Below are 133,451 nucleotides of genomic sequence, written 5' to 3'. Positions count from 1 at the left end.
GGGTGTCTGAACATCGTCAAGCATTGGCTCATCTCACAGACCATTCAGCACTAAGAGTGCTCCTCAGTTAGCAATTTCTTGTTTCTCTGGAGAGGCAGCTTTATCTGTATGCTGATCTTTGTAATGCCTCATCGGTAATACTTATTTCCCAGAGCACAACAGGAAGAAAACCACCTTGAAAACAAGGTATGGTGATGATGCTAAAACTGTAAATCATAGAAAACAAAATACTCCGAACTTAAAAAACATTGCCTAAACATACCTGCTAAGTTCTTTTTTAAAATTGTCATGCAGAACTCTGGGGAAAAAATTAAAATATGATAGGTGGCAAGATTGTAATTGTTAACAGTACAGAAACTCTTCAGAGGGCAGTTCTTCAGCACATGGGAGAGTTTTTTGCGTGTGTTGCTAAAGGGAATTTCACTTTGGCCCGTTGGAGAATTCCTGAAAAGTAGAAAGCCATCCCCTTCTTTTCTAGTTTGTGTCTAGGGTGGACCACAGCATGACACAACTTTGGCACGACTTGGATAGCTCCCTGGGGCTGCTGGAACTTCCAGAGGGGCCTGCCCAGTCTCGTTTCAAAGCAGCTTTTGAATTGCAGGAGACGTACGCATCAGGCTCAAATCTGTTCCTTTATCTTCAGCTAAGTTTAAACTGGAATTAGAAGATACACAATAAACTCAGGAAGGAACAACTTCAAAAATACTGTGACTGAAAAGTATTATCTACTTCGCTGTACAAAATACCAAGACACACGTTTTCATGAGAAAAATACGTACAAAAGACTTCCCACTAAAAATGAAAAAGAAAATGTCTGGCATTGTGAGAGTAGAAAGACTACAGAAACAGTTCTTGTGTTTGGGAGTTTGCCAGTGAATCAGAAAAGGCTGGTAAAAATGCATTCATTGTGCAGAGCCCCCTCACTCTGGAAAAAACTCCTTTATTCACAGAGACAAGATTCTGCTCTCATATATAGCATGATAACTCCTGTGAAGTCAATGGGAGCTGACTTGCATTACGCAGAGATTTTTGCCCAGATATTCAGTCTTTGTTTACAGTAGGAACAAGAGACTCTAACTATTGTTAAAAGCTATTTCACTGCTTATTTTTAATACAAAGTGTTCCAAGTGATGAAAGCTCAATTTGTAGGAATTTCATAACTATCAGGGGTTTTATCCATTTTATATCATGTTGCCAGAGTTCAGTTTCAGATTCTTTCTCATGGACAAGTAAAAGAGCTTCTTAACGAAAGCTGGTTTGAGAAGAGTTTATAAAAAAGAGGTATCTGTCTTAATTGCTGAAGCATTTTCTATCCTCTTGAGCTAATACTTTGTAAACAGCAACTGAGTGAGGGACCACAGGTGTTTACTGGCAAAGCCTGTCTACATCAGTGAAGAACAGATCTGAGACAGAAGAAAAGGGAGCTGGGCAAGACAGATGGTATTAATTCATGGCTACGTCTGGGATGGGAGCAGAAAGGGCAGGGACAAATGTGAAGCCATTAGGAAGAAGGGCTTAAGGGGGAAAATAAAGCACGTGACAGGCAGAGAGAGGAGTTTCGGGCTGGAAATTCAGTTTATGATGACATTCACATTAATTATCAAGTGCTGCTGAAGGACATGGTCCCTTCTCTCCCTATTCCACTGTCCCTTCCAACCCTGGCTGTGATTTTTAGCATCGGTGTTCATTTTACCCCATGATGACCTGATTCAGAGAGCTGAACTGAAAGAAAAGGAACTATACAAGTTTAGTTCCCTGACTCAGCTCACAAGGGAGACCAGGACAGACAGTAGGAGGAACAGGACGGACCACCCCTTTCAGTAGGAGCCCACAATTAGATTGGCAGAACCACATCCTGAGTTCAGCAGGGGACTCCGGCAGCAAGCCAAGGAGAAAGGCAGCACTGGCTAAGTCAGGAGACTGAGGCTGAACTGAAGAGTCTATGAAGACAAAACACTGTTGAAAAATTGATGTTAGAGGGAATGAAAGGCCTGGAGAAGTGAGGTCAGGTTTGGAAGGAGGAAGAGGATAGAAAGAAATTGCAGGAGCATTATGTTCTGCCCTTGAAAATACATTAGAAAATACTAAATTTCACTATCCTTTACCACCAAATTTTCTGATGCAAATTGTGAGCCAATGTGCATATGTCATTGCCTCCTGTTGTCATAGATGATGACAATTCCCTACCCTTATCAGTAACCAATGCATGCAGCAGGGAAGTCATTATCACTGCTAATAAAAGCAGTGGTATCATACCAATATGATAATACTGACATGTCTCTAGGTCATTAAAAAGCAGGGAAAAAAAAGATTGAATAACAACAAAACAAAAGAAGACAAAGGAAATTTGAACACCTGTGAGGCTACAAAATACCTTAAAGGTTGACTCACACATTGCTAAAGACAAGCAAGAAAGACTCATTATAAACTTTTCCTCTAAAAGGGATACCTACAAACCCAAAAATCTTTGGCAGACAAAATTTGATTTAATTTTTTCTGATTTTTATCTGGTTTGTCTGTTAAAATATCTATCACATGAAAGTGTTAATCTTTCTCATTCAGTTTTCCTTCTGTATCTGCATTTCCCTACTGATGAAAATTTATACAATGCAGCAGTTTGTGCAGATGACTCTGAAATACAATAGGTTGCCCCTATAATTTACTTAAATGGTACTGAGAAATTGTCCCACGATGGGAACTAGTATTTTCAGTTTTCCCAGCCCAGCTTTCTCCCCCCAGTCAAGTTGCTGAATCCCTTAGTGATCTTGAACAAATCGTTTAATTGCACCCGAATCAAGCCAGCGGGAGAAGTAAAGTAAAAAGCAGCTTTTCCCTGCAAACCAAACCCTGTGCCTGAACTGTGCTTTCCCCAGTAACCAGACACGAGTGAAAGTAACACATTTCCCCTTGGGACCATGGTGAGGGAGTCAAGCATTCCAAATGTGTTTCAAAACCTAGAAAATGGGCTCAAATTTGGTCTTGAAAGATATTCTTGCTAATCCAGTAATTAACGTTATGGTTTTGCATAGAATAAAGAATCTTAAATATTTAGAAGCATATAATTATAGTGTTTTTAAAAGAGTCACTATTACTTAAAACATATTAATTTACTTGTTCACTTCAAACAGACTAGATCTCAACTGTTATGTTTTTTAAACTCTGGTGGCTTACTTAATGAATGCTTGTGACTCATAAGACCTATTATTAGTCCTTCTGAGCATACATTAGCAAAAAAAAAATATAGCAAGCCAGCTTTTAGGTACTGTTTAGCAGAAAGTTCACAGTATTATATAAACCATTGCAATGTAGTTCCCCTTTAACTCCTAAGATGTATTGTAATCTGCTTGCTTTGGGTATGTTCCATTTTACTTCCTAATCCAAATAGTGTGTGTTACAGATATACACCTTAGTGATGGTGGCATCAAACTGAAGTTATAAAAATATTGAACCAGCTGCTACACAGGAACAGCTCCTGACTGGTATTTTTATCTGGGGTTATTTACTAAGTTCTTGTGAGTATCTCTGCCCCTCAGTGAGAGCTAGATTTGTTAAAAAGCCAACCACCTTCCTCTCTCATTAACCACAAATGATACTGCAGATGCTTAGCATTTTTTCCATGAAGTCCTACATCCATCTGTTCCTGATAAATTCACTCGTAGGGAGTATCCCTATAGTAAGTACAATTGTGGAACGCCCACACAAAGTCACAAGGCTTACAAATTGAGATAATATCCACTTTTCATGCTAGGCAGTTAATGTGTTTATTTATATGATTTTTGAAAAGGAAGCTGAAAAAAGAGAACTTTTGAAAATGAAAAATGAAAAATGAAAGTCAGCGTTTTCTTTCTAGTCTGAATGTGTGGGAATTCCACTATTAGTCTATTTTTGGTCTGACTATTTTGCAGCATTTTTGGCAAGATTGTACTACCCTTACAGCAAATTATCAAATCATCTTAAACAACATGATAAACTCTTAGCAATTGATTTGGTAGATTTTTAACTATCTGTGGTTGTGAAAAGGCAGTAGATACACTGTAGTCTATAATATAATGTTATTTAAAAAGTATTATAAGAATATAAAAGAATCGTAGCTTCATAGGATCTGTGTGCCCATTTCTTTTTGATTCTGCAGGCTCCTACGTATTTCATTCCCAGTAAATGCTAGTGGATTTTCCCAACAGGGCCACCAATAAAGGCTTTTAATTATTTTTGTATGTATTTTCCAATTTCTCTCACATTTGAACAAGCACGTACAACCAGCCTCCCTTTACATTGCTTCCTAATCAAATACGATCTAAAAATGTTTATTCTGCCTCCAATTGCCAGATGCAATCCTTTGAAAGGAAGGAAACTGTACTTAAACAGAACATTTAACTTATCTCTCTCTACTTTAAGGGCAACAGTGGTTACTCCAAGAGGATGGGAAAATATAAATTTTTAAAACATGGAAGCTTGGGAAAGTTTTTCTTCAGATTCATACTGCAGACAAAACCAACAAAAATCCACACTTGAGTGCTCACATAATAAGCAAAGCTGCTGTATCTTCTCCCATGCTGGGAGAGATACTTGCCATACATGAATGAAAGTGTTTGAGCAGGAGGAGCAGGATCTAGTTCACTGAAAAATCAAAAGAAAACTCTGTCAAAATGTGGTCTGTTGTAATCACAGAGCCTATGAGAAAATAAAATCTTGAACTACAAATAAACCCTGACTATTAAAAAATAGACCAAAATGCTCTACATCCCTGTTATTGCAGTTCTCTGCTGCTGCAATTGTAATGGGCACTTTGTTCTAATACCATCAATATTCATTTTTTATTTATTCGCTAAATTGTTTGCTAGCATGAGAAAGAGAAGATCATTTATAATAAAAGCCCATCTGCATAGATTTGTGCAAATATAATTGCACATTCTAATGCTCAGACAAGGATGTATTGATTACACCTGAGGTCTATTTGTTAACAAATCTGGGGCCATAGAAATGGATTTTTTAAAAGTAATTCCACTACAGATAAAATAAAGTACTTACAGCCATCTGAAGGAACAAACCTGGTTGTGATTTCAGGCAGAAATCATAGTGCAGCTTCCAGGTGTGCAAGGTAATTTATGAAACAGATGAAGGAACTGTATTTCATAAGAGCTATGAAGAGCAGTGCTGTGTGCTCAGCATTTAAACACAGATGAAGCACCGCTGGCCACTGCACTGTAGTGCACAGTAGAACACGCCTGGAGTGCTACGGCTGCTGCACAGCTCCTGTCCTTCATGTCAAGATGGACTACTCTAATTTGGCAGGTAGAAAAGGTCATTAGCAAGCTTATTAAATGTTATTAATACTTGAGAGGCATGACTTCCCTGTGTAACTATAACAGAAAAATACAGAGTTAATCACATTGAAAACATTGAAGTGACTGCAGAGAAAACAGTTATTCATACTCAAATCCATTATGTATTGCCCCAAATAGTGTTCAAATAATTACTACACTAGGAAATACTAAACATCTACCTTAAACTTGACCATGAAATACAATTTTAGCTGTGCCCTTCTCCTTGGTAATTGTCAAGTCGTTGAGATGATCTCAGTAAGAACAGGGGGGTTTTTTGTTAGGTCCTAAATCATTGTCAGTACCCATAATGGAGTCCAGGTAGGGAAGCTATAATATGTGTCTTGTAGGTATGTGTTCTGTATTTTAAAATAGTCTTAGAAGGAGACCCAATTTCAAAACTTGGTTTTAAATTAGGTCTCTATTTAATCATTAAGGATTCACACTACCAAGATACAAACCAATTCATCTTTTCTACATGTACATAACATACCCTTAAGTAAACTGGTAGATGAGCAAGTCACTGATTGGAAACTCTGTATTTAGGTGGGAGAAGGAATTGTTTATGCAGCATAAGGAACTGTCAGCAATTCTTGCTAAACAATGTCCTTGAACACAGACCTAAGAAATCTCTGACTCGGGGAAAGCTAGTGGGGATTCAGGTTTTGCCATTAGTGCCATTTCCATAGCAGAAAGACACAAACCTTTATTTGCAATCCTCAGCCATTAACTTTGAAAAAGCCTGTAACTCTGTGCAAAATTCATAATTTAATTTTAATTTCCTGCATTGCATTAAAGAGGTGTAAGTATTATACTTTTAGCATTGTCTTTCTATTTTAATTACATTTGGGATAGACTTCTTAACCTGTGATTGTTGTGCAGGTGGAAAATAAGAAGTTAATGACAAGATAAAGCTTGTATTTCTTTTAATAGTTTTTGCTTTGCTTCTGGCTTATGAAGAGATACTGTGTGCATTTACACAGATTTCCAGGGCTGGTTCTGAGCCTTTACCCTGTCAGATACAGATACTCTGCTGTTTCCTAGACATAAGATTTTTACTTCTTTTGGGTCAAATAATACCTAATAAATCAGTTTGTAGAGACAATTATCTGACTAAGATTCCTATTAAATAAAAATTCCCTTACTTTCATTACATACTTTTCTAAGTTTGTGTTCAGCTTGAGGCAAGTAGTGCTGGGTTCAGTACACTACTTGTTTTGATTTTCAGCTACTAATTTCAGAATAAATCCTTTTGGCACCTTGAAATATTAAGTATTCTTTTATTAGATCTCATGCCTGTTGCTCAAATCAGAAAAGGACAATGTTCTTTCATAAGGGCGTGTCCTACCATATAGCTAATTTTTTTTTCTTTCTCTAAGACTTTTCCCTATTCTAAAAAGGGTTAATATAAAGCATAAAGTAAATTAAAATGTTGCTGTCTGAACTTGAAGCAGCAGAGTAGCCCAAAAAAATCCTTAGGGTGTCATTTAGTATTACACAGGTAAGCAGCTGTGACCACAGAGACTCTTATAAAAAACAAGTATTTTTAAATTGAGTTCTTCTGAGCACATATACTGTGCTCTCAAGCTGTTCTCCTTGGCTCTCCTTGTGTCTCCCTCCCCATTGCTTTGCTTCTCCAGTGAAATAAAAGCCTTCTACATTGACAAATGTGTTGTCACTAGAAACAGAAAACTATACAAATGACTGTGCAGTAATCTATAAATATCAAGTTGAGCAACTGAGAAATTGGTAGGTAAACCATCCTTCTAGAGATAGATACACAAAAGTTCATTGCATTTGATACAATTACTTTAGATGCCCTGGTCTTTGCCTGTTGGTTGTAGGTTTCAGGAGAGTTTTCACTTACTGTTAAAAAATAAATAAATTTCTTCTAAACTGTCCAAATATTTTCATATCATCTAGGTGACCCAGAGATGTGTTGAAGTCTGAAACATTTCTTCATTCTCTTATTTATCAGTTCTGCTGGTAGAAGCATTAATTCAGTCTGCTAGCTATATGAAGGAAAAAAAACCAAATTAATAGAGGGCTGTTCACTTGATTTAGTATAAATTAGAAAGTATTTCCATGGGGAAGCGAAAGATTCAGCATTTTCTCTCTTGCTATTGTAAAAAAAAAAAGGCATTGTTCGTTTAAAAGAATAGCTTTTACAGAATGAGTCTATTTTTCTCCTTACCGGAAGATTGCAGGAACAGAACACAATTAATGCATTTACTGCCACTCCTGATTAAAGTGAAGATTTAAGGTCCTGCACATCCTGTCTTAAACTGATTTCAAAATGTCTATTTTTCAGATAATGCCAATATGATGGTCATTTCAGAACAATAAAGTCTGGAACACTGACCATTCCATGGATCTCAGAATAACAAATTATCCTTGTGTCCATCCAGACAAAGACTGGAATGTGTTTGTTAATACAGCTCACAAATTACAACTTTCTCCCCTCAAAACTAGTAAATTTCATTATTGCTTTAATTTACAGTTCTCCAATTAAAAACTTTCCCTCTGTTTTACTCTCAACCAAAGACTAAACAGATACCTGTAGATGATTAAGTCCTCAATTAATCAGCCCTGCATAAATATGACTGAGACAACACGCTGAAGGGGTGTGCAAGATTTATACTCTAGTACTACCCAGAAGATAATTTCATCACATATATCTGGTCTTGGTTCTATTAGCATAATAAAACTAAAAACCTTGTCATATGGCCAGCCTTTGACTTCAGACTATACCAAACATCTTCATCATCTTGTTCTTCTCACTGAAAAAAGAATAGTGAAATATCTATGAACGTGTGCTGCATATCTGCTCAGAGAGTGCACTGAAGTCCCGAGTACAACCACTGAGGGCACAGTGTAACTGCAATAACTAACTCACCAGTTTTCAAGGAGTCTGAGTTTCAGAACTGATGCATTCACTCAAAGGAGCTCAGTTTCTTAAATTCAGTAAATCTCAACATTTTTTAGAAAGACAGAAAATATGGAATCCTGAAAATCAGGGTCATATTTTATTCAGCAGAAAAAGCAGTTAAGTAATTCCTGTTCAATAAGAGATCAACATTCACAAAGCCAGTAACTTTGATGCACTTAGAGAAAAAAGTAAAATTTCGTTAGGAATCACCTGAGGTGACTCCCTGCTTAGAATTGTCTTTTCAGGTACATATCAAAATTTGAAAGTGAATCTGTCCCTACATAAACTAGAGCAGATTCTTAGTGTTACCATTCTGCAGAGCCTGTTTCCTTCATTGCCATCAGCTCTACAGATGAAAAGGAGCTGTTTAAGGTGAGGAAACTGTTGGCAGCAAAATAAACTTAGCTTGGCAAAAGATCAGGAGGTTTCAATCTCTTGGCAAGGAATCAAAGTTTCCTTCCTTTCTTTGTTTAAAACACTTGATCCGTCATTCTCTGAACAAAGCATATGGAAAATTCTGAAGAGATTATCCACTTCTTTATTCCTTTCTCTGCCTGGAACTGAAATAGCCTAAGAGCCTTTAGAAAGACCAAATATAAGAGTATATACTCAGTTTTGGCTCTCATGGGTAGTAGTTCCTGGTTTAGGGTTAGGAATTCATGAATTATAGGGCTTTTCATCCAGGATCTGGCACCCATTGACATCAAAAAGAATGTAACATCTTGGTTTAGTATTGACACAGAAAGATGGGGAGAGGAGCAAAAATGTGAACTGCAGAAATGAGAAAAATCACCTGGGGGTGTGGAATTTAGGAAACCCGGTATTCGAACATTTATCCATTTCTTGATTTAACAGAGTAGAACTCTCATATTGGGATGTCTAATACTAAAATGAGAGCATGAAAATTCTTAGGTCGTATCAGACAATATATCATCAGATTATTTTAAGCAGCATACAAAGTATCCTTACAACTTAAGGAGGAGCACATTTTCTGATTTCTTCCTCTGTACTTGATGAAAAGATGCAGTTGAGCAATACAACTACAGAACACAGCTTCCCACATTTCTTCAAAAAGCACTGAGAATCTTGCTGCTTTTACTATTTATTCAATAAAACCAGATCTGAGTATCAATAGATGCATAACTGTAGAACCATTACACCTTTCCACAGCCTCTCACAGAGTTCATCCTTTTTAATGCAACACCTTAAACTTGTAAATCTTTACGCAAGTGTGCTCTGGCAGCTCATTAGTTTGATGATAGGTTCCAGATTTTGGCAGTACAATTTCTCACTTTCACTAAGTTAGCATGGGAAACCAGAAGTTTACATACTTGTACATACTACTGGCAGCACTGCTTAACTGTCTTAATTAAATATCCAGAAGTAAGTATTTGCCTATAACTCTATGCAGCAAGATATTTAAGTTGGTCTCTTCAAACCTTACTTAATTTTAGGATGAATTTTATTTCTGTGTGGATGCTGATTGAAATAGCCTGCAAGAGTGATACAGTTTTTTTACAGACATGGACAACAGTTGTACTAAGGAACTGATGTGAACTAAAATATGTCCTTTTGGAAAGGCTTAAGAAAATATTCCTTAAACTACAGCCTAATTTTCAAGATATGCTAATTTCCTATTTCTCATCCTTTTGGACACCAGGTAATTACTGATGTATCATTATCTTCTCAGGGTTGCTCTGTTTTTACCAACTTTGTCACTGTTTTGGAGTCAAAAATAGCCTCTCATCTGTTTGCAAAATCGCAGGAATATATAATGTCCTAGTAGGAAACAGGATAGAAGTTAGCCTGGAGGAAGGGACGAAACCTTATAAAGAACAGAAAGGAAAAATTCCTCTATACTTTAGAAAATACTTTGCCTAATGGTTGTTGTCAAATCAAAATTCATAGTTCTTGCATAATTAGGATAGAATGAAACAGATTTACAAGCCAGATGCAATATTTGAGATTACTCTTCTGTCAACTCGTCCTGTCCAAGTTCACCAGAGAGTTTCCTCCTCTTGTCCATGACATCCTGTTGTCATGAACAAGACATTGTTCATGGTATTCGTTGTTTAAGATATGTTTTGGAAACAGAAGCAGAATTCTTTTGCCTTGTTTGTAAATCAGGCCTTTCAAGTTGCTGCAGAGTAACATGCTAAACTGGTAATTGGTGCTAGCAATTCTTCTTTATGATCCTGGTATTATTATTACTGATAATGATAAGAATTATCCATGATTCTTACTATGAATTTAATTCCTTCCTACAAGGAAGGGAACAAACAGGAACACTTTACAGCCTTCCTGTTTGGTCCTGTTGCAGGCATTCTCTTGTTGGTTCCACTCCAATCATCCATTTCTATCAAGAAACAGCTCTACTGTCACTCAGTCTAGAGAAGCCATTCCTAACAGTGGGACTGAACTGACTCCATGCATTATGAAACCTGACTTCCTTCTGCCACTTTCATTCTCCCAAAGCCACTTCTGCCTTCCATGCTGGTGATGCCAGCAGCAGGCTCAAGCCCTCGTATCACTACAGTGCTGTGCTCTGCTCTGTGTCCTCTGAGAAGTCCTAGAGATGGGAACGATTTCCCTCTTTGTGGTTCCATCGATGTATTTGCACAGACTGAGCACTAAGCTCTGCAGAGCAGCAGTGGAGTTAAAAAGAAAGCTTCCACTGCTGTCCAAAAGGTGTGCAGTGGGAACAGAATGTATTGCTGTAGGAATGTTTGCAGAGAGGAGTGATTAACAAATCTGCTCTTACTTGCAGTAGCCCTTTTACCCCAGCAATCCAAAAGTCACGAGACATATCTAGGACATCCCATGTCATGCTTGCTCGTAGTCTTGCAAAGCAAACATAACTGAACATTCCTGGACAATAGCTGTTTTTTTAAATAGTTACTTCACTATTGTTAACTGAACTACAAGTTATGACAAGTGATATATCCATAGTCATCCCTTTGGCATTCTTTATAAAAACACAAATCACGGAAACATTCATCATGAGGAACTCCCATCATAAGGACATGTACACAGTGTGTCGTTCAGCCTGGCTGTATCTTTCCACTCTGTAAAATGTAACTGTCAGAACAACTTCAATGAATTGTACAGGCCAACATGTAAGTTTGGTAAAGCACAACTGATAAAACACATGTCAGAATTCATTAGTTATATTTAACTTCAAGTAATGCTTGTGTACAGAAGAAAAATGAAAATTTTCTTTCTTTGTAAGTCATTCTACCAAACACTGTAATAGCACCATATCAGTGTACATTAACCAGAAAACAAAACATTTGGAAGAACTGGCCAACTAACAAAGCTCAGATATTGAAAAGCGTGGATAAAGAGCATAAATAGGATAAAAGAACTACTAAACAGGATTGTGCTTGAGCTTGGTCAACAGGAAAGGGAGGAATTAACCACTGCAGCTGCCCCAAAATTGTCAAAAGGAAAGGAATAAACTTAACATATCCAGAAGCCCTTTCAAAGAGATTCATGGGGGTTTTTTCCCATGTTTTTCCCCACAAAAACCTTTCACCACTTATGGTCAATGCTAAATGGTGTTGACAGCTATTGTTTATGGCAACTTTAGCCTGTCCAAGATACAGAAGCAAGTTTCCCTGAAAACTGAAATGGCTTCATTCAGAATTGTGCCAGTTTTCTGGAAGTGACAGAAGAGGGTACACAATGGGGTAAATATAAGCACCATCCGCTATGCCATACAAAAGGAAAGGAACTTGGGAGAAGGGTGCTACCTATAGACATCACCAGGCATGTTTTCCCATGGATAAAGGTACTTGCATTCCAAGAGACACACAGACACCCTCTGTGTTCTTACTCCTCCACTTTTCCCGGTAAGAGATGCCAAAAGGTTTCCACTCCGTAAGGAAGAGTGCAAACTGCTAAGAATTTTATACTCAGGTTCAGACAGTTATATAAATGAAACTCAAAAGAAATACCAAGCAATGATTTCCTAAGAAGCATTAATATTTGGTCTGTTTTTTAAAAGGAGTGTTCCTTGCTGTAATGAGGCAGTGCCGAATCATAAATGTCATGTGCTGAACTGAGCTGGTTTTCAGTTTCTGTCCATGCACTCCTCACTGTGGCCGTGCAGCTCCCCAAGGATGTTGTGACACAAAGTTCCAAATGCGCTCCCTGAGCTGCACTGACCACAGGGGACCTTTACCCAAACATTACACGTGTCAGGTCTCATACTGTAAACCACCAGTACCTTCTTCCACCTGCAGATTTCAAAATGGATGTGTTTGTCACTCAGGAAAAATGTACGCTTTGATTTTAGCAGAAGTCCCAGAACTGGCACGATTTTCAGTGCTCCTCTGATGCTATGAGCCACAGTTGCTAAGATCTTAATTAAAATCCTATTATGGAGAAAAAAATATCGTAAATATAAAAATACTTCTTTTACGATTCATTACAGCATAAAGAGATTATATGTTTTGGTATTAAAAATCTAATGATAAAAAGAAAAAATTATTGTCATAACATCAAATAAGCAAATTGTACTTTTTAAGGTAAATAACAAGAGCATACTTACTTATCCTTATCATAGTTGTGGATATTCAGATCAGAAATAGGTTACAGATCATTATAATTTGTAAAAGTGACAATATTTTAAATAGAGTATTATAAGCATTTTATTTCTAAAAAAATGCTTATGTAAAAATAGATATAAAATCATGCATGACTTTATAACTACAACTGTACAATTTCAGGCATCTGCTCTAAGCACAGATCTCATCTTCTGTATTGACATTTGTTTATGAAGAAATAACTGTCTCAAGTTTTATATTTGTCATGATGCTCTTAGCTTAATGTAAAGTTACCTTCCTTTATAAAAATGCCACTAACAGCCACAAATTTGCACACAGGTTTCTATTATTAAATCTATTTCATATTGGAATATAAAAGTGAACTACTTGCTGCAACACCAGGTATTTATTGACTAAATGAGCCTTTGCCATGAAACAACTGAAGGTACCCAGTACTGCTGAGAAATGGTCTCTGTGAACAATGATTTCAGGAGGTTAATATTAATACCAAACATCATCTTGTCTCTGTGCTCAGTGAAATGAGGGAGTAATGGTAAGGGGAACATAAGTAGTACCAAAGTAAATCTGGACTTGAGATACAAGGGAAAGGTCTTTCTATTACACCTTCTCAGAGCCAGCAGGAGTGATGTCAAATTTTAAATGATGTTCTTAAAAGAACACATCAAGCTGCTAAGACTCTCACATTTTAACCTGCTAGGGTTAGAATTACCAAACAGTTCCAACAGCTGGTCTGAGTAAAACAGGGCAGGAAAGACAGCACTGTTAGTACAATGCCTGCAGAGTGGCCAGGGCACCCTGTAACCTGTCACAGATCGCATTTAATGCGATAGAGTTCACTATTTAGTTTTTAAGATTATATTAGCACTGAAATGCATCTTTATCTGCTGGAAAACGAGGCAGCCCAGTGAGACACCACAACATTGGCAAAGCAGTAAAAAGGGAGACAGCTAGAAGAAAAAAATTGCAGTTTCAAATTACATAATTTCCTTTTGCCACAAGTCAAGTAATCCACAACCACATGGTTATTTTCCTCCCCCAAAGTCATCCCTCATTTTCTATCATAAACATCCAGTAACCTGGTCAATACTTTCGACTTGGGCGCTGCTCTTGCAACACTTGCATATACATTTAAGTTTACTCACATGAGAAGTATCTTTGGTTGCAGTTAAGACAGTTCATTGAACATTTAAATCTTTTGGGATTGCTGGCTTTTTGTTAAGGTGAAGCAGGTTGTTAAAATAACTTTGCTCCTGAAAGTTCAACGAGGAACTTCACAGTGGCAGGAAGAAGAAAAGAACCAAGTATTTCACAGATTCCTTTAAAAAATTGGAAAATAATTTTTAAAAGACTCACTGAAAGTGCTAATAGGAACACAGAAATAATCTTTGTCCTGCTTCCTCTCCATGGTGGAAATAGAAGTTGTCCATGTTGTGAAAAGAGACTTTTAGAAAATTAAAATGAATATTTCAAAATAACACATTCTTCTCTGTCATACACCGTGCCAAATTGTGCATTATCAGACTTTTGATGTGTTGCTCTGAATGATGCATGAAACACTTAACATTATGGATCTCACTGATGCACATCCTGCTGGGATTAGTGACACCACAACATTGCTAAAAACAAAATAACCCAATGTTATGCATACATGGTGTCCCAAATTCAGAGACCTCAGTATTTCAACTTATTTTGAAAAATGCAGCCTTGCAGTACTCAGTATCACAGGGGATATGTGATTCTAACAAGACACTAAATTCTGGTTCTGTCTGTACATAATCTCTTTCCAAATGGCAACTTAAAACTCAGTTATGCACTGGAAAACCTACAGCCACTTCAGAGTGCTGCTTTATGGTTCTGAAGGGTTTTTGAAACAGCATCTCCATGCACCTGAGCTATATCAATTCAGGACAGAAGTTTATGCCACTAGCACTACCAGGTCTCTCCTAGCTGTAATCAGGTGGTGGTCGTGGTTTTTGTGTCGCTTTTGTGGGTTTTCTAAAATGCATATAATAATAAAGTTTTCTGTCTTGGTTTCTGAAATATACTAGCCTAACGTATTTACTACCACTGTGAGGGCTTTGTGCGGGTGGGAGCAATGAGAAATAAAATCAATGGATGTCAATAGTGGAAGCACTCTTGAAAATCTATGCCAGGACGACATCACTCTTCTCCCCACTTCCTCTGCTTTTCACCATCTTTCAGGATCATCCTTCTCAATTAAAAGACCAAGTCAGAATTCAGCTTATATTGTTTTAAATTATTTGACAGAAAGTCTCCATTCAAAAGGCAGACAATTTTATGCTCATAATTCATGAACAGAATTACCCACTAATCCTAAGTAACACTGTTCTTGACTTTTCAGTTGAATAATGAGTATATAAAACACCAGAAAAGCAAATTTAAAAGGAAAAAAGAACAATTGCTTTTCTACTCAGAACAACACAAAGTATTACCAATGTATTACTTAGCTGTGACTAAAACACTTACAGTATTTAAAACTTACGAGTTCGGGATGTGCTATTAGGTTATAAATAAAAACCAATGCTCTGTGCTGCACATGATAGACCTGAGTACAGAAGACGTATCTACAGTTCTCCTCCTCTAAAACAGACGTGTGAGGTAATCCCAGTGTCTAGTTAAAAGAAGTCTTTGAGTTCAGTCAGAGGTCTGGTGTACGAAAAACAGAAAATGGGGCATTTGCAGCCTCCAGGACTCCAAGGAATGAAGTAGCTTCCACTTCCACTTTAGTCAATGGAAATTACAGCTGGATAGATGACAGTGACCAGCATGTGCAGGATCAGCTTTAAGAGCTGTGCAAAGAACAACTGCCTATTTTCTTACCACAGAAAATCAGCAGGAGGCATCTCACCAGTAACACTCTTCACCAGTAGCAAGTATTCATAGCAATATTCCCAAGTTATCCAATAAAGGTTGCCATAAAATTGAAAAATAAAATCACTTCAAAATTTGCATGAGAATCAATAAACATTTGAAAATTGTTTCGACTTGCATAGATAACATTTTCACCATTACATCACTTAATAGTATAATGTATTTTGCAACTTGAATTAAAATCTATAGTACACTGAAATAAATGTCTTGTAAGAAGTCAATTACAATTTGCTTTGGTCTATCTGTAGCTTAATTTATCACCAAAATACAGAAAAAATATCAGGAAATCTGATATAAGTTTAAAATTGCCAAAAAGAATGTGTATTTACTTATAAATAAATTTTCTTTGTATATAGTATTATCACTTATAAGATTACACTTAATGATAATAAATAAATGCTTTATTCCACTAAATTGGTGAAATCTTATCTTCAGTCCATTAAAGTCACTTTTGCAAAGGGTTTGATCCTGTTGGTTTTATTTCCAAATGATATGTAGCTTCCTTTATATCTTATGACAATTTGAACATATTACAATAAACCACCCAAAACCTAACAGAATTTTACAGACAGACTGGCTAATCAGTAAGATTCCAAGTTCGACAAGGTATATGAGCTCCACTGTCTGAGATTACTTGAAAATTAAAAAATCCTTCCCGAAAACTGTAGAACAAGAGGAAATGTTAGCAGAAATAACAAGAAAAAAGAAAGAAAACCAATGAATCATTGCATTCAAAACGGTAATCAGTCATTTTCAAAAGCTGTCGCCTCTTCACTCTGTCATTGCTCTTTGTATTTCAGAATTTCTATTCTAAGCTTCTTGGAGAAATATGGTTCTTCATTTGATACTTCTTCAGTAACACAAAAATATCTCCTTTCTTAGAGCCAAGGAAAACAATACAGTCTATGCAGCTGGTGGTCCTACCCAGCCTGTCAATGTCACATGACACTGGCTGGCTCTTCTCAAACAGGTGTACTAAGTTTCTGAAACAGAGTCAGAATATGGAAAGTTCTGAGGTGGTTTCTACTCTTTTTGGTAATGATATAATTACAATAACAAACAAACTCCTGACTTAGCTTCACCTCCGTTTGCATAACTTCCAGAAACCACTCTGTTAGGATCATTCAGTTCGTCAAACAGTCCCGTTTCAATGATTTCTTCCTGCCAGGGTATAGGGACGGCACCTGTCGCAAACTTTTTGAAGAACTTCTTGTCTTTGTCATCAAACTCAATTCCTCGTACTTCAGAGAAGTCAGCAATGTCTCCAACATCTTTGGCATAGACAACTGATGGATCTGGCACAAATGGAGGGTCAACAAGGTTTGCCTCTAACCGGTGGAAATTTATCGTTTTGAAGAAGCTGTGTTTTCTCGGGTCATCGTCTTCATTCCTGCAATAAAGCAAAAGTTTGTTCATCAGTGTGTTTTGCTCCCAGAGAGATACAGGGGTGTCTGTGTTTTGTACAGGACAGTTCTTATATATATATAATGCAACACAATTCCTTTTTTCCTAACCAAGGAACGCTGCATTGTACAACATAAGCCGAGAAGCTGAAAACATTCTGATCCCATTACTGGTTCCTGCACCTCTCAGGGTGGATCAGCCCAGGCAAGGGGCCACACAGGAGCTGCAGTGCTGCATCTGGGATACCCCACCCAAAGCTACACTTCCACCAGAACTGAACCTACAGCAGGCTGGGGAGGGGCAGTATTGGATTTACTGTCCCCCAAGGGAAGTTCAGTGATTGGCTCTGTATCTATAGAAGTATCTGTACTATAGGGTAAGAACATGTATTAAACTCTAGAATGGGGTATATTGGGTTAATACATCTATAGACTGATTCTGAGCAGCAGTAGTCTGAATAGGAAGCTGGTGACAAATGACAATTCTTGTTTTATCTTAATTCAAAGCATCTACACATATCCTAAAACTCAAATAAACAATTTGCCACTCAAATAAACAATCCCACTTACAGTGGCTGTTCATTCAAAGTAACTACTCTTATAAATTAAAAAAAAAATCTTTTTAGGCAAGAGATTCACAGATTATGACATTAACAAAAGTATGTGCGCCATTGTCACAAACATAATCCTTAACTATATAGTTACAACCCAATAATAGAAACCAGAAAGGACTAAATAATTTTAAATGCTTATGTTAAATGAATCTTACAAAAAATAACTGCAGACCTCAGTGAGAACTTCAGCTAGTTCTACTACTTTACTAGTTCAGTAGAAGAACTAGTGAATTGTTTCACTGTAGACTTAGAGAGAGACTTGTAGGATTATTTTCTGGTGATAAAAATCATCTGAGTTTCAAATGTGCGCTTGTTGAAGCATGACCAAAGACCACAGCTTTTGAACCGTGCCTCTAGTGACAAGGCAAGCAAAGTCTGAACTAGGAATTCCAGAGAAAGGAGGAGCAGACGAGCACTGTCTTTTGCACACCTATGCATTCTTTGTTTAACATATTTATGCATGCACTGCTCTTGAAACGGTAATATAGGAAAACCAAATTTGTCTCTGTTTTGGCCTCAGAAAATGGTAGTTCCTAACACATTGCTTTTTTCTTTTCCAACCTCCTGACAAAATCAAACTTAGCAAAGTGTAAGCCCTCATGTATTTCTAGACAATGATCTATGAATAAAATGTAATGCAAACCTTAGGCACGTCTTTTTATCTTTGCAACTGTGCAGAAGCACCATACAGAAGCAGTAGATTTGTGTGATTATGGAAAAATCTTTATTTTTTTAAATCTTAATTTCCATGCATGCATAACAGCTCATCCAGCTCGGCACTACTGCCTGTTCCTCATGCTGCCCTGCTGTACCTCTGGCCAGCCTTGGTGCTCCCTGGGCACAGCGGAGATGAAACCACCAGCTGCTCTTTTCAGCCCCTTGCTAGAAGATTGTCACTTTGCACCTCTGCTGCCCAGTTCTTCTGAGCAAGCCACCACCAGCCACTACCCATGAATGGCCAGGATGCCACAACCTGAAGAATGATGGATGCTGCCATCCAGGCATGCTGGGCACCAAAAAATATTCCATTTTCAACCCCAAAGTACCATATGAACAAAATTATGAATGTACGATTAAGGATCTTGACTTCTGCAAATCCATAGGCTAGCAAAATCATCTCCTATCTTAGCTAGCCAGTTATAACCAAGTACTTGAGCAGCCTGACATGACTTATTCACTTTAACTGTTAGCCTGAAAACCATTTCAGCCGCTGTTCAAATTAACCGGTGTCCTGGGATACTGGTGAGCCACTAGTGCTGACTGGGGAGATGCACTAGCAAAAATCTCCCTTTATTTTGCTTTTCCTTTCTGTAACATAAACCAAAAAACACTAGAAGCTGGTGGAGGCTTCAAAATGGATTGCTGCAGTGTTCCTCCTCTTGAAACCATAAAAAGTTAAAAAATGTAAAGCTACATGAATGCCATCTGCTGGAACTGAGACATCTTCCAACTAGCTGGAGACGAACTTGAGCTCAGACTCTGTGAACTGCATTTTTATGTAACTTAAATAGGAAGAGCAAATTAACTCACATGAAGTTGGTCAATTTTGTATTCTTCACCAGAAGATTAAAAAAAATTAAAAATCACTTTGCAGGTTCAGGATTTGAGATATCAATCTCAAAAAGCTTGAGTGGAGAAAAGGGACTACATCTTTCCTGAGTTAGCTAGTGAAATCACATCTTCAATAGAAGAGTGGGGTGTTTTAAAAGGTCAGGTGTACAAAATAAAGCTGTCTTTGAGCAGCTTTAACTTATGCAACAGGCACTGCTGTGGATAACCCAAGCTCTTGTTGTCCTTAGGAGAATTACAGTGCTAATCTTTACATAACACACCGCTGTCCTGAATAGTATCACCCTGTTTAAGAGGTACGTGCAAGCTTTTATTCTGTATCATGCTCAGAATATACATCCTATTGTTTGCCTTCTCTAAGTAGGACACATCAGAGGAAGGCTAACCCAAACAGCAAAAAATTAAAAATACTATATGTAATAACCTTTCTGTGTGTATTTCTCTTTTTGCTGAGAATTTACGGAACAATAAGCAGACAGAAAGATTGTAAATTATTCCCCTGGAAAAAGTGATGTGGTTACAGTAAGTGAATCGTCTGTAGCTGGTTTTGTTTCAGACTTGCTGAATGAACTCAATCAAGTCACTGACAATTTCTAAATTTCATTTTCCCCTATTTTGATATTTGTTTACTTCACAGAGTGCTGTAAGCCCAAATATCTGCAAAGTATGCTGACTTTAAGTTAGAGTGCTCTGAATGTTCTTGTGTTAATTTACTTTTAAAGTAGGCTTTTAAAACATAGTAAAATAATATAGATTTTGTATGAAACATACTCCCATATGCTGCTGAAAATAACTTTTTTCTGTTGCCTGGCACAGTTGCTGGGAAAATTCATCAGGCACAAGAGTAGCTATTTTCATTTAGCAACAGAATATTGAGAATATGTGTATTAATGATCTATTATCTTTCATCAGAGTTCATTCTTTCAGACAAATGTTTGCCTAACATTTTGGAAAACTGTTCCATACCGTTAAGAAATATAAATTTAGAAGACTACGCATTTTCAATGAGATCCTTTGTCTATTCCATCTTTAGACTGGAAAAGCACCTGATATGTATATTTGTATTCACAGGTGATTCAAATCACAGTGTATTCTAAAGACAGGTATTACTGGTTTCCTATTATTTTTTTACATTTTTATTATATTTCTTTAATTTGTCTATATTGCAAATGTAGATCTGCAGTCTGTCTAATTAGAAATGCACTAAATTATTTATACACACACACACACATTAGAGGGATCAGATCTATTACAAGTTAAACATTACAAGGTTTAGCTTTGCAATTCTCTTCTTACTGAACAGTTCCTTGAAACTGCTAAGTCACAGACCCATCTACCAGTCTTCATCAACCCAAAGCCACCTCTGAAGTGCCCAGAAATGTTTTGCTTTATAGGAATTTGTGCCAAATATTCTTTTTCTCGCTGGGATGAGTCAGGATGACCAGAACTTCTACAGCATTTTTTTAAAGCACTTGAGCAAAGCAGAGGGGTTAAGGTCTCTTCAGTAAGAAGCCAATGACGCAGCCTTGCAAATTAGATATCTGCAGAAAAAAGAATCCACATTGCAGATTTGGATTTGTGCCCACATCGTTCCAGTAAGCGATACAGCCTCATGTTCTGCATTCAGTCTGCACTAGCAGGGATGCAGGTATCCACTTGAATATCCTTTATCTTTAGGAAAGAATGTGTAAGAAAAACCCCTTTGAGCCTTTCTCCCAAAACTATATAGAGTCTAATACAGAAAGTAACAAGAAGGGAACTCCTATGAGTTGTCTGGAGTGAGGATAGATGATCACACTACTGCAACAACATTCTTTATTTCCATATTTACTTCAAAACTTTACACCTCTTTCTTCCTAGAAGTGAAAGGGAAAATGCATTACTCCGTAGAAAGTGAAGATGTAACCCATTTTGTGCAATAAGCAAAACAACTATATTGTCTGGAGCTTTAATCTCTATTGTACTGAGATTGAGAAGGCATACCTGCTTCCTAAACGGTCCTCTTTTTTCTTAGCCAAAAACAGTCTGCAAATATCTTTTGCTTCCTCTGTAAAGCTGGCATGTTCAAATTTCACCTCATCTTCCAGAGTTCTTCTTCTAACCTCATCCTTATTGACTTTTTCTTTGAAATCCTTGAATGGTGTTCGCCCAGCAACCATCTCATAAATAGAACACCCCATAGCAAACCAGTCCACGGGATAGCTGTAGTCCTCTTCCTTCAGGATTTCAGGAGCCATGTAACCATTTGTCCCAGCCTATTGCAAACACACAGACACATTTACTATGCAATGTCAGTAGTGAAATGCATACAATTAAACAGACTAGTCTATAATTCTTCCAAAATATTAGTAATTCTTCCAAAATATTAGCAATTCTACTGATATATAGTGTATCTAGAAACTCTCACCTTTTTTTTTAATCTAGAAACTGTGAGGTATAACTTTTTTAGCATATGGACCATATCTCTCTTTAAACATCTTGGCACATAGGAAAACTGTCCTAAATATGCTTTTCAAAGGTGAAATGTCAGTGCAATTTCTACCTAGAAGTGGTTTATTTTAAAATTCATGGCTAGCTTGCTTCCTTCCTCCATTTTATTCTTTTTTATTCATTGCAGATATTCTTAGTTTTGTTGTGTAAACACAAATAGCAATCAATGTGAAAAGCTTTTAAAAAATACAAAAATCAGGCAAAACCATCACTGTGCAATGGTTATAACTGGTCTAACACAGGGCTCTGCTGCCAGTGACAAAATTCTCATCAAGCCAGTAGCTGAGCTGCAATGAGGAAGTTCTCAGCCACCTCCCTCTTGGATTCTGGATAAATCTTCTACCACCAAGGACCAAGAAAAACTCTTAAAAACCACTGTAAGAAAGTAAACCTATGAAAATTATAATTCATAAATTCCACACATTTGGGTAAAGGAACAAATTCATACTTCCCAACTAAAAAAAAAAAAGATGCCAGAATAAAGACTATTTACAGAACTAATGGCCCCCTCTCTGAGAGAAGAACTGGCCACTCTTGGAGAAGGGCATGTGCCTGCTTTCTTCCCAGCCCAGGCCTGCCCCTTTCCCTTGGGGGACAGGCTGCAATGTCTGAAATAGCCCTGCTGCCTCTGTCCCCAGGGAGTTGATTCACCTACGCGGGAAGTGAAGGGATCAGCTCTCTACTGCACTGTTACATCACTGAGGATGTGGGATTTCAATTGCAACAGCATTTCCCCAGCTGAACTCACATCTACTACTGTCTCATGTATTTACCAGATGCAGCCAACAGTGATAACTACGTCAAAAGCGGCTTGAACCTCTCACATCTTTTTTACACACTGGGACTGATGTATTACCAGTATAACAATTTAAAATAAAAAAACTGTCTGTACAAAAGCCCACTAAAACTGACTGAAGATGATCATTTTTACTGCTATCAGAATATATCAGTGATAGAGATTCACTCCAAAGCAAAACAGTTAGAAAAAGGTAAAGCTAAGCTCATTTGGACAAATTGTATTTATAAAAACCACAGCTCAACAGATGAATTTTATTTTATGGGGTTGGATAATCCTCTGATTTTTGCAAATTTAGGCACAGTACTTCCAAGTTAGAACTCCCCATCAACTTCAGCTTGTGTCACTACACATTCTGTCATTTAATGTCTCTACTGTAAAGAATGTGTGCAAGAGTGAACATTTTAGCATTGATTAAAACATAAGCCCAACAGACAGAAAATTAAATCCACTTTATTTTCTCTCTTTGTAATTTTTTTTTACTTTTAAGGATATAGAGCAAAATCCTCCATATGGTTGAAAAACAGAAATGAGATGAGAAGAACAAAAGTATCAGTCAGGTTGAAAGCAAAAGTAAAGGTTAAAAGTGAACAGCTGTGTCTCTCACTAAAGCCACAGAAGTACAGAGGAGCAGCACGGGCACTGCAGCTGCTGACAGCATCCCACAGGCAATTTGTACTGCTTACACTGGGTTTCTCTAACTAAAAATATTGAGAGATACCCTGACAGTATTACATTTTTAGGTATGATCACTACTGTGTTCAGGGAAGGGGACAAATGCTCAAACACAGACCACAGACCCCAGATCCATCTGGCCTCAGAAAAACCTGGAAGGGAGAGGAGAGGTTGAAAGCAGTAGAGAAATTTTGATACAAAAGTTTGCACACAGAGCTCACTTTGGATTAGTAAACACAGCTCTAAATAGGTTTCTGGAAATTATTTCTGCCCCCCCCCCCCCCCCCCTTCTGGGAAGCAATGAACATTCTTATTCTTAGTGAGATGAAGCTGGGGCACTAATGCCTTGAAGAGCTATTGAGTCACATTATCATCCAAATATGCCCTGAGAGCACAATATGGTCTTTCTGATAAGAGATTACTTTGCTGCAACTTAGCATCATCATCCAGAACCTGGATACATCTGACATGGAAAAGTCAGAAATCTACTCTCACAGATGTGTCTCAAGGCAGCTCCTTTCAGACTGCCTCTTTCCTTTAGCTTGCCTTTTTTCTTCCACGGTTGTTTTTTCAAGAGAAGTTGCCAAGTAACTTCAGTCTCCTCCATGGGCACGTTGCACATCCTCCAGCAGGACACACCAGCTGGAAGAACACCATGCTTTGACATGCTGCTTGTGTTTCTCGAGAACAGAGAAAGCAAGGCCATCACCACAGACCAAAAAGACAGCATGACCACAACTTCACAGGAAACTGAATGGACCAACAACAGCCTCCCTTCAGACTAAAGTGACAGGCTGTGGATGAGCTTAAATATAAACAAGAACTAAACTTCAACATTCTAAATTAGCTGTTACTAAGTTGATCCAACTCCATCTGAGGAAGACTAGAAACATATCATTCCTCTCATATGCCAAACCATTTCCATTCAAAATTTCATGAGAGCTGGTTTTCTCATAGAATTGCATCCAAACTTGAATCTAAAAACAAATCTCTCCCAACCCTGAAGCTTTCCTTCTATTTGCAATGAACTCCTAAGATCTGAGACTTAAAACCCATGAAAACATGAAAATTTTACAGCAGAAGCAAACACATTTCACAAGCAGGAACAGGGATTTTTAAGGGGGAAGAAAAACAGTAAGGAGGGAGAAATACATAAATGTCTATTTTTATCAAAACAGGAATTTGAAGAAAGGAAGAAAAGAACTTAAATTTTAGTTTTTTCCACCTACTTCTCTATTTGTGTCATCTTGGCAAAATCATTTGGGAAGAAAAGATACTAAAGCCTGTATTAGAGAATACAAGAAAGGAATTACTGAGCACCTGGAAGAACTTAGATCCTTCAAATGAAGACTTAATTCTATCTTTGGAGAGTAGGCAGCATTAGAGGTAAGGTAATACCTGACATCCCTACACTAATCATTCTGGAGAACAAGACGTAAAAATCAGATCATCTTTCCAGGAAAAGAGATCCTACGGCAACAGGAAAGGTAGCCTCAATAACCTCAGGAGAGGTTTATCTAAGGAGGTAAAACAGAAGTTGTTGTGAAAGGAGTTTTTAAACTGTACAACTCTCACTAGCAGTGAAATCTGAGCAGCAAAAAATAATGTTTTAGGTGGAAAACATATCCACTGATTCCCAAAGCAAAAGTGAATTAAAGTAAATTACTCTTGGCAGGCAGTAAATAAGTATACTGTAAACTATATTCTAGTGCAAAAATGAGAGGGAAAAAAGGACAGAAAGCAAAGAAATTAAAAGCTACCACAAAAGATAAATGCATCATTTTTTGAAGGCATCTATTTCCCATGGGCTGGTATTGAATTTTTAATTCAGTTAGAATTATCTGACCATGCCTCAGAACGGGTATCTCCAAGTATGGGATACTCATATGTCCATCATACAAAAAATCACCAGGTTTGGATGATTTTGCAGATGTTTTCATTCAGTACAATTCATAAGTAAATTCAGAAGCCGCATATTAACTGAAACCCATTTTTTCTTACTAGATCTTACTTTACATGGATAAATTCCACTCTTTTAATAGAAACAGAGAAAATAAAAACCGCATACTCAAAGTTAATTCCTTTGTTGTCAACTCTAAACTACTAGGATGTTCACTGGATTTTGACTGAGACCAAGCACATTATTCTCTTCTTTCCTGTATAATTCCTGGTAACACAAGGAACCATTTGAACATATGTGTTAACTAATCAAGTGATCTCACAGAGGCACAAACACATGATATTGCACCTTCACTGACCTGAAAACAATGACAGGACACAATAAATAAAAGTATCACAAAGAAGACAAAGAATGTTCTATTATCCCAGATTTTTACTAGAGACAGAAATCTTATGCCATTGTAGAGGCACAGAACTTTCTGAAGTGTAGTCAGTACAACACTAGCTATTTTCTGCTTGCTCTCCATCTAATATTGTCTTTTGTGATAAGCAAGATGCCTTACTTGCATGTGCTGCTTGAATTATAAAAATAGTCATTAAATTTCAGTCAATTAACTTTTAATTGATCTGCTTTTAAAAAAGGTTCACAGATATACTTTCCCTTTATTTCACTATCTTGAGAACAACCCAAAAGACAAATTTTCAGTAATTCTCTAAAATGTAATGACCAAATGCTGCCCGTAGCTACATTAGCAAAGAAGTTCTGTTGAGTGGAATTATTGCTTTGAGTGTGATTTGACAGGGCTCAGTAGAAATGACTCATCTGAAAGTATACAAATGTTTCTTTTGTGAAATGCGATCCTGCATAAATTTTTCAAAGGTCACGTAATTATAATCTTTTAGTAATTCAAGATGTGATCCTGAGAAGCACTAAGTGCACTCAGATCCCAGCAGTCAAAGGACACTTGGCACAGCAGAGTCGGAGCAGAAGCGGGCCCGCAGTGCTGCAGCTCACACGTCCCTCGGAGTGTCACCTGTCGGGACAGCCCCTCCGACACCGGCCCTGTGCCGGGCTCCGGGACAGCCCCTCCGACACCGACACCGGCCCTGTGCCGGGCTCCGGGACAGCCCCTCCAACACCGACACCAGCCCTGTGCCAGGCTCCGGGACAGCCCCTCCGACACCGGCCCTGTGCCAGGCTCCGGGACAGCCCCTCCGACACCGGCCCTGTGCCAGGCTCCGGGACAGCCCCTCCCGACACCGACACCGGCCCTGTGCCAGGCTCCGGGACAGCCCCTCCGACACCGACACCGGCCCTGTGCCAGGCTCCGGGACAGCCCCTCCGACACCGGCCCTGTGCCAGGCTCCGGGACAGCCCCTCCGACACCGGCCCTGTGCCGGGCTCCGGGACAGCCCCTCCGACACCGACACCGACACCGGCCCTGTGCCAGGCTCCGGGACAGCCCCTCCGACACCGACACCGACACCGGCCCTGTGCCAGGCTCCGGGACAGCCCCTCCGACACCGGCCCTGTGCCGGGCTCCGGGACAGCCCCTCCGACACCGACACCGGCCCTGTGCCAGGCTCCGGGGCAGCCCCTCCGACACCGGCCCTGTGCCAGGCTCCGGGGCAGCCCCTCCGACACCGGCCGCTCCGGCAGGTGCAGGCGAGGAGCAGGGAGAACTCTGGAGCTTTCAGCAGCACCGAAACAGGCAAACGGGGAGAAACGGGATTTAGATCTTGCTACCTTTTCCCACAGATCTCCGCAAAACAAACTCAATTGATATAACAAACCAAACAGTAAAGCAAATCAGAATGTCTATCTTTTGTTTGCCATGGCACAAGAACTGTTGAACAGAGGAAAAAAAACAAGCTGAGTTTAGCTCTATCAGCTGTTTCCTGGGGCTCGGTCCTTCCTTCCTCCAAGGGGTGCCACTGCCTGCTTTGTTCTCTCGTCCAGCTGTTCCTCCGCTCCTTCAGCAATGGCCTTAATAGACCCTGCAGGAATGCAGGAACAGACCGCAGAAACCTCTTCCCTGCACACAAGCTAACAGGCCCTCGATGTGGAAAGCAACACGGATCTGCCTCTGTCACTCACTTCACCATCTCAATTCTTCTCCCAAGAGGCGCTGTGAGCAGGAACAGAGAGTAATTTAAATGAGTTACACAGAATTGCAGTTCCTCCACAGTTTCTCACCACATGCTCATACAGTAACAAGAAACCAGCTGAGCCAATTAATAGGCAACTTTTTTTTTTTTTTTTTTTTTTTTTTTTTTTTTTTTTTTTTTTTTTTTTTTAAGATGACAAAATTTAATCTAAATAGGGCAAAAGGCACTCTGGTAAGTCAAACAGAATAAAGATTCTGGCATATTGTTAATGCTTAGCAGAGGGGAGGGACCTTCCAGTGGGATGGCCCATCATGGATTGTTGGGCTACGGATTCAGAACACAAGGAGGACTCTTCAGAGTAGCGGGAGAAGATCATGAGAAAGACAATAATGGAGCTTAGGAGCTACTGAATCCTACATGCTTATCTCAAATTCAAGACCCAACTTTTTGATTTTCACATAAGAAGATAATTTTCATAGGGAAAGTTGTGTGCTTTAAAAAAAGCCCACACAGGCAAAAGCATAAAAGGGACAAAACAGATTTTTGCTGTATTGGAAAAAAAGAAAAAAATGGCCCTGGGTTCAAAGTCACTAACTGGAATAGTAAAAAAATCCAGCATTGGTTTTTACTCTTTCAAGCTTGGCCATGAGTAATCACTGAAATGAAGGAAGTTGCACAACAGAAGAGAAAGCCACTCTGTGCAGTAGGGATTGCTGCCTGTGTGCTCCTCCTTGGGAAGAGAAATAGACAGTTACAACATGGTTTCAGCTTAAATTCATGCTCTATGGAAGTCAAAGGGATAAAGGGCTTGAGAAAGGACAATCCAGTAACTGGGCACCAATTTTAACTTTGGATTCTGGAGCAGCTCCCTGCTTTCTTCCTGCATGATCACATGTAAGCCTTTGTCTCAGATCCCAACTGAAGAGAGAAGGTGCTAACACGCCCACCTCAGTGAAGTGTCGTCAGAAGACATCAGAAGGCCTTCACAGACAGGGAAGCAATCAGACATTATAGGATGGAGCATTTAGGACAAACAGAACACTTGGTAGAGAGTCATAAGCACACAATTAGAATTCAAGAATTACAAGGGTTCTCTAGTCTTCCTGTAACATGGTTTTCCCTTTAATTTCTTTTTAAATTTCTGATCATTTCCCATCTATAATGTAGAAATTTCAGAGATATTTGTGGTTTCATTATTTAATGACCACAGAAAATTCCATAAACAGTGTTAATAAGGGAGAAAGCTCTCCATCTACTTAACTCTGTCAGTATTTTCTGAAGCTCCTCATAATGAATGCAAATACTGTCTCATGGCACCATGGATAGATTGCTTCCTCACAAAGAGGATGTCAAAGAGAAATCTGTGTTCTGTGACACTGTGACTGAGGGGAAAGGACCGCAGGCTGCCCTGGGAAGAGCTGGGGCCCTCCAGTGTAGGTACAGCCACTGTAGTTTGAGCAGTGCAAATGTCAATGAGGCCTGGAGAGTTACTGCTGATCACTGAAATCCATGGGATTTCATCCACCTTATCCTTCAGGATTATGACTAACATTGGAGGTACCATTCTTTAAAATGTAAATCCAAGGAAATGGGTAGATGCATCAGACCAATGGCCCATAGGGCCAGTTTACTGTCTGTGAATTAAATTCAAACAGATGAATATATAGGGAAGTCTGTAAGAGCCTGGTGTGTGCATTGAGACTTCTCTATTCCTAGACTGCAACTATTTGCAGTTCAAGGGCTTCCAGAGACTGAAATAGCTTCTCTCAACCAAACTTTTTTCCATCAATTGTCCACTCTCCCCCTGGACCTACAAGACCTTTTCCACGAGTGTTCTGCAAGCTTAACTACACTCTGGTTTAATACCTGTTTTAGGAACCATCCACCTGCTACTTTTCACTAGCAGATTTTAAACTTGAATAATGGGCAAAACCAAGCCCCCAGTTTTCACTTGCATGTGTCTGCAATTTCAGGATTTTACTCTGTCTTCCTAAAAAAACTAATTGCCTGTCTGTTATCTGCAACTACTCATGACAGCAAGTGGAACATCACAGGTGGTCCAGTAAGAACAGAAGTATTACATTCCTCACCATCTCACAGCTTACTGTTTCTGCAATACTGCTTCTGGTCAAAGCTGTCAAATCAAAAGTTCAAAGAATTACAGTGTCAGCCAAATGTTGCATTTATTACCCAATGAAATAAAAACATCTTTGACTACGATGAGTCAATGTGTGGCCCACTAGATGCTTTACCCAAGGGATCATTCCAGCATGTATACTTTTTATAGAAAATGCTACAGCATTTATTAACTATCAGATTAAGCTGAATGAGGAACAATGGTAAAAGTCATGCTGAGACCTTGTGCTACATCATAAAGTGCTCCAATGTCATTCTCTGACAGAAAATATGGATGGCACACTGTGTGTAGGGTAAGTATTTCATGGGACATACTTCATTCTCTTAATTTGAGATGACTACAGTATCCTTTCTACCATATCCAAAACTGCCGGAGGCAGAATGGTCCCACAAAATCATTTTTGCTCCTTCACTCTCATGATCATGGCATTAATATAATTAGTTTGGAAAAGATTCTAAGATCATTGAGCCCAACCATTAATCCAGCACTGCCAAGTCCACCACTAAACCACATCCTTAAGCCCCACATGTACACAGCTTTTAAGTACCTCCAGGGATGGTGACTATACCACTTCCCTGGGCAGCCTCTTCCAGTGCTTGACAACCCTTCTGGGGAAGAAACTTTCCCTAATATTCAATCTAAACATCCCCTAGCACAACTTGCTGCCATTTCCTCTTGTCCTACCACTTGTTACCTGGGAGGAGAGTGCAACCCCCACTTTGCTACAACCTCCTGTCAGACAGTTGCAAAAAACGGTGAGGTTCCCCTGAGCCTCCTTTCTCCAGCTCCCTCAGCTGTCCCTCACCAGACTTGTGCTCCAGGACCCTTCCCAGCTCCATTGCCTCTCTCTGGACACACTCCAGCACCTCAATGTCTTTCTGGTAGTGAGAAACCCAATTCTGAATACAGGATTCAAGTTGCAGCCTCACCAGTGCTGAGCACAGGGGATCTGTCACTGCCCGTGTCTTGCTGGCCACAAGCCAGGATGCCATTGGCCTTCTTGCCCACCTGGGCACACACTGGCTCATGTTCAGCCAGCTGTTGACAAACAACCCCCTTTTCCCACTGGGCAGCTTTCCAGGCACTCTTCCCCAAGCCCGTAGTCTGCAGGGGGTTGTTGTGACCCAAGTGCAGGACCTGCTCCTTTGCCTTACAGAACCTCGTAGAGCTGCCATCAGCCCATCAGCCCAGCCTGTCCAGATCCCCCTGCAGAGCCTCCCTGCCCTCCAGCACATCCACATTCCCACCCAAATTGGTGCTGCCTGTGAACTCGCCGAGAGCGCGCTTGATCCCCTTGTCCAGATCACCAATGGAGCCATAAAACAGGGCTGGCCCCAGCACTGAGCTCTGGGGAGCCCCCCCAGTGACCAGGTGCCAGCTGGAGGCGATTCCATCCCCCACCACTCCCTGGGCCCGCCATCCAGCCCGTTTTTACCCAGCAAAGGGAGAACCTGTGCAAGCCACGAGCAGCCGGGTTCTCCAGGAGATGCTGTGGGAAACAGTGACACAGGCTTTGCTACAGTGCAGACAGACACAGCCACAGACACCTCCTCGCCCACAAAGCACGTCACCCTGTCATGGAAGGAGATGAAGCTGGTCAAGGAGGACCTGCCTTTCCTAAACCCACACTGGCTGGGCTGCATGACCACACTCAGGATGATCTACTCTACAGCCTTCTCTGGTACCAAGGTCAGGCTGACAGGGTGTAGTTTCCTGGATCCTCCTTCCAGCCCTTCTTATGGATGAGCATCACATTTGCTAACATCCAGCCAACTGGGACCTCCATGGTTTTCCAGGACTGCTGGGAAAGTCACGATGGGAAGTGCCTCGGTGAGCACTTCTGCCTGCTCCCTCAGTACCCTTGCATTGATCCCGGAGTTTTGTGAGTAAGGCTGCATTCTGTAAAGTACATTTCAGAGATTAAAAAAATCTGAAACACCTGGCATGACGACGCACCTTGTAACAACTGTGATTATCAACATTTTTAAGAACAAAGTTCTGCTAGTAAAAGCATCATCAATTTTACATGTCATGCTTCAAAATGTTTAAGCAGAACAGCAGCAAGTTCCTGTAATTCTGACCAAGTGAAGAGCTGTCACTTTTCAAAGTGCAAAGGAAGATGAAATTTTTACAGAATCTTATCCAATAAGAATGCCATGTAATAATGAACAAAGGTCAGCTGTAGAATAGCTCGCTGAGTTATTTTTTTATTTCAAAAGTCTAAACCCTCCTCCTGCTTTTCAGCTGCCTTAAAACTAAACTGCAAGTTTCAGGAACATCTAAATAGATTTTCTTGTGTTTTCCTAAGAAATAGAATCTTATAATAAACAAACATACAGGAGGGCAAAAGGACATTTTGAGTAAGATTTTAACCAAAACATGTTTTTCCTATAAAAATATTATGATGTCCTTCAAATATATAAAACATAGCACAGGAAAACTGTGAAGAAGCTTGAAACCTCTGAAGATATGAATGCACTTTTATAAATACTACAAAAATATGTTTATGTTATTTTTTCACAGTTATTATGTCAATATTTAAGCTCTCTGGCTCACACGCATCTGCTCAAAAGTCCTTCTTCACAATTTACATGCAACAGTTGCTTTTCACAAAAGCCATACCCAGTAAGGGCAGAAAATTCTTCCCTAAATAAACGGCAAATACACACTAACTTCTGGAAAAATGGAATTAACTTGGGATAGAAGCTCCTCATTTTTGTCATATACGAAAAACCCCTAGCACTAGAATCCATCTAGTGTGTGCACAGACAAAACACTTTGCCTGTGTAAAAGCCATCTTTACAGGCTCTCAGTCTCTCCTTGTTGTCTATTTCAATTATGTGAGACAGAGAAAATAACAACATTTAAAAAGCCATAATTTTAAGATACAAACCAGTTCCTGCAGAGTCTGATCAACACATCAGATCAGATGCAACAGACACATTTACAGGAAGTCATAATGACATTTAAAGTCCTGAACAGTTTTATTACCGCTGTGTAAGAGTTTGTTTCTGTTTCCAGCTATGTCAGTGTGAGGTCTGCCTGAGTAAATGTGCATAGACATAGCTCTTGGCAGATTGCACAGGTGCATGTAGCTATCATGAGAAGATCCCGTATAATCCATGTATGTTTAAGGAAGGAAAATGGCATTGTAAGTAGCTTTCAACTGTTTTCTACTTTTATTTTCAAGACTTTTACTATTCAAACTTGTGTATTTTAATTTTTTTGTGATTTCTCCGTTCTAGGGCCAGCTGGAACTTCACGAAGGCAAATTAGCACACTTAATGAAATTAAAGAAATTTTGTGATTATTATTGTATAGATTACTGACAACTACAGTGTAAGTTTAAAGTATATTCACACAGACAACTGGATGTTCCTCCTTGCTGCTTTAGCAATTGAAAACAGAGGGAGAAAACCAAGGCTGGCTATCCAACTCTTTCAAGATCTTTGTAAGGAGCACTGTTTCTGAAAGCAAGGTATTTTCATTTTTAATAGTTATGAGCAATTGGTTTGGAGCACACAAGTGCTTTCAAAAGGAGTGTATGTAATGGCGGTACTTAAAGGAGACCAAGGCTACATCTTCAATTACATAAGCGTTGAATCATCAGTTGCACAATGCTTTTTCTGAAGCATAAACACACTTTATTTTTTATCAAGACCACTTTGAAGTCATTCATCCATCCAAATTCAAAAAGCTTTCTACCCACAAAGAACATTTCTTTGGCTGATGAACAGTACATAGACATTATGATTTTGTAGAAACCCGCAATGAAAACCTGGAAAATGTCTAAAACAGGAACTCATTAACAAGCTTATTACTTGTGCCATGTGATAACCTAATCGCCTAATAAGATTTACAAAAGGGATTAATGGATCCTCCAGCTGATGTATGGGTGATGTGCATTTATTCATACATGAGAGGACAGGATTTTTTTTCTGGTTTGAAAACAGAACGAATTTAATCTTTAATGGCCTGTACAGCTGTGAGAGGGCCAAAACTTTCAGAATTCATCAAAATAGTGTATTTTTTGCAAACTTTAATGAAATTAATACACAGATAAATCCCTATATTATATACTATAGATCAGTAGCAATATACCTTAATTAGTGACTGAAAATTGTAAGCCTTGAATTGCCAGTTCAAACCATCATCCAAAATCTAGAAACAGCTTTATCATATTAGGATTTAGAGATCAGTACAATGTAGATTTGGCCTGGAAGGAATATATATTCTGCTTTAGATTATAAAAATGTCCTTATAAAACTGTGTCTGCAAAATGTTGCAATTGATTAAATTTCATTTGATAAACTTGAAATTTGGAGCCATACATTCCTATGGGTGAAAAAAATTACATGTATAGGTTTGGTTAAGTGATAACAATTTGGCATTCATACTCAAAACACATGTTATGATGTAAATTTTCAGATAATTTTAAGTCAGAATGTAACTGTGATTAGTAGGCAATAATTAATTTAATTTATTATAAATAAAATTTAACAGCACCATTTTTCTTTTATTGCAGGAGTACAGGGTGAAGATTAATGTAAGTTTTGTAAATCTATTTTTTGGTCTTCCTGTGTACGACATGAGTATAAATAATAATGTTTTTTAGAAGCTTTCAAATATGACTATTTTATGGAAATGCAAAAAAAAAAAAAAAAGGAATTAATAATTTAACTCATTTATAGCTACAATACACAAAAATGAAAAAAAAAAAAAATCTTTTTCTTCCATCTCCCATTTCAATATATGAATAAAACTGCCTTTAATTCCTTACAGCACATTACAATAATGTAGTACAGTATTCACTGCAGTTTTTGCTCTAATAAAAGCACCCATATAATGGTGAATAAGGCTTCCAGAAAAACCCAAAAGAAAAGGCACTAACAATTTGATGGCTTGTCATAGAAGGTGAGGAGGAACAACCACCTTGTCCAACATTGGTTTGAGATTCTATCCTAATACTAAAAGAAGTGGTTATCTATTGCTAAATACATTCTTTGTTTTTGAAGTTTTTTTTCCTTCTGCCAAACCCCACATATTTACAAGTAAGAAAATCTGCCCTTTGACAAAACTATTTGTTCTGATCATAGTAACTACACGCCTAACTTGCCAAGCACTGTAAGGTTTATACCTTTAGGTTCACTGAGGAAAATGCCATCTTTACAAACAAGACAACATTCTCATTTCACATAAGCTCTACTGAAAAGCCTGTCTTAGCTTCCACAGAAACTGTATTTTTTTTATCCAAAACACCATGTGGTTTAATTTTAAAATTATTTACTATCTATACATACAGGAATTTCCACATTTTCTTTCAGCGAAAATGAAAACCACTCATAGTACAAACTTCTTAAATTGCCAGGAAAAGAAAAGATCTTTCAAAATTTAACAGCATCAAAAGATGTGCACTCGAACATGATGTAGAAGGCCATTAGTGGGTCCTCTCTTCCAATGAATTTCAGTGTATTTCAGACACATTCTCTCATTATACGCATCTCTAAGCTCCAGATACCTTGAGAGAAATACGTCTTTTTCACAGGTAAGCTTCATGAATATCTGTATCTTGTGTAAATCTCGTGACATTATTACAAACCCAGGTTAGTTTGGGATGACCACAGGATGAACATCTATGAACAGGATGAACAATCTAAGTCACACAAAATCCAACTGGTCATTCATCTTTTTCTTCCTACACATGTAGACAGGCAGGGACATTTACTAACTGTCAAGTCTGCTAATTTTTTCAGGAATTAATTTGTGAGGGGAAGGAAGGTTGGAAATCAGTTATTATGCAGCACCACGCACACATGCAATACAATCAGTAGCATCACTGAAGAGTAATGTGTAAGAAATTGTATTCTCCTAGGAGCAAAAGTGGAATACAGAGGAGTCATATCTTTGCTGCTCATTAAACAACTGGTTAAATCCCTGACTATGCAGTATTCCATAAGGCACAAAGCATCTGCCTCTGTAGAGTCATGGGTTCGAGAGCTTATCGTAAGAGAAGAAGGTCAAGTAGATTCTACTGTTTCTATGCAAAAGAAGTTAATTTTACCACATACAGCAGCTAAAGAGTTAATATACCAAATCTTCTTACGACCTGTCTCCCAGAATGAAATAACTACATTTGGTCTTAAGCAAAGAATCAGTTCTGGGGAATTAAGTCTTGGACTCATAAAGCAATAGAAATAGAATGGCTTCACTTCCCACTGTCCACATTTAAAGAATTTGTACTCACCCTCTGGGTGATGCTTTTTCCTTCTTTGACTTGCACTGCCAATCCAAGATCAGACAGTCTGCAATTCCCATGGTCATCCAGGAGGACATTCTCTGGTTTCATATCCCGGTACAAAATTTTGATGGAATGGAGATGCAGAATCCCACAGGTGATCTGAGCTGAGTAGAAGATGATCCTTTTCATTTCCAAACCCCTTTCTCCCACATTGTAGATGTGATACTTCAGATCCCCTCCATTCATGAGGCTCATAACAAGACACAGATGGGATTTGGTCTCATAGGCGTAAGCTAGTGTGACTATGAAAGGGCTGTTGACCTTCTCCAGGATCTCTTTCTCCAGCAGTGCCATCTTCTCTCCACTTTTCTTTTTCAACCTTTTCTTATCCAGTTTCTTGCAGGCATACATTTTGCCAGTATTTTTGACCTGGATGGCACAAACCTAGGGAAGAGGCACATGGAAAGGTAACAAAGGAATTTTACAGAGACTGGAACATCAAGGGTAGTAACAGGCAGGAAGTGGGGAATCACTGATGTCTGTTAGTAACTGCTCATGCTAACTTCTATGAAGATTATATTAGCACAGGAAACAAGAAAAAACAAGCACACAATCAGTTCTGTTCTGGACCAGTAATATCTGGTGGCCCTGATGCAAAGTTCTTGAGGATGCCACTAGAAGACATGTATTAGCAAATAAAAGAACAAGGACAAGAACAAAAATCTGTAATCATGAGAATAAGCAGCATATGCAGATTGCATCTGTACAGTTAAACTCTCTTGACTCTCAAAAAACCTCCATACTTTAGTTTGGGAACACCTGATGTGTGCTTTTCCCTCAACCGCAGCTAGGAATTAGCTGGGAGTGTGTGAGATAGCACAGGCTAAGATGATGTCAAGGAGCAAACTAATAGTTAACGACATGAACATTCATGCAAGTTTTTGTAATGAAGCCTGCTTTTTTACTGGCATAGATACAGATTATAATAACGTTAAAGTAGCTTTTTACTCACAAGAGACTCTACCACAGTATAAATAAACCAGCCTGATTTCTGGAAAATGGGCAATGTGAAAGGGCACATTTTACATATCTTCATACAATGGCTTAATCCACTGCTCTTTGCAAACCCACCTGCTAGCCTTGAAAGGGGAGAGATGACTCACATCCTTAAAAGTACAAGCTCTTACCTCTCCAAAGCCACCTTTGCCCAGCACTCGGAACTCAGAGAAGTATTTTTCAGTAACTGGTTGCTTCTCAAACACTTTCCACTGGATGAATTTGTCATAGAAGGGGCTGTTCTGGAAGTCCTGGAAGGGCTTGTCTTTAAAGAAGACTTTGATTTCCTCCTTGGCCAGCTGCATGATGTTCTCATAGTCTTTTGCAGTAGCTGCTTTGCATTTGCTGACCAAGTCAGAGCTCATGAAAGACAGATAGTTTTTGGCGCCTTCCTTAAGAAAATTGTTGACAATATTCTCCATGGTACTGCTCTTGATATTGTCCTCTCCCAGCTCCCAGTTTGACATCTCATCCAGGAAGTCCCTAGCTACCAAATATTCTGGCACTGTTTCTAAGAAGTCTCTGAAGAATTTCTTGCCAATGGGCTGCTGTTCACAGATGCTGTCATAATCACCAGCAACGGACTCTCTATGCTCTTTGCATTCCTCGATCTTGGGCAGTGAGAGGCTCCTACGCCTCTTCTGCATTTCCTTGGTATCTCCTTCTCCACTCTTCCTTGCCTGGAGGTAGGCAGTGTTGGCAATCAGGTTGTCGAGCCCCCCCATGTCACACATCTTGGCAAGCCCTTGGGGTGGCAGAGCCTGGTTCAGACAAAATGAGTAACTGGCCCAGGAGCTGTGCTATGTAGCTGCACTGCACTTCTCCCTGCTAGTGGTATGTGAGGGCTTCTGGAAAACACCAGAGAGACTAACTGCTTTTGCATTAAATACCTCTCAAGGATTTTCACTAAGTACCTTTAGATATAGGCACCATTTGTGGAAAGTGACTGGTAAGAGGTTTCTCTGTAAGAAGCTTTGTGTTTGCTATGTATAGCTGGGGGGGGGTGACATCCTAGGGATGGCAAACCTTCCCACTGGCAGTACCAAATGCACGTGGTTCAGCTGGTGTTTTTCAGAATGGGCCCTGATAACCTTTAAAAGTACCAAGATTCCCTCTACATGCACTGTCACTGGCTGCTGGGAACATGCAGAGGTTCATGCACTCTCCAACTCAGGGGCACTTCGGCCACAGTCAGCAGGAACAGGTCTGGATCTCCCCCAGTCGACATCGAACACCAGCAGACTAACAACTGGTTTTATGAAAAGCTTTTATGAGAAATCTGCCATGCCTAAGAGACCTTGACATAGATGAACATGAGATGTTGAGCTTTCAATTACCACACAATTCAGTGCTTTGAGCATTCACACCTCCAAAACTCAAGTTATACTCAACACCAGTGACGGAGCCCCAGACAGTTCATGCAAACCCTGCTGCCTTCGCATGGCTCTGTCTGAGCAGATTACGTGCAGAGGCTAAGAACTACCACTGGTCTAAAAATAATGGCTCTTATATATGAAACAACACAGCTCTGACTTCTCCTACCCACAGAAAAAAGAGAAACACTTCAAGTGCACAGCCAAATCTTGCCAAGACACTTCCAATATGTTGTTTTGGCCTCAGTTTATTTTTCCTGCTGAGCTTTATAACAGAAAGTGGTCGGATGAGAAGGTGGCAACAGCATATAGCTGAGGTGATACCAACAAAGGGACAAAGCTGATTATAATGAAGTGAAGGCAAATTCCATCTGACTTCACTTGCTGGCTGCCTACCAGGAGGCATTTTTTTCCCTTCAAAAGAATAAAAATTATATGTGGCACTCACTAGGCTAAGCCCCGTTCTGCTGTGGGGTCAGGTGATTTGGCTGTTAAAACTTTCCTTAAATATAAGGAAGGTATTATGAGAACAAGAAAAGAAGTAACACTGAGGTCAAGCTGTACTCTTGAGGTCAAGGTCAAGTTTCTTTTTTCATCATCTTAGAGTGAGCTGAATCAGAAGAATTAAACACCAAGAGTAATAACAGACACCTTTCCGACTCCCTATAGCGTTAAGCCCTTGGCTGCTTTTTGCCACTCTACAACCATGCAGTATTTTGTTTTTACATGCCTAACCTTGTCCACATTGAATCCATTTGACATAAAACTCCTGCTTGTACTCTACAAAATTCCCTTGGAGATGTGTTTTTCTAGGGGTGATGGAGAGGGCCATCCGTTGCAAACTGCTGTGTGTGCACGAGAACTGGGGGAATTGTAAGGCAGAGACTTGAACACCTGGCCAGTTCTGCCAGGTGAGAGCAAGCACAGGGCGGGAGCAGGTTACATAAAGGGCTCAGCAGAGCAGCCAACAGCGCGGGCAACACTGCACAGAGCCAGCAGGAGAAACGGGGAATTCTGCTGGTGGCTGTCCTGAAAACAGGGCCTACAGCAACACACTCCTAAAATACCCTGGGTAGAGAAAGGGATGAAAGGAGGTAATAAAGCTTTAATTCCAGTTTGGGGTGGTTTTTTTTTTTTAAATAAAGCTTCTAATTTCCTAAATTCAGTATGGTCTTTTTTATGTTTGGCCAGAATATCCACTACAGCTCAAAGAGCAGAAGGTCAAAGGGCTGGTAGCTGGGGCCCTAAGGCTGAACTCAAGCTTATACCAAGCTATTGGTACATCCATGCCTAAACAAATCAAGAAAATACCTAATACTTATGCACCTGCATAAGATAGACACATTTACAGCTCCAAAGACCATTTTACTCAATTAATTAGAATCTCTCCCAGCTTATATGGAACATAAATTTTCTCTAAAATAATGTAACTAAATGAAAACCAAAATCAAATATGATAATTCAACATATACCCAGTCACTTTTGAGATTTGCTTGCTGACTTATCCAAATCTGCTCAGTGTTTATTAAACACTGGAGAAAAGTAGATCAGCATTAATCTTTTAGTTGATAATGGCTCTTTAAGGTAGTGTTACCTGCTTGTAAAACAGTGTATTTGAGTGAGAAGCAAAAATTATTTATTTTACAAGAGGTGAACAATCACAGAACTGAGCAGAGGCATGTAGTAACAACCATGCTAATCAGGCATATCAGGGTATGATTTGAAGTTCTCTGGTGTGAAGCTCATAGAAAGACTGGGACTTAGGCTAATCTCTGTATCACAGAGAAAATATGCAGGACTTAAAATCCATTAACTTATCATCTATATGAACCTCAATTACTGGTCAACAAGATACTTACAACATACAAACAGATACACAAAAATATCAGCTGCTTTGATTTCAACATTAACTTTCCTAATACCTCATTTCTGTCAACACCCCTTTGAGCTGACACTTTGGTAAAAACTCTTCCACACCTGTAATTCACAGCTACTCTTGCCATGCATGTGATGCGCTAAAAGCAGGGTTTGGTACTTGCCATATTCACCCATTAAGCAAAGAAAAATGAAGAAAGTTCTCTGATGGGACTAGATGGCGTTACCAGGGGTCATGGGATGGAGCCTGGGACCAAATGTGGACAGAGACAATAGGTGGTAGGTAAGATACAGTTTGACTGTGACAGCTAAAATTTATTTTCACATCCACTCAGATTTTTTTTTTTTTTTTGCAAAAATTTTGGGCATACTGTTACACAAACAGAAACACTCCACAACAATGTAAATGCTATAGGCACTTCATTACTACTGTTAACATATTTTACATTTGTTTTCAGTTTTTAGACAGATATCATCTGGCATAATAACAACTGATGTGATACAGTGTAACTGTGACTCAAGACTTTTTATCTCAGTGTGTAATTAAACAAAAGCTACATTTAAAAAAAATCTTAAAAACAAGACTACAATATTAAACAAAATCATAGTAAACTCTGCAATATGCTTCATGACACAAAGATTGGAACTACTTTATACAGTGAAGATAAACATCTTTAAATGTACTTAGAAATACATCTACTGAGAAACATATTAAAGATAATTTTGAAGTAAACAATGCATATGATATTGTTTCAATTTCACCCATGTTGATTAACCATTTTATTAAGCCTGAATTTGTTACAGATTTAAAGCAATAATTCTACCTCTCCGTTACACATATTTTAAAAATTCCACAGCATATGTTCAGATTCACAGTAATTTGGATATTTAGGGAAAAAACAAAGTTAGAGGCAAGCACTTAAACAGTTGTAAGAAAAAATTCAAAGAAGATGATATATTCAGGATTTATTTCCACAAAAATTTAAAAAATGCTTCCAAAACACTATGACCAATAAAAAGATAACAAAGAAACTTCTATTAACTGAATTTTCATGAAATCACAATTTACCATTTTCCCCTAGATTTTGTTAGTGCCTTGGGGTATTTAAATTATCACTTTTTTCTGCTTTGTGTATTAATCAGCTAACCAGCAAGATTGTCTACACCTCTAGTTAACTGATATCAAATGCATGTCTTTGGATTAAAAATACATGTCTCTATGATCACTAACAGAAATATAAATTTAAAAAATTATTAATGTGGTTAAATTTTAATGTTATGGTGGTAGAAATCATGTATAGAATATAACAGAGCAACAGACTTGGAGCTACAACAAAATGAAAGTCATAAAGAAAACCTAAATTAGAGCTGTTTAATACAGTGTGATAGAAAAAGTACATAGCAATTGTTTTACACACTGTTCATTTTAGATTAAGACCCAGAATAGTTTCTTAAAAACCACATTAACTGTGTTTTTGAATACAATAGTACTTAGGAAACTTTTTCTTTATCCTGACAGTAAACTATGCAGTGTATCAGACCAGGTAAGGTGACTCTTTCAATTGAATTCATTTAGTGTTTAGGGTATAATCTGCGTCACCAAGTTTCTGTGCTCTGGTTCAGACAACACTTTCACCATAGCAGATACAGTTGTTGATGGAGGTCTCCTGTTTCAATTGTGGAAGCCCTGCAGTGAGCCTGACACGGAGTGCACCTTGTGCAGCCAGAGGCCTGCACCAAACCCACTCTGGGCTTGGAGCAGATAAACCAAGTGAGTCATGACGGACACGTTCCGTTCTGTACGGGCATAGGGCATAACACACACACACCATTCCAACAAGTGCAGCACAAAGAAACCCTTCCAGTTTTTATTTGCCTATTCTCTGGACTACCCAGTCCTGCTGGCAGAGGGGACAGCGATTATTCTGTTTCACCCACAAGGACATGCAGCAATTGTGGAAGGAATGATTGCACTCTCCCCAAACCACTGAAAGAGAAGAAAGAACATGTTCCAGTCACACTCAATCAACACCTACAGCAATGTTCAAACTATCACTCTCAAATATTTATAACCACTGGAAACTTTAGAGCCCAAACAGGTCATCACTGATTTATCCACTGAGATTGGATTATTATGATCCTCCTGAAGACAGATAGTTCCATCACCAAGCCTTTTACTTACTTCCAAATATTAAAAAAAGAAATGCATATATTCTCACCTTCTTCTATAAAGTTGACAGGGTTTTGTGACTGTATAAACGCATTTAGCCCTTCTGCCCAGGAAGTAAGTGCAACTACTAAAGTTTTTCCCTTTATCTTCCCAGTACCAAAATAAAGCCAATGCACTACTGACTCACTGTCACACCACAGCATATCAACAATTTCTCACCTGAAATGCACTGTTTGAACTAAAATGTATGATAGCAAGGAGGCACATGTGACACAGTATATAGTCTTAAAATGGCACTTCATCCATTTTAACCAAGAGTTATTCACAGGCTCCAACATTACAGAAATTGTTATCTGTTATCTATTTACTCCTGAATAATATTTTAAAATGTAGTTTTGCTTTGCCTTTTTTTCCTTATTAGCTCACATTTTCTTCACACGAGCACAAGGGTACCAATCAAAGGAGTGCTGTAAATTATACTTTTTTCCTATTTTAAACAGGATACTTAGCAAGCTAGTTAAGATATCTAGAAAAGGAAAACCTCATTCCCATTAAAACAATCAAAAACCCCCAGTGGGTTTTTTTGAGACACAAAGCTCAACAGCATGGAAAAGTTTACCACTGGTTTAAAAGTTGTCATAAAGGTTTAAAGCAAACTCTTTGAGATAGTTTTCACTATTTTCAATCTAAACAGTCAGAATTAAGACTTTCTTCTGTATACAATGGCACCAGAAGTATGATTATGTTTAAACTGAATTGACTCCACTTTTGAAAATGAAAAGTGAACAGCCAAGCCATTGCCTCCATTATTTCTGAAACAGGAGTGGGAAACAGCACTTTCTAACTCAGACACTCATTTATTTCAAAACAGTGGATTTTTATTTGTACAACCATTGTGTTTTCTGGCATGCACCTCTGAAGAATAAAAGTAGCTTTTTCCTACCCACTTCAAAACTGTACATTATGATCTCAAATATGCTCACAGTGAAAGAAACCTAAACCTCTTAGCTGTGTACGTGTTGACAGGAAATTGGAAACTGTTTTGTTTTACAGCACAGCTGACATGAAAACTGATTTTTTTAGTGCTCAAAAATAAAGCATAAAGTATTACTAATGTAAAAAGATGATACAATGTAGAACAAAACACCAGTTTACTTTTGAGCATTAATAAAATCAGTATTCCCTTCAAACTTTAAAATGCACCATACTGAGAGAAGCTTCAATTGAAAAACAAGCGAATGAAGTCACTACATACCAACACAATCTTCTTGTTTGTTTTCAGCTTGACATCTAAGACAGGCATCTAAAAGTAAACAAGAACAAACTCAATTTGATTCTCAGGATTCCATCTTAAGAATAGGTTTGTCAGAGGAAAATATAAACTCTAATACAAATTTACAGAGGTAAAAATCCCAAGTTTTGATGTCTAGTTCAGCCCTTTAACATTAAGTAGACCCCTTAAATTCTATAACTATGCAAATGACAATGAAATATAAATCAGAAAGAGATCAGAAGGACTCTGAACTCTCCAGCATGTTTTGTTTATTTTCCATTGCTTTGGTATTTTCATAACTTTTGCTGAAAAAAAGCCTTCTCCATTTTGTAGATATAAAAGCCCAGAGATTTGTGCCAAGGCACTCAGGCATATTAAGACCACAGCACACACAAAGCCAAACCCTAATTACAGGACTTTGTTTTTCAGATGTCAGCATTTCCTTTTAAGGAAGTCATTCACAATTTTGATTTTTTTAGGCTGTGCATCTCTCACCACAACTCCCACCATCTATCACTTTTTATAGTAGCTTCCCTTAACAAGTACCTAAATCTAATTTTCACAGGAGTCACACACATACAAATACAGCGGTACATTTGATAATATATGTTAATAAATACAGAACAATACCTAATTAAAAATATTTATCATCTTTATGCACTCCAGTCTGTGGCTTTAGGACTGGGTGACAGGCCCAGGAATCAATAACATTCAAGAGTGACAACTTCCAGGCTTCCCACTGTGCCACACAATACAGTGGAAAAACACCTTTGCTTCTCCTTTGCCCCAGCACGGGCTGCCACAGACACACGTGCACGAATCACACGCAACAGAAAGTGTTCAACCATTATGTGAGCAAACACATCTTCATCTCCTCCAAAGAAAAGGGACAAGTTTAAACAAGTGTCCTGCAGGATGGATCTGGCTTACATGTCATTAATCGGACCATATTCTTCAAGAAGACAAAACCATGATGTGCTACAGGAATTTAGATTTGAGTATTTTGCTGTCTCTGCCAGATAAGGCCAGTACTTCGGTTTTAGACCAATCTGCCCAGACATTCCTCCTTGTCTCAGGTAATAGAGAATAAAGAGCAGAGAACTCTAAAACAGCTGCCCCTTCCTCACTGAGACAAAAGCAAAACGATCCTGTTGTCCGTTCCTACAATTTTTATTTCAACAGCAGTTAAGGGCCAAGGTGCTGGGAAGATTCAGCCAAAGTGCTTCAACTTGTATCATATGGTGTGGGAGCCCACCGATCTGGGGTCACAGCAGAAAGTGACAATAAATCAGCTGTCTTACTGAGTTGCAGCTTCAGACAGAAGCAGCAGAGAGCCAAGGACAGAAATCACTGCCACCACGCCAAAGTAACCTGTCCCCATTCCTACATCATAACCGCAGGGGGGTCAGTGAAAGGCTAAGGACAGCAAAGCCGGTCCAGCAGCAATCCTGCACTTTCCAGCTCACACCTGCATTTCTGCCCCTTTCCCTTGTGCATCTAAGACCACACCGGTTCAAGGAGTTAAACCACTAGAAAATGGAGCCAGCTAACACCTCCTTCCCTGCAAAAGTCAAACAAACTTTCAGCAAGTGCCAGTCTCAGTCTGGCACTGCCTCCCACCTAAGGTTAGTGCAGACGCAGTGGCCCTACAGGAGCCAGACCCACTCTGGCAGGGTCAACGCAAAATTGCTAAACTGAAGTCAGAAATGATCAAGTTTCACATTCTAACAATGTGGTTTGTTCCCAAAAAATGGTTACTAGATTTTTTCAGATTTTTTTTTTTCCTAGCTTCAGATTAAAAGTACTCCCTTGGTCTAGCTGTGAACAAATATGACTCTTTTAAAAAACTTTTATAATAGCTCTGGGTAAGATTTCATTAATTTAAGACTTTTTGTTATAGTGCCCTGTAACAGGCTAGCTACAATGGGGATAAATGCATTTTTAAAATTATGGTTTACACGGCAAATGAAGCCAATTTCATATTTCCAGAGTGGTCTCTGTTTACCACAAAAAGCAAATAATCTTCAAAACATGCTTATGTAAGATCTCCCACCACTTTAGTTTGAGCTGCATCTTTTTTTCCTCTAGTACACCCTTTTGCCTCCTTTGTTCCACAGGTTCCCAGCAAAAATATTTATGAGAAATGACAGAATTGCATATTTTGTCTCATTTCTGTTAAACCAAACCCTGACTTCATTTTCAGTATTGTAGTTCCTGGCCCTACAAAAACAAGGTGCCCTGGAGGGAATCTTGGGTCATTTGTCCTGCCAAAGTGCTGCACACCCAAGTGAGAGGACAATTATATCTGAGATGACTCAACCCAATAGTAAAAACTGGATGTGCACACAGAGTAAAGGAAGAATTTAAACCGTTTTCGAAGAACCAAAATAAATATCATGTTAAAGATGTCAGAAAACAGTAATATTTGTCAACAATGAAAGTGCTTTCAAACAGTCTCTGGATTTCAAAACCAAGTAAATTAACCCCTTAATAGATTTCTCTGTACATTTATGTGTGTTAAAGTGCACCAGTAATCACGCTTGTGAAGTAGCGTCAGAAACCCTGGTTTACGAGATTTGAAAAATTAATTTATACGTACGTCTCTAACTACTTCTTAAAAAAAAAAAAAAAAAAAAAAAAAAAAAAAAAAAAAAAAAAAAAACCCCACACGAATAAAAAAACCCTTAACAAAACCCACCCCACTAAGAGCAGCCCCAGGCATGCAGCACTCGGTCCAGCTCGGCTGTAAGTCAGTGCTTGCGGGATCTGCCCGCAGACGAGCAGCAGCCCTCACGACGAAGGCGGCACTGCACGGGTCGGGGACGGACCCGAGCAGGCCGGCGGGGCCCAGGCCCTGCGTGCGGCGGGGGCGGCGCAGGGAGCGCTGCGCAGGGAGCGCGGCCCGCCCGGGCAGGGGGCACTCGCTGCCCGACGGGGCCGCGTGTGGCCCCCGGAGCGCGGCGCGGCCCGGCCCCCGCCGGGCCCTCCTCCTTCTCCTCCTCCTCCGGGAAGGCGCGGAGGAGGAAGCGGAGGCGGGAGGGATCAGCCCCCCGCTTCTGCCGGAAACCGCGTCTCTGCCCTGCGCCCGCCGTGCCCGAGGCGCCGGGAACGGCCCCGGGCCCGGCCCAGGCCCCCCGCCCCGCGGCCATGGCGGCCCGGCCGGCGCTTACCCATGACCTGCACCCGGCAAATGGCGCAGGTGTCGCACTCCACGTCCCAGCTCCACATGGCCACCGCGTTCCACTTCTTCAGCGAGAACATCTTGTCGGGGGCGCCCGCCTTGGAGCCCGCGGAGCCCGGCAGCGAGTGGGGGGCGCCGGGCTCGTCCCCGTCCTCCACATCGGCCATGGCGGAGGGGCGGGGACGCGGCGGCCGCGCGGGCGGCAGCGCCACCCTCCGGCGGCGGCGGGGCAGCCCCGCCCGCGGCGCGGGAAGGGCCCGCCGGGGGAGGAGGCCTTCGTGCGGGCCCCAGCGCCGGTGGGGCTTTAAAGCGCTTTCTGTGCTCCACAGGACGCCCAGCAGGTGCCCAGGTGGCTGTGCTCATGAAGGATGTTCTCCTCATACGCGGAGTGCAGGTGAATCAATCACAACTCCACCAGTGGTGTGGGCTGCCTTGAGTACCGGGGACAATCCGATCTTCCGACTCTCAGCGTATCTCCTAAGAGCGCGAACAGAATAAGCGAAACGCTTCGGCAGTGGCATGTACCTTGGCTACCTCCGTAATAAAGTAAGAAATAAAAATGATACTGAAGATTTTATGTTTCTGTATTACTCAACTATCAATTCAGAAGCACCTTGAACACTCTTAAACGTGAATAAGCTCTTTTAGCTTGTGTGATAAACGCCAGTCACTTGTTTTAAAATTTTAAAAGTTTAATAGTAAATAAGATGGTTATAAAAATGGAATTAGAGTAAAAATTGAACAATTTTAGAGATAGGACAATACGAGACAATAAAAACAAAGTTACAGACGTGTGGGTACCTCTCCCGAGCCACAGGCTCTGGAGAAGGACCCCTGCTAACAAAGGACTATCTCTTAAAAGCAATAGCCTGTTGAATATTCATATATTTTATACATGATGCATAAACTTGATTTAAACAAAGAACTGTCTCTGGTTAGTATCACTTTTTCCTTTAATCTCTGTGGCATTCTCAAGGCTGAGAGAGGCAGGAGGAGTTGGTTTCTTCTGATAAGGAAGTAGGAAATTCTTTGAAAGATTTACGTCTTCTTGTGGTTGGCATACAAAAACTACACTTTAACTACAAAACTTCATTTACTGTACTATCAAAATATTAATACAACGCCAACAATTAACACAACACAACACATATAGTAAATATCTTGCGTAGAGCCATATAATATGCACTTTTCACACTTGGCTTATTCACGCTTTTCTCAATCCACCCTGTTCAATTCCCTTTGCCAGCTCCACTCTTTTACCTCATCATTCTTTTCTGTCCATTTTTAAAACCATCATGGCACTTCTGAATTTGAATTACTGGGAAGGGATGTAATCCAGAAAATTTTAAATTAAAAAATTGTTTTTTGTAAAAGCTCGAAAAGAAAATGTACACATACTTTTCCTTTGATAATATATTGCATTTCTATGCCCTTTGCATGGATTTTTAAAATTTGAATGTATCTGGTTACTAAAGTTAAAAATTATCTGAGATTTAAGTACATTTAATTTCTATGAAAAATGTCAACTACTTCTAAATAGAGATTAAAAAAAAAAATACCCAACAAATCCTGTTGGAGTTTGGGGGTTTTAAAATTTATACAATTTGCCGTGTATCCCTAACTGATGCAATTCTTCAGTTCTAAGAGCAAAGTATGACAGAGACTGTAATTGTGTTTGAGTGCTGTCAAACCATCGCACATGTGCTGTACATGATACAAAGTCAAATATAAACCCCACTTAGATGAGCAGTGAAAGTAGAACAAATATGACACAGGCACCTCCGACTGTCCATACTGCCGTAGAGAAATAAAGAGATAGCCTCCCACCTAAAAATTATTTTCATGCTATTTTATCACCTAAAGAGCTGTATAAGAAAAAATTCAAGCCATTTTTGAGAAGGAGTTCTGGCAGTCTGTAATTCATCTGTCCCCTGCAGCCACACATGACATTACGGAGGTCACACAAGGGAGAGTGGCACAAACCACTACAGCTCTTTCAGAGGGTTTTCCCTACATGGATTTAATTGTTTCTAACTGTAAATAAAAACCACATTATTTCAGACTGGGCATTTGATCATCTCATTCACTGAGAACATTCCAAACTGAGTACCTAAAAGTGAGAACTCAAACAGGTTCCTTTCAGCCCATCAAGTGATTGTTCAGCTAGAATTAAAGCCAATTGTGTGGTACAGAATGGGAAAAGAAGAACTTGTCAGCTGAGAATACGTTTGTAATACTAAGTATCCAAATTTAAGATATTGCTTTATATTACACAATCTATAATCGAATTTCTGTCTTAATTTCAATGTGATTATGCAGTGTAATTCATCAATTCTGATTGTCTCCATGTAAAAAATACCCATTCAAAGCTCCAAGTGTCTGACACCCAACTGATGTAACGGCCCTAAGTGTTCCGTTCATATTCTTATTCTCATTTCAAATGAATACAGATGCATCTTTGCCTTGTAAGAACATTTTTATTTTCTATACACCTTACTAAATTCTGAATATTGCACAGACAGTAGTTTAAGAGAATATACAATGCCTTGCATAAATTTTCACAAACCCTTTGAGAATGGAGATGCCTGGAAATAGCCTGCTTTTGTTCCTTTTTTTTCCTTCTTTCTTTCCTGTTGCAATTTCATGACATTTTTGTTGTTCTTTTTCCAGTTTGTTTACTCCAAAACACAGAATTGAAAATATTTTTACTTACAGCATGGATGAGGGCATTGAGTCTTTCATTAGTAAATTTGCAGATGACTCTAAGCTGGGGGCGTGTGTCCATCTGTTGGAAGGTAGAAGGGCTCTGCAGAGACCTGGAGCAGTTGGATGGATGGGCAGAGTCTAATACAATAAAGTTTAATAGGTCCAAGTGCCAAGTCCTGCATTTTGGCCACAAAAACCCCCTGCAATGCTCTAGGCTAGGGACAATGTGGCTGAACAGTGCCAGGGCAGAAAGGGACCTGGGGGCACTGGTGTCAGCAGCTGAACATGAGCCAGCAGTGTGCCCAGGTGGCCAAGAGGGCCAATGGCACCTGGCCTGGATCAGGAATGGTGTGGCCAAAAGGAGCAGGGAGGTCATTCTTCACCTGTACTTGGCACTGGTCTGGCCACACCATACCCTGAGTGCTGTGTCCAGTTCTGTCCCCTCAGTTTAGGGTGGACACTGAGTGCTGTGTCCAGCTCTGTTCCCTCAGTTTAGGGTGGACATTGAGTGCTGTGTCCAGCTCTGTTCCCTCAGTTTAGGGTGGACATTGAGTGCTGTGTCCAGCTCTGGCCCCTCAGTTTAGGGTGGACACTGAGTGCTGTGTCCAGCTCTGTCCCCTCAGTTTAGGATGGACATTCAGTGCTGTGTCCAGCTCTGTTCCCTCAGTTTAGGGTGGACATTGAGTGCTGTGTCCAGCTCTGTCCCCTCAGTTTAGGAAGGACATTGAGTGCTGTGTCCAGCTCTGTTCCCTCAGTTTAGGAAGGACATTGAGTGCTGTGTCCAGCTCTGTTCCCTCAGTTTAGGGTGGACATTGAGTGCTGTGTCCAGCTCTGTTCCCTCAGTTTAGGGTGGATATTGAGTGCTGTGTCCAGCTCTGGCCCCTCAGTTTAGGAAGGACATTGAGTGCTGTGTCCAGCTCTGGCCCCTCAGTTTAGGAAGGACACTGAGTGCTGTGTCCAGCTCTGGCCCCTCAGTTTAGGATGGACATTGAGTGCTGTGTCCAGCTCTGGCCCCTCAGTTTAGGGTGGACATTGAGTGCTGTGTCCAGCTCTGGCCCCTCAGTTTAGGAAGGACATTGAGTGCTGTGTCCAGCTCTGGCCCCTCAGTTTAGGAAGGACATTGAGTGCTGTGTCCAGCTCTGGCCCCTCAGTTTAGGGTGGACACTGAGTGCTGTGTCCAGCTCTGGCCCCTCAGTTTAGGAAGGACACTGAGTGCTGTGTCCAGCTCTGTCCCCTCAGTTTAGGAAGGACACTGAGTGCTGTGTCCAGCTCTGTCCCCTCAGTTTAGGAAGGACATTGAGTGCTGTGTCCAGCTCTGTTCCCTCAGTTTAGGAAGGACATTGAGTGCTGTGTCCAGCTCTGTCCCCTCAGTTTAGGATGGACATTGAGTGCTGTGTCCAGCTCTGGCCCCTCAGTTTAGGAAGGACATTGAGTGCTGTGTCCAGCTCTGGCCCCTCAGTTTAGGGTGGACGTTGAGACACTTGAGTGCGTCCAGCGGAGGCAACGAGGCTGGTGAGAGGCTTGGAGCACAAACCCTGTGAGGAATGACTGAGGGAGCTGGGGGTGTTCAGCCTGGAGAAAAGGAGACTCAGAGGTGACCTTATCACTCTCTACAACTCCCTGAAAGGTGGCTGTAGCCAGCAGGGGGTTGGTCTCTTTCTCCAGGCAGCAACTGACAGAATGAGAGGACACAGTCTTGAGCTGCACCAAAGGAAATGTAGGAAAACGGTTTTTTTACTGAAAGATTGAAAAAGTACTGGAATGGTCTGCCTGGGGAGGTGGTGGAGTCACCATCCCTGGATGTGGCACTTGGTGCCATGGTTTAGTTGAGGTGTTGGGGCTGGGTTGGACTTGATGATCTTGAAGGTCTCTTCCAACCTAGTGATTCCATGATTCTGTGAAAATTATTTTTATTAAAAACAAAGCTTTTACAAAAATGTCAGTTTTATGATAATGCAAAGAACAGTTATGTAAGTACGTGTTTATCTTGGCCAACTGATGCATGTGCTGGACTGTATTATCCCACTTACTGTTTGTTCTGTCAATAGATTAACATATATCAAAACACTTGAGGACTGTGTCAATTTATCTGCCAAAGAAAATAATTTAAGCATATTTCTCTGCCAAAACTATTTCTTAAACTCTGGTTATCTGTGTTTCTCTGTGCCTCTTTCCCAATAGGAATATGCTACATAATGATCTATTAATGGCCAACAGAGCTGAGATTTGGCTAGTGGGGCTGCAAGAGAGGAAGACAGCACATGGAACAGCAGTGTATGAGCACACCACCACCTGTGATAAACCCACCTGTAGCAGTTCCTAAGGGTTTGCTGAAGCTGCCAGATGCAATTGCCAAAATGGAAACAGGCTCCAATGCTGATAGGTACCATTTCTGTGAAACAGAAGCATGGAGCAGGCATGCAGAAACATAAAGGAAATCTCAACAGGAATAGGGGGGAAAATGTGGAATAAAGTGCATGCTTTCGCACTGGGAGGATCTTGCTGGATGAGAAGAAATCACACAAATACACTGCTGCACAGCGTAGCAAAGGGATCCTGATATTCCTATAAATGTATGTGATTGGGCAGGAACATCAAAGTCCAGGAATGAAATGAGCTCAAAGGCAGAGAAGTAGCAGCAATTCCAATTCTTAAATGCATTGTGCTTTACTCTTCAAGTGAAGTAAATTAATGTTCATGACACATCATACACAGAAGGGAAATCCTTACAGAAGTTATTAAAAAAAATAATGACTTAATGACTTCTGCACAGGAAGCTCTCTGCTCTAATGGAAAACCCTGTGTCACAAGAGACTAAAGAAATCCTGACTTTGCTGAGCTGCTTTAATCAAGTCTAAACCCTTGGAACATCTCCATTCTTCACACAACACCCTGGGTCATCCGTGTCTCCTGCAGCAGAGATTAAAAGCCAAAGACACAAAGATCCCTGACTTTATGGAATTCTATACTGTGGTTTTGTTTGCTAATTGTTTTACTCTGGAGTAAAACTCAGCTATTACTATTACCTCTGAACAGTGCTGGATTTTCAGGTTAGATGTCTATTCATATCCATTCTTTAATTTAGAAAACCTGTGAAGATAAAATTTTGCCTATTTTAACTGCAGTTAGCTGTTTGAGAAAGGAACTGCTTTCTGAACTGAAAACTGGAAACCAAATTATGTTCTGCAATTGTGTGGGGGCACAGGCCCCACCTATTTTGAAATATGGACACTTCCTCTAAATTTGTGAAGTAGCACAGTCTGTCATTATTTTTAGCATTTCTCTGATACTTGGATCCTAGTATCAGGATAGACCCCAAAAGCCACTCTTAGCAAATCCAACCCTCCAATCCACACCAGACCTCCCCTCCTCAAAAAAATCCCTAAATCCCCAAACAAAAAATAAAAACACTAGAAAGAGAAGCCACGTAACTTGCCCATAGAATCTCCCTTTGCTCACATATTTAAATTACTGGAAGGTGTTGCACAGGCAAACATTATCTTCTCATTATTCACACTTGCAGATGTTATATCCGGTGCACCATGTCACAAACCCTTTTTCTTACTTGGACCTACTTTTCTATTTCTAGATTTTAGCCAAAGTAGTGCCAAAAAATGCATTTAAAGTTCAAGTATATATATAAATGATAATAAAATAACAAACCCATGTAAATGTCACACCATGATGGAATGGAAGAACTCAACTGGAAAATAAATGAACTATTCAGGAGGAAGCTAGATGAATTATTTTGGTTGTCACAGAAATCATTGTTTAGTGTTTCAAAAAGTTATATATCTTTTCTCTTGGACTCTTCAAATTCACATTGCTATCCAAAGCATAGTGCCTTAGGTTACCCAGTATGGAAAGAAGAGCAAGGTCATATATTTCCCAAGAATACCTAATTAAAATTCGTAATTGCTGTACCAAATTAAATGCTTACAAAGCACAGGCCTTTCATGAACGCTGTAGCCACTGGATCTTTTTAAATCTTATTTTGATTATAAAGCAACCAATTATGAATGTTTTTGTCCCTGATTTTGCTACACGAAGTGCCTTTTTAAGTAATTTAGCTGAGTTAAAGGCTATATTCCCAATTCTTACAGCTCTACTCTTCAATTCTGATTTTTTTTTTTTTTAAACATTGTTTATTATGATGAACCCTAGGAATACAGAAAGTATTTCCGCAGCAGCCTCATCACAGCTGGACACAGTAACGCTGATATACTCTCCTTACTGCAATTAAAGAATTTCTGATTCATTTAAAGTGCATAAATCACATAAACCTTATTTAAATATGCCTCTGTATTTGTAAGAACTTCAAGTAAATTGCATGCATTTGTCCATTCTACTAGAAGTTGCTTGGCCTGATTTGGATTTCACGTGCATACTCTTTTAAACACAAGACAGGATCTGTCCTTATTACATGTGAGTAAATGTTACAGACGTTGTCATACAGTTGGCCAGGAATTAAAGATAATGTCTTGTAAAGCATTTATCATGCATTTATTAATAGGATCATTTAGATTAGAGAAGACCTTTAAGATCATCAAGCTCAGCTGTTAACCCAACACTGCCAAGTGTGCCACTAAACCATGTCCCTGAGTGGCACATCGACAGATCTGAAATGGGAATGCCCTCTTGGTGTCACAGCTTAGAGAAAACTCACGTCACTGGAATGGTTAGAGAAGGCAGCATATTAGCAGAAAAAAGAAAGGAATCATTACAGAATATGTACAATTCTATTTTTTAATGTTCACAGAAAAATATTTCCTCCAGTACTTCCAACTTCATACTCCTCTGCTTTCTAATCTCTGCAAATGAATACAGTGACCACTCATACTGGGCCTTAATACATCTTACCTCAGATTAATCAAAATTAATTCCAAAATGGCTGGAAGGTTTGCACTGTAACTCCTGACAGAAGCTTCCATGCTGGCAACAACAGGTCCGTTCTCTGCACAAGGAAACAAAACACCTCAGGGCATTAAAAAGTGCTTGTACAAAACTTCCTTATAAAAAATACCCATAAGCACAGGAGGGTGGCAAAAAAGTGCCCAGATTACATTAAAAAAAAAAAAAAAAAAAAAGGCAGATTGAGAAAAGTAAACAGTTTTTCCATATGCAATATATTTTAAATAGTTCTGACAAATTCTACAGCCTGTACTGGTACACAGCACAGGTAGTGGAACACAAATGAATTACAAGAAGAAAAATGAGTCCCCCAACCCTCACAACACAGTACCAGCTATCTTTCAACCCATCAAACTTATCATTACAAACTTTTTAAACACTGTCAAATTCCCAAGGCTTCTCTGCATGCTCTTACACTAAATGATGAACCACCAATTCAGAACCCAACAATGCTGCAGATGCCAATTCCCCCAGGTTAATTCTGGTGGGTTCTGCCCCTGCCATCAATTAGGTTTCCCTATACCAAGTGCAGTATGTAACCCCCATTCATTCAGGTAAATGCTAACATTTCAAATGCCAGGTCTCACAGTAAACACACAGCTTATCTCAGCTTTGTTGTAATTTATTTCTGAGTTATTCTCAAGCAATGTTACAAAACATTTTAATGTCTTGATAAGAAAATAAAATTTAAATAAAAATACATTCAACAATACATCATCATAATAACATTAAGACTTTTACAATCCTAACAGAACTAATTACTGAATAACATCACTCTTCTAGACTAATCAAAATGAAGGCAACTTTTATTATTAATCATCCTACTTGTACCTAATTAAATTCTAGAACATCTACTGCACTTTAAAACATTATAAAATGAGGAATCAAATCTTAATGGTCACAAATATTTGATGGCCTTCTGGGGTTTTTTCTCAATATTCCAGTACCAAAGCAAAACAAAAAAAAAAGTGCATATTATAAAACCCCAACATTGCAAGAGTATGCTGCTCATTTTTTCATAAATTTGACTTGAAAAACAACAGAAAATGGCTCCAAGGAAGAGGGTTTGCCACAGGGTTAATTCAGGTACAACAAAACCTAATCCTGACACTCAGCCACATTCAACTTTATTTAATGGCAGCTTTTGATTAATGGCAATTAAACTTTACCTTGGCAAAACACAGGTTTTGGCATTCTCCCTCAGTTGTAACTGTTGGCAAATAAAAGTCCTGTTGAACACATCAAATGTGTAAAAAAGGAAAAGGCAAAACCAGCTGAGGTGATTAAATGATTGTGATGTTGCAGATCCTAGTACTGAATCCCAGATATTCTAAAATATCTTGGTATTAAACCAAAGTCATTTTAACAAGTTACATTCATTCCAGAGAAAATTCAATCCTGTCTTTCCTCCTGGCTTCTATTACAGAAAGCCTTCTTACAACAGTATAATAAATGTATGGTAATTTCAACATCTTACTCTTTCAAGCAGTGTGGATTTCTATTCTAATTCATTTGGCCAAATTGTGATTGGAAAAATAAAACAAAACACCCAGCAAAACAACAAAAGACCCCACAGAAAATGCTTTAAAAATAAAAGTACCACATACAACTTTTATTAAAAATAATATTCCAACAAGTACCATTGTATTTAATACTGATGAAGCAAAGCTGCCACGGTAATACCTTTGCTTCTTCCTGGTTATATACATAGACTTTTTCTCAGCAGAAAACTAACTTCTCAGACGAAGTGAGCAAAAATTAATCTTACTGAAGTCAGGAATGCCAGTTTAAAATTGTGTTAAGTGGCAAATACAAATCCATGTAACTAAAGATACAAAAATATTCACTGAAGCATTGCTTAAAGACAAAACAATGTTGATCATTCAACTGATCATAACAAGCAGATACTACAAAGTATCTAAAAATAATCTGGGATAGTCCAGATATCTAAAGTGCTTTGAGTGATTATAATAGAGATTATTTATTAGATTTGTAGTCAAAAGTTCAGCTGGACGTAGTTATTACTTTTTATAAAAACAAGAAATTAAATCACACATGGGATGATGTTAATTGATCAGTACTTAGCCACAATCTGTTCACACTTAAATTTTTCTATCTGTAGGCAAACCTACTTAACAAGAATGTTACTACCCTGCATTTCTTTTTAGATTAAGGAAGAATATGTACCTTAAAAAAATGCTAAAGAAAATAGTGGTCTAATGTCACTCCACGTATTATTCACTCCAAATGTAAACAAGAGGTACAACGTAAATTCCCTGATTTCTTCTTTAGTACTTAATGACACAACCAACACTGGTATCTGATGTCCAGATTATTTGCAGCACACTGCATGGTTCTATAGAACTTCAACTGTAGATAAATCAAGTCCTGACAACACCTAATACAAGGAGAAAATAAGTCAAAGGTATCGAGTGTGAAGCTTCAGGTCTTTTCCACATCATAAGATCCTGGGATTTCTGTTTCGAGCTCCGTATCAGCAGGGCAGGCACTCATGGTAAACGCATGCAAGTTTGCAGTGTATGTACTGAGATGTAATCCAACCAACAAATGCAGTGCGGATTTTCTTCCATGAAAAAGCTTATTTGTTTAGAAAGTTCTTTCCAATAAGACAACAATGGCAAAACAACATCTAGACTTATTCACATCTGTTACTTCAAGAACCTGGAACTTCAAGTTCTTCAGCAAAATGAGAATAAACCTTAAAGACCAGATTTCCAAGAAGGTATTTTTCTATTAAATATTAAATAGATTGTCAACACAACTAGCATTTATGTTCATTCTTAAATATTTTGTAAAAATGCATATAATGAATTAAAAAAGAAAACAAACAAAAATCCAAAACGCTCTAGAACATTTCCAGTTTCTTTTTTTTATCCAAGTGGGCCAGTTTGTTTTGGTTAGGAAACTTTTCCAACAATCGGATTTTCTCTGCAAAAAACCAAAATATTATATGTAAATACGTTTTAAGAGTATCATTTGCTTTCTAGTTCTCATCATGCAATTTTAATTTATCAAGCAAAAAAAGCCATTTCTACCACTAATTGTGAAATTTAGTGATTTGCAAAAACCTCATTTACTTTCACATGGGTCTTCAAAATCACAGTCAATTTTTCTGAACAACTTGGGTCAAACACTAACCTAGGCAAACTAAATCAGGGTTTGAGCTTTTCTTTTTTTTTCCTGGTGAATCAATCCTTACAGATGCAAAGAAGAAGTCTAAAAACTTGCTAGGGGTGTTGCAGAGGCATAAGCCAGGACTGAAGAGAATTAAAAGAAGTGCTCCAAAGAGCAGAGTTTTTACCTTCACAAGAAATAGTATTTACTATCGAGTACAGCAAGTGAAATACAAACAGTAAATATACTACCTGAAAGATATGTTTCTGCAGTAAATTTTTGACAGTTTCATGTAACTGGATACTTCAATTACTTAATCAAAATTTTGGGAAAAAAATATAATTAGAAGGTAGGCATACTGTTACAGATAAATTTTGCGTGCACTTCAAACGTTAAGCTGCAAGGGAACAGAAGAGTCACTGCATCCACTTACAGGAATCTGAACAGGAACAGATGAATCGACACCAGAAGAACTCACATCCTCAACAACTGGTAAAAAGCTGCCTTACTACAAATGATGTACCTTATTCTCTCCATGTCTGTGTTGTCTAACTCTACCTTCATTATCTCTACCCCTCTCTTGTCTGGCCTCGTCCCATGATTTATTTTTCTCAAAACACAGTTTATCAATGTCAAAGTTACATAAGATACTTACTCACTGCCATATTTCGCACTAGATGATCTCTTCTTCTGGTATTTTTCATGTGATTCACTCAACTTTTCTAGTATATCTATTATCTGCTGAAGTGTATGAAAAGTGGCTACAGAATCTTCAATGGTGAAGTTGGAATAATCATCTGGTTCTTTCCGAGGACCCTGATAGACTGCTATACTGCCACAAGCCTCTACAGAAACAACCACAGTCATCCCATTTAGAATTGCAACAATTAAAAACCAAATCTAACTCCTATGCAAATGCTAACTCCAAAATTCTGAAATGTAAAGTTACTCTGGTTTATACATAAAATGGATTAAGATAAAAGCAGGAGGCAGAATCAACTAAATTTATAGAATTTATAGAATATTTACAATTCTACAGCTCATTCTCTGCTAGGTGTGTTGAGCATCTTGAGCATCTAACTCCCCACATTAAGAGAAGTTCAGTGCTTTCTTGCAGCAAAACCATGTCTAATAGAATTCATCGCATAGTCAGGAAAGGGACAGCAAAGGCAGAAAAGCAGTCACCTACAAGTTGCAGTCCCTCTGTTTAAACTATTAAAAATATTACATATATGTAAATTCAGTTAGAACAATGCCTAATATTTATTGTAAAGAAATGCCTGAAGAATATCAGACATCAGGGCATTGAGAAGATTCAGTCTCTTTCTCTACTTTCTACTATTTTCAGGTGAATCACTAAATTCAGTTAATTGTTCAAAATTAGATTCTTGGCCTAAAGAATTAGAACCGAGTATCAATGTAATTTTTTTTAATTATCATTTGAGTACCTTCCAACTTTTGTAGTTTAGACCTGTTGATAGTGAAAAGTGAGTAAATTCTTTCTGTCTCTCTGTCTCCATCAATCTCAATTTGAGTATCAGCAGGAACATCCCTAAAAGGTGGAAGAAGAGACAGGTAGTCAGTATCAGCAATTCCTGAAAGCAAGTTAAAACTGATTCTTTTTCAATATACATAGCCTTTTAATTCGCTTATCACTCATAGACAGCTTCACAAAACTTAGTACACAGTTTATATAACCTACCCAGGTAAGGATAAATTTATTTTTAAAAGAAATCACAGCATTTGTTTGTTTTCAGAAATCAGCAGCTTCTAAAAAGACATTAAAGCATTTTAAGATGTTATTAATTATTCTGACATGCCTACAAACCCTAAATGATTTGTCAGAATCTACATCCAAGATTTTTTAGCTGACTTTCTTAGGGCACTCCTTTAAAATATGTGAAGTTCAAATAAAAAAGTGACCGTATAAAACAAGACGAAGTCAGTGAGGAGACTTCCAGGCTGGACTTTGTGCAGCAATTATTTTAACTGTTTCATACGGATGACCTAGGTGTGTCATATTCCTGCGTTCAACCTGGCATCTGAATGAAATCTATTATTCCGCATGAAAAGATCTCAGCCACTGGGTATTTGTGATTGCCACGCGGAGCTGGTTACCTCCACGGGGCGGCACACAAAGAAACAGAGAAATCCGGCACTTTGTGCCTGATCCCTGGCGCTATCGCTTGCTGAATTCGCCAGGAGAAGCCTTGCTGCCCCGCTCCCGCGCTGCAGCGAGCGGCAGCTCCCGGAGCGCGGCGGGGACTTACGCGGTGCAGCGCGCGCAGCCCTGGCTGCTCTCGCCCGTGGCCTTGCAGCACAGCCAGCTCCCGTTCAGGAAAGCAGAGGGGTGGTAAAAGCTCAGCCTCTTCTGGTTGCACCTCGTGACCCGGCAGAGAGCCTCGATCCACTCACTGGCTTCTACACAGTTATTTGCTTGGATGTAGAGAGGCTTTTCTCCGTGAAGCACTTGAAACATCTGTAGAAGAAACGCATTATGCCGCTGAGTAAAAAAATCCAGTTACTGAGCAACTTCAAATAGGTCGAAATAGATTCCAGTGCTCAGGCAATTCCACAAACTCAAGACAGAAAGTGAGACAAGGGGGAACAGCAGACTTTTCACCTCTTTCAACTACACAGAGGAGAAAAGCCCCCCAGAACAGCTCTGTGTTCTGTCTGCACCACTTCCTCATCTAAGAAAGAACCCTTACAAATTAGAACAGGATGCATCTCCCGTCCTCTCCATCCACATATCTTTAGTGTGACCCCAGATTTCACGAAGCATGACCTTCATGCTTCATATCCTGACAGCAACAGAAGATTCCCAGAAGTCTCTCCTTTAGCCGTCACTGGCCTCAGTGACAGCTGCTGTTTGATCACTGCCTCAGATGTTTGGACTGATGTAAGAACACAAATAACAATATTTGTTCCAAGGCCACAATGAGACCGTGAGCACAGACAACTGTCTCAGCTGTTGAAGGGACTGTAGGAAGTTCTCACCAAAAGGAATAAATACAAGTTTGGTAATATTACATTTCTAGTAGTACATAGTAGAATATCAAGTTCCTTGTAATAAGGTCACGTAGTTTTAACTTTCATTCCAGAAATCTGGCAAGGGGAGCAAAGTCACAACCAGTCAGAAAACTTGGTGCAGACAGCCAAATTTCCAGGTTAATGTCCACGTTCAGAATATTTGGAGACACTGCATACAGCTTGTTATTCCTCAGCCATAAAAGACTTTTCACTGAAGTGTTTGGTAACGGGGTTTCATTAACTCTGTAAGCTAATTTACAATCTTCTATTTAAAGATCATATCAAGAATTACATATAAATTATCTTTTGACCCACATTTTTCTTGTTGAAGGAGTTCTCATCGAGTTTCTCCACTGCAAGGATGTTTTTGATTGGAATAGTGAAAATTGGCTCTTTATCTGTAAAAAATTGTAATGAGAGGAGTGAAGTAATCTTTAAGAACTATTTTACAATCTCAGTGCACTGACATCGCAGTTCATGCTCTAAAAATATGCGTATTTATTATAGGCATGAATCAGACAGAAGCCTGATTGAATCAAGGCAAAACTAACTAAAATACATCATAGGTATTTTAGGAAAAGAAAAAAATCACACACTTTTAAAAGCACAAAAAAGCTACAAACACTTAGACAATACTGAAAAACAAAAATAATTGTAAAAAAACACTACTTACCTTGCTGTTTGTGGTACGTGAATTCTCTACTAGTTAGACAGAACCATCGCTTCTTGAAATTCTTTTTACCTATCCGAGTCCTGCCCTGAGCTCTTTTGTACATTTCTCTGTAAAGACAGAACCAAATGAAATGCAACCATTACTCTTCAAAACCATTTATTGAGATAAGACATTGTTGTTCATCATGCAGCCATGTAAAAATCTACTTCATTGTACATTAAAAAACCCTCTACTACTTGTTCACAACAGATCCTCAAGATTACCTCCCAAAATGGTGATTGTGTACAGGGTTCCAAAAACAGGAAAGGAGTTTGAAAAACACAGTCCAGGCCAGTGCTTGTAACAACAAGTTTGGAGGGGATATGTAACTTACTCAGATCAAGAATTCCAAATTTTCACAAAAGGGAATAAAGTGTATCTAACTAGAACATTCTCTCTTTCCTGCCACTTTCTCCATGTGACTGTACTTGGCCTTATGTGGGTCAGAAACTGAGAATCAATGAAATGACACTGGACATGGCTTAACAGCAAGGGCAGACAAAGTGCATTTAGTACACTTTAACTCTTTTGTTTTGAACAACCACCATCATTTATCACTATAACCAAGTGTTGATCCACTACAATGTCCTCCTTTATTTCCATTCAGTATCTTAGAGACATGTTTCCTCCTTGTTTGAAATTTGGATGCCTGTTGCACAGAAAAATCTTTTCTTCTCATAAGCCTGCTTCTCAAATAAATAGAAATACTTTTTTCCCCAAGAATGTTGTTTAAATCATCACCTATTCTCGATCAACATCAAGCAAAAGACAGTTCATTTCTTAGGAAGAGTGACTTTCACCTCAAACTATATAACAGCATTCTATCACTAAATGTTAAATATTTCAATTACAGGGTAGTTTTCTATCTAACTTTAAAGGCAGAATATCTAGCTAGCCAGGCTTATACAGGAGGTAGAATAATTCTAAGTTAATAATATTCTTTAAAAACACATTTTAACGATCCTCAAAAACAGAGCAAACACTGAACTGTGACAGTAATGAAGTCTTCAATAGCTTTTCAGCTGCTTTTAGTTATTTTTTTAAGTATTTAAAATATGAGTTATGAAAGTTTGCAGCTATTGTTTTAAACTTACTCTACACACTAAGAATTGTCCAAATTAAAAATAGAGTAATTTTTACAGTATATCAGACATTTTAATAAGCATTAATTTGAATATGGCATTAATGAAAAAAGACTGAAGTCAATTTTGCTATGGACAATATAAATTCAAGATGTACTCACCCTTCTTTTAGATGTACTGGCTCGCTCACACCACTGGGCTCTTTACTTTCAGTAGAGGAAACATCATCCAGGAACTTAAGAGGAAAAACCAAAGGGAGTATAAATATACAATATTCAGAAACACAAAAACCCCAAAAGCTATTTTGAAAATATAAATGTACAGTTTCTCCTTGAATAGAATAGTTATTTTATGCAACAGATGAAAAGATATGGCAGAGCCTTGGAACAATGGACCAAGGGATGCCCAGAAGTCACACAAGCTTTCTTTAATGAGTTCCTGAACAGCAGAGCCAATAAAATCTCTTTCAAAAATGTACACTTTACTTTTTAAACTAAATTAGCTTAGTTCACTATGTGTAACTAGTGTATTTAAATGCACTGGTTTTGCTATTGGTTGTTATTTGGTTCGTTTTTTTTTTTTAATGTCTGAAACAGACCACAACTTTTCTTTTTCTCTCTAGCAGAAAACTGAACACTAACACAACTTTTTAATAATGAAGATTGATCAGATACACCAACAATAAAAAAAAATATAGTTGAAAGGTACCTTTTTAACAGATTCAGTAAATTTTTCTTCTTGAAATGTTTTGAAAAACTCACACATAAATGTCTCCTTGAAACTTGACTGAAAGGAAAAGTATACTGACATAAATAAACTCTTATATGAAGTTTCAATAAACAGAAATGTTTGAAATAAGAAAGAATTTCAATAGCCTTACAAGTTTGCTTTTGGTCAAACTTCCCCAGCTCCCCAAAGTCTGGATGGCTTTTGATATAAGAGTTAATGTTCTAGAAGTCTGTGCATCCTAAAACAATGAAACAAAATTTAGAAGTCACATTTTTTCTGTTTCAGCTAAAACTGATTAAAAAACTCAAATGTCAAAAAAGTTACTATATTTCACAATGCAGTAAATCTGGTACATCTTCATTCCTTTTCTTTGCCCCAAAAGAAAAAAAAACAAAAAACCAAAACCAACAACAACAACAAAAACAAAAAACCAAAAACAAACAAAAAAACCCCCACAAACAAACAAACAAACAAACCCACCACCAACAAAAAAATTATATAGTTTATTAGCTACTGCATAGAGTTTAGTATTTTAGTCACTACCACTAGAACTTAGTATTAATACTGGGGAAATATTTTTACCTATAAAACACCTAAAACCCTTGAATTCTGTAATCATTACTACACATCTAAGAAACTTCTGAACAATAAACATAATGAACTATTGCCTGGACAAATGGTACAAGTTTTCATAATAAAAAGTGAAACTTAAAACTGTCTTTAACGCTTTTCCTTGATTTGTTTGCTACCTCACGGATTGCATTTTAATACAGAGTTATAAACACAGCCTCTGAAAGTGGCCTTGCTGTTCCCTTTTAGATGTTTAACCCTCAAGTGTTAAAATCCTGTCACTTTTTTACTCAAAAAACTGAATAATGTCAAAGAAATGGATTTGAGTAAGTGTATCTTTTTCTTTTGAAGGCACAACACACCTAAGTAGATAAAATAAGGTAATAATGATAACCTCTGGAGCAGCAGATTTCATACATTTTCTGTATTTAATGTGAAAAATAATACAGGATTTTTTAATCTTGATATTCCTGTCTTTGACTTTTTTTTTGTATCGCGTAGCTACTTGACAAATGAAAATAGAAAATTTGTGAATTCATTGCAACTACCGGAGTCCAGGGTAAACACACCAACCAATTACTGGGTAACGCTACAACCTGTGCTAGAGACCCAAATGGCAATAAATGTCTGGATGTTCTACCTCCTTGGTGGAAAGAACCAAGGCAGTTCAGGCCTCTACCTTAGAGGACCCTCAGTCACGTTGCTATTTTGCCCAAGGACATTCCCAAAAAATGCAGAGCATCTTTTAATATTGAAAGCTCTTCCACATCGTTTGAGAACACTCCGTAAAGACTGAAGTGTCTGATGGTTTAAGAATTGCAAATATCTTACTTCCTTTGGAAACTGAACCTAGAGACATTCAGTCATCTTATTTCCCAGTTACTGAGAGTAACTTAGGGCTTCCCACACCAACAGATCTGAGGGTATGAATAAAACAGAACAAAGCTTCACAAGACTTACTGGATGGTGAGGTCGTAAATGAAAAGTATGAGGTGAGACTACGGCTACAGCAAAGAAACGAAGAAACACAAAGCTGCTCACTGCAGAATACTGTACATGAGGGTCATCTGCAGAGAAAAACCATGAAATGTAACATGCACTGAACTCAACAGGAAATCATGAAGACAGTTAACATAAAAATCCTTAAGAAGTTAACATCAGAGGAGACATTTATACTTAAAAATAGAATAGAAAAATCAATGAAGTGCATGAAATGAGAAAGGTGGTCATGGTAAGAAATGCTCCCCTTATAGTGGAGTGTTTATTGCTTATTTATCTGAAAAGAAGTTCTACTCCCATACAACTGGCTCATCAGCTCCCCTGGGAGGAACCATGAGATGACTGCAAGCATTTCCATACGCAGTTGATTAGGTCTGGCTGGATGCTGCACCCAGAGATCAAACACTGCAGCAGCTGCCTCTAAACTCTGGGGCTATTGGATTTATCCACCCGGAAAGCTACTCACTGATAACTCAAATATATTAATGCTGCATGACAAATACAGTCAACACATAGGAACAAGCATAACTGCAATTCTGAGCTGCATCATAAACCCATGCTGATATATAATTTTGATGATGTAAATGAGAATTTTCTCATGAAATATTTTGGGTGTAATTACTTTTATACTGGGAAGTACAGTGAGGTCACATTCTTACTCTTATGACCACTTCAATCTGATCTGGTAAGTCGGGTTTTCTGAAAGGATTGTCTAGACTACAGCAATTTATGGCTCAGTTTCAGTGATAAACATGAATGAGAGAAATGTTCCACGTTATGAGGAGCATATTCTTCACCTCTAGCTTATTACAGGACATTTCAGATTTTAATTGACTGAAGTATGAGTATTTCAGACCCACGACATTACTCCTATATTAAAACCATCCTGAAAGATTAAAGCTATTCCAATACTGGTCATATTTACAAACCTGTTAAATAATTTCTATTACCCACCCTCCTCAAAACTCCCCATAACTAGTTTAGCTATAGTAGTACTAAAGCTAACTTCACAGAGGTTATGAATGTGCTGGTCATCCTTGACAGAGTGACGCTTTCTGTAAGGATGCAAATGCCAAATTGCTTTTCAAGTTCACATCTTGCTTCTTTAGAAGCAATAAACAGAACAGCTCTTACATATTTTAAGTATCTGTCAAATAAATCACTTCCTGTATTGCTTGTGCTTTTCTTTCATTAACTTGTACTTTTTTTGGATGATTTCTCATTTGCTGCTGTTTTGCAGTTTCTGACTTGCTATATTTTTGTATAAAAAGATATAAAAATAAAAAAATGCCTCTTGGGTGACCACAAAGTTTCACTATAACTTACAGCCCGACAGAAAAACAAATGCCTGACTGCCAAAGTTCAGCGCACAGCTTTGGACAAGACAAGAATTTTAATAATCCCCGTAAGGTAACTGCAGAAGTTTTCAGTCTGAACACCACTTCCAGAAGTTTTTAGAGAACACTTACTTGGAAATCTTTTGGCAGCCAGATGCCTCAAAGAATAAAAAACATCACACATTAGGGTAGGACAACTTATACTCGACCGCACTATTTCACGGAACACTTTGTCCACGTAATAGCGGAGATTTTCCTGCAATTATGAAAAAAGGTATTTTTTTTAAACCATGAACATGCACGTTTCTCTTTTTTTTCCCCCTCCTCAGCACAAACATAACACAGTCTGACTATTCAATACTGAATTTTAGTACAGTGCATATTTTCAAAGCCTCGTAATGTTTATATGGCATTGCTACTGTTAAAAGGTAGTTTAATGATATTTACTTAAAGTATATAAGCACTGTCTAGCAATATCAACTACCTATCAATACCTGGTTTTGTAATTTGACAACAAGAAAGGAGCATTTCCCGTGTATATCAAATGAATGTTAACTTTATTGAAGCAACTATAGCTTTAAACATCAGCATACTCTGGTAAGAGGGGAGCAGCCAGCAAAACTTCAATGAAAAATGCCAGAGCAATTCTGATTAGGTACATCATAATCTAGATGCTAAGTACAGGACATCAGGAATCAAAACACCAAAAAAACTGGTAAGAATGACTGTCATCTTCAGCTTCTCCTCTCTGTCCCATTTTCTACTGGACTTTTCCATTGCTGTGTTCATAGAGGGGTACGAAAATACAGTTTTTTCTTTGTTTACTCTGAAAACAGAGTTATATTGCTACTATGAGTTACTCATTTTCCATTACAAAGAGCTGCTTTAAAAAATTTTAAAAGCTGCTTTTCTTCCAGATTTTGAGACCAGTTGGGAAACTCACCATATTAATTTCCACATTATCCCCTTCTCTTAATTTGATGGGATCTATTTCACAGGGCTTAGGAGACTCACATATCTGAAACAAACAAACCAAACTACAGGAGTTCAATTTTTCAGACAGAAAGTATGGAAATGCACCCATTTAAAATTAGATTCTTAGATTTAGGAATAAAATTCTAAATAGGTCCTAACCACCCATAACAACATGCAATGATCATCCTCACTTCTGTTTGTGCCTTTTCAAATGGATTGATTACATAAAGCATCACATGGGCAAACTCTGCAATGTGCTGGAGCCCGAACAACTTTCATTGACTGTTTATTTTGAAGCATCTGGAACGTAAATAGCAAAACACAGCTCCTCCCACTAAGCCAATTATTGCTCTATTAAGTTTTCCTCTAGGATTCCCCTACCTGAGTGATTCCTACCACAGAGCTGAAACAATAATGCCTATCCAACAAAGCTACCATTGGGGGCTGAGCGGCCCCAAAGAAGTTTCAGTAGGATAACCTACCTCATCAATAACAGGTTTCAAAGTAACCTTTAGGTAGTGCTTCCCCACTATTTTCATCATTTCATCTACACACCGAGTTGCTAACGAGTTGCCTCTGAAGATTGTGTTTGCTTCTCTGTAAGAAAAGAAATTATTTTATTTGAACAGGGGAAAAAACAACAAGTTCAGTTACAAAATTCAATTTACACTCTATCTTGCTATTAAATAACTATTCAAAAAAACTTTCATCATATATTTCAATCAGGAATTCCAGAACATATACACCAAGTTTGCAACAGCACTCAGTAACAAAAGGAGTATGAACAAGAATATTATTACAGCAATTACCAAACCCAGGAACATAAATAAAACCATATGAAAAAGCCTAAGAAATTTTATACTATTAAAGTTATAGTGCAGTATGGAACATGAGAAAGATCAACTGGAGAAAATTCCAGAATAATGAATATTGTACCTCAGCAATATACAATTCCTCCTCCAGTAGTCATGGTGAAAAAAATCTGGAGTTACAGCACACTGCTACACTACACCAATAAACCCAGACACTTAGACCAGAACATATTTAATCCAAGGTTACATTTTTATTCATTATAGCTGTTGAAGAAAACTGACAGCCAGCTGTGCAAAGCACATCTTTCTAATCTGACAGATTTAGTTTAAGCTCCCTTTGTTACACTTCAATTACAACGGAATGTGCGTACTAAAATGCAGTTTAGAGAATTATTTTCTATGAGTCACCTCTTTCTCCACAGTTAAGCTGTCTCGCATTATTTAAATCAAGACTAAGTGATTTGAAATGAACTGTCCTGCGGTGTCAAAGCCCCTCCCACACCTCCACTGGACATCACCTGGCACCGCAGTGGTTGCTGCTCCCATCTGCTTTATCTCTCTCCTAACCACAGAGCTGCAAATTCACACCCCATGTGCTGCTGCATGGAAAAACTCCCGTGCTTCCTACTTCCAAGGCCTGCAGGCCACATTCTTAATTACAGGGCACCTTTGCAGAAAAAGAGCAGCCCTCATTTAAGCCGTGTGTTAAAGGAAACAGGGGAAGATTTTCAGCAACATAAAAATGTTCCATCTGTTAAGTTCCATCTAAGTTTCTAAGTTCCGATCCAATGCGCAGTAAAATCTGAAGAGTGGCCAAATCGAGATGTTTAAAATAAAAGCTATGTACTCTAAGCCAAAGTTTTATCTAACTGCCCAGCACCCTTAACTCTGACTCCCAGCAAGTGATTTTAGTGAATGTTTTTAAAAACACGCACTAGAAGATGAATATATTTAGTCAGTTTTACGTGAGAGAAAGAAACCAAAGGGCTTACTTATCACTGTTGTATCATGAAGCCCTGTGAAAGTCAAAGATTCATTTTAGAAAGTGTAACATCAATAAACATGAAATACATACTGGGTGTCCCTCAGATCCAGTTCTGCCACCGCTGCCACAAAGGGAACCAGCTTATGGTGGTGCAGCAAGAGCCGTACCAGAGGCAGCACTGCATCGTACTTGTCTCGACACACTTCACTCAGGATGTAGGCAGCAGATGCAGAAATAGGCTGGGAGAAAGCAGAAGACAAAATCTGAGCATAGCAGTTAAATGTTCTCTGTGTATTTGAAAAAGTACAGACCACATCTAATGAGACTATAGACATAGTTTATTAACAGAAATTTCAATATTTGCTGTGTAACACAGCAATTAAAAGCTTCTATTCCAGATATACTTAACTGAAAATTATCGATTCTATAAATACATTTAAGAGTGGAATTCAGTAGCTACCCATTCTACTCATTCTACCTAAAGGCTTAAACTATGGCTTTGTCACAAACCCAAGTTAGAGGCATAAAGCAATTGTTTTACTCTACCATCATGTATCTTTATAGGACTTTTAAAACTATAATCAGGGGACATTAAAATGAAGTTCTTACCCTTCTAAAGTGTTTGTTGCCATTGCACAGTTAGGAATTTCAAAACAAAAACTAAATTACTTCAGTAGAAAAGAAAGCTGCTGACTGCTGCTACCTATATACTCAGCTATTCCTGAATTCCAGCAAAGCAGTATTTGAATATGGGCCAGCAAAATCTTTAGTCACATCTGCTTCCTCTATCTTTCTTCTCTGTCAGTACTTTACTAACACTGAATTGATAAAAAGCTGTAAAAGACCCACGAATATAAAGTCTAGTTACTACAATTTGACTCCTGTCCCAATGCTATGCAAACCCTCTGCCACACTTCCCTCTGTCACCACGTCCTGGCAAGAAATTCGGTCGTGCTGATTAACATCCTGGGAAAGGCAGAAGCAATTCGGAAGTACAATTTGAAATCAATTCTGAAGTAGATCCTTTGTATTAATTATCTGCCCTTCAGTGCCAATAATGAATCAGTGTCCCTGGAAAACCTCTAAATGCAAGAGGCCAATAGAGGCCAGTGGAAAAATACAATGTTGAAAACAGAAACCAATGAGAAGAAAGTATTTTATCTCCTCCAGGCACATCACACAGGTTATTTCCCTGTCTCCACTGCTTCTTCCAAAATAAGAAGAAAATCCTGATACTTTGGAGCAGAAGTAAAAGCTCTAGAAGCTGTTCATCTGGGTGTGACAGAAGTAATCGCCACAAAGAAACAAATCCAATTATCTAGATATGAGTAATTCATATTGTCTGACAACTGCATAATCCATTTTTAGTTTTCACTTTAATGAAATTTTCAACAGAAGTACCTGAACATCTGAAGATTTTAGCAGCAAGTTCCTTAGAGAAGTGTAGTACTCAGATGGAAGAACACAATCTTCGGTGTAACAGATATTTAATCTAAGTGATCCCAAATCATCAGTTTTAGAAGACTTGTTTCCATTTTCTCTGGGCTGAAGTAAGTACCTGTAAGCAACAATACAATTATAAAATATTAGATACCTACTTCATTCATTCGACTAAATCCATAATAAAGCTATGTACCACATTTAGCTATTTCAGTATACATCCATTATATCTGGAAACTAGCAAAAAATTCACCAAAAACCCCGAGTTTTTTTTTTTTTACTCTGAGACACAAGAGTAAAAAAATGAGAAGCATTTAATTAATCTTTAACACATAATGGAACTTATATTTATTTTCTCACATCTCTGCAAACAGTAAAATGGGATATACTTTCTGTAGGTTAACAGGGAACAGCACGAATTGTTTGAGATTACTGGGCCATCTCATTTTACATCTAGGTTATACTTAGGGTGTTGGACACCTTAGGTGAAACAAACAGTGGGAACAATTTATATGGTCTTGTCTGAGACCAGAAAAAACACGTAATATTAACAGGTTCCACTCTTGAGAAACAAGATATAGGGAAAAAGCAGATTTTTTATCTGCTTTTAAAACAAAAATACATTGAACAGTTCATTTGCTGCAGTTTCACTGCATTCCAATAGGAGGTGCAGCCCTACAAAAATGTCAACAGCTTTCAAGTGGTGTCACAGCAGTTTCAACTCCAATAATCTTTAACAATCATGTTCATTTGGACTTCTACAACCAGGAGATCAGACTTCTTTTTTTCATAATCAGTGCCCATGAAGGCATGTTAACATAAAATAAAACTGATTTACCAGGGGACCCTTCTCTTAACAAAATGACTCTTAGGCTTATTTTCCAAATATTCAGTAGTAGAGATAATGTTTCCGCTGTACTTCAGCTGCATTCAAAATAGTATTATGCAAATTCACAATAGTATAAAAGATTTGTTATTTTTAATCACAGATCTGTTTTTGATAAGCAGATCATACCTGGATATGAGGATGTTCAATGCAAAAGCATATGAGCAGACTCACTCAAGAGAACTAGACACGAGTTAGGTCAATTCAAAAAGCTGCACAAACACAGCTCACTGGCACTGAGCACATGCTGATACAATCTTTCTCTCATCAGGGTGTTAGCAGAGGCCTGTTTTTATGTTAATATGGTCATACAACTGCTGATCAGACACTGGCAGAACGAGCTGGTGTCTGCAACAGACCCTATGAAAACCAGAAACTCCAACACAAACACCTACAGATCACATTCAAACACCTAGAGTCTGAGTTCAACAGCCAAGAACTGGGAGCCAGAGGAGGGTACATGGAGCAGAGCCACCATGGCTCCTGGCCAAGGCCTGGGTTCCATCTAGTTCCTATTTACACACTTCCCTCTCACTTGTTTTCTGTGTGGACGTGAAAGCACTTTCTCCATGCTTTTTCCTGTCCTGAAAGGTTCACTAAAAGCAGGCTATTTTACACACTTGGAGGCACTCAAATCCCTTGCACTCGTCCCTTCCTCCTGCTAAGCTTTTGGGACAGTAAAGGAGCTGGAGACGGGCTCCTGCTCCCAAAAACATCAGAAGGGAGGGTGCTGAGATGTCCCACGCAGAAGTGTTTCTCCTGAACTCCCTTCATACCTTACCCTTCCATCTCCCATGCCTGCTCCCTGACATGATGTTGGGCTGGTTCTAGAAGATACTTCCAGAGCCTTCCCAAGGAAGAAAAAAAAAAGCCACACTTAATGATCAAATAAACTCCTCATCAGTCATTCTGGAAATCTGACTTAGGAATTTCATTACAAGTGATGCAATTCTGAGAAGCTCCAGGTTTGCTGGGTAGGCTGAAAAGCACAGATACATCACTGAAATCCAGCAACCTGACCAAAGATAGTTACAGCCCATCTTCCCTTCACTCTCTGCACTTCCCCCTCAAACTCCCAACTGTTCTGTGACTGTGTGCAGACAGGGGAAGAGCAGAGCTAAATGTACCTGCTGACAAGGTTCATTTATTGAGCAGGGAAACTCTAGAAATATGTTTTACCTAGATCAGAACAGGAAGACACAGTTTAATGAATAGACAGAATGAAACATAACCACTGCAAGGGAAAATGGGCAAGAAACAAGCAAATTCACTTCTGAACCACCATTTCTCACCATGCTTGAAAGGAATCATTTCTTAACACCTTCACAGGAACTTTAATTTCTCCTAGAAAGATGTCTTGTACCAGATTCCCATTATTCCACAGGTCAACCCTGAAAACAAGAACATTGCTTTATCTTCTTTTCTCCCAGAGAGAAATAAGCAAGTTTACAATAACTGCCTTACAGCACTAATCCACATGCATGCAGGCAGCAAATGTTAGAAACCTCACTCCATTCTACATAAATCAAGAAGACTCAAACAAGTGGCTTATTAACCCATAAAGAACAGGTAAAGAAACAAACAGTGAAAGTTAAGACTTGCAGACCTTGCATCAGTAAATAAAAGTGAAACTGGCACAATGTATGGGTTCTGCGCAGTCTCCACCCCCAAAACTGTGCACATTTCTTCTCAGGTAATTCAAGTGAGCTTTTTAACCACTACATTTAAATATCTACCTAACTGCTAGAATCTGGCACACTGCAATGCCACACCAACACATGCGCTTGCTTTTCCAAGCAGCAGCTCGTACGCTTACAACCTCAAACGGAATCAGGTTCCACACATGCACCCTGGGTTTGTTCTATTACTTCTTACCTCTCTGACATTTCTGACAGACAGCAGTTGTTAAGAACAAAAAAACAAAAACAAAAAACAACTAGATTTGTTGGGGCATGACTATTTTTCTAAATATATTTGCATCTATAATGAAACATACAATTCTAATTAATGAAGCTAATAGTTAAAAATGCACATACCAAGTTAGTTCTATAATGGCTATTTGGATTAACTGCTGGATTTTTCTTCTGATGCCTGTTAGGAAACATATGCTGGCCTTGAAGACTTTCTGCCATTCAGCAGATTTGGTGCACGTATGTGCAGGAGCACAATAAAAAGAAACTGAGTACAGGGCTCTCTGCAGCTCTAACTACATTGCATAAATACAGACAGACCTGCTCTGAGGGTAAAGCAGCAGAAAAGCAGAAAAGAGGAACATACTTTAAGTATTTGCATTGGCAAGGAAAAGATGAAATACAAATGTTCCTCTAAAAAGCAAAGTGAAATTGTAAGAATCACATAAAAGAGGCTTTTCCCTCTTTTTTTATCAAACCAGCCAACTATATTTGAAACTATACACTAGGATCAGGCATGCTGGTATCTTCCAGTACAAGTTCTATTACCAATATTCTGCCCAAATGAATAATTTAATAGAAGATACTCATACCTCTTTACTCACAGGCACAGGCAGTAAATTTAGGCTGCTAGATAAACTCAACCACTATTTACTTCAAAACAAAAAACCTCATCTTCAGTAAGAAATACAAGTTAAAAAAAAAAGAGAAAATTTCTATGTCATCTTTTCTACAAGTTTGATCAGTAATTCTCTGGAGCTACACCAAGATAAAACAGGTATTTACAGTCTTGATGATAAAATATTATAATTTATTAACGATTCTATGAAATCACTTTCTAATTCACATAACTTACCTGACTTCTAGCTTCTCAATATCTTCTTCTTCCACCTGAAACTGGGACTTTTTGGTGTAACTGCTGGACCTGGTTACCTGCAAGTGAATTCCTCCTATTAACACACCTTTTGTATTATGGATATCAAAAATCCAAGAAACACCCCCCTGCCCCTAGCATGGGTAAACAGTTACTGTTCCTTACATAAAGCAAAAAGGTCAGTTGACCAAACAAACTGTCTTTTGTCAGTAAGCAGGAGAAAAATGGGTCAAGAAGGGATCATGGCGGTACCTTAGGAGTTACATGTTACATGAAGGAGTTACAGTATAGATGTATTAGAAAAAACAGCAAGTAGTCTGATATGAAACTGGCAAAATTTTCTTCTTTTTGCCCCATGAAAGCATTGAAGTCAATTCTGGAATATTTAAAGAAACAACAAATTAAGAAGTCCACCCTTCTTGCCCTAGTTACACCATCATTGTAACCCCTCATCTACACTTTCCTCATTTCTTGACTGACTGCATTCTCAATTTAATTCCAATAAATCGTAAGTCAAAAAGTTACCAGAGTGGTTTGGATCACATTTTTATCCTGATATCTGACTTTCAAAGAAATCCACTCAGTATTCTTGAGCAGGTCAACTGAGGCGCACACATGCATTGAAACTGTGCGTAGGTACGAAACTATTTCTCACTCAAGTCCCACAGCAGGACCAGGATTTATAAAAACACAGTAAATTACAATACATTTGAGGCACATGCAATAGTTGTGCTCGTTCCAACTCTCAGTAAGCATGCTTTAAATGCTAATCTGATTTTTATTAGACACAAATCAGATTAAAATTTAAACAAATAATTTGTTTATTGTCAGATAACTCATGTAAAATTGAAACCACCTCCTAAATAACAACAAAGTTAACTTTTAAAAATAAAATAAACTTTTTTGGATATAATCACTATATTACTTTATTAACTAAAGAAGTTGTTTGGGTTTTTTAAGTCAAGCTTGAAAATATTTAAATAGAAGTCCATGGGATAGGCTAAAGTTATCTCAGAACTCCAGATGGCAACAGATGATACATTAAATGATTCAAGCCACGGAATTACCTTCAAGGAATTTTTCACAAAGCAATTGGAGGGACAATGCTATTGTCTGGCAGACAGAAATTTAAGTATGTCATTCACTTACATCTGAGCAGCCAGTTAAAGCTCTTCAATTTGCATGAAGAGAGATTTCTGCATTAGGTACTGCTACACAGCTTGCTTAAAACCATCTGAAGGGTTGCATAAAATAGATAAACAGGAAGAACAGCACGCAAAAAGTTACCTCAAAATAAAATGTTTCATTAAACTGCGGGTTGCTTGTTTTCTTCTTAACTTTGGTCTTCTTTTGGTCATTCCTGTTCCAATGTGGTAAAATTTTTACCATAGACAACTTAAACACACAATTATAAAGACATTCTATAGTCAAGAAGGACCCATGCATTTAAGTTAAAACAGTTTTTGTTATTCTAGAATTCACTTTGGTCAGTAAGGAAAATCTTAAAATAAAATTGGTTCATCTCACAATACAGTTTAAAGAGCTAAAATTTTACATGCTGTATCTAGCCAACCGTGCATCTAACCAACTCAACGGCTGTATTTAATTTCACAAACAGGTAAAACTTACATATATTAATTAAAATACATCAACAATTTCTAATGCATTTAAAATTTAAATTTTCTTCTGATGCCTGTTAGGAAACATGCTGGCCTTGAAGACTTTCTGCCATTCAGCCGATTGTAATGACCACACTTTTCTTTTTTGCAGTCTTGTTCAACTGCAGTTTCTGTTTTTCCCACCCTCTTGCTGGTGAAATACCCACTACTTCTTTACAGACAGAAGCTTACACCCAAGACAATGAAGGTTTTCTTTGAAAGCAACTGCTGCTCATGTTAGAAATGAAGCAGCACAGGGTTAACACAAAACAACTGCCCCCACTTCCTTGTGGGTTGGTTTTGGGATATTTTTTTAATTTTACAGGTTTTATAAAGCATTAAAGTTTTATTTATTTATTTAGCAAAGGGCTATGGTAGTATAGAATGGCTTTCCAAAAGAAAGAAATATAAAATACGTGAGAAAATCAGACAATGGAGAAGAAAAATTGCCCTGAGTATCAACTACCTATTTTCAGGCACTGGACACATAAATATTCCAGTCATGGTACATGAGTCACACATGCATAAGATTGGAAAATCTTAACCAGGAATTCCTGTAAGATTTGCACAAATATTCCTAGACTAACAGGGTAAATACTATGTGAGACCAACAATCTCCCACTTCCATCCACATCACAGCACTCAAACAGAAAATGGATGTCAATTTACCTTCTTTGCCATTTGACCCCATGATTCCCCTAAGTGTAACGAGTCTCCCTAGTCCTCTTAGGAAAAACCCAAGCAAACAACACAAAACCCCCAAGTCAAACCTAAAAAATGTGATCATTTATTACCAAGGAGGAAAAAAATGCTCCATGCAGAGCTTACGTAGGGACAATCGTTCCAAAGTCTTTAAGCCAAGCAAGTGTGGTACAACACATCCTGGCACTATGCTCACAAAGGCAATTCCTCAGCACCAGAGAAAGGAAAGGGTTTGACGTGGCAAAAAAGAAGCAACAGGAACTTATCCTCCTTATTGGGCAGGGGCTTGCACATAGTGAATGTGTGGGATGGGGGATTTTTCTTAAATGAAAACACGCAGCAGTTATTGAGGATTATTGATCCCAAACAAGGAGATATTTGAACTGCGGGGACTCTGCAGCATCCTGAAGGTGATCCAGAACCTCTCCTCTCTTGTCTCCTCCCAATTACTACACTTCTGCTGCAAAGAAACTCACACATTAAGAAAATCAGAGAAGAAGGTGAGTGAGCAACTGACTGCATCATAACATGCAAGAATTTCACATGAATTAACAGGAAGTACAGTGCAGAAATCAAGAGTGCAATACAAGACGTAAGAAAGAGCTGAGTCCCAAGTGGCTCTTGACTAGAGCAGACCGTTCCGACAGACCAAACACCATCCCGGTCCCGAGCAGATGGCAGGGAAGGGGAGAGAGCAGTGTCCATGGAGATGGGATGTACGCACGAGAGCACTGCAAGATTTTTCTGTGTTTTAATTAAAACCTATGACTTTCTTTTCCAAGTCCAGATCACAGCGTTTTTAGATTTATTCATTTTATGCTAAAATGTTACCTGGAAGGCCCCACAAGAGAGACTGTTGCATAAGGATCACAGTTCTGTCCGTTTATAAGAGGCAACCCATGGCACTCCTTTATGCTACAAGGAAAAGACAAACAACAGATCAGTGAAGCAATTATTTGGCTTAAAAAAATAACACCCAAACAATGCTATTTTTTTTTTGAAAACTTTTTATGTCCTGCTGCATTACACATAGATATAGCTATACATTGATCCCACATACTGCATGTACCTGAAGCAGATCTCTAGATGGTAACACAAAATATTACCCAAGTATACAGTCAGACCTGGGGGGCTCTGTGAGAACAAAACTCTTGGAACTGCTTTGATAGAGACAATCCAGTGTCATACATGAATGACAAAATCCTAAGTAAAATGAACTGCTATATGTTAGAGGAGAAATTACAGATTTCATTAACTTTTTAATTTGGTTTCTAAAGGCCCACAAAAAGCTATCTGGCCTCAACCACTGGCAGCAACTGTATCTGGAAGGCATTGAAATGGACTGAAATATTTAATTTTGGATAAAATACACTCTGAGTTACACCAAGAAACGCAAAGTCAAATCCTGAAATGGTATTTAAAATTAAGCATCCAAAACTATTATAGTATATAGTTCTGGCTCTACCTTTGAAATAGTGCTCAAGGTTTATTTTCAAACTTTTTTCACAATAGTCCATGCTCAGGCTTAAATGACCATCAGGGTTAAATGGCCCTTTTAACAATCCTGTATTCTTCTGTAGTTCATACGTAAGTGGAAACTGGTGTTTAACAGGTATGCAGGCACACTGTCCACCAGTCCTGATGCAGAAGGGACAGGATGGTTGGCAACTAATGCTCATGGAGACAGAGAAACGTTTTCTGGACCTTTCCTAAAGTCTTGCAATCTTTGAATTAGCCCAACAGCAACAAAGAGCTGTGTCAGCAAGCTGCTTAACCTTCAGATGCTGCCCACATATGGGCATTAACTGAAACCACTTGGAACAACAAGAGTAAAGCAGAAGAGTTTGCAAATTCATAGCAGAAACCAGACTTTCTAGCACAATGATGCTCTAATGTAACCATACACACTACTTTAAATCCAGAAACATTCAGCAGATTACAAAATTTCATAAACAAAATACAAATGAGATCTGAATGCTGTATTCCTGTTCTCTCTAAAATAATGCATTTTTTGTCTGTATTGCAGGAATTTAATTAAATTAATGCAAAAAAGTTTCAGTTGTCATAATTTTCTAATCTGAATAAAACCCAAAACCTAGGCAATTTAAGGAGAAAACACGCTTCTCTAAATTCATACGAACAAATAAGTAAATGTTCTAGTATCATAATGTGGAATAATAAGTTGTGCAGATCGGGATAAAGTCATGTAGCTGCACACATTTTTAAATAAATGCTTTATGCACAGTAGCAAAATGGTGTTAAAAGAGTAATAGGAGCTGTAAATTCAAACACAAGTGTAGAAGCAACAGACACTAACACTCCTGTGCTGCCCCAAACTCCACCCTCTTTGGAGTATGCACAATTGTAAACCAGATGGTATTTTCTCCCCCCAAAAGTCCCTTTGTCTTAGCCAGTTCAGGGAACATTTAGTGCTGAACCACTACACAATCATTTGTTATTTTTCTTCCAGTTATCAAGCACGTGGCCTCCAGCATTTCAGTAATTTTTTGAATCACAATGAATGCTACAGAGATTTCAAACCCACCATTTAAATGGGTTCTTGAAACATCCAGTTGTTTCATAAGCATGAACTGATTCCTCCTCCAACACACAAGTGGCAGAGAGTGGCAACAAAATTAAACTGTCGAGACCTTCCAGTCATTTGGGGTATCTGATCTGAGGCAGGACTCTTCTTTCAGACCGATGGGCATCCTGTAGCATAAAACACTCTGCAGCTCCTCGGGCTTGGCAGTTTCAGGTGCCAGTGCTGAGCACCTATAAATCAGCCTCAATTTGAACCTCACCAGAAATTCATAGCAGATGGATCAGTCAACCTTATCTGAAGAGAATTCAGCTGTTTTAACACAAACACCACAATTTCTCTTCTTACAGTCTTTGACATGTTGACCAAGCGCCTGGATTTCTCTAGCTAACAGATACAAGTCTGTGGGACTTCTCGTTACACAAACAGCTTGTTCTGTTCTCTTGACCACAACATACACAAACTAAAGAAAGGCTTGTTTGTGATTTCCTGAGAGCTGAAAAACATTTTAGTGACAACTTCACAGCCTTGCGGCAGAACTGGAATCTCTGGATTCATCACATGGATCTGTCACTTCAAGGGGATTTCATGCTCCAGGTCTCCCTGTGGAGGCAGCTCTAATATTATTCCCTTTTCGCCCCCTGCCCAAGGCCCAGTTCTGCTGCCAGCGAGTACGGTCTGCCTAGTTTATGAGACAGCCTGCCCTGGTTCAACACCTCCCCTGACCAACAGCTCCTAATATCCCCAAATCTCTCTCTTCCACCCATCAGGCACAAACATTTGGTCCAAATGTAGGTCATCTCATCCCCTTCCATCTCTGGCTCCAGGGCAGCCAGTCAGCTCCATCCCTCCGGCGTGCAGAACTGCCCGCAGCCTGCCTTACACACGGACGGGACAGCACAGCCAAGTCAGCTGAACTGCTGCTCCTGTTCACCACCCTCACAGGAAGCTTCTAGGTCGCAAGCCAGTTGTCAGTTTGTCAAACAGAATTACCCTGGTCACGCAGGAGCCCTCCCAAGCTCCAAAGGCAAGCAGTCATTAGGGATAGAAAGCCATTAAATCAACTCAGCACTACCGAGCTGGAGTGTTCCTCCCCAGGGACTGAGCACACTGCGCTGAATCATTACTGATGCTTTTAAGCCACTAAACAAACAGCCTCCAGTAAGCATGTTTAAAAATTCTGAAGATGTTTGAAGTGGCTAAGCTAGAGTAGACTTAACAGAAATTGAAAAGTTGGAATGGAAATGAATGCAACGAAAAAAACCTCACTCGGTTTGTCAGTCAGCAAATTTCACAGGAATACTGCCTCTCCTCAAAGAATCAGGCAAAGTGCTGCAACTGCAGTCTCCTCTAACTGGAAAACAACAACCAAGGAATCCCAGCAAAACCACCACCAACAAAATGCCAAACATTTTGACTAACCAAAAACCAAAATAACACTAAATATACACTACTGTTCTGACAACCATAATAAATACACTACTAACATACAGTAAATTATTTCAGCTTTGACAAATAATTTCATCTACCTAGCCAGGTAGTTGTCATTCAAAAAGCATAAATGCATGGAGTTTGAAGAAGTAGACAGGAACTTACAAGCCTTTTATTTTATATTTTAGACTACTATATCCTTATGTACCATTTAAGCAACAGGTAACAGAACTTTGGTTCTTTTCTCCAACTACAGCCCTGTTCCAGGACAGTGTAAGATATATTTTGGTTTACATTCATTTTCATCCCGGTAGTTTGTTGTGCAAGAGGAGTTTCGTACAGGAAATGAGCCTTTCAGATACAACCGGCACATATTCAGCTTAGAAGATGAAAATAAGTCCTTAAAAAGACCCAGCCCACAATAAACCCCCTCAATAACTGACTCTATCTCCATCATTCAAATCAACTGAAGTTCTCCAAGGACAGACACTCCCTAACTGCAGCCATTAAGATCAGTATGTACACTTCATAAAAACTGCCGTGTTCACTAGAACAACTTCATGTGAGCAGACAAGGCATAAACAGGACAGTAACAAACTGACAGGTCAATTTAAGAGGGCCTGGTGTATCATTTATTTAGAAAAGCATGTGCAATGAAGTCATAATCTGGCCGTAATAAACTTTCTGGGCTTTGAAGTGTTCACACATACACAAAACCTTCTTTCAGAGCTGAAGGGCTGTTAACCCCAGCAAATACAGGTGCCACCACCCAACTGCCAGTCTGCCAAGAATCTGCTCAAGTATCATCTACTTCAGCAGCAGCAGATATGCAAACAATGCAAACTCGATCTTAGCGACTCCCAGCAAGAGCTGCGAGCATGCATTTGTGAAATGTGCTACTACACACACCATTGTGGTTTCAAAAAAAAAAAAAAACAGCTTAAAGTGAGTCAGCAGGTAATCTCTTGCACTTTTCTCCCTCCTCATTCACACATTAGAAAAGGAAACAATTAGTATCAGAGACAAAACAAAGTTTTAATTCACCATCTGTGAGTATATCTGCATGAAACTTAAGAGCAAGTTTGCAATTAATACAAAAATGATGTGTAAAATCAGGGCTTAGCCTGCTCTACAGGAGCTCTAAGACAGTCCTTCACCAAAGGAAGGTTGTGCTTTATGCCAAAAAGAGCTGCTGGAATTGAGTTTTTAAATCAATCCTCCTCATAAAACTCATCTAGAAGACCATCAGGAAAAGCCTCTACAGCCATATTTACAGACCCAAAACCACAGGAATCCACTGCCTTGCTAGTCACTGTTTTGGTTCAGCCACAAGGTGACAGGGGACTCCAGGTAATGCTCAGAATCACAGCCTTTGAATTCCTTCCTATTGGGTGTGAACTTAACACCATGTTTAATCTTGTGTCATGAAAGTTGGAGCTACTAGTTTTCATCTTTGTAGAATTTCTGGACTCTCAGGGAATACAGAGTGGAAATCCATTAGCAACCTAACTGCACACAGAAGCCAGCACAAGTATCTAGAACTCTCCTATCCTAGAAAAAAATTTCTTATTTCTCATACTCTCACATGTACATCCAAAATATATTTACGTACGATGTATTACTAATGCAGTAAATTATTTTAAGGGCAGCAGCACATGTGGTAAAATCCTACTGAACATTTTTAGTTTAAGGAACTCCAGTGCATTTCACAACCTCAGACAACAGCAGTGATGTAAGACTGCAGTGTTTAACGCACAACCCTCTCCCACATGGCAGTGAGTGGGTGAATGCAGCAACCAAAAGAGAAGCCTGGCTTCCTTTTGATCAATTATCTCCGTCATAAAGAGATCCTAAGAGAGGGCACAGTGAGTAAACCACTTCCTACTCAAAACTGCAATTTACAACAGTAACTTTCTAATGCAACTTTTCTTCATCATACGAAAAATCCAGGCACGTTTTTAAAAATAAGAACCCACAACACTAACTTGCATGAACATATAAAAATATAAAATTTTCTGAAAATTAAGGAAGTTGGGAATAAAACACAAAGTCATAAAGCTCCAGCCAGCTTTTGGTGGTGAATAGTCCAGTTCGAATTCCGCTTTGTGCTGCGAGAAACAAAAATAAGAGCAGCAGGACTCCCAATGAACCATGCTGCTACACTGTAAAAGCAGATACATTCCAAATTATCTTTAAGTAATGAAGATCCCTTGATGTCCAGCAAGTTCTACCTTACCTGAATTATGAGCCTAAGCCATTAAACCATCACTAGCTTTACTAGTTTAGTTCTATCACAGGATAGCTTCCTCCTTCATACCAAGTTAGAAAACAGCAACAGAGCACTTTGCTGGGTCCTGCTCCAACTCAACTACTCATCTGGGTTTAGAGAGCTAACTAAGACAAGAACATCACCTGAACTTCATAACGAAAATGAAAGTGAGGGCTTTGGCAGCACAGATGAGCAGCTGTAAAAAACTTCTGTTGGAGTTCCCTAGACATACACTCATCTCCTCATTAGGTGGATTCCAAGGAAAGTCACATAAAAAGAAAAATGCTACTGGTACCAAGATGCGCAAACATCCAGCATCAGGAAAGACAAATCCCGCAGCATTCTAACAAACAACCAAATATTAAAAGATTAATGTATTTCCTTACTGTACTACTAGTTGCTGGCACACAGATCCATTGTCTGTTATCAGTTCGTTCAGTTTTAGTTCAAGGTGAACTTTTCCCTGAAAAAAAAAAAAAAACAGGAGAGAGAAACAAAAAAAATTTTAAAGGCATTTCTTTTAAAAGTAGGAATTAGAACAGTGATATAGTTTACAGTTAGAAGTTATTTAAGAAAATACCACTTGAAGAAAATACCTCATCTAAAGCACATATCCTGCAAGTAGAGCATGATGGATGCACTTGAACTTTGAGACAATGCTATAGAGAAGCCCTCTCTCGTCTGCAGACAGCACAAGAGTCAGTCAAGCATCTACAGATTTAACACACACAAGTATTTCTTCTAGCATGAGCCATTACCAAGCAGCAGTTTTGTCCCAAGCATGGGACGAACCCTTGCATGGACATGAATTTCTGAACACTTCAGGAGAAACTTCTAAAATGACCTTGGACTCTGAAGGCAGGTAGACATACCTAGAAAATAGAATAGCATACAATAGCCATAACCAGCAGCATTTAATATCCACTGTGAAATCCTGTCCATCACACCAGACTGAAGATAATTTAGACATGTACTGGGCATCCCAGGGCAGTTTTCAACTACCTCACGAAGACTGCTGATGTACTGAAGGAACAGTAAACACAAGCAAAGGAGAGGAAAAGGTGGCAATAATTGCTAAACCCAGCTTCTTCCTTTTCTTTTTCTGAGATGGCAGGATGTATTTAAGAGAAGGAATCCATAAATTATGGCACAGCATGGATTAACTTCAGAAATCAGGAGGGCCACCCTACTGGACCCTCTCAATAAAACTCTCCATAACTTTAAAACATGATATGCACCTTTCTTGGGATGACCAAAATTTAGTACTTGAATTTTGCTCCAGCTACCGCCTGAACAATACCTGCTACTGCTTTCAGTGCCTGGCTGTTTGTGCTGGCTTTTATAGCTAAGATAAGCACACACCGACAGAGTCTTTCCTCTAACAGTGCTCTCCTTGGTATTCTCAGATTTTGTTTATTTGCTAAATGGAACATCAGATGATACTGGCCCGTTCACAATCAAAATTCTCAGGGAAGCTTTCTGGAAGGTGATTTTTAAGAGTGGTAAAGGAAGCAAGTCATAATCCGAACTCCAGCTTTGCCTTTCTGCTAAAACGGAAGTAAAACCCTTAGCTGACCTTGCACACATTTCTATAGCAGTTGTGTTTTGCCATAAAACTGGAAAGTTTTTATTGTAAATCCCCTGGGGCAAAGGTTGCGTTTCCCTCTCTGTTCGTCACATGGGAGGAGAAATGAAGCTTCTTTTACAAGGCAGCTCCAAACGTAACTGCTTTGGGATGCCTGCCAAGTGTTTTGCAAACTGTTACTACAGGGACAGGAACACAGGTACATTAAGAAAGTATTTGTCAAGCAGAGAAACTCCATTACAAAAACAGATTTACAGGATAAAAACAGGATACTGAGAAGCATGCCAACAGCCTTACAAGGCAAAGCTTTTGAATGAGAAATGAAAAGACAAACATGATTATTAAAGTAGCTGACTTCACTTGTTTTAGAAGAGAGATACTGTGAATGGCCTAAACATCTTCCTTTTGCTTTTAAAACCAAAACCCACAAATTGTGTTTTACACAAACAGCACACTGCTGCTCCTGAGAACTCCCTGTGCATGAGAATTACCGGCTCAGTGCCATGATGACTACAGTAACGTGGCTCCAAGTAAATATTTCCCCAAATGCACAGAGAGCTTTGGAACGTTTTTGTCATTTTGTTTGTTGAGAGCAGCGTGATGGTTTCTTAAAGCTGCTGATCTGCAGATCCATATCAGAACTTCTGACATATGATGCAACTGGCTTTTAAATGTGGCTGCACAGAAGGCTTTTACTTCAAAATATAGAAATCAGTCATTCTTATACAATAAATAATAAACAGTGACTTCATGTGAATGCACTTTGCATCTGTAGATCTCAGGGTTGTTCAAAGGCAGGTAGGTACTACTGCAACTTTACAAACGGATTAACAATCAATCTTCAGGTACTTACTATAGGAAGATAGAGTTTTATTGATATAGATCCAATCCATTTTAAGAAAAAGAACAGTAAATGTTCCAAAACCTAAACAGTGTGTGAAAGATTTTGACCTTACCAATGTTTTTTTCAAGTACAGATCTCAAAAAACTCTATGTATAAATACAGCAATAAAGTCTTTTTTTATATATATATATAAAAATATAACTCTCCATAAAAGTTTCTTGCTATGAATAATATAGATCAAAGGCATGTTTAATGAGCCAATTTCAAAACAGATTGATGAAGATTTTATAAATAAAAAAGGGGTCAAGCAATCCTCACAATTTTACTAGTATGCTGACACTATCTTCATTTTAGAAAACAAAAAAAATTTTAGAAATTAATGTATGTAAACAAGTTTGTGACAGTTGCAGTTAAATGGGGCCTCTTTCACCCAACTTCTCAAATTCTGGTTCATTTATTTACTATTCCCACATGTGTATTTATTTTTCAAGAACTAGTGGAGAAAGGAAAAAGCTGCAAGTAAACAAGATTAATATGAACTCATAATACTGTGAACAGCAGCAAAACAAAAACCAGCTAATATCAAAACACAGAGCAAAGCAGCTGCTTTCCAAAAATCTCCACCACTAACATTCCTACTATACAGGCTCTTAATTATACCAAAGGTACCCTGTAAAGAATCGATGACTAGTATATAAAAAATAGACTTTTCTTGAAATAAGTGCAGCTTTAGAAAACCCCAAAAACAATCCCAACCAAGTAACTGCAAAGTGTCCTGAGCATTTTCATGGAACACAAAATACTTCCCTGCTATCCTACTGCCTTGCACACATAAATTTTGGAAAACACTCGCATGGAAGGAACCAGAGGAACAAAAAATCAACTATATGTATGGTGCCATGAGGAGAACAGCTTTTTTTTTCCAAACTGATTTATCTCTATAAATATTTCATGCACTTTTTCTGCACATGTAAAATATAAAAGTCTGCTACTTTCAGCCATGTCCAGCCAACAGTCTTGGACATCTTAGAATATATTTCAGTACTGCATAGCACATGCAAACCAACAAGTTTTCAGCCAGATGTGGCAGATGGGAACTGGTCTCAGCTATGCCCTGAAGACTTTTATAGAAAAATAAAGCAGGGCAGTAGAAACCTATCCAAATGCCCTAAGTCAAGAAAAGATAAATGTGAGAGGTGCATACATCTGAGCAGAAAATGTCATCTTTTAATGGAAGTATCATGCAATACAGTCATAGGAAAGTAAGAGCTTACATTCTGCTGTGAGTCACAAAGCCATAGAAAATGATGAAGTTTTTATTCCCAATATGTAAGAAATCACTAAATTCTATTAATGGAATATTCTAACTGAATTTTCACATGCTCATGTAGTATTATGATAAGAAGTGATACCTTTCTCAAGACATTTTTATGACAGGAGAAACATAGCAAGCATGACAAGGTTTAAGTCAAAGTGGAAACTGCCTTTCAGTTCATATTTGGAAAACGATTTCTAGAATTTTCAGAGTGATGACATTAAAGAATTCAAACAAGACAATGTGTAGCTGGACTAGATGATGTCTAGTTCCCTTCCAAATGAACCATTCTGCCATAACTGAAAGAGGACTGATTTTCAACAGAGAAGAGGAAGTGGTATTCAGACGTTTTGAAAATCTGTTTTCATGTAAAGCAATCACATGCCCTCCTATACCCAAGAGCTGCAGGCTAAACTTATGGCTCATAAATGAATCATCTGTGGAAATAATATGAGAATTCTGTGCACGTTCAGATCTCGTAGGAGTAGCCAGGATTCTCCCTACCCAAAGGGACTTTCAGGCTACTAAAAAAATACAAACACTGTCAAGTCTAAGACTTTTGCCCTCAGGCAAATCTGGAAAAAACCCTATTAAAATCCAATAGTTTATCACAGCAAGAAGGAGGAGAGATTCTCAAGAATTCTGTTTTGTTCTTGAAACCAAAAAGAGAATTGCTACAACTTCTACAGCCTTTTACCTCACTTTTACCTATTCCTAGAACAACCCTGCTTGAAGAAATGGAACCACAAGCTGAAATAAAACTGTGAAGTGCAAGTTGTTTGATAGTGAATGCAAGAAAGTATTTCCAGATAAGATATAAGCACCTCCTAGTTCTGGAGACTAACCATTTCGATGTCACAGAATCAGCCATTATTTCAGTTAACAACAAAACTGACTAAAAAAAAAAAAAAAAAAAAACTTCAAGAGTTTTAGGATCCATTCATGTGCCTCAAATACTTGACTCCTCTTAGAAGCATTTCAGACATCAAAACACTGTTAAGACATTTCCCAAACAGTTGCTTCATGTCTTCTGCCAGTTTTAAGTACCATGAGGAATGATACCAGCTGAGGTGTAGAGTACATTTTTCTCTAACCAAACTGAAGACACAACTGCCTCACAAGAAATACAGATGCTAAGCCCTATCTCCTACAGCTCAATGTAATCTTCTACCATCACGTCCTTATCTGTACTTAACTTGCAAAACGTAAATGTGTAATTTAATAGTTACCTGAACCTCTGAATTAGAATCAACAGGTTGAAGCATAAACCAGTTCTCTTTTCCTGTGTAGTTGCATAAATCTTCTTTTTTGATTGACACCTTTCCTGAGGGAGGGTGGCAGGGGGAGAAAAGGACAAATTTTACCTTCATCTGAATAGAAAAAATATTTAATTATGCTAGAAATTTGATTTTTTCTAAACTCTCTTTTAAGTTTTTAAGTTTATGATGCTATATGAAGAACATAAAATAAGGAATGTTACGGGTAAGTAAAGCAGAAAATAGTTTATATAAAGCCTGATGGCATTAATGATTATTTGTTATCCTGGATTATCACCAATAAGAAGGTAAAATAAAGACTATGCTTGAGGCTGGAAATAACATAATAGATTTGCCAGAACAAAAACGGTGCTCAAGAATGTTTAAACAGGAAACTGAAGTAGATGCCTTTTACTCTTCTGATTGCTATTTGGAAAGCTGTTATTACATCAAATTATCTGACATCCTGGTGCAAATTATTTCCTTCCTCAATTCAAGTAAAGCAAAGGCTTCTTCCACAGCAGACTATTAGAACTTTGTATCCAAAAAGCAGCTGCAATAAAGTCATTATGCAGTGGAGGGAGAAATGGAAATCTACCTCCCGTGATTTTTCACTTAAGCTACACAAGTTGCTGCAAAATGCTTTCCAAGTCACTAAGTTACAGGGTGCACTGACAGGGAAAAAAATTATCTATAAATGGTTTTAAGAACAATTCCACAATTGTAATCATTGTGGAATTATTCCACAATTTATTCTTTAAATATCCCTAAGTAGTGACAATAATTCAAATATTCCAATGAATATTCCAAATCCAAATATTCCAATAAAATTTCCTAGCCTAAAAAAGCAAACATTTTAGTATGATAGAATGAAGCAAGGAAATAAAATCATTCTTTTCAAACTTTAAAGTAGCATTTAAGTGCACTATACAGTTCTGAAAGCACCTCACAGACACTTACCTATACGCAGGTCTTTTTGTAGAACACTTTTATCATAAATGTAGAAGGACAACCACTGGAATGTTCTTGGAATCTCAAAGTAAAACTCCTCTCCAAAATAAGGACTGAAAAAAAAAAGATTTGATGTTAAAATAAACATTTTATGCAATTTATATAGAAGATGAACATTAAAAAGCTGCATTTTACTGCTGTCCCAGCCGCCTTAGCACTACACTGAGCTGCCATCAAAGGTGCCCAAAACCATTTCAATACAAGAACACAAAATAACATGGCAATGCCTTCTGTTTGTTTGATCAAAGGTAAGAATCAGAGCACACAGAGAGTTGTGTCTCCTCGGCAATTTCGATTCTATTTTTCTGTCTTGAAATTATTCTAGCTGGTTCTGTAGACTTCCTGAGACATGCACAAGTTTTGTTTCATTTTCTTATTCATTACATGATTAAACTACATTTAAACACAACTAATTAATGACTTAACTAACTGGCATTTGTTTAGCTCTAACTTCCATATCAAAACTGCTGCTCTAAGATTCAGACCTGCAAGGAGTCATTACCACTAGAAACTGTAAGATAGAACAGTGAAAAAGAGAAACGTTAATCTCAAATACACACAATCTCCCTCACGCCTAAATGGTCACCACATTTCTCCATCTGAAGAAATCCAATATCATGTTTACAGCTCACCCCATTTAACAGCCATCTGCACTGCCTCTACAGAAAAAGACTCTGGGTTCCTGTATGTTACACATATTTCATACCATCTGCTGGTAGCTTCACTCCCAGAACTGATACTCTCATTAAACTTAAGGAGTACTTATTGATGTAATCAGAGCCAGCAGTCAGAAAATTATGTCTCAAGACTGAACAAAACCACACTGCTGTTTGTGTTACTGCAAGTGATGAATTCTGAAAGTCAAGAGGATCCACAGAAAAACCCTGCTATTTTAGAGCAACTAGGTTCTTAAAACAGTTTCAGCTACAATGTATTAATATCATCGGGGAAAGATGTTCATGTTCATGAAACTACTTTTATGCAGAAAAGTACTGTGATAAGTTATACCTGTTTCCCAGCAAAGGATCATTCTGACACTATTGCTACAATACTTTCTTAAGCTAATAAATATGACAAATATGGAACAAGCAGTTTATGTTATTACCTATGCAAAGCAAGAACAGGTCACCATCCCAACTCTCTTCCAAAATAATCACAGAAAAAGAAAACACGACCCCATGCTTAAGGACAATGGCTCATTAAATAAATTAAAGAGAAGAGCTGATAACTAACTTGAAAGTGGGAAAGAAAGCTGAAAAATCTAGTATTTCAAATGTCTAGAATAGATTTTTAGAAATAAGAACTTTAAGGGCAGGAATTCATTATAAGGAATTCCACAAGTGAAAATGTTCTTCTTGTTAAAACAGAGACCTTTTACCAAAGGCTTCAAAGCAGACAAATCAGTATTAAGACTTTGCACTACACTGAGAAATAATTTAAGAATTCTCAGTTGAAAAATTCAACTGTGGTTTTTCAGCTCCCCTCTTTTTTTATAATTTCAAAGCCAACAAATTCTCCTTTGATTACAAGAGCTGGGTTCTTCTTGTCAGCACCATGAGTGAAGATAAAAACTCACGAGCATTACCTCTAGCAGCAGCGCAGCCCTAAAGAGCCTCAACTGCCTTGTGACCATCCCTGCTCATTTTAATTGTATTGACACAATAACTCAGACCAAAACCGAGGATGAAACAAAGGCTTATTTTAAACTTTGGTCAACGCCATAATCTGCTTCCCCTCGCAGCTATACAAATAAAGTTGCAGCGGTACAAAGAGAGATACTCCAGCAGAAGGAGCGGGCAGTGGGAGCATGGGCTGGCACCGGTGTCAGGGGCAGCTCGCCCCAGTTCAGGGTCAGACACACATCCCAAGGGAACAGCAGGCTGCAGCGCACACCACCGAGGGCCAGGGGCTCAGGGGCCTGCTCTGCACGGGCCTATGGGACTCTATGCATCCGATTAAAATTAGGCCGGGATGGAGACTATAAGCAGAGATGTCCAAAAAATCTATTCAGCACCTTTATCTTGCACCTAGAGAGCAAACTTCACAGCCACACATATCCCCCAGCCCCCAAAAGGATGAACAGCCATCAACATTCTTTATAATTATTTTAACTTCAACACGACATTAAGTCTCAGATTTGGCAAGAAAGAACAAGCCAAAATTACCAGCACAAACAGAAAGGAATACATTGTTTTACTCGTGTTGATACATTTTTCTTTACCTAAATTAACAGTGGTTATCAGTTGTTGATTCCTCCGTAAAGTACGAGGCAGAGAGAGAAAATTTAAGGTAAAGAATACAACGGATTAGTAAAGAAATTCTTAGGTACATAAAGAATAGGCTGACGGGGTACAAGAGCTTACACCAACGAGGAATAATTAAAGTGGGAAACTCACTCATCCTGTTCCTCAGGGATTCAGTCAGTCTAGTACTTTCATTTATGACTTTGAAGCAAGAACTTGAAAGACTATGACGGATACAAAATGAGAAGATAGCGCTAATTCAAAGGACAAGCAGACTGCCATACAGGAAGAACTGGATTACAGCAGTACAGAAGATTAAATTTCACCGTGTAACGCACTCCTCTGCTCTCCCCTTCCTTGCTGCAGTAACCTGGCAGGTCTGTGAGCACTGACCAATGCCCCAGTCTCAGCTAATAAAAGCCATGGTTACATCAACAAGGGAATTCATTTCTGCTATAACCTTGCACTATCACAAAGTTCAGCTGGGGAAAAAAGAAACTGAATTTAGTTCAAATTTAAAAAAAAAACAACAGAGGACACACACATACCACAGTCCCCCTTCCACCCCCCCTGCCCATTCCTCATATTTGACCACAGACATCTGAGAAGGTTCACAGATATTCTTTCAACTTTCCAAGGGGAAAAAAAAAAAAAGTCTTTCTTCAGAACCCAGAGAAATCCCATACCATGTCAGGAAATATTTCTTGAGTCAATAGCCAAAATATCCCTCTTTCATTTCAGCATTAATTCATGGGTTTTTAACTTTGGAAAGTAATTTGTTTTACATCTGCACTCCAATTATTCTCCCAATGCTGGTGGAAGGCCAAACCTCTTTGCACATTTAATAAAGACACTTCTTAATTGTTTCCAATCACTGTAGTCAAAATTAATTTTAATTCTAGTGATAATTACTTCCACAGACATTTAATTAGTTGATATTCACAAGACTAAAATTTAGATTACGACTTGTATAAATTTGCAACCCATAATACAGTGAAAAAACAGACTGTGTACTATGTGTGTAAGAAAAAGCAAGCAAATAATATGAAACAAAACAAGGAAATTCAAAGTTGCATCCATGACTAAAATTATACTGTACTACACCTTACTGAAAAGCAATTTATAAAGGTTTCAGGGTAATAAGAGATTAGAGCTTTCATCTCCTGTCCCAATGCCTCTAGGTTAGCACAGTTTCTAGTTTAACACAGCAATAAGAAACAAGATGTTGTCATTAACTTTCTGGAATGAGAGTCAACCTTCCTAACTGCACACACAGTAGTAATCAAGTGTAAACTCTGGTAGCTGCCAAGAGAGGATGAGTTACTTCACTTCATTTCACTGGTTTGGATGGAACCCTCCCCTAATTCAGAGGATAAAGGAGTCATCTATGAAGTCAGTGGAGACAAAAAGGTAAAGAGCCATTCTAAACACCAGGTTCTAACTTCTAATACAAAGTTGTCATCTTACAAATATTGATTTCTTATCACCTGAAAAGTGATATGAAACCACTCTATTCGAGGCATGTTATTTGAGACCTCTCCTTCCCCAACTGTTTTGTTATAGTCAGATTTTTACTTCATTTCCTCTGTAAAGTATTAATGAAATTGCAATTAAATTTCAGTTAAAACTTCAATACTATTAATTTTTTTGGATGGCCCTAAGGTATTTTACTTTATCAAATATTTTATTATGCAACTAATACTTTTATCAGGTGATGAAAGCACATAAATTTAATAGTTTTAAAACAGAATATAATAAAAATGCCTGTGTATATATCATATGTAACAAGCCTTGTTTCTAGGCACAGTAGTAACTTAGGGTTTCCATTATTAACATCAAAATCAGAGATTTTCAATCTTTCAGAGATATGCTGGGTTGGGGTTTTTTGCTCATCAAACTATTGCCTATTTGAAGGGAAAATGTTACGTTTCTGCTTATATCAATACAGTCTCTTTAACATTCTTCTCTGAAGAATTACTCAATTGATTTTGTTTTGGTAAGCAATCAATCTCAATTGCAGCCTGTTAAATTCTGAAAATCTTATGGATCTCACTACAGCAGTTACAGATTAGGAATATAAGCAAAGTATTTATTCCTCATTGTACATATGTGGCATTTACTTCTCATGCAGAATCCTAAGGAGGCTCTTAAATTATGTTCTGTGAAAATTTAATTCGCTATTAAAGTTTGCCATCTGAGCTGTTCCTCACCTGTAAACATCTGGGGAGAGAGCTCAAAGAACAAACACTAACAACAAAACCACTGGAAAAAGGAATTAAGAAAACTTTCAAGAGTTTGAACAGACTGTCTGGGGTTTAAAAGGAAGATTTAATGTCACCTCTGCATAACTGAAACTGTCACTCAGATATTCTGAACAACGAAGCTGCAGTGATGGTTTTTTTGGTGCTCTGTGAACTTCAGAGGTTTGAGATATGAAAGCACCTACACTACTGCAGCTGCGTCATCCTGACTTCTCGTTTGATTCTTTGTAAGGCTTTAAGACAGCAGCAGAATCTACAGCAAATGGTGCCCAGGGAAGCAAAGCAAGGCATTCTGCGTGGGTCCTGTTACACTTCCCAGAACAAGAATTACAGGAGAGAACAAGGCCTGTTCAGGGGATATCCCACAGCACAGAAAACTCTCATACATGGCAAAATTCCAGTTCCTTCATTCTGGAAACAGGTTTTACCAGATACACAGTAAGAGCAGAATTCCACCAATACAGTTCAACTGCTTGTCAGAAGTGGGAAATGACATAGGGAGCAAGCACCAAGTAGATTTCTTTCCCTAGTAAGAAAAACAACGTTACACCACCCACTGGAACAGAACAGAGTAATAGTGAACTGTATTAATACAGTTAATACTGAAGTATTCCAGAATACTTCATTTAAAAGCTCACAAGCCTCAATTTTGACTTCTCGTAACAGTCTCATGATTTACACATTGCTGTAACATCTCTGAGTAGCTGCCACAAGTCAGTTCTCATTTTAAAGCAGTACAAGCAAAAGCCACACTATTGGGCAGTGTATTGTGCCGTCTTGCTTACCGTATCTATTTAAAAACTGAGCTTACCTTAAAGATTTTTCAACTACCTGTGTACGAAAAACTTCTTCTTGGTCCAAGTTTATGGTACAGAAAAAGTCTCTCATTTTGTTGGGTACTAAGTGTTTGGCGTCATCTGTAATTAAAAAAAAATACTGTAAATATTGGAGGGGAAAACCTTACAAAATATTAGGTACAAGAATGTTACAGTTTTAATGTCTTCAAAAAATGTACTTTTCCATTCAGCATGCAATTTGATGTTAACTTTCAATTTGTAGACTTCAAGAGGGCAGAGAAGTTGCTACATCCAGCTTCACATGGAATGAGAGCCGACAGGAAGAGACGCACACTGACTCATGAGCACCACTTCCTGCAGCACCTGCACTTTCCCTTGAAAGGTCTCATCTCTGGCTTGACCCTGCACGGCTTGCTAAATCCGAGGCACTCACAGCCTGAGGTCATATGGCATTAGGTCATAACACTAAGACATGATCTGCCTGAGCTATTGTTCACTTGGTATTTTCTCCACAAATACTTTGGCTAAAGGAAGCTGATTAATAAGAACTTGCCCATCAGATCTTTATATCATTTTCTACAATGAACAGCAGATTTTGAGTTGGCTGAACCTTTGAAAATATATCCCTCATGAGTACTGTTCATTTTTCTCCTTACTAGCAGAAGGGAGAAATAATCACTTCCTAATTCAATGCAACATGGACAAGAAGAAAAGGAAGTTTCTAATAAGAAAGAAAGATTGGCAGCACAAGAACACAAAGATTTGCTGGGTATTGAATCTAGGCCACTGCAATTACATGCTGGACATAAGGCAGATCTCTTAGGAGATCTAAGCAATCACAGCTAAAACCAGTTTAAGTTGGAAAGCTTTTCAAAAATCCAAATGCTACAGACACCTACATTAATTTATATCTGTTCTCTAGATTAAACAATGACATTCTGCTTTGAACGTCTGAAGAGAGCAAACACCCTTTCCACCTTTTATTTTGCTAAAAGAAATTACAAGCTTTTCTGGTACTCTGTCCCATGAGAGGCTCCTAAACAGTGCAGGTGATCTGCCCCTGTTCCACTTGGTTGTCCAAACCACAGACAACCAGAATTGCATCAGGTCTTAGCCAGGACCTCCCAGGGTAGTGTCCATCCTTGCCTGCTGCTGGAAATACCTCTCCTGATGGCATGTGGAATCAACTTTATCGAAACATTATCTATTTATGTAAGATATTAAAAATCGGATGAAAAGTACATCAAAGTATTGAGCTTTAATTACTTTTATGTTTGAACAGCGTAAGACCTTTCAGAAAGTACAGTTTGAAACTAGATTTGAAATGTCATAAGTGTTTATTTTTTTAAAATGCAGATATGAAGCACAGTGAGTAAGCTTTATTCTCTATGCTGGTAAAATGTAAAATCAAAGTTCTGTTTTCTCTCTCCTCCACACTCTTTTTGTGTTAGATGGTTAATTTAAGTTAACCTGTTACAGTCTTGGAAGTTAAGTAAGTGATGCCCAGCCCTGGAAAGGCTGCCCCGACTGCCTCTGAGCAGAGAACGTGTCCGTTTAACAGGAACACAGACTGACCTTCAATCATGACATTTTCCAGGTCAGGGATATGTACACTGATGGAAAGCATGAACTGACACTTAAGGAACTTCCACAGTTAAAACTTGTACGCTCAGAAGCATCGACAAGCTTTTCATCAACTCCAGTGTGGGAGAGGAGGAAGAATACACATTAGTTTTAAACACCACACTTCATGCTAACAGATTGAGGGACGTGAACAGAACCTGGTTTTAATGGCTTTAGACTCCAAAAAAGAGACTAAACTCCAAGTTACCTTTAAGTGAGATATTGCAAGAGAACCAAGAAAAGCATCAGATTACCACTGCCTGAATTTAAGGAAGAGCTAATTTAATAAAACATAAGGCATATAAAAAGCAATTCATCAATCTGGATGTAATCTCCAGAGAGCTCCTAATACCAAAAGTTTGTAATTAATAAGCATGAACTGGATGTGTCAGCTGTTCCTGAGAAGAATATTTTTTAATTAATACTTGGCACAGTTTATTTTCCCATAAAATATTTAAAATATAACGTAATCATTACCGTAAAGGCACAGTACAGTGGACTTTTAAGGGAAATTATAGTTATTATAGTTTCATATTTTCTTAAAAGGAGTAAAAATTAAATAATTCTGAATAATTCATTATTTGTATGTATACTATATTGCAGTTTTTCAGTTTTAAAAGAAACTTTCCAACCAGAGGAATACACAAAATACAAATTTTGATTTCAATTGGTTAGAGCATGGTGGTAATAACACCAAGGCTGTGGGTTCAATCCCCATATGAGCCATTCACTTAAGAGAAGAAATTGATGATCCTTGTGGGTACCTTTCAACTCAGAATATTCTGTGATCTGATTTTCTACTGAGTTAAAAACCTTTATTTTGTAGCCCAAGTGTTTGGCTTTAAAGCACAGACAAACTTTTGGTAGGAAGTGAATCCTCACTCCTGAGTTAAAAATAACCTCAGAGGACTTGTCAGGTGAAATACAGAAAGGATGAGATTTCACATCCTTTCTAACACCTCTTCGTATCTGTGACTGTGGGAGACTTTTCACCCATATATTGATCCACCTCTTCCAAGAAGCTATTTCCTTTTTTTTTTTAAAAAAAAAAAGGCTCAAGTCTTCAATTACACTACATCTTCCTTTTTCTGAGAAATCTAAGGCTATAATGGTTGCCTAAAAATCAAGTATTAACAGCATCAGATATCTGCTTGAATGTTTACATTTTCAGTACATATATGTAATTTCCTCTGTTGAGTAAAAGTGTGCAATTAGTGTCCATCTTCTACATTTCTTTGTTCTGGGTCCCTGCCAGAAGACATTTCTGCACACAAACTCTGAAGTATTTGCCTCACAGGACTAAACATATTTTATAGCAACAATAAATTCCACTCCAGGAGTGCAGCATAATCCAAGATAACCACACACTGTTAAAAACACAGTGTAAGTTTGAAAAAGAATGCTCCCTGAATTTTGTCAAATGAGCTCCAGGAGACAACAAGGACATTTTTCCAAGCGCTTCACTAACGCAGGTTTCTGTAAACACTCCTAAAAATCACTAAATGACTAAAATCACTTCCTGTACTTCTGTATGGCATAAGATGAAAACAGAAGCCACAGCCTGAAACACTACACTACAAGATATGCCTAAAGCTACCTGACACCATATACCTTTGTAAAACATTTTTGTCATTACTATACCACATGAAATAGAGCCATCAATACAAAAGCACTGTCAAAAAGGAAAGATAGTATTTTACTGGGTTTTTGGTGAAAACCTGCTTAAGTGTAATACCACATTTTCCAAAAATATTACAGGATCTTAAACAGGTGAGACTAGTTCTTCTAACCTCACTTGAAAACTGGAGGCAGAAGACTGGTTGCAAACACTGAGAGCCCACAAAAACAGGGTACCAGGGACTGCAAACATTCCCTTACTCAGGTTCCTCACTGCTAGGTACGCAATGGCTGCTTAAGCCACCTTTAAGAACGTCTCAATTCTAAATCTGGTGTAATGATTTGTATAACATCACTAAATTTAGGTCTTGCCACGGATTTGTGCATTACAAAACACAGTATAAATAACAACTTTCTGCAGATGGTGCTTTCTATACATGCAGAATTACACAGAACTGACATTACCTCATTAAAACTACCATGCTCTCTCATGCAACGCACATAAAATGAGTCAGTGTCAAGTTTTAATTGCCAGCAAAGCTTGGGCACCAAAACGTATTCTCCTTGTAAGAAACATGCTATAAGGAATTCCTTCAGACTATGAACATCAGCTTTCCAAAGTGAGGTCTGCTATTGCTAACCTCTCCAGATCAAGGAGGGTTACATTATTACATTTGTGTATTATTGTTCATTCAGAGGGTTTTCCTCCACAAAACAGTATTAAAATACTAGCAAGAAGTGAAAATAACACAGTTATTGTTGTGCAAAGCCAAAAAAGCATCTAGGCAGCAGAGGGTTCCCAAGCTTCCAAAGCATATTTAACTCATTGAGTTTTTAAACAGTTTTTGTTTTCACAGAAGAAATAAGCAGGTTTACAAAGAGATTTTCACACTGTTTCAAGACATTTCTTTCATGGCAGCTGTTACTTCCGCTCATTTTTCAAATGGGTCCTTACAGGTCCATCTTTAGCAATGAATTTTTCATATATTCCCCAGGAAGCAGGTCAGAGTCCTCTGTTTACCAACACTTCTGTCAGTTAACTGAACATCTAAAGCTACGATGCAACCACAGGCTCAATCTATAATGCATAAATGAGACAACAAAACTGGTTTCAACACACATCTCAAGACATTTTGCTCTGTTTTTTAATGCTTAGTAGAAAACTTCCATCAAGTTCAAGAATCCCAAAATGTACAACTCACTGAATGTTGTGTAGCCCAGTGTTGACAAAAACCTTACAATAAAATATAGGAAGCAGAAGCAAAAATTAAGCCAGCTTCAATAATTTTAGCAACCAACTTCTCACATATTCCTAGCAAGCGGGTCATAGTCCTTCTTCCTAGGGAGTACTATGACCTGCTTCTTAAGGAATACATAAAACACCGGTTGCTAGAGATTACTGAAAACAGATTAAGAAAGGTGGGGCTGCTCAGCCTGGAGAAGGTTGTGTGAAGACCTCACAGCAACCTTCCAATATCTCATGGGGGAAACCGGAGAGGGACTCTTCACCAGGAACTGCAGTGACAGGATGAAGAGTAATGGGAACAAACTGAAAAAGTGGAAATTTAGGTTCAACATATGGAAGAAATTCTTTCCTCTGGGAGGGGTGAGACGCTGGAACAGGTTGCCCAGACAAGCTGTGGATACTTCATCCTTGGAAGTGTTCAAGGCCAGGCTGGATGGAGCTCTGAGATCGTCTAGCAGAAGGTGCCCATGGCAGCAGCATTGGAACGAGACAAAATTTAAGGTCCTTTCCAAACCAAGCCATTTCATAACCCCATGATTCTATGAATTCATGCTCTAACCCCAAAACTAACGGTATGCTTTTTTAAAGGCTAGCTGGCCTGTACTATTTCCGCGCTAATTGCTAACAGCAGCAAATCTCAGCGTGAGTTGAGCCTTGCCTACCCAACCACGTCCTATTGCTCACACCTCGGAGTGAGAGCACCTCCAGCTCCACTCCAGGCCATCTCCTGTTTTCATGACCCAGTCTTCTATTTACTGAAGACACAGTAAATACATCTAGGCTGCATGACGATATTTAAGTAAACACGACTTCGCTCCTCCACCAAACCTAATCCTTCAACATGTTTTCACAACCGGTTCTCAACCCCAGCGCCATGCCCGATTCAACTTGTTTCGCTTCATTCTCAAAAAAGCCGATCGGCTGCGTGAGAAAGGAAACAACCGGGCCGCGTCCGAGCGCTATGAATGTACTCCGATACCCCTCAGGAAGCCGCCGCACATCCTGTTTCTCCCACTCGCTTTGAAGTGCTCCCCAGCCGCACCGCACTATCTGTGCGCCTCCCCGAGCCCTCCTCCCAGCCCATCCGCCGGCTTCCCACGTTACCGAGGCTATCGCTATTGGCAGTCAGCACTTCCCAACCACCAAAATAAGGCCACCGGCCTCTCTCTCCGCCTCCTCCCGCTCGCACACAACGCTGCACGGAGGCACGGGAGTACTGGCGACCGCTTCCAGAACAGCCCTTCACCACCAACTTCCTGCTAACCAACATCGCTAATTTCGCAATTTCAGCCTGACAAACAGACTCTGATGCCCGAGGTCCGGTCGGGAGGGGGCATTTCTGTTCGCCCGCTGACTCCACGGATCCCTCGGAGCCACGGATGCTTCCCTGCCACTCCGGGCCTCCCGCGGCCCCGCCGCGTCCATGTATCCATCCATCCGTCCATCCATTCATCCGCTTACCCACCCATCCCGCCCCGGGCCACGCAGACCCCGGCCCAGCCCCGCACGCGTGGTCGCTGCCGCCACAAAGCCCCTCCGCGGGGCCGCCGCGGCGCGGCCCGACCCGCGCCCGACCCGCACCGGGCCCGCGGCCCCTCCGCGCCCTCCCGCTCCCGCCCCCGCGCCGCCGCCTCCAGGGCCGCCGCGCCAGCGCCCGCCCGTCTCGCCGCGGGGAGGGAGCGGCAGCGGCGGGGCCGGGGCGGGAGCGACACCTGAGCGCGGCGGCCACGGGCGCCCGGCCCCACCGCAGCGCCGCACTTACAGATCTTCCCCCGCAGGTTCTGCAGCACCCGCACCTCGTCGCCGCCGTCTCCCGCCGCCATCGCGCCAGCGCCGCCGCCGCCTGCGCAGTTCAGCGCCGCGGGGGAAGGGAGAGAAGGAGGGAGGGACGGAGGGAGAACGAGGGAGGGAGGGAGGGAAGGAGCGGGCCGGCCCCGGCCCCGGCCCCGCCCCCGCCGCCGCGGGCGCCACCGGCCGGGGCGGGCGGGGGGCGCGGCGCCTGCGCCAGGGCGGCTTCTCCCGCTGCGCTGCGGGGCAGCTCCGCCCGGGGTCCGCCCGCCCGCGCTACCGCCGGCCCGCGGCGCTGCACTGGGCGCCGCTGGCGGTTCGGCCGCGTCCGGAGTTTGCCCTGACCGGCCCTCTCCCTGCCCTATAGTCAGGAAGACAGGACATAGCCTTAAGTTGCAGCAGGGGAGGTTTATGTTAGACGTTAGGATGAAATTCTTTACAGAAAGGGTGATTAGACAGTGGAATGGGCTGCCAAGGGAGGTGGTGGAATCACCGTCCCTGGAGGTGTTTAAAGAAAGACTGGACGTGGCACTCATGGCTAGGGTCTGGTTGACGAGGTGGTGTTGGGTCATAGGTTGCACTCGATGATCTCAGAGGTCTTTTCCAAGCCAGTTGTCTCTGTGGTTCTGTGCCTCCCACCGGGGCAGAGGGCTCGTTGAACGCTGTGTTCTCTATGCTGAGGTGGGTCCCATTGCATGGCAGGTGCTCACATTAAATGGAACGAGTGGCACGTTCCGCCATTTTGGTCTGTGGTGTGCCAAGCGCCTGTCCCTGTGCAAAGCACGGCACAGGCTCCACTGGATCTCTGCTGTCACTAGTTCACGTTCAGCTGTTCGGCCGTGTGAGAAATGCCATGAAACAAGTAGGAAATGGCTCGCCTGCCAGCACTGCCCCAGGAGCAAGTGTCGCGCTGCCTGCAGAAAGCCACAGGCAATGCTTCCCTCAGGAGTCACGCAGCGCCCAGAGGTGTTTGCAAGCTGCCGCAGCTCGCCTTCATCAAGAACTGAAGGGCCTTTGCATCACATTTTCTACCATGGATTCCTGAAAAGGCCAATCCTAATGTGAAACTCTGGGATCTGGCTTACACCCGGACTTCAATCTGGTTCTACATTGGTAGTGGGCACCTGTCTTGGGCCTGCACAATCCACCCAGCTGCAAGGTGACACCTCCACTTTGATGTCACTCCAGGTCAAACTGAGGGCACATCTGTTCCCAGACTCTAGCAGAGTCTAGTGAAAGCCTTTAGTGACTGACATATCCTAATACACAGGTAGTCCAGCTGGCTAAAGCCATTTCAGGAAGCAGTACCAGGATTAGGGTTCTTCACTCTACACATAAAGGCCATCTTCAGTCTGTCCTGCCATTAAAGGGAAGTTTGGAAAGTTGCAGGCCAGCATCTGCCATTGTCCCTAACTGAAGTCCCCTGCTGTGGTGCTCTGGCCATTTTTTATTTCTCCTGCACAAATCTTGCCATTATCACTATGATATGGTATGGAGCCATATAATCTGTCACCATTTCTTAGAGATGGCTTTTCCTGCATCCAACCTCTCCCCCACTGCTTCTTCAGCAGTGGTGACATTCCTTCCTCACCCCCACACTCCACGTTGTGGCTGGGAAAGGACAGATGCATGTTTCAAGACAAGCAGGGTGGTGGTGGTGGTGGTGAATAAACTTCACACCAGTAACAGGTGGACTTGTGTGAAGGCAAAACCTAAACCTGACAAAGACATGAGTTTGCATAAGTTGAATTTTAACCTGTTGGAAATGAGAGATTCCTCTGCAGTACAAATTGAGGATTTCATTATCTACAGTTGGCTGTACAGGCTGGCTGCCCTGTCTGGCTGGTGAACTGAGACTCACCCGGGCAGAGTCAGAGCTTTGATCTGGGAAAGCAGCAGGGCAGCACCCTGAGAAGGGAGATGTGTGCTTGAACTGTGCATTGCCATACTTTGGAAAGCAGAGTGACTCCACTGCCTCCATATTCTCTGAAAAGTTATGATTACAGCTGGGATTTACTGTTCTAACTTAGCATCAGCTTTCTTTAAAGCACTGACCTGTATCATCAATTCAAGTTTTGCCACTGTCTGATTCCTGACAGTTTTATTTTAAAAGTAGTTTTGCTTTAGTCTAACTAAACAGAATACTGTTTCAATTGCAAAACATCATTTTTGGTGTCTTAAAGTTACATTTTAGGAGTATCTGTATGACAGGCAGGTCTGTGCAACGAAGGACACGGTTAAAACAAACACTGGTGTGCTGAGTTGCAAACTTCAGGAAAGACTGATTTAACAATGGGGATGTACCATGGGGTATCTTTGCTTCTTGTGAGAGAACCTCACAACCAAGGTGCTGAGCTGTCAGTGATAGCAGCAGTATTAAGGAAGTTTAGAATGGATAATAATAACACATAGTGGCTTATTTCAAATCCTTCTGCCTGTTGTTTAGCTGTCATGCAATCTCATTCCACAGAAGAGAGCAATATCATTTATTACATTTGTTCTAACTTTCGGTGTATAATAAATGAGGACTGACTAATGTTTTGTTTAGATGCACAAAGTTCATGATGATCCACTTGTCTTTTTAATTAGCATTTCAAACAGAGGAAAAAAATATTTATGACAACTAGCAAACTTCTTTTTTTTTGTTATATCTCTCTTCTGACAACCATCCCAAAATGACCTGCATAATTTAGCTTAAGTTCGCTTTTTAATGCAGGTTACAGACGAGTGACACCTAGCTGAAGGGAGAAGTACTTTGAATATGCATGGTCTTCTATTTTGTATGTATCTCCATATTTTCATATGCAATTAGATATTTTCATTTTGAACTATGTTTCTTGACAGAAGCCCAAAAAGGTAGAGTGTGTAAAATACACAATCCATACTACAAGGTTACTAGCAGGATTGAAAAGAATTTTTCAAGTTTTAGGTCCTCATGAACCCGTTCAAGATGTTGCAAAGTGTTAAACACAGTTCACCTGTGTTTCCAGCCCTCTGAAACACAGCAGGTAGATTTTGTTCTGTATTGCATTCACCCTGTATGATGCCAGGAGATACCATCACTTCCCTTGAGCTCTGGCATGTTTTCAATTCACTGTTCTGACCTTAATAATGGGACTGCTTGGTAACTGTATTGCTTAATCTTCCACTGAAATAACTATTAGAAGATATGTATCTGTGGATCATATAGATTACGTAAGTATTAAAACAATTTAAAAAATGGAGAGACTTACAGAAAAATAGGAACATGTTATTTTAATTAAGCAAAAACAGAGTTATAATCACTCTTTCTAAAAATAAAATTAGACTCTTTATCAATCCTTAACATCTGCATTTAATATTTTCTTCTAAACAAAAATACAGATGCAATTATGTAGCAAATTACAGTCTTTGACAACGTATAGTATTTACCTCCTCTTACACTTACTTTAATTCTAATTTGGTCATTAATACTTGATTCATTAATGCAACATGTTACTTTTCGTAAAAGTGCCACAATTGAACTATAAACATGACATTGCCATCTTAAAACTGCTTTGCTATAAACTGTAGAGAATATACAGAGTTACAAAGTCATTGTGTTTTTATCAAAATATACAAACCCCCCCCAAACCTAACACAAGCTAACAATATTCTTCTTATGAACTATACAGTTATATAAAATATTTGTAAAATTATCTTTGTATTTATAAATATTCTACCTTATTTGCTTTGGTCTATATTTATCACCATACAAGTCCACTTAGAAGATATCTTTGTGTACTTTCTTTGACACTTTCCTGCGTTTATTATTCTATTATCCTTTCTTTGAATGGAACCAAAGCTGCCATGAAACCAGAATTTCTCAAACGGTTCATGACATTGACCAGTGATAGAATAGGTAAGTGGACTGTATTATTACTTCAATCAATACTGTATTATCATTTCAATTGTAGTTTTATTGTACTCAAGCTATAGTTTCTTTTAAAATATTCAAGAAGACGAAGTTAAGTAACAAATTGTGAACCATCACGGAGAATGAAGTCGAGAACCACTAACCCTTGTTGTGACTTAAATTTTTAACACTTCACAGGGATGAACATACATGACTACTGGAAATGCAGATACGGTACAACAGAGCCCTATCATGTAAAATGCAACTTGCAGACATACACCCTCTTGGACTTCTTCAAGCATCTCAGTTAAAATGAATCACACTTCTACAAAATGCTATTAACTGGAATACTTTGTTGCTGTCTTTCAGAATCCTGTTCTCCCAGTTCTTAGTGAACTGTGCAGCTGCAAGCCTCACCATAATCCTTTGCTGCAGCAGGATGAGGGAGGCAGGAAGGCCAACACTTCTTCCTCCAGCAGCCTGTTCCTGGCCCCTCTCTGCTGTGGCCACGGGACACTGCTGAAATGGTTGGTGGGACCACTCAGAAGGGACATCTGAAGGTTAAATGTTGCATTTAAGGCATGGAGATGACAGGGAACCCCACAAACTGGCCCTACACCTGTTTATACACAGGGATAGCATCAGGGATATATATGGAAGCAGGAGTCTTATTTACCTACTCCTCTCAAAACCAAAGTATTTACGGGGAGTTGCTCTATTGTTTGTGTCCAAGCATTCTTCCAGGATGAGGAGGAAAACTCTGTCTACATGTCCTTCTGTGGAGAAGAACCGTATTTCTAAAAGACAGGAGTTGCAGGCCCACCAGGAGGTGGACACTTCTACATACGATTTCTGTTTCATGAGAACAATTTTCTTTAGACCAATGCACCTGAAGAGCTCACCAGGCCACTGACATGGGGATTTATGCAGTTTGGAAGACTAGCTATAGCAAGTTCCACTGAACCTTTATTAAATGTCTTAGAGATACATAAATCTGGAACACTTCTCACACCAGCACTCAGACTTAACAGTTATTATGGTAACTACAAAACTGAATATGCAAAGGAAAAGAGTAATTTAAACTCCTGAATATGTTTTGTAAAGGCTGAGTTACAGAAAAGCATGGCAGAACTCAAATGTACTTCGGCACACCCAAGCCCATGAAACACTTCCCACCTTCACTTTAGAATACACAAGATTACAATTATTTCCTTTATAAACACATTACTTTTGTTAAAAAAAAAAAAAGCAATATATGGTTTCTGCAGCAAATTCTTTCTACAGAATACACCATTAACCTACTTATTTCTTTTGCTTTGAATAATTCTGACTCAAAACCAGAACTGTAAAATAGTTCAGTGACCAGGTTTCTTGTAATGCTAAGCAGAAGGGTCTGGGTTGGTCATTTTTCTTTCTCTCTGTGTTAGAGTCTGTTGTGGCAAAAGTATTTGGGGTGTTCCAAATTAAATTTGTATTATTGCAAATACTAGTTTTTCTGTGTTATTTTTTTCTTTTGCATATACTGACATACATTTAGATGAAGAAATTTGACCTTACTGATACATTTTCCCATTCAATACATCTTTATCTTCTCCAATATATAGTTTTGGATTTTTCTTCTCTTTTGCACAATTGTCACTCAGAGTATAACTTCTGGAGTTATATTTTGTGTATTTTTCACTTTGCTTCCTTCTGAGCCAAGGAAATGTGGGTTTTCCAAAAGTTTAGTGCTTTCATTGCAAAACTGTTCTTTTCTATCTTGTGTGCCTGGACTTTTGAACAGATGTTTCTTCTGGTGCATTCCCAGAGCGGCTGCAGTCTTGCAAATTTTGGGGCACTGAAAGCAAGCATATCCTTTTCCATTATGTTCACGTACGTGCCTTTGCTCATGGTTCCTTTTGGTAGAAAGATACAAGAAGCTCTGAAAGCAGAACTGACAGTGGTAGCGTTTTTCTCCAGTATGAATTCTTTCATGTATTTTGAGTGTTTCATTTAAGGTGAATGCTTTATTACAGTATTGGCAGACAAAATCTTTGACACCCAGGTGAATACGTTCGTGTTTCTGTAGATTTCCAGGAACTGAGAAACATTTGCCACAGGTTTTGCAAGTGTAGGGCTTTTCCCCAGTGTGACACCTCATATGCATTTTTAAAGTGGATGGACTTTGAAATTGTTTTTGGCATAACTCACAAATGTAAGGCTTTGAAGCAGCTACATGCAAGTGTACGTGTTCTTGAGCATCTGCTGTGGAAGACTGGTCTCTTTCACAGAGCTCACAATGAAGATTAGGCATTTCTGTGTTCTCCTCTTGGCTGACCATCTTTTCCTCAGGAGCATTCCTGAGCTCATACTCTCGACTGCATGTGTTGTGGCTTTCCATACCGGTGTTCTTGCTCCCGTGCTTTTTTCTCCACTTGGTCTTTTTAATTTTTCTTAGCTGTTTGGATTTCTTTTTTGGTTTGTAATTGTAATAAGGTCTCCAGGGTTTATCACTAGAGTCCTGGTCACTAACATCATCACACATTTCTGTCAGCTCCACGCATTCTGAGCTGTAGAGTCTAGACAGACTTTTTTCTTTTACCTCCATTTCTGGTTCCTCAATGAGATTGTCCTGTTTAGACTCATGTTTGGATTTTCGGCCCCTTTTACAAAACAGCTTAGATCCTAATATATGTCTTTTTACAATGGCTTCATTACCGATTTTTACTGTTATCTGACAAAGAGGTGCAACATTGCTGTCAGCAGATGTTCCAGGTAAGGCAGGCTTTGCAATGTACGTTTCGGTTTTACTGGACTCTTGGACAGTATTTGTAGTTTTGCTACATGAACCTCCAGATCCTGTCATGTGCTGCGTATCCTCTGTTGCTTCTGCTCTGTTGTACAGCAGTGTTTTCTTTTTCTCCTTAATAGTTTTTGATTTTGTAATGCACTTCCCGTAATTATCGGACCCATACTTACACTCATCACTTACTGACTGACTGGGTAGGTTATTTGAAGATTCTGTCTTACTGCTTTCTATGGAAGTGACTGTTTTACTGTGCATTATTACTGACGAAACTCTGCTACTGTGCATTATAACAGAAGGTGCGGAACTGCTGTAACTGATGACAGAGGTTGAATTTTCATTCGTATTAGCTAAAGACACAACTGAAGAATCACACTCCTGTGAACCTGAGTCATTTGCAGCAGTGGAAACTCTTTTTTCAGCTGGGAAAAAGTCCCTCTGCAGGTTAGAATTTAAGATACCTACTCCCCAAGAGGAAGAATTCTGAGTATTTGTGGAAGATGCTGTATCATTACGTGAAGATGTATCCAAGGCCAGGGTTCTGTTGTTTGACATTATACTATGTTGAAAATTCAGTGGTGGTAGCTCAGAGCTAAGAGAACTTGGAATGAAACAGTTAGCAGAAACATTCTCATTAGCCTGGGTACTTGTTGGAACATTTTCATAGGAAGAATTTCGATAGGATTTATAAGGCAGTCGCCTGCATTTCATAGGTAAGAGTCGATACAGTTTGTATGGGTACATACTTGGTTTTAAACCACCATTGGCTGTCTTTTTATTTACTGACAGGCGATGGTCAATTGCATGGAAAGACTTCTGGTGATTTTTCAGTATATAGTAAGTCATGAAGGTCTCCAGACAGAAAATGCACTGGTAGCGCCTCTCTCCAGTGTGCCAGATCTCATGTCTGGTGCGGTACTCAGCTAACGCGAAGACTTTATTGCAGTAGTGACAAGGGTATGTTCTTCTCCAGGAATGCACATTTGCATGTCTTCGAAGGCTGGACAATGTGACATAACTACGCTTGCAAACAACACAAGTGTATAGTATCTGCCCATCAACGACTTTAACCAAATGATCCGTTTCTGGTAAAGTGCAGTTTGCATTGGAACAATCAGTGATGCTGTTTTCAGACAAGAGAGGCTCTGTGTTTGCATAGGAACTTCCATTCTGTCCCTCTGAAGCAGTACAGTTATCTGCAAAATTTTGTTCATTTCCATTGTGAGCTGATAAGTTACTTGATCTCATGCAGACTTGTTCATGACTTTGCAGTATATTTAGATTTGCAAATTGTTTGTTGCAGTATTTGCATATGAAAGTCTCCTGACGCTCTGAATGGAGCTGAAGGTGAGCAGTAAGTAACACCCGGTCATTGAATGACTTTGCACAAGAGTTACAACTGTAAAGAGGTGGAGCAGCCGTCGCGCCAGATGCAGAGACATTAGCAGAAGTGCTCTCCTCCTCTCTGGACACATGCAAATCTCCTGCTTTATTCTGAGATTTTGGAAAAGAAGTAATTGTCTGATCAGTGCTTGCTTCATGTTGGGCTTCTGCAGTGGTTATGGTAGAGGCCGGTCCTTTTGCTACAGCCAAACCAGTACCCTGGGGCTTAAAGGCTGACTTAGGAGTACTACCAGCTTGTTTTCCCTGCTGAATGACTGGGGTGGCTTGGTGATTTTCACAGCGGTCCTCAGCCACCTGCGATGAAGGGCTGCTGTCCTGGTCAACAAAAGGTGCTCCTTGTGAAGTATCTCCCCCAGAAGAAACTGCATAGGAGTGTTCAGCCAAGGTACTGGCTGGCTCGGCATCTTTGCACACATCGCTTCTGTCAAGACTGATGCTGGGAGCTTGTATTGTCTCAGATACCTTTTTAAAGCTGGCCCTCAAATCAAGGGGAGAAAACAAACTGTTTTCTGTTTCAAAAATTGAGAATGCATTTGTAATTCGCGGTCCATTTGTCACAGCAGAATCTTCATGTCGCTTTTCATGTTTTTCTTCTTTGACAGTCCCTTTTTCATTAACACAGTATGAATAGGGACAAGGGGAACTTGAAAAATTTACATCTGTAAGATCTTCTAGAAATGATATTCCCAGTTTTTTCCCTGCAGCTGCAAGGTCTGTTACAGTTTCCTGCCTCTTAACAACTACTGTGGAACTGTAAATGTAATTCAGTATCTCTGTAAACACTTCAGCTTTGAGATCATCTAACTCCAGTACATGACCTGAAATACAGATAGTACGACTCCAAAAAATGTTTTTGAAGTAAAGGCTTGAAGCTGCCAGCACATTACTATGGGCTTTAAATTTGGTGTCTTCCACAATTATGGTGACATCGCATAAAATACCCCGAATGCGCTGTTCATTTAAAATGGAAAGTACAGTGTCACTGTGGAAGTCGTCCTTGAGATCCTTTGAATGGGACATGACTGTCATCTACAAGAGGAAAAAAAAGTAAATTAGAAGGCATTTTTGATCCATTTCAGTTACAGATTAAATTTTATTTTTATTTATTTATTTATTTATTTACTTTAGTTTATTAACTTTTAAAGTTTAAGAATGAGTAAAATTTTGTCGTTACTATTTCAGGTTTAAAAAATATTACATTGTCTGGTGCCAACACTACTGCAGGATACGTCTGTGCAGATCAAGGAGGCAGGAGCACCAGAGGATCCCTCCCACTCCCTCCCGGCTCGAACCTGCCGTCCATCCTGTGCCTTTCACTGGGAATGCAGCCGATGGCTTTTGCTATGCCAGCAGGTGCAGCTGCTCAGGGCCACCCCGAAGGACTCCCTGAAGCCTGGATGGAATTCCCCAGCATACCACGGTGGGAGCTGGCACACCCGGAGGGGAAGGCTGTGTTGCTGAGGTTCTGTGCAGAGTGAGGACTTCGCTTTCTGGGTTGTTTGTCAGACACCGACTTCACAAAACAGCTGCATCTGACCTCCTTACTAAGTTCATATTTAAATCACAGCAAGAGAGTCTCCATTTCAGGATAAGTCTTTTTAAGCAAACGAATGCACAAGGAACACCATTCGGTAGACAACAGTGAAGTACCTATAACACTGTTTATGCGAACTGATTTTTTTTTTTGAATAGTGATTAAATTCACTCATTAATTTACTCTACTGTAAAATTACTGAAAAATTGAGTAAAACAAGTAAAAAATAATGGAATAACAAGTAGAAAATATGAGGTTTTTTCTTCAGTTATAGTTTAGATTTAGTGTTCACACTATAATGAGATAGTGTGTTCTTAAATTCTTTCAAATAATAAGATTTAATTGCAATAATAAGTACCATTAAATAACTGCTAATATATAATAATGAGGTTTAATGATGAGAAAAACTATTTATATTAGCCAGGATATTACTATATGAATATACTGGTTCATTTCATTGAGAAAAAAATATGTAAAATATGAATGAAAAATATTCTGAAAAAGTGGATTAGTTTGCCAGTTGAATTTGAGTTTTGACAAATTTTGCCAACTGAATTTTGTATCTGGTGAAAATCTGTCTTCACCAGATAGTTTTTCTTAAATTCTGATCTGTACCACATTATGAGGTTTGTTCCTTTTTTCCCCATGTCTGGAGTAGTGTTTTGAAAAAAAAAACTACAGTAAAAAAAAAAAAAAAAAAAAAAAAAAAAAACAAAAAATCAAAAAAACCCACATTTCTTAAAGACCCTTTTCTTTAAACTTGTGGAAGCAAAATGCACCCTAAAGAATATTACTGACAGAGCTTTTGTAAGATGGGCTAAAATACTACAACATTCTAAGTTAGGAGTTGCCTTCTAAACACTCAATCTGCTGCTCCAAACTTTAATTTTCAGCTTTGAAAATTTTATGATGACCTTTACCCTTGAGCACTTTATGTCAGGAATGTCAATATATAAGATGGGTTTGCTCCAAATGGCAAATAAAGGTTTGACCCATATTTACTAGGCAAACAGCTTTGGCCATTAGAACGCATTGGCTCATTCACCCAAATATTGGGAAGTAATCTGTTCTGGAAAATAGGGTCTTTATCATGAAGTTAAGTAATACAAGTCATACACCCCTGCTCTAGGTCATCTACTTACACTTAGGACACTTTTATCACAAATCCACAAACTACTTCTCTGCAAATCAAATTACACAAAAAGCAGCAACAGCCTTACTGTGAAGACAAACATACTATGAACAAAACTGTAATTTGGTACACTACAAATGAAGCTTGGAAGTAAAATGTTTACCTTGCAGCATGGCTACTGCTTCTATCAGGAGAGGTGTTGTCTATGCAAATAGTCAAAATTTCTAATAGACTTTGATGGCTGAGAATTTTCAATGCACAGAATGCAGAACAAAACTGTGATTCACGAAAAATACCTCTGATGTTTCCCATGATATGCCATGGATATCAATAAATTAACTCATCGGTATAATGGCGATAAAAACGTACATGAATATTATTTTGATTATTTGATCACTCTCAGCAGCTGTAAATCTAGATGCAATTTTTTGTGCCTTGAAATCTTAAAATCATAGTTTATAGTGGGTTTGTTTATGACTCTAATTTGGCTTAAAATAAGGGATATTTACCCATTTGGAATGGCAACCTGAAATTCACAGTGGTTAGATACAGTTATCTGCCTTGGTTGGGTATCTGAAAACGCAGATGTAACTGTAGATAGTTTCTGGCATATCGAGTCTACAGAAAGCATACCGACAATTCTTCCAGCAAGCAGCCACTATTCCATAATTGATTCCTTTTTCTCATTGACAATGTCTGAGATTACATCTGACTTGCTCATGTGATGTGGTATTAGAAACCAACTGTCAGACATCAAAAACATTTCACAACAGGAGCTATTGATAGGGTTATTTCCTGAGTATAGGAAATAAATGATGTCAACTCTACCTCCCAGTGAACTGCCCCACAGGAACTTGCCTGTGTTTTTTCTGTTTCTTTATTGGAGACAGCTGGTTTTAGTTCAAAGACACATCATCTGACAGATGGTTTGCTAAGTGTATCAGACTGCTACTGCCATGCTGAGAGGCATACAAACCAAAGTGGGTTTAGTACAAGTCTTATTATTCAACTAATTATTTCAAAATTTATCTTCCTTAAGGACAGAAGTGAGTATTTTAAATTTCTGCTCGCTACATACATAGATTGCCAGCATTTGCAATCCTGAATAATTTGGTATATTCAGTAAAATACTAAACCAGATTCCTTGTGTCAACATTCTACAAATAATCATTTGCTATTTGGTTTGGTATTTCATTTTTTTCCTGTGTGCTTAACCATAAGCTAGGTATCTCACTGGAAAGTTATACAGAAAAATTCCAGACCAAATAATTTTCCAGAGCCAACACTTTTCCCTTTTTCATCTCAACACACACATACCTCAAATAGTCCATTTATCCATGTCTGTAATGATTCTCTACTGCCTTCTAGTTCACCTGTCTTGCTTCTTGCATTTGTAAAAAAATGTCTGAAATGCCATAAAATCAAAATGTCCTACCTAGCATACACATATAAATGGAGTTTTTAAATTTTAGGAATATTTTACATTCCATTTGCAGTTCATACTGTAAAATGAAAACCTGCTCTTCACTTTCCAAGGGAGCACTACCAAGAACCAAGACACATGGAGATCAAACTTTTCAGATGTCATAACATTAAATATTTTTCATTAAAGCACCAGAAAGTCCATCCAGAATGTAACTATTCTTCTGTATGATTTTTATTATAGAGTTATGGAAGGAATTTTAGTCTTATTTGTAAATTTTTCCCAAAAGATATATAAGTACCATTTGACTTGTTAAAGGGCAATAAAACTCCTTAGCTAACTAATAATCCCTTTTTTTTTTTTAAACAAATCTGTCTGTTAATTTCATACTTTTTACTCTCCATCCCGACATAAATAATTTCTTAGGAATTTGAACAGTACCTCTGTATCATTACCTAATGTTCTTCAGTACACCAATGAATAACTTCAGGTTCAGAACAGGAGAATTTTTAATTGGGAGTTACAGTACTATTTGCAGATTTTCTGCAAAAACAGTAACAGACTTAACCTGTCCTTTAAAGTTGTTGAATCACTTGGAAAAATAAGATTTAAACATTCATCTGAAACTTAAGCGTAATGGTCAGTAGGTTTATGAAATTATAACAGTAACATCCTGACATCAACAGAACACCACTCCAGAACAACAGTCACAAATGAAAATAAGTAATATTAAAAGTTAATGTCAAGATCAGAGATTGACGCATCCAAACATGAATTTGAATACTTATGCCTCACAGATGACACTGCTAATTATAAACAGACAAGCCAGCTCTACGTGGACACAGCTGAGAGCAGAAGCTACTGTTAATTTTATATTAACATTACTCTCAAGTAGACAAGAGTTCACAAGAAGTTTTACGGGCCCATGAATATAAATTTTTTTACTACCAAAGAGAACTATTACAATCTAGGAATATTCTTTTTTGAAATCCACTGCCAGACAAGTGTAACCCATTATGTATGAGATTATTCTATTCCACTTCAGTCAGCTAAATTTGAAAGACATGCTAGTGGCGTAACAAAAAAAAATCTCCAGAGCATTAGGGGCAGTTGCTAGTAACCAGGCAATAACAAAACCAGCAAGATAAATGATGAACTGTAGTAAGAATTCTCCCTGCTTTCTTACTCCATAGATTTCTACTGGAATTTTAAAGTGCAAATATATTCTGGTACTAACCAAGAGGACACTACAAAAATATGTTCATTCTTCCTTATTTTCAGTTTCACGCCGCTCTATAAAGTACTCTGAAGTCTCTGTTTTGCTTCCAGCCGGCTTCTCCAGCTGAGGAGGAACATTCACCTGTATCTAAGTGTCCTAAAGGATACAGGTTATGTTCTAGAGCCGAAATGGAGTCAGGCATCACCACCACCAAAAAAAAAAAACCCAAACAACTACACACACACCCCCCCACACACATCCCCCCAGCTCTGATCTTTGCTTACCTGGAAACCTACTGTCCAACCATCACTGCTACGGTGAGTGCCCAGGTTTTTATGGAATCATTTCACCAGTTCCATGTCGGCAGCAAGGCTGCCTGGATCAGGGCGCTGCAGCCTCCCTGCAACCTCGGGCATGCAGGGCCGTGCTCATGGTGTCTAACGAAGTTAACGATGTCTAATGACTTTCAATAGCTCGCAGGAGCGTGTAGCGTAGCGCTCACTCTACAGAGCTACACGTTACTTCAGCTGCATTTCTCTTTGGAGTCTCGCTACTTACATCCTTCCTTCCCTGTTGCTATACAAGACCATTACTTTAAATAGTTTTTTTCAGCCTCGCGCTTTCCTCTTTTAATTCAGACAGCTGGGGGGCTGATGGAATTTAGCCTAAGAGTATGTCAGTGTTAACAGACCTCTCGTGCCCCGCGACGAACTAGACTTTCAGAGCTGCGACCCTTTCCCACTATTAGCATCCCGACCTCCGTTCTCTCACTCCCCTCTTTACTCCCCGCTTCCCATGACCTCTCCCACCGCACGGAACGGCCCGTGCGGCCTCGGCAGCGCCTCGCTCGGACACGTAGGACGAGCCCGCGCCCGGGCGCTCCGCGGCCGCTCCGTTCCCACCAGCACGGCCCTTCCCGCCGCGGGTGGGCTCCCCCCGGCCCCGGGGCTCCCCCTCCCGGCCCGGCCGGGCCGCCGCCGCCCGCGGGGGGGCGCTGCCCCCGCGCAGTGCCGTGCCGTGCCGTGCCGCGCCGCGCGGTGCGGGATTCGCCCTGCGCAGCCACGGGACCGCGGGGCCCGCGGGCGCGGCCGCTGTCGCCTCTGCGTCCCGCGCCGGCTGCGCGCACGCGGGCCCCGCTGCGGCGGCCTCGCGCTGTTTGTGCGTCTGCGAGCGGCCCCCCTCCTCGCGGGCCCCGCATCGCGCCCCGCTCATGGCGGTGCCCGCGCGGCCCCTCCCGCGGGAGCCGCCACCGACTGACCTGCCGCCGCTCCGTCCCCGCCGGAGCAGCCTCGGCCCGCGCGCAGCAGCGCCCCGTCCCCGCGCCATTAACACCGGGCCCGCGGGCTGTCCGCGGGCGGCAGGCGAGGGGCGGCTGCGGCCGGGGCCGCGACCGCGGCGCGGCGGCGGCCGGACGGCGCGGCCGCCATTTTGGTGTGCCGATCCCGGCAATGGGATTGCCCGAGGTCTGCCGGGCAGGGCCGGGCCCGCGCCCTCCGCCGCGCCTGTTCCCTGTCCGCCCTCGGCAGCGAACGCCCCGTGCTCAGCTAACGCGGCCAGCGGGAGCCTGGGCCTCTCCGCCAAGCTCTTCGTAGGCAACCACTGTAAATTCAGCGCGATGAGGAAACGCTCCCAGCGCACGGAGCCTGCTCCACGGCCATCAGTGCGGTGCTGTGCACGTCCCTGAGAGCTCCTCTTGGACCTAACCCGGGACTTTAATGCCTGACTGTCCTTCCAGGCCTTTCTGCCAGGAAGAAAGAGAAAGTGTTTCTGAGCATAGATAGCCCTGCTACCTTCTGCCACTTCCCTCTAGAAAGCAGAGATAAAATATAACCTTGAAAAAAAAACAACCCTGAAATAAACTACATTTAATTACTGAATTATAGTAACATTTACCCTTTTCCTTATCTGGTTATATTATCTTTTTAAAAGCAGATATAGAAACTCAAACGATACGAGGAAATTTGTTTTAAGCAGTATTCTTACTCATAATTTAGGTTTCTTGATATTTTTTACTGCCTCAGGAAACAAGCACAACACTAGCTTCATAAGCAGTTACAAACGGTCCCTTAGATAAAAAAGGACAGAGCTTGATTTCATCTGCCCAGACGCTCCAACACATTTGGTACAGCCCTCCCAGATACTGTCTCAGCCTCTCACTGCAAATAGTCAGCAAAGTCTGTTTTCTCAGAACTCGGAATCATGGAGCTTAGAGAAAAGCTGGGCTTTGAAACAGGTGAAAAACATTGAACACTTTGTTTTTTATCTTAAAGTTTGCTTTTGCCCAAGGTTAACCTATGTTTATTTTTACAAGGTGTTGTATATAAGGCTTCATGGGACAGAAGCTTTATTTTCAATTCTTAAACCTAAGCATTAAAACCACTGAATAATAGTAACTGATTCCTTTTTGGAAGAAAAAAAAAAAAAAAATAGAATCCAGAAACATGAACTATTTCATCATTGTCACACTTGATGGGCCTGGAAGTTAGAATTTTGGTAGAGCCTCTTCATGATAAATGTTGCTTATCATCACAGGAAACTGCTTAATATCAACATAATGTACAAAATCAATTATAAAGAGGGGAACTCTTTTTTTCCCCCAGCGTACTGTCTTGGAACTATCAGTGCTTTCCCGGTTGGTTAAAAGCTATAGAAAGAAAATTTTTCCTGTCAGGAAATTGTAACAATTTCAGTGACTTATCTATATACACATCTTTCACTAACTTATAAGTTCACATTAAAAGTTCGTCTTAGAAATACTGCACATTTCTTTGAAAAGTTTCATTCCTTTTGTAATTCTGGATCACTGGAATTCTTACCTATAAGTTCACCTACTGAAGCAATGAATATGTTTTTAGCTTAGGGCTCTCTGCCACCAAAACCCTTTTTCTTCAATCTCACGGCAAACTGAGATGACCAGTAGCTGTTCACTAACAGCTGTGGGAGAGGGAACAAAAAATTGAAGAACACAGTGGTTTTGATTGCAAAGGCAGAGTGTGTCCCAACCTTTTCCCAATGTTTTATTCTAACCTACATAATGGATAAGCAAAGTTTCGTACTCACATGTAGGCTACTTTTAATCTTGGACTTTGCCTATTGCTTATTTGCCGTTTTTCCTTTATTTCCGTTTTAGATATGTATCTACATAATCATATGTATTAATGAAGAGTTTTGACACAAATGCCATAAAAAGTATTTGTGAGAAATGTGTTGTCAGTAACAATACAATAAAATGGATTAAATTAAACTTGTAATCCCTTAAAGGAAATAAATGCCTTCCTGAACAAGCATCTTGAAACAAATTTAAGGAAGATTAGGTTATTAATTACCCCTAAATCTTAATTAAAATTGATTATTTTAAATTGTTTTGAAAATCACATGCATAACTATCATTTTTATAGCTGATACTCCCAATTTAGAGACAATAATTTATTTGTACTGAAACGTTGGATTCTTTGGCAGTCTTACTATCTACAGACAATATAACAGATACGGAGAATGAAAAAGATCAGGTTTTCTCTTTTTTTTTAACAGTGTTTTCTTAAGGCAACTTTAGCTCATCCACTAAAGAAGAATCACCTTTTCTGTGACTAGTAGTGTAATTGAAGGTACTAATTTCCATATGTATGTGTGTATATATATAATTTGAGCTATTGGGAATTCACAGTCCCGTCAGCTCCTTGTGTATTAAAAATATTCTTCAGAAAAAGAAATCCTCTCTAAGGATGCCTTGGCCTCATCCAAGATTTTACATAATCACTCTAATGTTTCACGTAAAACCAACTGCATGCAAAGAAAATGGAGGCACTGGTGCTGCAGTCAGACCTGCGAATGCACTACAGTGATATGTGAGAGAAGTCGGACAAGATCCATTTGCTCTGCAGCCCTGATTGCAGGGAGTAAGCCCCAACATTAATGATGTACTTTAGAAATAGTGAGCTTGCTAGAGTATATGTACCAATTCCTATTAATCGTATAAATGATTGCATATCACAGCGCACAAATACTTGTGTTCCTTTTAGAAGGAAGTCCAAGTAGTTTAGCAGTGGATTATTTCTCACATAGTAAAACTGCAACATCTAGAGAAAATTTTCAGCAAGTCTCTTTAAAATGTATAAAACAGTTCTAAGGTTACTGAAATGGTGGTGTTGGGATGCTTTGCTGAAGTCTGATAATCTCACTTCTGCAACTCGTGGCATGTGGTATTCTTTCTGTAAGCGTATTTAATGAAAAAAGTGCCAATATTCCTCCTCTAGTCAAGCAGTTTCAGTTCATAAGCAACAGCAGAAAATGACATATAGAGCATTACTCAGTCTTGCAAATTCCTCATAAGCAACAGGAGTTTGGCCAGGATTTGACTGGCTTCTCTTTCAGCGCCTAGACCAGCCTATCCAGGAAAAAACGCTTGGAAAGACTGTCATCTTCATTGTTCTCTCTGCTGAGGTGAGAGCAGCCAGGAGTGCTGCTGAGAAGGAAACACAGCTCCTCTGTACCCTCAAGCAGGGCAACCCTTCACTCAGGAGGGGGGCACAGCAAAGACCCAGCGGCTCAGAGTGACTTCAGCTCCCCTTTGTGGTGCATGAGCAAGGGAAAGAGTTCCATGTGCAACCCTTCTCCTCTTATTCAGCATCAAGTGGAGGGAGAAGGAGCCCAGTTAGAGCACCTGCAGCAGCCCCCTGCCCTTCTGAGTCTGGTGGAGAGAAGCCTGGGACAACTCACTCAGTTCTCAAACTGTGTGAGCTGTGCACATGCACCAAACCAAGTCCTCCAAGAAATGCTGCCTTCTTAAAATTTAGGCATGGCCTAATCAGAGTCCCATTAACATGAAACAGGACACATACAAGCAATTTTTAAAGGTGCAACTACATCTTTTTCACCAGTCTAAAGAAGAAAATGAAGCAACAACAATAACATAAATCCAAATTCTTCTCTTACACAAAATACAAAAGCTTATGTTGTACTGCTACTAAGAATCAGCTGACTTTACGTCTTGCTATCTCTGAACAATCTTAGTATTATTTTCCGTTTAAGTCTCTTTTTTTATGTGCTGCTGACAAGCCGTTTTCTAGCTGCCTACACTTGTAGGACATATCAGTCCTTAGCTAACAGAGATCAGTTGCAAACATGAAGCTATGTTTACAGACAGAGTGACAACAACAGATATTCTTCTCTTGATGACTGTTGTCAAGTGTAATGATTAATATATTTCAATAGCTTTAAACAAAAGAAGCAAATGAAACATTTAGGTTTTGTTCATTCAGAACAATTACTATGTGGTATTCTGTTGCCTGTTCTGTAATCAGAAAGGTAAAATAAAAGCAGTTGAGTTCTGCTTCCATTTTCCAATGTTTAGAGGAAGCATCATTTGAATATTGGAGCCAGCATCCACAATGCAGGCTTGGGGCTGCTGTTCTTCTGGGTGAGGTATGTGGGGGGCCAGGCCAATGCAGCTGTTCATGCCCTTTACTACAGCTGATGTAGCAAATCACGATGGACTGAAAATAGAGTTCAGTCTCTGGCCCTGCAAACACCTCGTTCACTTGGTGTGCCAGATGGCTGGACACAGCCATTTTGAAAAACAGAACTGGTCTTCAAGCTGTTAATTGACCACCACTGGCCTCCAGTATTCCTTACAATTTTGCAAAATATTTTTGGTTTTGCTGTTGTTTTGGTAAACCAAAACCAGCATACAAGTGATAGCTATTGCTCTGAGTCATCATTTCAGCGCAGCCAACTTAGTGGACACACGAGAACTTCATATGCTCTTAAATATTCTGATATTCTGTTTTGTGATGGCCAAAAGGGCCCAGCCCAAGCCCTACTTCTCCTTTTCCGTCACACTGCAGTTTCCAAACTAAAGGCTGAAGCAGAGCCTCTGCCCATGCAGTGGAGAAGGACTGTAGCAAAAGCAGACGGTGCTGACAGTACAAAGAAAAACGTGATGGCTTCAGCTCTGCTTCGTGCTGCTTGCTCTGCCACCAATGTGAACTGCTCATCTGAGCTCAGCTCAGCTGGGGGACAAAACAATTGCAACTACAACAACTACAACAACAACTGCTACTACTACTACTACTACTACTCCTCCTCCTACCCCAACAGTTGGCTTGCCTCTCCCTAATAATTTCCCCAACTCTTTCACTCAAAAGCCTTAATAGTAGCATCTGATGGTATATAACCACATTGTTTATGGTTCAGGATCATGAAAAGATTCATGTGGCAGTGTTTAAACTCTGAATTTAATACTAGATTCTGGTATTGATTCTCAACTTGACTGTTGAGAGTTATGGAAATGTTGAACATTATCAGAATAATCATAATTTCCTAAATCTGATTGTTACATATGAAATCTACTTTCTTACTGAGCACTCCAAAAAAGTAAATGGGAATATATTCATTGATTTCAAGGCAAATTTAATTAGGCTACTTGTCACCTAAGCAACTTCTCAGATTACACCCACTGATTTTTAACCCGAGATTTTCAGATTCCCATTTCCCCCATCTTTTTTAATTAATATGATTTTAGAGTTATTTCTTAAAAACATAATTTGGGGATAACCCAAAGGGTTGGGTATACTTTTCATTTTATATATAAATTAATACTTTAGGAAGAAAGGCCAAAAATAACCTGTACATAAGCTTGCTGAAGTCAGTACACAAATTTCTCAGAACTGATCTTATTTGTCTAAGCTTCTTTTTAATCTGGGACTGAACACTTGCACAGGAAGTGTAAGTGCTGCCTAAATGCTACATCCAGATATTATTCCAAGAGTCCATGATCAGTTGTCATTTTGACATCCACAACTGGTTCTCAACCCCTGCCTTCTCCTATTGCTGTTTGGCAGATGACAACACTTGGGTCAATATCTCTTTGCCTGGATTCGTTAGATAGAACCATACTGCTACAAGCAACACCAGCTTCATTCTTATTTGAGTGGCTTTAGTTTTATCACTGTGTAAAGCAACATGATCATGCTTGCTCCTGAATGCTGGCACAGGATTCAAATTGAGAATGCCTGAGCATTTCTGAAAGACAGCGTTACCCATCATTTCCATCCGTACTTAGTGCAGTGCTGTAAGGATTCGAAATCCTAGAGGAAGATTTCCATTTGCAGACCAAGCCTACCATGCCAATTTTATCCAGCTATTGCAAGCCCAATTGAAAGTGCAATAATAAAAACTCGCAAGAGATATTTCCATTGAAAACGTGAGGGGTTTTGGTTAAAATCTTTGAGTGTTAGGAATCCACATTGGGCCATGCCCAGAAATCTTTTTATATGGTGATTTTCAAGATGCATGCATTATTGTGAGCACATGGTATGTAAATGCATTGGGCTGCTTAATAAGCATTCACTGACACACATCTGCAGCTTTGCTAATGTACCTTTTATTCCTATGTGGTTGTCAAGGAAACAGGTTATGGCCCAGTATTCTGTCTAAAATGTACTGAGCAAGTGTTCTATGATAATTTACTTAAAATAGGGACAACTTAGGTTTCGTAGCTCATTTCTTCTGAAAATGCAGGTAACCTGAATTTATCTAATTGTAATGTTTCACTGATTAGTTTAAACCACCAATTCCATTTTATTGTCTCTGAAAATCCATTACATTTTCTATGCCACACAACATTGCATATTAAAAATAAATTTAATTACAGAAAACATTTTGAGATATTCTAGGAATTGAAGAGGGATTTTTGGCTTGTAGGGTTGTGGGGGTTTTTTTGTTTTTTAAAAATTTGATTCCTTACCGTACATTCTGCCTGGTGACCTTAATTACTTATTTCAATTTAGAGGTACCACAGCGAGAAGGACTCTGATGGAACAAAGCATTTCCTAGCAAAATTTGTGCAAATAGTGCCAACTGAAATCAGTGGGATTTCTCCCTTTCTTGTACCAAAGAGTATAAGGACCAAGGACCACATTAAAAATTAATGAATTAATCAGAATTTCACAGAGTCTTTCATTCAATACAAGTATATCTTAAATCTAAAGCACAGATAACAGGCATACTTACACTAACCAAAATTATTATTGGACATTCACAATTAGAAAAAAGGAAACTGCTAATATATGAAAAAGCGGTGCAAAATGTGAACTGTTATTTTTAAATATCCTTTGTGATTATTTATCACAATACTATACCTGAATCTACAAACTGCTCTTTCCAGCTCATGAATCAAGAGGCTTTGAACTGGCCCTGATTAAAGTCATGTGTAAAGGTAGAGTTTCTATGAATTATACCCAGCTTAACCAACGCAACAGTGTCAGAAACAAGCACTGGCACTGAGAGTTCCTCTGCCTTTCCTCTGTGGCACAGGTTTGTAATGAACACTCGTGACTGGGATCCAGAGCTAACATTGTGGCATGCTCAGGAGGTTTGTATGCATACCAGTATGTTTGGTTTGTACAGATCACTGGAGGCTGTAACAACCTGTTTCAAAAACTATTCTGTCTGATTTTGTTTGTCCAACCTCTATGGCAACAGAAATCCAGTAGGAACTGGGAAAATCCAATAATATCAACATGAGAATAGAGCAATGTGGTACCATAGTGAGAAAAAGTCTTAAATTATTGTAATAAATTAGAAATTAACAGAAAATATACCCAGGTGATGCAGTGGTGATGGTGTTAAATAATTTAGCTCTATTTCTATGTGAGATTACCCCATAAACTTACCCACCTAAAATCAGGTTGTTCTTCTGTTAGAGTCTTTTAAAAGTGGTATAGACAGGTATTTTCAGCAAAACCATCTCAGTAATTTTGTGAACTGTGTGGCTACAGTGTATCAGCCTGCAAAGGGAAAAATCCAAATTTAATGACTGAATTATTAGCTGAGTACTAATTTCCACATACATTGCGTAATTCATCAAAATTTTCCCTGGGGTGCTGTAGGGCTCCAAATCTACATCTGGGAATTTTAGAACACACCAGCAATAAACCAGCAGCATTAACCAAACTGCTGCTTCATTATTTTATTATGGTTTAACCTGTGTAGTGCAGACTGGACATAATGATATATTCTAGAGAGAAATGTAAGGATGTTTTCAAGTTAAAAGTAATTATTTTGAAAGGCATTTTCTTTCTCCTCTTTCTCTTCCGCCACTTTTCTTTTGATCTCTCTTGTCACAGATATCACCACAGTATCTGTGATAATGACATTTCTAGGCAGCTCTTGTTCTCTGGAATACACTTCCTGTATTTCTCTGCTTAAATGATTACTCATCACTGTCAAACATCCTAATTTTATTATTATGCATCAAACATCCTAAAAAGGTTTTCCTGTAACAGTATAAAAATTATGCGGAACCAGGTTTTGTTCTGAAGATACTGAAAAAATTGAAATTGTTCCATAGAGAAATTGCAAAATCATGCAGATAAGGCCTTATGACTCAGCTGGTAGGCATTCATACAGCATCAAGTATGGAGCAGCAATTAAGAACACAGAGCTCCATCCTCCATTTGCAAATACACCATATGCTCTTAGCAATAACATTGCACAGGAAATACAGGATTCATTACTTTGGCTTGAAAAGGTAAGAAGGTGAGCTAATTCTTTTTGTTGGTGGTGGTGGTTTAGCCTTGTACATTTTTAGTATATGTTAATTTGAATAGGAAATCTGTACCCCACATCTGCCCTTAACAAAAGCCAGAATGAAAGAAAATTGCAAATGACCAAAGTATGTTAAATGGGAAGCTTAAAAATCACATTTGGAGGAATCCAAAAGTAAAAGATCTTCCCAAAGCTAAAATTTTCCCAAATTTGGTAATGCTGGAATTCAAATACAGTATTATCCATAATAAGGCCCTTTTAATACTTAGTAAAGCAATTTATGTGATAAAGCGAAACAGACACTAGATACCTCAAAAGGGTTAATTGGTACCTATACATTACTACCAGAATCTGTTTAATAATCTGACAAATATTATCTGAACAGAGCTAGTTTCCCACTGAGAGACTTGCAGTTTCAAATGAAAATGAAGTTTTGAGGCAGAAGTAACCTTAATTAGAAATATCATTGAAAAACAAGTAAGACAGCGTCCAAGTTTTTGTTTGATTTCACTTTTACTCATGCACTGTTTAGATTTTCTGTTAGGCAGAAATGGAATTTGCATGGATAAAAGAACAAATTCTAATTATAAAAAGGGTATCAACAATTAGACTTCTATGATAAAACTGACCCCCCCCCCCCCCCAATCCACATCAAAATAAACCCAAAAACTCTATCAGCCTTCCCTGACGGTAACATTTGCAGGCTGTGCTGGAGCTGGGAAAAACGGCACCTGCTCCTCCATGCCCTGGTTAGTCCCCTCAGCCAAGGAATAAAAGGGATGAAGTTTACAGAAGATTTTTTATGGCACCTCTGGCTACAACATTCTGACACTCTGCATTAGCTGGATGTAAGTGCCACTGAAATACACACAGCAACCCACGTGTAACAAACTGGAAACAGCTTGCTAATTACTGGGCTCCTCCTAAATAAAGAAATCCGTTCCTTTCGCTAGAAGAAATTACCATTCGCAGGCTGCCAATGAGTTTTTCCAGACTCATGAAAGCACTTGAGTTCAGTCATATTCATTGCAAGAGGACTTGCACCCCTTAACAAAGAGCAAATCTACAAATGGATTTAAAACAACCATAGGGAAATGTGCTCATGTAATGGAGCTACTTTTTAAAAATGCCTTGAGTGGGCATGTTTAAACACAAAGATATAATAAAAACAGTTTATTGCTAAGTGCCCCATCTTTTCTAAAGATAAGTATCAGAGGAAATAAATAGATTTGACATAGCATTTGCTCGGCATTTCCTTTAAAAATAACCACACAAGAAATAAACAAAGAAATGTACTTTCTTACTACGTTTAATAGTGCCCTCCATATTAACATTTTTGACGTGAAAATAATCAGCAGAAGCAAGCTACTGGAGAGAAATCTAATTACAAAAAATGCAGGTTTTAATATGTCAATTGAGATGTGCTGTCTGTCACATTTTCAGTTCTGCTTCTTTAGGTGGAACAGAGGAATACTGGAGTGCATTAAATTTTTCTTATAATTATGAATCAAATGGTTTTATTGTCATCATTAAGGATTTTCCTATTATGACATATGACAAGTCATATTCCTAAACAGTTATACTTTGCATTGAACTGGTATATTTAGAAGTAAATGAGAATTAGTTTAATATTACTCGTACTGTCAAGGCTATTATTGATAATTGGCTGTGCTTCTAAATACCTCCCCTGCATTCACTTTCAGTGCTGAGTCTTCTTCCACACAAAATATACTCAGTCATTTTAAAGTCAAGGACATGAAAGGAAAATGGCTTCCCTGCTGCAAAAGTCTCATTGCAGTAGTGAGAATTTCTCAAGTCACGTACAAAGGGCATCGACGAGGAGATACACTACGTTATAAGCTCAGTGGAGACATTCAGTAACATCTGATCTGTATAGGCAGTTACCTATACATAATATTTAACTTTACTGGCACTGTAAAACATATTAGCTAAAAATAGAAATAAAGAATTATAATACTTAAATTTTGCAAAATCTGTAAGGTCTGCAAGTTACCGCAGACCGCAAGTGAACTTACTCTCTAAAGGCTTGTTTAAGGTCTGAAAGGAGTTCTTTTGCAGTATGCTTAAAAACAGTTCTTTATCTGAACTTCAGAATGGCTCCACTATTTAGTGAAATGTTTATTAGCATTACTGTGGCTGAATTCAGCAGAGTTAAAGAAGGTTTAAACCTGATTCTCTACATTTGTCAGCTGCTAAATGTTTTAGTGATATTTTTATACTTGCGATGATAATAAAACTATTACACACAGTACAAACCTTGACCTACATGCAAGACTGGGCTAAATGAAAAAAGAAACCAGGGTACGTTTCTGGGAACAACCAATGCAAACCAGAAATAAAACAGGTTTTTGTGTGTACAGCTTTATAAACATGGCATCGTTTAAGAACTGATAGCCACATGGAAACATAAAGTGAGATCACATTCTCAGTTAGAACTAAAAGGAAACTACTGCGACCCTTCCATTTGCATTGTGATATTGCTATTGAAGAGAATAACATCTTTCTACATCTCTACCGTTGAACCTTTTTAAAGGATTTGGTTGCCAAGGAAACTGGTTCTGGCCCAGTATTAATCTGAAAGAAATATATTATAAAAGTTGGTGTAAGTAATACAGTACTCATAATTATTGTTATTCTTTATGCTCAAACTCAGGTTCTTGTACTTAAGGCTGTTAAGGGTTTTTTTGTGTGAAGTAAAACACATTTCAGTGAACTGATACTCAGTTTAAGCTGACAGGGCCATTTATATTAATCTCTCTCTTTAAAGTTCTCCTACCTTTAAATAATGAGAAATACTGCAGTTTTATGTTTGTAGCCAATACTGAAAATATAAACATTAAACCACGTTATTCTTTATTTTATATTTCGCACAAAACACAAAACCGCTTACAACAGAATTTAAATATTTTTATTTTTTCTAATCTTCCTCAATTTTTATTTCTGCCTTTTAGCTGCAAGTTTAGTAATGCTTATAGTCAGCTTTAAAATGTAATGGAATCAATAGGGTTTTCAAAAATTCTTTTGTTGCATAAGCGTTGCCACGCCCTTAGTACATATGATTATTTTAACAGACATGATTGCTCCACTTTCACAATAATTAAAAAAAACAGATAAGAGTAATTGTCATGTCAATATGTGAAGCCAGCAATTTAATATAGATTTTTTCATTAACAGTTTAGTACATTTTAAAACTGAAAGCTACATTCCAAAGCCCATTTCATGTTCTTGCAACACTGACCAAGAAAACAGTAAAACATGCAAATTTCAACCTACCTGCATGTACCACTTAGAGCAGTGTTAACATGGCAATGCACTCAGCCATTTTTATGTAGAGCGATGGAGCTAAGTTCTGTTCTTGGTCTTCTTGATAATTTTTTAGAAGCAGTTGTCAAAATTCAGATGGGAAGCAGCTTGAATAGACCGTGAGCAGGAGAACAGAGTTTATCAACAGGGAAAGCAGGAGTGGGGAAAAAAAGTCCTCATCCAAGGTTTTCCGAAACTGCAAAACAAGGTTGGCTTTTTTTTTTTTTTCTCCTCCTCAGAGGCTTCAAAGCTTGAAGCTGACCACTGCAAAGGCCACTTGTCACATTTACTGAAAATCAACCTATTGATATCACAGCTGAAAATATAAACTCGACAACCAAAGCCCATTGCACAACATGGACTGCGTAAGAGTTAAAAATAGATTCGACGTGCCTCCTACCTGCATAATAAATATGTAAGTTTCAAGTGCTTTAATTCGATATTCACATTAATTAACAATACAATATACATTATTTAAACTACAGTAAATGCAAGAAGAAAAAGGGTGACACCATCTGGAAGCACAGTTTGCTTTTTTTTCCTTTCCGAGGGCTAATAATGTAGTTTGAATGTGATGACAAGCTAACAGCTCACCACATTGCAAATGAAAAAAGAATTTTTAAGGTGATGCTCAAATATCTAAGCCTGTAATGAAGCACAAACCAGTCTTCACTACTGCATGACATGGCACACAGACCATTTACATACTCACATTTGAGATACTAGGCACAGTATAATGAATTCAATACACAGCATGCACACAGCACAAGCAACGTTAATCCTGCCTGCCATTTTAGGCTTGCAGGAGTAAGATACATACTGCAGCACAGCTCTGGTAAGGGAGGAGGCAGGGGACAGCTCACCTTAAATGCAGTATCTGATTAATGTTGTAAGTGACATTGCGTATCAGCTACAGAGTCTTGGTTCAACTGGGTGGGAGGGAACAAAGAAAATTGTCATCAACTGGTGATGCAAGATGAGCTCCAGTCACTAACACTGTTAGCAAACTCCAAATTCTACAACGATACAGTAGTAGGCATTTCAAACTCTTATCAAAATCTCCTTGTGCAATGGCTGAGTCGCCTGCCGAGGAAAACAAAACAGTCTTCTTGCTTAATGGCGAAACGCTGCATCCACTACAGCAACATCCTCTCGATGCAGAAAGATTTCAGGTCGCACATATCAAATCCTGGATGCATTTGCTGTGCTTTCTTAATTTTCAAGTTACAGTATTAAAAAATAAAATTAAAAGCCAATGATAGCAAAAATAACATAGCTAAAGGTCTAATGTTCAGACATTAGAAATAAAACATTTCTTTTTCTCTCCTTTCTGTTTTCTCTCTTTTACAGTCCGTCAAAATCCTGAGCAGTATTGACAAACCACACGAGCACCGGGTCTGACTGCATGATCAGCTGTCTGTGTCTACGCTACACCCTGTTAACCACAAGCAGTGTTAGAGCTAAATATATCTGCAATGCAGAAACAGTAGGTGCTATGTGGTATACAATTCTGATTAGTTTTAAGATATTTTTCTATCCTCAGATACAACAAATAAGACAAAATTTGCTGCTGATCTCTGTCAAGCATGGTATCTGTCAGACTCACAGAATATAAAAGCTATCCTAAGTACACTGACCTAGATAACACTAAGAAGACTTAAGCAGCGTGCAAGCATACTCACTGTCAAAGCAAGGAAAACGAAACAATGATTGTCTAATCAAACTGAAAGCAACAACTCACTACCACAGAATAAATTCCAAAATGCTACGTACTGTATATGCACATCTCATGTTATTGGAAGACGCAAAGCTCCTTTGTTTTTTTTTTTTCCTCGGCGGCTTTTCTTAGCTACGGTTGCACAATGACATTCTGACATCATGGAGGTCAATGCAGATACTAAAGTGCCGTCGTCTTTAAGGAAAAAAAAATTGAAATATAAAACCATAGCTGCAATAATAGTAATAATAATAATGATAATTAAAAATTTCACGTCGCCTACGTAATGTCTTTCTATTACCCTCTGAGATTAATAGCATGCACGTTGTTCAGCCGCATACGTTAAATTGGTATCACCCTCTGCAAATACTGCAAGAGTAATTGTGGGAATTAGGCTTTTGTAAATGTCAAGAAAAGGTTATAATCTGGAAAATTTAAAAATGCAATAAAATATTTTGCATGTATAATGAAAAATATGCAAAGAGAAAACCATCAAAAACTGCCAATCTAATTTTTTTTTTTTTTTTAATGCCTGATAAGCAAAACTGGTGCTATTTTCATTGTCCTCTGTCTCCAAAGGGAGAATGAGAGAACCATGCTGCAGTTTACTGTAACCTGAGTTACTTTCCCAGAAGGCTAAACCATCAGGTGAGGTGAAACAAACCATAAGATCTACCTGTTTAGAGAGCAAATTCCCCCCCCCCACTATGTCGGTGACTTCTGTCTTTTATCTCTCTACCTGCAAATACCGCAAGATGCTACCCAGCACAAGAACAGAACTGCGAAGATTAACGTGTTAGCTCTAAAAATATTCCACTGAAAGATTTCTTTAAGTAACCATTCTTTACCATATGTATGAGTAAATCTAGATAGTTTCTGACCAACTGCAGAAATAAACAGCTCCTTGTGAGGCCAGATTTGGCCAGATTTGTCCGCTAGCTTTCATTTGACCTGCCAATATGGCTGAGGAAGAAAGCAGCCAAATTTTCAGACACATATTCTTTCCCTAGGAGCCTGTGCACCTGATGATTTTTTTTTCCTCCAAAAGAGCACCTATTTTTAAAAGTGAAGACTAATACCAAGTATTGTATTAAATCAGAAAATGTTGTACAGCAAAAACTAGGCTGCTGTACGTATGTATTCACTTCTTTTCAAAATACAGACAATCTGATTTTGCTCCCCGCTCCCCCCGCCCCCCCCCCCAATTTTTTCTTTTTTTTAATGATTAAATAGGTATCTGTTTAGTTTGGAGGTTTCTCTTTGGGAAGTTATTTGGCATTTTGTTCCCTTTCATTTTAAAGGCTGAGAATGAGATGTTCCTAACACTCAGTGCTTTAAAATATTCAGAATCCCCTTCCATAAATAGCACATCTGTCACAGAAAGGGAATCCAGCCAACAGAAAGGCAGATCAGACCAGCAAAAACAACTGCTATTCCAATGCACGATTACGAAATAAGTTTGGATTTTAGCAAGCCCTTATTTAGATTTTTTGTTTGTTTTGAGCTTTTTAAAGTATGAGATGTCTGATTATATAGATGCCACCATGTATCAAATTTAAGAATGCTAAATATGTATTCATTTTGATGGGTTTTTTATGTTCATTTCTCAGTCAAATGTATATTGTAATGTAAATTTGAAACCATGGCAAAGTTCCTATAGATTTCAAGAACAGAAGAGCTGGGCTATATGGAGCAGTTTGTTAAAGGGTGATATTATTATTTCAGAAGCAAATGGTAGTTTTGTTTAAAGACAATGACTTCCAGCAAAAGACCATTTTCACAATAACTATATCTGTTCCCGCATACTTGAAGACAGCATTCTCATTCACCCAGAGAAGTAGTGCTCTGGGACAGACACAACAAGGTGATTTTGGCTGTGTGATTTAGGAAACATTAAAAACCTGCTGGAAGTGAATGCAGCAGAGGAATAAACATCTCACAGTGAACAGGGAAGTGAGCTTGTCCAAATATTTATGCATACCTCTTGCTTTAATGAGCCACTTTCAGTGCTTAGCAGTAGTTTTTCAGGCTTAGATTTGCAATGATTTTGCTTCAGACTCAACATCATTTCAGCTCAGAAATCAGTTTCTAAGTCATTCTACAGTTGCACAATACGTGCCATAGTAAATAAATAAATTTTAAACATTGCACTTGGATGTTGCACAACACAAGTCCAATTTTTCAAGGGTGACATATATTAAAACCCTATGTTATTTCTCAGTCAGCAACTTGGATTTAAGTCTAACGTGATTTGTGCCAAAACTGTTACAGTCTCAAGGCACTGTCTCCCTTGATTCCTTACTTCAAAATTTCCTCTCTCTGCTGGGTCAGGACTCTCTCTATCCATGCTATAAGCTTGTGTTGGGTCTGTATTCAATCAGCTTAAAGTGAGCCTATTTCAAGTATCCACACTGCATCTCACAGACTGTTTGTGCTGCAGCCTTTCCCACTTTCAAGCATCCTACTTGTAAACACGCTTCCTCTTTCTTTATTTATCACATGAGTGCAACAACATCCTACCTCTCCTCACACATTATAGCTTATCAAAACTGGTGAGGAATGAAGAGTTCTGACATCACTTTAGACTGAGCATCCTCCTCGTGGTATGTGGTTCTTTAGAGGAAGTGTCCTAGTCCTCCACATCGATCATTTGGCAAAAGGAGGTAGAGTGTGGAAAGAAAGACTCACTTGAAGTCCCTAAAACTGTACTGCTTTTTGTCTCAAAGGGACAGAATCGGCCCCAGCCCTCAAGAAACTGTAGTCAGCTGTTTGGTGATACCATCCCTGTAAAGCAATGACAAGGGGACGTGAAGCACAGCTGGGAATCCAGGGTGAGTATTTCTAAAAGGGCATTCCAGAACTGGCTACAGCCTTTCAGCAAACCTGCTCTTGGAACGACTCCTTCAGCCTCTGAATTTAGCTGCATTAATTACATTAGTCTCTTCATTCCACTCGTGCTGTTGCATAAAACACATTATTGATGAGCTCTCAGTTGGAATTAAGAATTATTTTGGAAAACAAAACCCCCACACCCCTTATCAGAACCAAAATTCTCTGACCTAACACTCAGGAAAGTATCCATATACCCAGACACCAGGCCTAGTAATTAACCTGCTGCTCAAATGCCTTCCATCCAAACTCCTACTGCTACATCCTGCATGAAGGAGCTGCTTTCTTCAGTACTGAAACCTCTGCTAGATGTTGTTGGGATGTAGAAAACAAGGCGGGAGGGGGCGGGGTGGGGGGAAAGGACTGATGGTAGAACCTCCAGAGTTTACCTTGCCAGAGCCAAAGAAAAGCACATTTATGTCTGATCCAGCCAACATGCCCTGAACTTCCTTCTGTGCTCACATCTAGCTTAAATTGCCCCAAGGACACAGACTAACTCAGTTGAGTGCTGACAGTTTTCCCAGACTTTCCCACAACTCCTTCCATGTCTCTGTATGGCTACAAGGTCTTCCATTATTTGCTGGGACAGAAAACAGTTGTTCTTTGTTATTCCCATGAATGATTTACACACCTTCATTTTTAAATGTCACACTCATATAAACAGGCCATCAAAAATAATACCTAAATGATCTAAGATGCAAGTTTAGACTCCTGCTGTTCCTGTTAGATGGGGATTTTTCCAGCTGAATTAAAAGAACAGCATTTAAAGGTGATTCCTTTTGTAAAAGGCAACAGGTACTGAGAATTTAAAAAAATAGCAAATATCTGAATATCATGAAATGTATCCAGATACTCCATTGTATCAATGTGTTATGAATATGCATTAGGAAAAAGCATAGGCTTTCCTACACGGAAGGATCACAGACAAGTCACGTATTAAAATACACTGAGGTGCTGGATCTGTTTTGTGAAATGCTTCTAACAGCCACTTATAGTCTAGTACTCTATAAACTATAAAATCTTTAAGCACAGAACACCTGAGATTCACTGTAAACAAATGGCAAAAAGAATGTCTTAAAAAACTGTAGAACCATCCATGGAATCTCAAGAAAATGATATTTGCGCTCACCTTTCCAGGTTGTATTTCTGCATAACATGACACTGACAATAATTAGCAATAACAAGGGGCTTTGTCTTGTTTTTTCTCTGAACAGTGCTTCTATTACTGCTGAGCATGGTCTTTCCATCTAATTCCATCTCCTAAGGCCCCATTTGCTTTCTAAACTGCTGCCAGATACTATCACAAAGGTTTCAAGTTTCTGTCTCTTATCACTCCTGGCTAATTCACATGATTAGTGTAGGTATGTAAGTATTGTATTTTTATCAAATTTACTATGTCCTTACCAATTTTATTTTTCTCTGTACAAAACAGCACAACTAGCTTGTGTTGATCAGCTCATCCATGTTCACATCACCTATTTCTTCCAGTTTCAAGGGGCAAATTTTCTTTTAGAAAGTAACAAACTCTCTACAGAAGATTTGATAGGGAAAGAGGCTTCACTGAGTCACATGAAATCCTGCAGAGAGATTACAGTAATTTTGTCTGAATCATCCTTGATAATACTAGACAGTAGCCAAGAAGGGCAACAAAAATTGGGTTGGAAAGAAATAGGCTGGAAAAAAAGAAAGTTTCTCAAAGTAGTCAACATAAAATCTATTCAGCCATTTTACATTTTCAAATCATCATTAAAAAAAATTCTTTTAAAAACACATCATTAAAGATACTTCTGGAACATAAGACTTTTAGAAGAACCAGTATGTGAAAATAATCTCAATTATTGTTGTGGGTTTTTTTGTTTTGGTTTGTTTTTTTTCCATAAAGCTTTAGTAGGGACTGTCCAGCTATTTTGAAGAACAAACAAGATGAGAATAACAGACATTTCTCATTATAAAAAATAGTAAGAAATTACTTGTGAATAATGCAAATACTGGAACAAGCAGGGTTATGAAGCTAACGTATGTCAGCAGAAGAGAAAATACTTGAAGTCCCACAAAAGCTGTTTAGCATTTGATAAAATAAAATGTCATGTAACAGGACAGAGTAATCTCACTGCTTAAAACCCATGTGTAGAGATGACTGCCTCACAGCTCCAAATAATCTTACAAATGTAGAACCAATGCGACCAACAAATCCATTTCAGGCTCACATGCTCAAGCTTAGCTGTCCAGTATGCTGCTAAATGTGGGCTGCTCTTTGAGGCCAGATCTCAAGCCATTTCTCACAATTAATCCAGTTGTGAAGCTTGTTTCTTCATTTTTATCACTGCTTCTGACAAATGGGAGGGGAGTTCGAAGCCTTTGTCTTCCAACTGTTAACCTGGTATGTGTAACCAAGACCCAAGAGCATTAATGATGAACCCCAGATCGTTTCCAGTACAGAGAGAGATTTGTCTGCTCCCACTCTCTTCCACTGTCATCCACAGCTATGACTATTTATTGTCCTGACCAGACAGGTACCTCATTTTAAAAAGTTGTTCTACAAATCACAGCTCTCTGCAGTCTGAACTAGTTCAGCCAGAACTGAGGTCAGTGTAAATGAGGGTCTTTTAAAAAGCTTTCAGTCCCAGATCACTTACAAAATTACATAATTTCTCTCTGCACAAACTCTTCCATTTGCAGAACTGAAACTGTTCTGATGGCTTGAATGAGTCAGGAAGATAAATGGACACACTAACACAAAGCTGTATCCCAT

General features: G+C 39.1%; 4 protein-coding genes across 20 annotated transcripts; all 4 read right to left on the bottom strand.

Moving 5' to 3' along the window:
- Positions 1 to 15,989: 15,989 nt before the first annotated feature.
- GRK7 (G protein-coupled receptor kinase 7) lies at positions 15,990 to 39,547 on the bottom strand. Of its 2 annotated transcripts, none has more exons than XM_040074653.1 (4): positions 36,828 to 39,547; positions 35,647 to 36,084; positions 21,280 to 21,551; positions 15,990 to 17,100 (listed from the first exon to the last, which is right to left on the bottom strand). In XM_040074653.1, the coding sequence occupies exons 1-4, from the start codon at positions 37,428 to 37,430 to the stop codon at positions 16,758 to 16,760; spliced, it is 1,656 nt and encodes a 551-aa protein (XP_039930587.1). In that variant the 5' UTR covers positions 37,431 to 39,547; the 3' UTR covers positions 15,990 to 16,757. The 2 variants fall into 2 exon arrangements, with proteins under 2 accessions (XP_039930587.1, XP_039930588.1); XM_040074654.2 differs by lacking the exon at positions 15,990 to 17,100 and adding an exon at positions 20,760 to 20,837.
- A 141-nt stretch (positions 39,548 to 39,688) lies between these two features.
- On the bottom strand, positions 39,689 to 46,750 carry RNF7 (ring finger protein 7). Of its 2 annotated transcripts, none has more exons than XM_040074655.2 (3): positions 46,558 to 46,750; positions 43,370 to 43,417; positions 39,689 to 41,931 (listed from the first exon to the last, which is right to left on the bottom strand). In XM_040074655.2, exons 1-3 carry the CDS (start codon positions 46,733 to 46,735, stop codon positions 41,813 to 41,815), a joined length of 345 nt encoding a protein of 114 aa, XP_039930589.1. In that variant the 5' UTR covers positions 46,736 to 46,750; the 3' UTR covers positions 39,689 to 41,812. The 2 variants fall into 2 exon arrangements, with proteins under 2 accessions (XP_039930589.1, XP_039930590.1); XM_040074656.1 differs by having other exon boundaries at positions 41,875 to 41,931; positions 46,565 to 46,750.
- An 8,039-nt stretch (positions 46,751 to 54,789) lies between these two features.
- On the bottom strand, positions 54,790 to 99,942 carry RASA2 (RAS p21 protein activator 2). 4 transcript variants are annotated; one of them, XM_040074648.2, is made up of 24 exons: positions 99,827 to 99,942; positions 93,593 to 93,698; positions 88,227 to 88,330; positions 87,240 to 87,334; positions 82,653 to 82,729; positions 76,856 to 76,939; positions 74,952 to 75,024; positions 73,647 to 73,723; positions 72,173 to 72,271; positions 69,956 to 70,112; positions 68,645 to 68,793; positions 67,240 to 67,354; positions 66,726 to 66,800; positions 65,915 to 66,038; positions 64,407 to 64,513; positions 63,028 to 63,114; positions 62,856 to 62,933; positions 62,309 to 62,382; positions 61,027 to 61,133; positions 60,669 to 60,751; positions 59,591 to 59,799; positions 58,769 to 58,872; positions 57,976 to 58,165; positions 54,790 to 57,134 (listed from the first exon to the last, which is right to left on the bottom strand). In XM_040074648.2, the coding sequence occupies exons 1-24, from the start codon at positions 99,885 to 99,887 to the stop codon at positions 57,104 to 57,106; spliced, it is 2,466 nt and encodes an 821-aa protein (XP_039930582.1). In that variant the 5' UTR covers positions 99,888 to 99,942; the 3' UTR covers positions 54,790 to 57,103. The 4 variants fall into 4 exon arrangements, with proteins under 4 accessions (XP_039930582.1, XP_039930583.1, XP_039930585.1 ...); XM_040074649.2 differs by lacking the exon at positions 72,173 to 72,271 and having other exon boundaries at positions 54,900 to 57,134; XM_040074651.2 differs by lacking the exons at positions 93,593 to 93,698; positions 99,827 to 99,942 and adding an exon at positions 90,499 to 90,626 and having other exon boundaries at positions 54,900 to 57,134.
- Positions 99,943 to 104,672: 4,730 nt separating this feature from the next.
- On the bottom strand, positions 104,673 to 128,005 carry ZBTB38 (zinc finger and BTB domain containing 38). Of its 12 annotated transcripts, XM_040073782.2 has the most exons (5): positions 127,867 to 128,005; positions 126,957 to 127,022; positions 126,064 to 126,289; positions 121,900 to 122,009; positions 104,673 to 108,944 (listed from the first exon to the last, which is right to left on the bottom strand). In XM_040073782.2, exon 5 carries the CDS (start codon positions 108,942 to 108,944, stop codon positions 105,366 to 105,368), a length of 3,579 nt encoding a protein of 1,192 aa, XP_039929716.1. In that variant the 5' UTR covers positions 121,900 to 122,009; positions 126,064 to 126,289; positions 126,957 to 127,022; positions 127,867 to 128,005; the 3' UTR covers positions 104,673 to 105,365. The 12 variants fall into 12 exon arrangements, 11 of the variants coding, with proteins under 11 accessions (XP_039929716.1, XP_039929712.1, XP_039929714.1 ...); XM_040073778.2 differs by lacking the exon at positions 121,900 to 122,009; XM_040073780.2 differs by lacking the exon at positions 121,900 to 122,009 and having other exon boundaries at positions 126,064 to 126,200.
- Between the last annotated feature and the right edge of the window lie 5,446 nt (positions 128,006 to 133,451).

The sequence above is a fragment of the Hirundo rustica genome, chromosome 10 (assembly GCF_015227805.2).
Source record: "Hirundo rustica isolate bHirRus1 chromosome 10, bHirRus1.pri.v3, whole genome shotgun sequence".
In the NCBI taxonomy this organism is placed as follows: Eukaryota; Metazoa; Chordata; class Aves; order Passeriformes; family Hirundinidae; genus Hirundo; species Hirundo rustica.
This window is presented reverse-complemented; position numbering and strand designations above follow the sequence as displayed.

Excerpts from the sequence above, each read along its gene's own strand:
- RNF7 (XM_040074655.2), bottom strand. The coding sequence starts at position 46,735 with ATGGCCGATGTGGAGGACGGGGACGAGCCCGGCGCCCCCCACTCGCTG. Across the intron at positions 43,418-46,557 it reads TTGCCGGGTGCAGGTCATGG|ATGCCTGTCTTAGATGTCAA; the intron begins GTAAGCGCCGGC and ends GTTTACTTTTAG. Across the intron at positions 41,932-43,369 it reads CAAACAAGAAGATTGTGTTG|TGGTTTGGGGAGAGTGCAAT; the intron begins GTATGTAGTGAC and ends CTTCTCTTTCAG.
- GRK7 (XM_040074653.1), bottom strand. The coding sequence starts at position 37,430 with ATGTGTGACATGGGGGGGCTCGACAACCTGATTGCCAACACTGCCTAC. Across the intron at positions 36,085-36,827 it reads GCAAAGGTGGCTTTGGAGAG|GTTTGTGCCATCCAGGTCAA; the intron begins GTAAGAGCTTGT and ends CCTCTTCCCTAG. Across the intron at positions 21,552-35,646 it reads GAAAAAGCATCACCCAGAGG|GCTGGGACAAATGGTTACAT; the intron begins GTGAGTACAAAT and ends TGTTTGCAATAG.
- RASA2 (XM_040074648.2), bottom strand. The coding sequence starts at position 99,887 with ATGGCGGCGGGAGACGGCGGCGACGAGGTGCGGGTGCTGCAGAACCTG. Across the intron at positions 67,355-68,644 it reads CTGGATCTGAGGGACACCCA|AGAAGCAAACACAATCTTCA; the intron begins GTATGTATTTCA and ends CTTTTCTTACAG. Across the intron at positions 64,514-65,914 it reads GGCTGCCAAAAGATTTCCAA|ATGACCCTCATGTACAGTAT; the intron begins GTAAGTGTTCTC and ends TTTTCTCTGCAG.